Source organism: Solanum verrucosum, unplaced genomic scaffold (assembly GCF_900185275.1).
Source record: "Solanum verrucosum unplaced genomic scaffold, falcon-dt-bn FXZP01000119.1, whole genome shotgun sequence".
NCBI classification, from domain to species: domain Eukaryota; kingdom Viridiplantae; phylum Streptophyta; class Magnoliopsida; order Solanales; family Solanaceae; genus Solanum; species Solanum verrucosum.
Genome location: NW_026019935.1, coordinates 242421 through 351300, shown reverse-complemented (window position 1 = coordinate 351300; position 108880 = coordinate 242421). Strand labels below are relative to the sequence as shown.

General features: G+C 33.1%; 13 protein-coding genes and 1 pseudogene across 14 annotated transcripts; 4 read left to right on the top strand and 10 right to left on the bottom strand.

Annotated features, from left to right (window-relative positions):
- Positions 1-1425: 1425 nt before the first annotated feature.
- LOC125835395 (uncharacterized) lies at positions 1426-2882 on the bottom strand. Its single transcript, XM_049514518.1, has 3 exons — positions 2763-2882; positions 1960-2310; positions 1426-1620 (listed from the first exon to the last, which is right to left on the bottom strand). Exons 1-3 carry the CDS (start codon positions 2880-2882, stop codon positions 1426-1428), a joined length of 666 nt encoding a protein of 221 aa, XP_049370475.1.
- Positions 2883-7659: 4777 nt separating this feature from the next.
- LOC125835228 (putative late blight resistance protein homolog R1A-10) lies at positions 7660-10769 on the bottom strand. Its single transcript, XM_049514358.1, has 2 exons — positions 7790-10769; positions 7660-7699 (listed from the first exon to the last, which is right to left on the bottom strand). Exons 1-2 carry the CDS (start codon positions 10446-10448, stop codon positions 7689-7691), a joined length of 2670 nt encoding a protein of 889 aa, XP_049370315.1. The 5' UTR covers positions 10449-10769; the 3' UTR covers positions 7660-7688.
- A 3675-nt stretch (positions 10770-14444) lies between these two features.
- LOC125835237 (putative late blight resistance protein homolog R1A-10) lies at positions 14445-17044 on the bottom strand (annotated as a pseudogene).
- Positions 17045-19996: 2952 nt separating this feature from the next.
- Positions 19997-22660, bottom strand: LOC125835496 (putative late blight resistance protein homolog R1B-14). The gene has a single exon (XM_049514631.1). It carries the CDS (start codon positions 22658-22660, stop codon positions 19997-19999), a length of 2664 nt encoding a protein of 887 aa, XP_049370588.1.
- Positions 22661-25410: 2750 nt separating this feature from the next.
- Positions 25411-27906, bottom strand: LOC125835487 (ADP,ATP carrier protein 1, mitochondrial-like). Its single transcript, XM_049514624.1, is given in 4 exon segments — positions 25411-25719; positions 26590-26726; positions 26729-26960; positions 27538-27906. Coding segments are annotated over 4 exon segments (1047 nt in total).
- A 1158-nt stretch (positions 27907-29064) lies between these two features.
- LOC125835248 (protein TPX2-like) lies at positions 29065-35162 on the bottom strand. 2 transcript variants are annotated; one of them, XM_049514388.1, is made up of 21 exons: positions 35018-35162; positions 33214-33307; positions 32946-33111; positions 32643-32882; positions 32526-32556; positions 32260-32440; positions 32063-32159; positions 31859-31969; positions 31652-31765; positions 31408-31584; positions 31248-31310; positions 31099-31176; positions 30856-31014; positions 30623-30757; positions 30459-30539; positions 30263-30382; positions 30000-30166; positions 29801-29909; positions 29652-29711; positions 29284-29378; positions 29065-29196 (listed from the first exon to the last, which is right to left on the bottom strand). In XM_049514388.1, the coding sequence occupies exons 1-21, from the start codon at positions 35160-35162 to the stop codon at positions 29076-29078; spliced, it is 2544 nt and encodes an 847-aa protein (XP_049370345.1). In that variant the 3' UTR covers positions 29065-29075. The 2 variants fall into 2 exon arrangements, with proteins under 2 accessions (XP_049370345.1, XP_049370337.1); XM_049514380.1 differs by lacking the exons at positions 32946-33111; positions 33214-33307; positions 35018-35162 and having other exon boundaries at positions 32260-32437; positions 32643-32817.
- Positions 35163-42270: 7108 nt separating this feature from the next.
- On the top strand, positions 42271-44844 carry LOC125835476 (uncharacterized). The gene is made up of 3 exons (XM_049514613.1): positions 42271-43207; positions 43745-43891; positions 44087-44844. Exons 1-3 carry the CDS (start codon positions 42271-42273, stop codon positions 44842-44844), a joined length of 1842 nt encoding a protein of 613 aa, XP_049370570.1.
- A 2705-nt stretch (positions 44845-47549) lies between these two features.
- Positions 47550-51710, top strand: LOC125835280 (probable aminotransferase TAT2). The gene is made up of 7 exons (XM_049514411.1): positions 47550-47819; positions 49237-49576; positions 49683-49901; positions 50162-50221; positions 50410-50565; positions 50649-50742; positions 51586-51710. The coding sequence occupies exons 1-7, from the start codon at positions 47554-47556 to the stop codon at positions 51708-51710; spliced, it is 1260 nt and encodes a 419-aa protein (XP_049370368.1). The 5' UTR covers positions 47550-47553.
- A 913-nt stretch (positions 51711-52623) lies between these two features.
- On the top strand, positions 52624-55152 carry LOC125835361 (uncharacterized protein At4g28440-like). The gene is made up of 2 exons (XM_049514481.1): positions 52624-52990; positions 54797-55152. The coding sequence occupies exons 1-2, from the start codon at positions 52705-52707 to the stop codon at positions 54982-54984; spliced, it is 474 nt and encodes a 157-aa protein (XP_049370438.1). The 5' UTR covers positions 52624-52704; the 3' UTR covers positions 54985-55152.
- Positions 55153-56481: 1329 nt separating this feature from the next.
- On the bottom strand, positions 56482-68314 carry LOC125835377 (26S proteasome non-ATPase regulatory subunit 2 homolog A-like). Its single transcript, XM_049514506.1, has 25 exons — positions 68090-68314; positions 66687-66787; positions 64492-64609; positions 64353-64412; positions 64181-64248; positions 63843-63885; positions 62969-63037; positions 62757-62795; positions 62597-62679; positions 61541-61655; positions 61320-61394; positions 60551-60709; positions 59916-60023; positions 59689-59793; positions 59468-59608; positions 59276-59380; positions 58892-59113; positions 58581-58697; positions 58293-58508; positions 58048-58107; positions 57861-57974; positions 57673-57758; positions 56963-57071; positions 56678-56856; positions 56482-56587 (listed from the first exon to the last, which is right to left on the bottom strand). Exons 1-25 carry the CDS (start codon positions 68225-68227, stop codon positions 56512-56514), a joined length of 2706 nt encoding a protein of 901 aa, XP_049370463.1. The 5' UTR covers positions 68228-68314; the 3' UTR covers positions 56482-56511.
- A 3867-nt stretch (positions 68315-72181) lies between these two features.
- Positions 72182-76089, bottom strand: LOC125835307 (transcription activator GLK1-like). The gene is made up of 7 exons (XM_049514435.1): positions 75936-76089; positions 74941-75250; positions 74292-74432; positions 73474-73716; positions 73130-73186; positions 72849-72935; positions 72182-72342 (listed from the first exon to the last, which is right to left on the bottom strand). The coding sequence occupies exons 2-7, from the start codon at positions 75220-75222 to the stop codon at positions 72199-72201; spliced, it is 954 nt and encodes a 317-aa protein (XP_049370392.1). The 5' UTR covers positions 75223-75250; positions 75936-76089; the 3' UTR covers positions 72182-72198.
- A 12242-nt stretch (positions 76090-88331) lies between these two features.
- Positions 88332-88782, top strand: LOC125835366 (glutaredoxin-C9-like). The gene has a single exon (XM_049514495.1). It carries the CDS (start codon positions 88336-88338, stop codon positions 88780-88782), a length of 447 nt encoding a protein of 148 aa, XP_049370452.1. The 5' UTR covers positions 88332-88335.
- A 1084-nt stretch (positions 88783-89866) lies between these two features.
- LOC125835469 (prohibitin-1, mitochondrial-like) lies at positions 89867-91724 on the bottom strand. The gene is made up of 5 exons (XM_049514601.1): positions 91710-91724; positions 91482-91611; positions 91102-91271; positions 90603-90815; positions 89867-90328 (listed from the first exon to the last, which is right to left on the bottom strand). Exons 1-5 carry the CDS (start codon positions 91722-91724, stop codon positions 90221-90223), a joined length of 636 nt encoding a protein of 211 aa, XP_049370558.1. The 3' UTR covers positions 89867-90220.
- An 8453-nt stretch (positions 91725-100177) lies between these two features.
- LOC125835290 (probable O-methyltransferase 3) lies at positions 100178-102797 on the bottom strand. The gene is made up of 2 exons (XM_049514418.1): positions 101942-102797; positions 100178-100685 (listed from the first exon to the last, which is right to left on the bottom strand). Exons 1-2 carry the CDS (start codon positions 102752-102754, stop codon positions 100383-100385), a joined length of 1116 nt encoding a protein of 371 aa, XP_049370375.1. The 5' UTR covers positions 102755-102797; the 3' UTR covers positions 100178-100382.
- Between the last annotated feature and the right edge of the window lie 6083 nt (positions 102798-108880).

The following is a 108880-nucleotide window of genomic DNA, read 5'->3' as shown; positions in this document are numbered from 1 at the left end:
CGCAAAGTAGTTGCAAATTAAATTTATTAATTTCTCTGTCTTAATTTATGTGACATTGTAACTGAACTTAATAGTAAAAGAAAAAAGTTCAAATTATGGTTTGTTTTGGATAAGGAATTTCCTTATCCAATGTAAAATAGTACTAGTTTCGGCTATAATTAGAATTTCAAAATGTTTTCCATCGACTTATTACAAATGAAAATAATAAATTATGCCCAAAGTGGGGCTAACTAAATATATTGTTCCTCACGTTTTAATTTACGTAGTATGAAAATGTAATTAAAAAAAAAAGAGAAAACAATTAAATTTGTGGTTCTTTTTAGAATATAGCTTGTATATAGTGACGAGTCAAAGATTTAAATTAGGAGAATTCCAATATAAAAAAATGTGGACACATAGAAAATAAAAAAAATTAACATATAATATATTATAATTTTCTAACGAAGATCACCCCGCTACAAATCATATACTACCCAAAAGAGTGTGCCACATGAACTTAAAAACATGAATGTTTGATATTATGGAATGATGTTGGCACTTTTTAGGAAATTCTTTGATTGAAAAATAAAAACTCTACTTTTGGACTAAGATAACATGAGAAATTCCCTAGGAAAATTCTGCATTTGACCTATTTGAGAAGTCATTTTCTCCTAATTTTAGGAATATAAGTTAATTTGAAAAATCTTTTGATTTTATTAGTTCAATTTGAATTTTGCATATTCCTTTAAAAATAATAATTAATATGAGTATTTTATGATATACTACTAAAAAACCATTGTATTTCCATTGAAAAATATTCAGTATTAGTCTCATAAATATTTTAATTAGATTAGTGAGAAAATAATAATAATATTTTTACACAAAAAATAAAACTACGAAGCTTTTCCATATTTCAATGAGAATCCCTTTTCCATTATGAGTTTTTCCAATGAGCTTGTCCGGTCATGTAATATGGGTGAGAAATTGAGTTATAATTATTTGTACGATTATGATTTTTTTTTTTAAAAAATATATTCCTTTTTAGAATATAATACCATTAAAAGGTTGCCAAAGTCAAATGATATTGGCACATATCTAGATCACTGTTCAATAATAGTACTCCCTGGCCCTACTCCTTCTGCTTCAATTTACATAACACAATTGAAATTTTAATTATATCATATAAATGAAAATAGAAGAAATATTATTACTCCTAGTAAATTTTTTTTACTAATTATTGACAATTAAAACAAAGCAAAGAGAACTTCTTATTGGAATAGAAAATCGAAGGATTGAAGCTGATATCAAACACTCATATGTATGAATATCTAAGATATTAAACTAAAAAAATGAAATTTTACACATCTCAATTGTTTCCATCTTGAATAAGAGAAGCTATTTTAGTCCCACAAAAAGCTAGGAGTTTCTTCAACATTTTGCATGTAATTACTTGGATTTTGACTTTGGAGTAATTGGTAATACCTCCAATTCATCAAATTCAATTATATAGTCCCATAAATGTATTTGGGAACCTTCCATATCAATATTGCTGCAAGTTGCTCCATAAATCAATTCCTTCATCTTATCATACAAAGTTGTAGCTTTAAATTCCATTCTTGAATTTATGTTGATCATCTCCACCTAAATAAATCAAATAATATTAAAATGTTAGTTTTAGTTTGAGTTTGGAATACAACTAGTTGAGATAAGTATTATGAAAGTTTGAAAGACGATTTGGTATACGTAGTTCTTCTAACCGAAAAACGATGTAGAAAAATGCTTCTATATACAATTTTGGACATGTTAGTAGCCCCCTAACATTTAAGTTTTCAAGAAAGAAAAAAATATATAAGTATTATGTTTAACTTCCCATCGACCCTAACATTACAAATACTATTTATTTTTTTGTCAAATATCAACCGATTCATGTCCAAACTTCAACTTTTCCATCATTATCAAACATAACCTTAGAATCATTACCTTAGTTTCATGAGAAATTTGCAGTGTAGAGTTTCCATTGAGTTGAAAGCTTGTAGACACAACTTCAACACCTTCCTCATGGCATAATCGAATGATGTTATTAAAAGTGGCTATATTATTAAGGCTAGTTATTAAAACCATGACCATGTTTGGGCCCATTTGATGGAATTCAATCTGAAGTGGTGACTTGGTGCTTGGGCGGGGCTCATTAGTTGGATTGAGTGATTGGGCCCTCTTTAGGCCCATTTTCAATTCTTCCAAGTGCTTATTGTTCACCTCCAAATTCATTTTCAAGTTTTCTATGTAATTCACTGCTGCATCTATTTGATCTGTCACTGTCATTGTTGTTTTCTGCAACAATACTCAAATTTGTATTAGAAGAACAAATACCGATTCAGGAGTTTGAAGTTTATGAGCTCTGAATTCTATAATTTTTTCGAGTGTAGTTAGGTTCCAAAATAAGAACTTGTAAAACAAATACAAAATTTTAAACCAAAGCTATTGAATTCTACCGAATACCTTTTACACTATCTACTCCACCGGGCGCTCCATGCATGCAAAAAATGTTTTTGCCAAGAGCAGGTAATATGGGAAAAGGAGAATAATTGGATGTACGCAAACAGATTCAAAATTTAAATTTAATGGATTCAACTTTTGAAAAAACATTTGATCAGTTACTACTAATCAATTCATTGTAATATTAATTATAGGTTCAGATCTAATATTTGATCTTTATGTTTTTATCGATGAATCCGTTGCACTTTCAAAAATTTTAAAAACATAATAAGTTTAATACTAAAAACTTTAAAAGAACTATCCTTATTGGAAGTAGAGGAATGAGTAGTAGGGAGCATGGAATGAAGTTGATTACAGAGATTCTTCATATAATTCCTTCTATTTTTCTCCACATATTTCTTTTCCATTTTTTGACCTAATTTAGACTTTAGGTTATAACTTTTCATTTCTTTTTGTTGAGTATTACCACTACCATTTTTTGAAACTTTTTGCCTAAAATGTTCTTTATATACCACCTAGGCAGGTTGGTTCCCCTTTGGGACATCATTCATGATGAGAAAACATTAATAACATACTTAGTATAATCCCAAAAATCATATTAGGATATATAGGGATAGGATGTACGCAAAGAGCTTACCCCAACCTTTGTAAAGTAGAGGCTATATATTTCCGATAGATCCTCAACTGAAAAAAAATGTTAGTTTGTAATACATGATATAAAGGTATTAAATTGAATGGACACATTTGTTCATGAAAGAACATTATTATTCTGAAAAGTCATCTCTTAAGTTCTATAAATATAAGAATTCTCCTGAAGTAGTGTAAGAAAAATCGATATACATGTATATTAAACATGAGTTTTGTTATATTCCGAAGGAAATATTGCTTGTGTTTTTTTCAATCTATATACGAGCAATATCTCTTTAAAAAAAGTCGACACCTCAAAGTCATTAAATTATTTCTTCTTCGATTATGTTTCCTATTATTGTAACAAAGAAGAGTAATGAAAGAAAAATAACGATAATAAAATAATAAAAAATACACAAACAAATAAACATTTTTAGTAATAAAGACTGGAGAATAAGATCTTACTAATTGAGTGTAATAATTAAATTTACTATTTGTGGAGTTGACGTGTAAAAGTTGAAACACATGTACGTTTCTCTAGTTTTTTGTTCCATTAAAGAGCTGACATTGTTGAAATATATTTATAGCACGTGAATTAAATTATTGAATACTTTAGGAATTTCAATTAGCTACTTCCATTATTATTAGTGAGAGATAATCAGACAAAAAATATTATTAGATCGGTTGTCATATTTTCTAAAAGTTCAACTAATGTTTTTAGTTCTCACTATCAATTTTTTTTATTATTTAAAAAATTATCAATAAAAAAAGAAAAAATTTCCTTTCACACAATTAATTTTCTAAATCTGAGATAAGATAATATTAAAATTTGAATCAGTAAAATGCTATTTTCTTTTGTGTTGAGGACAAGTAGGTAAGTCTATGAGTAAATTAATTAGCAAGATTTTGTCATTTTTCTTTACTCTCTTGTTACTAAAAAGTTTTACAACGTAACATAAATGTGTTTTTTTTATTTCAAATATTGTTAGGCTTAAATATCTCGGGATGAGCTAATATTAAGAATTTAAATAAATAAAATGTTTTCTTTTAGAATAAATAAAAGAATTAACTAATTAGTAAAAGAATTCAATTCAATTAAATTTTGGTTTTAGCGTATTTTTAGATCAAAAAGTGGAAAGAGGGACATTTTTTAACCAAAAATAAAAGTGGAGGACATTTTTAAATTAAAAGAATATGGAATAGGGATATTTTTGAGCCATTTTCAATAGGTTAGATATATTCTTACTCCAATTTGATTCAAGATGAGTAACCGAGTTTTTTTTTCCTATGATCGACACGAAAATTCCTCTCGATTATACAAAAAACATAATTTAATATAGTCCATGAAATAGAAGTTTAAATACATCATCTTTCTTACTCTTAAATCAAACTTACTTATACAACGAATTACAAATTTACAATAAAAGATTGACGCCAACTCTCTTTTTTCCTTTTTACTTGTCACATTTCGCTTTCCAAGAGTCATCAAATAACCTGAACTTCGACCATTATTAAGAAGTCACTATTTTTTCATTGAAATTTCCCCATGAAAAAATGTTCCATGGCTATTCCAATAGATACAATTTGATTGGATCGGTGAGAAACGAAAAAAATGTTTAGTGGTTATTCCCAGTATTCAATAGGAATATGTTTCTCAACGTACGCTTTTTCAGTGAGCTGGTTTGATGAGAATGGAGTGGAAAAAATGTGTTTTATAGCACAATTTTCTCATTGATTTGCGCTAGGAAAAACCTGCCTATAAATTCTAATAGTGGACCAAAATTTTAAGATGCATTTTTTTTCATTATATTAATATGAGAAGAATTGCAACTTATAGTATTTCTCACACAGTTTTCAAACATCAAAATTTAAAATATTAAAATAATTTTTTGAATTTTATTTAGTTTCAAAAATTAATTAAATTGACTCATAAATTAAAATGTGACAAGTAAAAAGAACCGAGGGAGGAAAACTAAATCCCCTTGTTATAACGCTCAAATGTAAAAGCATCCAATTTCGATAACAACGACTATGGACTTACGGAAAGATTGATACATACACCTATAATGTTTGTTAAACATGTACATGAGAATAAATAATTAAAGACCTAAAAGAGGATTAAAAAGTCATAGCCAAAAGATAATTAGGTGAGGGTGTGGGGTTTGAAAATAGCATATGTGTTGGGTCCATGGTCGAATCAGGAAGCGATACGTGGCAAGAAAAATAGGTCAACAACGTTGGACATTAAATAGCTATGTAATTGAAGTTATTAAACTTGCACGAACTTTATGAGGGAAAGATTCACGAATGACACTCCCTAGAATTTAGCTATAAATAGTCTTTTATTTACTTAAGCTATACATCAACCAAACATAATAGGCTAAATTGAACAAATTATAATAGATTGAGTTAACAAATGAGTAAATCATTAATATATATATCCAAACTTAAACGAATTGAATGGGATCATATTTTTCTTATTGGAGGCAAGAGCAAATAAGATAAAACTTTTGTTTCAATATATATATCTAGAGAAGTTGGACATTTGTTGAAAAAACTTATGACTTGAGGGCCAAGTAAAGGGAAATTTTGGACATTTGTTGAAAAAACCTTATCAATAGATTAAATTACTACATTTTGTCTCATGTAAGACAAAATTAACCTTTTTCAAGTGTAAGAATAAAGAAAAAAATTATTTTGCTCCAATCATATACTCAACATAAGGGGTGTGTTCACAATTTGATTTGGGTTGACTTTTCTCTTAAAAAGTACTCTAAAATAATTTTTAAATGTTTAAATCAAACAAATTAATTAAGTTTGATTTTTCATATTTAATTTGATTTGATTCTATTTTATTTTTTTGTGAACATCCATCTAATGTTGTTATCAGGGATGCTTAAAAATTGAACCGATCAATAAATCGAATTAAAAAATGATAGTGATTTTATATATAAAAAATATCGGGTTATTGGTGATTTCAATTTTTTAATATTGAGTTATTGGGTAAATCGATTACTCATTAAAATTGTAGTAATTTACTATTTTATCCCTACATAATATTAAAATAGTCAATACCTTCCTGGTTATTGCATTGCCCTTTAGCCTTCAATTCACACTTCACGGTGACTTTGAGTTCAAAACTTCACATTATCAAAAATGTTAAAAACTAAAGTAAGAACCATATTCCTCTTAATTTCTCTTTGTGTTACACTTGTATAATTCTTTTCATGTTAGCTATTATTATTTCAATTTTATGAGTGTTTGTAAAGTTACATCATTGTCTTGTAGCGTCAAATTATTGGAGAAGTCATGAATTTGTTTTATAAGCATTTTCTTATTGGTTAAATCGAAAACCGAATCGTTAAGGACCAAAATCGATAAAAAAATATCTTATTAATTTGGTTATTGATTTAACGTATTTAAAAATAAAAAATCAATAAACCAAACCAGTAAAACATAAAATCAAACTGAACCAACCGATGCACACCCTACTTGGTATTATTACTTTTATTAATTTGCGTCATGCATAAATTAAAGTTGGTGTGATTTTTATAAGATGCTATTCTTTTGGAATTTTATAAAATAGTACTTTTTATTTATTTATATTAGGTAATCTAGTAATTATGAAGATAATTAATTTGATCATTGTGGTAAGACTCTATTATGATTTTTTTTTATCATATTCTTCATAGGGTCTTCTTATCTTTTGTTTTTCCAAGCTATGGTAATTTTGGAAGGAATCGAGAAAAAAGTATTAGCAATGATTGTTTTATTATGAGACAACTGATCATGATGTTCATATCGATCTTAGCATTGAGTAGATCTCATACAATAATTGTCCCAACTCTACCATATTTTTGCTTTATTTCTTCTGAAACAATCACAAACACTTTTTTATTATGGATCTACTACCAAAAAATTAATGTGTAATCTTAGCATTCAATATGTATTTCAGAATAATCTCATTTTACTTTGATTTGCCTGGCTATCTGGTTGGCAGTGGGGTTTTCGTGTGTGACAACTCTACAGAGCAAGTTGCTCTTTTATGCGGACAACTGTGTGACAACACTACAAAGAAAATGATGTTTTCGTATAATATACTATGGTCTCAACGTTCTTACGAGATAGCAATGAATTTCACTCTCTCTAAACCCAGCCCACCCACAATTAGAAAGATTGGCTGCAAAGCAATGCCACCCACTCTGCCCTACCGCCTGTAGGCAGCCGTCATATCTACACTCTATTTTCCACCAACAACATATCCAATGTAATTCCAAAGGTAAGATATGAGGAGGGTAGAGTGCACGCAAACCTTATCCCTACCTCATGTAGACAGATAGACTTTTTTTGAACGACCCTCAACTCAAGTGCAACAAATCAAAGTCCGTCATTGTATGCAATATGCACAATATTAACATCCCAAAAGAAATTCAAGTTGATGAATCATTCCTGGGACAAAAAAAGGTTTTGTATCCTTAATACAACCTAAATAAATCTTGATTTCCTCAGCAATCACAAAAGAATTAGAAGTTTACAAGTTGAAACCTTTGCATTAGCTGCTTGTTGAGGTGAAATGAACGCAGACCTTAAGTTTCAGCTGCAACAGAATGCGGAAATATACTATGGTTTAGATAGAACAAAATAGGATGGTATACGCATTGATTCAACGAATGCATGTAAAACTTACAGTTATAAAATTTGTGGATTCGCACCACAAGATCGTCATTTCCCATGCTATGTTGTTCTTCTTGAATCCTATTTGCAGAGGCATCAGCAGAAGGGCTACAGTGATACAATTCAATGAACTGCAATGTAGGTATTTCCGCTACATCATCAGGAATCTCAGAGAGGCAATAACAGTTCTTCAGAACAAGACTCTCAAGCTTAGGGAATTGAATAGAACTGACTATCCAGTCGATAAGATCAGTCCCATCCAACAGTAGGAATTTTAGCTGTTGAAAACGTTCGTCAGTTGACTCCCATTCTGATCCTTGGAAAGCATAATCCTTGAGCTTAAGCACCTCAAGTTTGGGTAACATGCACAGTATTGTCATTTGGTTCCATGGAAGTTGGCACCCCCGCAACGTCAATTTCTTGAGGGTTGGTGGGAAAACATCACATTGTTTCAGTATCCATGGTTTGATAAAGAAACACTTGAGTGTTTCAAGTTTCTCCAACAGAACCAGCTTCTTGAGTTCCTCAGACATATGTTTAGCAGTCAAGCGCTCTTCTTCACTTTCACGAATTCCTAACTTCTTCAGTTTGGGCATGCCTTTGAAGATGCGGCTTTTAATACTACCAAAGGTAATGTAAGAGAGGGTTTGCAGCTTGGTTAATGAAAGATTAGAGCGACTGAACTCACCCGGATGATAAGAAAAGGTTGGCAGCCTGGTTAATGGAAGATTAGAGTGACTAGACTTGCCCGGATAATCTTTTTGTTCAGATTGAATGTTAGGAAAGTAGCAACATTTCCTGAAAGAGAGATGCCTTAATTGTTTAATCTCCCATATCTCTGCCGGCAAACAAATACTAGCCTGGTGACTGTAACGAATTAGTGTCTGAAGATACCTAAGATTGCATATTGATGGAGGGAGCACAGTAAAACTGGCAAGGGCAAGATACCTTAATGAAGATAGTTGCCATATTTCACATGGTAGATGGTCAAATGGCTGAAAACATATATCCAAAACTGTTAACCATGTGAAGTTAGTAAAGGTGATAAACGAATCAACCTGAGAACAGGATCCAGGAGTTCCATCTCTTCCAAAACAAAGAAAGGAAGTTGCATGAGGAAGTGAAGGTTGATCATAAATGATCTCTAAACGTGTCAATGGGACTCTGTGAAAATTGAAAATGATGCGATGCTCAAAAGATGCCACTGATGGAGAAAGAATCACATTTGATTTAGTAAAGTAGATTGATCTCTCCTTCCATGCTTCTCGTATGATTAAATCATGCAACAGATCATGAACCTCACATGTTTTGACTTTGCCACTTGAGGTCCTTTTCTTAACCATAATTAGACTTCTATCTATAAGATCTTTTAGGTATCCCTCAGCAACTTCTTCGAAGTCCATTTCAAATGTGTGTTCTAGAAATTCTGCTGCAATCCATAGCTTGATTAGTCTTGAAACACTAATCTCAAAGTCTTTTGGAAAGGCTCCCATATATAGGAAGCATGGTTTCAAGTGATGTGGCAAATGTTTATAACTCAAGGCAAGTAAGTCCATGCATTCTTCTGTTTCCCTACTCACAATCATACCAATTTTATGTGCTACGTCTTCCCAACAATTTTCCATCTTGCTGATCTTGGAACAAAATCCAGCCACCACAACTATTGCTAGTGGTAGTCCTTGACATTTCTCGACAATTTGCTTTGTAGCTTTCTCCAGTTCAAGGGGGCAAGTCTCCATTCCAAACACCTTTAAGTTGAACAACTTCAAGCTGTGGTCCATACTTAGGCACTGCATGTAATGAGGAGGGCTGCCTGAGCTAGCATAGATACCAACATTTGCTAGCCGACTAGTAAGTATGACACGGCTTCCATTTTTATCATCTGGAAAAGATCTTTTCACGACATCCCATGCAGTGGTGTCCCACACATCATCCATTGCAATGAGATATCTCCTTCCTTTTAAACTTTTGTAAACTTGTTCTGCCAATTGCTCCGTACTTTTTAGGTAGGTGTTATCATTGACCAGTGAAAAACACCGCAAAATGCCCAACAACATTTCTCTATGTTGATGCATTTGAGATACAGTAATCCAAGCACGAATGTAGAAGTGATGCTCCATGTAAATATCATCATAAACTTTTCTAGCAAGAGTCGTTTTGCCAATCCCTCTCATGCCAACAATTGAGACGACATCTAGCTTTGAAGGAGGCCCTATAAGCCGAAATTTGACAGTCATTAAGTCATTATCAAGGTCTAACACAGTAGCTTGGAGATGGGGACTGCATTCTGAATCACTCTCCACGGTATCCAATGTTGGTAGAGCATCATTATCATTTCGAGCATTCATAACCTTCATCAAATATGCCTTTATGCTATTGGAACCTGCAGTCACTACCTCTTTCTGGAACTCTTCCCAACTTTTTGGATAGAAACCAGTTCTACTCTTTTTCAATTCATATAAGTCGATGCTACCTAGAAGTTCAGTTGCCATACATTTAACCTGCTTTTCCAAATGTTCCACTTCTTCTGGAGCATTTCTAATTGACAAAGAGTCCTCCAAAAATGCATGCCAGGAACTGATTGCTTGACGTAATGCAGGGTAACGAGAATTGTCACCTTTCAGCATTTCCTGCAGTTTTTGTTGAAGAGATACGACGGCAGTATGAGCCATTTCCTCTTCTACCCTCCCACAGATTGATTTTTTAATTTGTATGAAATTATTCTACGTTGTGCTTAAATTGACCCTGCAAATGTTCCATTTAGACTGATTTTTGTTAGAGAAAACAGAAGGGTAAAGACAAAAAGGAATAAAGAAATAGGAAATTAACTTGCATAAATGTAGTAAATTTATGATGACACAAGTTAAATATTTCCAATGATGTAATTACACACAAGTCCAAAGTCCAAATCTGCGATACTGGCATTTACTGTGGACTCTTGATGAGGAAGAGAAGTCGAAAAATCAAACAGCTAAAAGCAAAAGAAAAAAAGAGAGAACAGTTGGTAGATTTCCTAGGATCTATGTAATTATGGTTTCAGCTTGTAACTTTTTGGAGGTAGCCAGCATACCCTTAATGCTGAAGAATACAACTTTAACTTTTATCAAAAAAAAGAAGAAAAAAAAGAACTTCTAACCACCTGACATCCGAAACTCACTGGTTTAAATAACTCGAATTCATGCTCAAACTCTTGAACCCACCTTTGGACCCTTAGTGCCACCAAAGGGTGAAGGCTCTACACCAGGAGTTTATCCATTATCAAGACTAGAACCCGTAACCTCTTCTTAAGGATAGAAAGATTCTCATCCATCTTACCACACTCGATGCAGTCTAAATTCTATAGGTATCTTCTCTTTGTGACTATATTTGTTTTCATTTATTAGTAGCACTAGCCCCTTTGATTAGAAAAAATATGGGGAAGAAAAAGAGAAATACACTTCAAAACTTTTGTTTTGATTGTAGGAAATTAAATCAAAAATGCTTTTCCAGAAACCAATAACAAACTAAAATCAGATTTTCTTTGTAAAAAATGCACTTAAAGCAAATACGACAGCAACAACATACAAAGTATATAAAAAAAAAAACCTAAAGTAAATGTCCTCATGAATAGTTTCCAAAACTTTTTCACAGATCAATTAGCTCTCCAAAGTCAAACCAAAACCAAATACAAATATACAAGTATGGTTTCTTTAAAAAAAACATTTCTTAAGCAGAACACAGAAGCTTCACCCAAAAGCTCAAGTGATTATAAGAGTTCAGATTCCGAAGGATGACCATACTTCTTAAAAACCCAAAACAGCAAGCAACTAATATTATTTTTTCTGATGACCGCAAGCAACTATATTCTATCAGTTAAAAAAGTCCAAACACTCCAGAAATAGCAACAGAGAAAACAACAATCAACAACAACATAGCTAGCATAATCGCTACCTTCGTGGGATACAGAGGCTGTTACGATAGACAAAGAAAACAACAAGCAACAACAACATAGCTAGTATAGTTCCTACCTTTGTAGGATAGAGAGGCTGTTCCAATAGAAAGAGAAAATAACAATCAACAACAACAACATAGCTAGTATAGTCCCTACTTTCGTGTTATAGAGAGGCTGTTCCGATAGACAGAAAAAATAACAATCAACAACAACATAAGAGTCCCTACCTTCGTGATATAGAGAGGTTGTTCCGATAGACAGAGAAAATAACAATCAACAATAACATAGCTAGTATATTCCCTACCTTCGTGATATAGAGAGGTTGTTTCGATAGACAGAGAAAATAACAATCAACAACAACATAGCTAGTATAGTCCCTAGTCCCTACTTTCGTGGGATAGAGAGGTTGTTCCGATAGACGGAGAAAATAACAATCAATTTATATATATTCAGAGTTGTAAATTCAGAATAAACATACCAGTCACTGAGCTGGAAAAGATCACTAATGAAAAAACCAAGTGGAAGCTGTAATAAAGTAGAATAAAATAGTACAGGAATTTGTAGAAGTGTTAGCAGAGCAAAATAATGTTGTAAAGAAGCAGCAGCAAGGGAAATGGGAAGAAGATGAAGTCAAATGATGAAAAGAAATGATCAATAATTGCTCTTTCACTTTCAACTTGTCAATTTTAAGCAACCCCACACAATATAAAATGTTCTCATCTGTTTGACTTGAGCAACACTATACAATCCTTTCTTATTCTTTTGCTTTTGCTTTCTATTCTCCAAAAGGAATCTACATATTCATCTGGAAAAAAAAAGCTTTAATTTTATTTTTGATAATTAACTTCTATTTTAGTTTTTGTTTTTTACTACGTGATGCTAAAAGTTACACTGTAATTACATTATAACAAACCTGCTATACTGTGTAATTACTAGGATGTGCAGGTTGATAATTTTAAGGTGATTTCTAAACACACTCTAAATAAGGAGGAAATAATGTCCATTGAACAAGAGTTAAGTAATAAGGGCAATTAAATCTTTGATTCAAATTGAGGAAGGAATATGATCTTCAACTTGTATATACATTGTGAAGAGGTCCATCAACAGTCTCCCTATAAATTTATTGATGTAGTTTTGCACCTTGTTGTGAATATTGATTCAATCATCAAATAGTTGGGACATTGCGAGAATATAAAGTACATAGAAATAGGAAAGTGCAATGCTAGAAAGTTTGACAGGATGTCCGACCCAATCACTAGGCGGAACTGGAGGGATGGAAGGGATTCATCCAAACCCCCTTTGTCATAAAATTACACAATATACAAGGTCACAAATATTTTTTAATGTTAAATAGCAGATGGTGAACCCCTCAGTGAAAATCATGTCTCCGCTACTACGTTATCCAGCTTACCTGTTTCATCCATGTGTACCATATCAAAGGATGAGTAAAGGTAAAACTGCATGTAAATATGATAAAAAGAACAGTATCCTATCACAAACATAAATACAATGTTAGCATGCAATTTAAGACAGAGGTTTCAGATCAAGAAGAGAACATTTACTTGCTACCAAACTATCTGAGGGAAGTTGAGAAATTAGACAATGTGCTGCATAACTAATGATCACCAATATAACCATGATTAGTAAATTAGGACCGCATGGAACGGCAAAAAAGACAGGGTTAAGATCAGTGTTATTAAAGCCATTGCTTTGTCACTTAAAGCGATAAAACAAAGTGCAACTGTTTGATGGGGCAAGCCATGCGCTTTAGATAAATGTGAGCCTCAAAGAATGGTACACAAAGTGATCCAATAAGAAACTGTTGATTCTCAACTTTATCAACACTGGCCATATAACTGTTTCACAAAACGGTAAGTACAACAAGTTGCAACATTTTTCATGTCAATTTGTATACTGGTCAAAGTTTACATAGTTTGACTCTCTAGGTGCGAAACATGACAACTAATATGGAACGGAGGGAGTAGCTTTAAGACAAGGACAAATGTGTGATTGGAATCACTCAACACATGCACACAAACAAACCAAAAGTTCCAAATGAAAATAGCATTTCTAAGAGGATTCAAATCCCTGAGAAGGTGTTTTAGTACCCCTTATGTCAGTCTTATTCAATGATATGAGTGCTGAATGAAAAAATTAAATCATTTTAGTATTCGTCAACCAATATAACCAGAGATGGACTGAGGACTTCCCTAAGGGGAGTCAAAATATAAAGAATACACCGACAAAAAAGTCGAGGAAATTCACCATATGAATAAAAAATTTACCTATAGATACACAGTGAAATTTTCGAGCAAACCAAACAAGGTGGTTCCACCAATCTTCAATACGCAGGTCCACCATTGTATGCACATAGTAACATCCCAAAAGAAACCAAGTTGATGAATCATTCCTGGGAAAAGATGCTTCTCTGGGAGAAAAAAAAGGGTTTGTATCATCAATGCAACCTAAATAACTCTTGATATCCTCAGCAGTCACAAAAGAATTAGAAGTTTAGAAGTTGAAACCTATGCATTAGCCTCATTGCTTGTCGAGGGGCACTCCAAATTTCAAACAAACACATGCCTTAGGGTTCAGCTGTAACACAATAACTGTTACATTACAGTTTATAGACCGTGAATGTGGAAATATACAGAGGTTTAGACTTTAGATAGAGCAAAAACTTTATTATGGGATGGTATCAGTTGATTTTTGCGGTTTGCGCAAAAGAAAATTTTATTCAATGCAGTAGAGAATTTAATGAAAGAATATAAAACTTACAGTTAGGGAATTTGTGAATCCGCACCTCAAGATCATCATTTCCCATGCTAATTTGATCTTCTCGAATCCTATTTGCCGAGTCGTCAGCTGAAGAGCTACAGCGATACAATTCAATGAACAGCAGTGTAGGTATGTCTGCTACATCATCCGGAATCTCATACAGGCAACCACAGTTCTTCAGAACAAGATTCTCAAGCTTAGGGAATTGAATAGAACTGGCTTTCCAGTGGATAAGATCAGTCCCATCCAACAATAGGTATTTTAGCTGCTGAAAATGTTGGTCAGTTGGCTCCCATTTTGATCCTTGGAAAGCATAATACTTGAGCTTGAGCACCTCGAGTTTGGGTAACTTGCACAGTATTGTCATTTGGTTCCATGGCAAGAGGGTTGGTGAGAAAACAGCACATTGTTGAAGTGTCCATGGGCTGATAAAGAGACACTTAAGTGTTTCGAGGTGCTTCATCAGAACCAACTTCTTGAGTTTTCCAGACATTTGTTCAGCAGTCAAACACTCTTCTCTACGTTCTCGAATCCCTAACTTCTTCAGGTTGGGCATGCCTTCAAAGATGCTTTTTGTAACACTACCAAAGCTAATGTAAGAAAGGGTTTGCAGCTTGGTTAATGCACGATCTAATTGACTAAACCTGTAAACATAACCTTCTGGTTTATCAAAAAAGTAGCAGCATTTCCTGAAATAGAGATGTCTTAATCGTTCAATCTCCCATATATCTACTGGCAAACAAATACTAGTCTGGTGACTGTAACGAATTAGTGTCTGAAGACACCTTAAATATCTCACTGATGGAGGGAGAACATCAAAACTGGCAAGGGCAAGATAACTCAGACAACATAATTTCCATATTTCTGATGGTAGATGGTCAAATGGCTGAAAACATAGATCCAATACTGCTAACATTGTGAAGTTGGTAAAGGTGATAAATGAATCAATCTGATAACAGGATCCAGGAGGTCCCTCACTTCTAAAACAAAAAAGAAAGGAATTTGCCCAAGGAAGTGAAGGTATATCATAAATATGGTCTAAATGTGTCGACGGGGCTTTCCAATAATTGAAAAGGATGCGATACTCAAAAGATGCCACTGATGGAGAAACAATCACATTAGATTTGGTAAAGTAGATGAATCTTTCTTTTTGTGATTCTCTTACAATTAAATCATACAATAGATCATGAACCTCACATGTTTTGACTTTGCCACTTGAGGTCATTTTCTTAACCATAATTAGAATTCTATCTATAAGATCTCTTAGGTATCCCTCAGAAACTTCTTCGAAGTCCTTTTCAGGTGTGCAGTTTACAAATATCGCAGCAATCCATAGCATGATTAGTCTTGAAACACTAATCTCAATGTTTTTTGGAAAAGCTCCCATATACAGGAAGCATGACTTCAAGTGATGTGGCAAATGGTTATAACTCAATGCAAGTAAGTCCAGGCATTCTTTTGTATCCCTACTCACAACCAGACCAATTTTATGTGCTACATCTTCCCAACAGTTTTTCGTCTTGCTAATCTTGGAACAAAATCCAGCAACCACAACTATTGTTAGTGGTAGTTCTTGACATTTCTCGACTACTTGCTTTGTAGCTTTCTCTAGCTCCGGGGGGCAAATCTATCTTCCAAACACCTTTAAGTTGAACAACTCCAAGCTCTGCTCCACACTTAGGCACCGCATGTAATAGGGAAGGCTGCCTGAGCTAGCATAGATACCCACATTTGCTAGCCGACTAGTAAGTATGACACGACTTCCATTTTTATCATCTGGAAAAGATCTTTTCATAACATCCCATGCATTGTTGTCCCACACATCATCCATTGCAATGAGATATCTCCTTCCTTTCAAACTTCTGTAAACTTGTTCTGCCAATTGTTCAGTACTCTTTAGGTAGGTCTTGTCATTGACCAGTGAAAAACACCGCAAAATGCCCAACAACATTTCTCTATGTTGATGCATTTGAGATACAGTAATCCAAGCACGAATGTAGAAGTGATGCTCCATGTAAATATCATCATAAACTTTTCTTGCAAGAGTCATTTTGCCAATACCTCCCATGCCAACAATAGAGACGACATCTAGCTTTGAAGGAGGTCCTATAAGTCGAGATTTAATAGTCATCAAGTCATTATCAAGGTCTAACACAGTAGTTTGGAGATGAGGAGAGTATTCTGAATCACTCTCCACAGTATTCCATGTTGACAAAGCATCAATGTCATTCGGACCATTCATAACCTTCATCATATATTCCTTTATGCTATAAGAAGCTGCAGTCACTACCTCATCCTGGAACACTTTCATACCTACTGTATTGAAATCAGGTGATCTCATTTCCAATTCATATAAGTTGATACTATCTAGAAGTTGAGTTGCCAAATATTTAACCCGACTTTCCAAATGTTCCATTGCTTCTGGAGCCTTTTGTTTCGACAAAGAGTCCTCCAGAAAAGCACGCCAGATAGTAACCACTTCAGCCAGGAACCGAAATTTCTCGTCTACCAGCATTTCCTGCAGTTTTGTTGAAGAGAGACAACGACAGCGTGAGCCATTTCTGCTTTCCCTCCCACAGATTGATTTTTCAGTTTGACTCTGCAAACATTTCATTTAGACTGATTTTTGCTATAGAAAATAATAAGGGAAAAGGAGAAAAGAAAGATATAGGAGAATTAACTTGCATAATGTCACTATATTTATGGTGACAAGAGCTACATATCTCCATTAATTTAATTAAAAGCAAGAGGACTCCAACACTGCAACATTCAAACTACCCCAACTAGGATCAATTTTATTGACTTTTCAGAAAGAAAAGTCGAGAATCAAACAAACAGCAAAAAGCAAAATAACAACATACTTAGTGTGATCCCATAAGTGAGGTCTGGAACCAAAAAAAAAAGAAGTTCTAAAAAGAAAAGGTAAGTAAAAGCTGCCTCATTCTGGCTTCTGAAGCTATACATAACCCCTTGTATATATCCCAGTCATTTTTGTAGCAAATTTGACTAAACATTATAGATATCAGGCAAACACATTATGATGAAGTACCATAATTATCCCAGTCTTATTTATTTATATTCGACTGATTCGAATTTGTGCCACATAGGGATAAATTAAGGGGAAGGACTTCACAACAGTAGTTTATCTATTATCAAGGCACAAATCCTAAATCTCTTCAAACTCGAGACCTCTATTTAAGAGGGAGATCTCATTCATCTTACCACACTCTTTAATGGTGCCTAAAGTATCTTATATTTGTGACTAATTTTATTTTTCATATATTAGTAGCATCTAACCCTTTGATTAGAAAAAATAAATAGTGTTAGAATAAGGAAACAGATTATAATTCTAGGAAACAGCAAGTGAGAAGATAAACAATCATTTTGTATATAAATTCAGAGGTTGCAAAATTCAGATTAAGCATACCTTTAGTTCTCAAAACACCAAGTGGAAGCTGTAAGAGAAGTGGGATGAGGATGAATAGAAATGAGATCACTTTCCACACACAAAAAAACAAGAAAACCACACAATATTGAATTTGTTGGCCAATATTATGCAAGCCTTTCCACTTGAGCAATACTAAGCAAGTCTTCTGACTTTTTCTTTATTGCTTTCCTTCTTTTCTCTAAAAGAAGTTTATTTTACTTGTTATAATTTAAAATTTAAAAATATTCAATTATATAATCACACCGAGAACATCTCTACCTTTTTATTATTGCTCAGTGGTGGACAGTTGAGGAAAGGTACAAAATGCAAGTGGCCTTCTTTCTTTTTATTATGGGAAAAAGGATAAATATACTCCGAACTATCGTAAATGATATGTAGATATCCTCCGTCATACTTTTGGGATATTGGTGCCCCTGCCGTCCAAAAACTAGAGCATATATGCCCTTCACTCTAACGGAAGACTATATAGGGACACGTGGCGCAATTTTGTCCATCGATATGATATTTAATAAATGTCGAGCCAATGGATAGGATTGTGACACGTGTATGTCCGTTATTATAAAGGACATATATGCTCTAGTTTTTGGACAGCAAGGGCGCCAATGTCCCAAAAGTATAACGGAGGGTATTTGCATACCATTTACGATAGTTCGGGAGTATATTTGTCTTTTTTCCCTTTTATTATTGCTTTGTTTTGCTCTACCCTTACCAGATTTCATTTTGTGAGATTTCACTGGCTATGTTGTTGTGGTTGTTAATTGATAAATCTAATCGGAAGTGGAAAAAAATTAACCACCAAAAGACTAGAAATTTCCGTCAAGATTCTAGAAACTGCAACATAAAAAACTACATCATATACAATAAGTAAACCAAAATAACAAAATTTGCACCTCAAAAAGTTGCACCAGACTCTTGAAATAGACCAAGAATAACATAAACTACAAAATATGTACTTCCCAAATGTGAGTTCCTGTTAACTATTTTTCGTTTTCACAGTTTTGATTAAATATTTGGTGGAGTTTTGACAAATTTAAAGGACCAAAACTGCTGGAACTATTTTAAATCTACTACCAAATATAAGGGACTATTTTTGTTATTTTCTCTAATTACACCTGACAACCAAACCTGATGCTAGGAATTACACTGTAATTGTATTATGACAAGCAACCAGGTCTTTGTAACTATTTCCTCTATCTTCATTTATGTAGCATACTATCATTTTAAGTCTGTTCGAAATGAATGTCGCATTTCTATATTTAGAAATAACTTAATTTTAAAATTCTCATTTTATCTATAATGAAATAATTTGTAGCACACAAATGTCTAAAGCATGTTTTAGACCAAAAGTTTCAAAAGTCTTCCTTTCAAACTTAAACTCCGTGCTTAGTCAAACAATGTCACATTTATCGAAATAGAGAGAGTATTATTCTATGTAATTAATAAGAGGTACAGCCTAGTAATTATACAATAATTTCCAAACACACTCTATATAAGAAGGAACAAAAAGATACATTCACAAAGTTGTTAAGGAATAAGGACAATTAAACATTTAAATCTTAAGTGATGAAAGAAAATAATCTTCAACTTGTACATATATATGGTAAACCATCAGCAGTGTCCCTAAAAATTTATTGATGTTCTACTATTTTCTTCCTCTGTCTTTTTTTGTTTTGTACCTTGTTGTGACACAGGGAGAATACAAAGTAAATAGGAGCAATGACTAGTAAGTTTAAGCCAACCTATCCTCAGGGCAAAGCTAGAGGGATGGAACGGATCCATCCAAACCCATTTTATTGGGAAAGTGCACTGTATATACAGTAGATGATGAACCCCCGTGGAGAAAATCCTATCTCCACCACTGCGCTATCTTGCTTACTTGCTTCATCCATTTATATCATTGTCTCCTGCAAACATGATGCATGAAAATAATAAAAGAAAGAGTTATCATAACATGTTTGATGCAGAAAATGAACCAAATGACCAGGTTGACTTTTCAAAAATCAGTAAGACCAGGCCTACTAACCTTCTTGCTAGCTACTTCAGAAGTTGACGCGATTTAGTGACTAAATATCTGGAGGATAGATGACAAGCTTGAACACATTATCCTTGATATCTCCTTCTTGTTTCTCCTGCTGAATAATCCTGGCAGATGCTGCAGCAGCGGGAGTGGGCCAAAAGAGCTCCATATTTTGGAGGGAAGGCACCTCCACTAAACCAAACGGGATTTCATTTAGGCTTGAGCAGTGTTTAAGGAAAACTTGTTGCAGTCTAGGGAAGTGATGGCCTGAAGCATTCCAGTGTTCCAAATTTGTCCTTCCAATATGCAAGACCCGAAGCAGACGGAAGCCTCCATCAAGCGGTTCCCACTGTGTTCCCTTAAAAGCATAGTCTTTTAGTTTCAGCACTTCAAGATTTGGCAGCATACCTAGTGTAGATATATGGCTCCAATCAAGGAAGGTGTCTGATAAAGTCAGCTTCTTCAGGTTTGGCGGGAACTTGTATGATTGGGGAAGACCAGGTATTTGACATTGGGATGGGGGGAGGGGAAATGTGTCATTAAGCAGCTTCAGAGTCTCCAGGTTGTCCAATTTGGCAAGATTATCGAACAAGCTTGAGTCTCCATTTGCAGCCACAAGTGTAGATAACTTCCCACGAATTCCTAACTTCCTTAGACCAGGAGTTCGTGCCAATATATTTTCTTTGCAACAATCAGGCAAAACAGTGGAAATGGTCTGGATGTTTCTTCTTACAAATGGATCCTCATTATCCTTCCGCGTTTTGGCTGGAGGACCACGTAAACAGCTCAACCCACTGGTGTACAAGTGTTTGAATTGGGACATTTTCCATATATCCACTTGAATGTCAAGCTCACGTGACTTTGTTCTGACAATTAGTGTCTCGAGGTTCCAAAGTTTGGAGATTGATGCAGGAAGCACCCTGAAATTTCCTGAAAGAGCTATATACCTCAAGTGAACTAGCTGAACTATCTCATTTGGAAACCTTGGAAAATTGATATACTTTAAGTCCAACACCCGTACCAATCTAAATGCTTCATGGAGGAAAGATGTATGTTCACGAAGCAATTCCATTTCTTCCGAGGCAAAACACAAGAAAGAACGGACATTTGGACCAAAAGGTCTTGAAGTTATGAAGTCCAGACAATGTGAATGCACGCAAAGACGACGATGATATTTGGAAATCGAGCTCAAAGAATGATTCTGAGCAGATTCTTTGAACACCTCCAGGAATTTCTCCTCTGAACCCATTTTTACACTCAAATCTCGCAACATATCATGAATGCGACAACTCTTAATTCGCCCATTGGCCCTCTTCTTCGCGACTAAAACTAGATTTCTGTCAACAAGATCCTCAAGATATTCTTCTGCTGTATCCTCCAAGCATTCTTGCCCCATTTGCTGTATGAATCCTTCACTAGTCCACAATCTGAGTAATTTCCACACAGGAATTTCAAAGTCTTCTGGAAAGACTCCGAAATAGATGAAGCACACTTTCAAGTGATCAGGTAAATGCTTATAACTCAGTGCTAGAACATCCATGCATTGCTTTGGATCCCTAGCAACATACGAACTAACATCATTAGCAACTTTCTTCCACCAGTCACGTGTTTTTTCTTTCTTTAAGAGAAGACCTGAGACTACAACAATTGCAAGCGGTAGCCCATAGCATTTTTTGGCAATTTGTAGTCCAATATCTTCTAGCTCTAAGGGGCAGCTTCCTTTGCGGAAAACCTTCTTTGAGAGGAGCTCCCAACTTTCTTCATGAGTCAGAAAGCCTAAATGGTGAGGGAGACCTTCAGGGTTAGCATGCAATGCGACCTCTGTGTTTCGAGTTGTTAATAATATTCTGCTCCCACTAGCTGTCTTTGGGAAAGCCATTTGGAGGTCATCCCAAGCCTCCATTGTCCAAACATCATCAATGACAACAAGGTATCTCTTGCTTCTCAAATGACTAAACAGTTCTCCGGCCAATTTTTCATCATTCATTTTATACATTTCATCTGTGATGAGACCTAAAGAATCTAAAATTCCAAGAAAGACCTCCTTTCGACTATACAGCTGAGACACATAAATCCATGCACGGTTATAGAAGTGGAATTCAACGGAAGGATCAGTATAAACCTTTTTAGCTAAAGTTGTCTTTCCCAGGCCACCCATCCCGACAATTGAGATGATCTCTAACTCCTCTGACCCATTGGTAAGTCGACTACTTATTTTCCTAGCCTCGTCATCAAAGCCTACCACATTTTCTTCTTCCACCATCGGAACTCTCTTTTGTGGTGGACTTCTACGAGAGGACTCTCCACCATGTAGGCTTTGAATCCCAAACATCTTCTTGTCATAAATCTCCTTCACCTTCACCTTGATTGATTCAATTTCCTTTGCAACATTTCGAAGCTTTGATGAGTGATCAAATACGTGCAAGGCTCTCCCGACAGTGCTCCTAGCCTTTTGCATCGCTGCATTAGTCACGAACGTGTCGATTATATCCTCTGCCTCATAAGCCACAATGGTGATTTGGCTTACCAACTCTCTGACATATTCATACTCACTCCGCTTCTCCCGAGAGTCCTTAAGAAAAGCTTTCATCAAACTAAGCTCTCTGTGAAGAGACTCAACTTGATCCTTTACTCCTGAAAGCAAATCCACATGATACAGGAGTAGTTGTTTCAAATTTAACAAGAGAAATTCGACGACAGCATCAGCCATCTCTTGCTTAAGTGCTTACTCTTCCTAAAGAAATCTGAAAGTGCAAGATGCTGAGAATTAATTTTCAGTCTGAGCATCAATGAAACAGATAACACAGATGTATTCTATTTGTAGGAACACAAACAATTAGTAGTAGATTCGGCACTTGCATATATAGATATGACAACGAACAACAACAAAAAACTCAGTATAATCCTATAAGTGGGGTTTGGAGAGGGTACTGTGTATGCAGACCTTACCCCTACCCCTACCTTGTGATGGTAGGGAGGATCTTTCAATAGACCCTCGACTCAAGGAGAGATGAAAAAGAAGCAGTAACAACAGCAAGATAGTAAGATACACATGTATATGGATACGGTGTGTATAAAATGATTTTTGAAATTCATTCGTGATAAATTTCAATTGTTCAGTGCTGCAATAGTTGGCAATTACTACATTACTCAATTACATGGACCAATATTGATGCTCTCAAACAACAATTGTTTCTCCTCTATACAAGACTCGAAACTAGAAGAAAATTTTGGCGCATAATAATTCGAAAATTTTCCTCGGAAATCTAAAAGTGCATGACTCACTTCCCATATCAATAATCCAACAACAATAACAACATATGCAGTGAAATCTCATAGGTTGGGTTTGGGGAGAGTAGAGAGTACACAGACCTTATCATTTACCCATACCTCGCAGAGATAGAGAGGTTGTTTAAAAAGACCCTCAGCTCAAGTACAACAAATCAAATAACTATGAAAAGGAAAAACAGAGTGACAAAAAACATGACAACACTTCCTATACCAAAACAACACATATTTCTCCTACATACAAGCCTCAAAAGTCTAAGAAAATTTTGGTTCTTAATAATTTGAAATATTTCCCGGAAATTCTTAAGAGGACCTTTAACCATGATTTTTTTTTAATGCTTTTTCCCAAAGTTGAACTCCGGAAAACACGTTTCGCTGTATTCACTTTTTTCACTAAAAATTAGTCAAAAAAATCAGAACTACTCCAATTTGTATTTATAGTCTAATTCAATTCCAATTTTCAAATATCATTTTCACTTGAAAACCAAAAACTATTTTTTTTCAAATACTCACAATTTTCATGGCCAAAGGCCTCTAAATTTGGGGAAAAGGTCCAAATTGCTCAATTTTATCCTTCATTATACCTCTGAAGCTCAGACTATTTTTTTTAATCCCAAAATTGCAAATAAAGATATGCTAAAAGACTGTTAAATCATAGTAAAATATGCTGAGAAAATAATAAATTAAAAAGAAAGGAAGAATCAGAAGACTTACCAGTTGTTTGGTATTAGAAATAAGTTTTTTTTTTCTCAAAAGCAACTTTTATGAGAAAAAAATTGAAACTCAAAATATGGGAAAGCAAGAATTTCAATGAATTACATTATTAGATTTTTTCAAATGTTTTTTCCCAGAAATGCAATGAAAGACTTTGGGTTCTTTTAAGTCAACTTTAGGGGTCGTTTGGTACGACAAGAGTAGATATTGCCATAAGTTATATCAGGATTAATAATTAGTATCGAGGAATCAAAATATTTTTTCAATTCATTTTTATTGATTCACTATTTCAAAAATAGATTTTTATTTTTATTTATTACTTTTAACGGATCAAGAAAAGACAAGTACTTTTTAAAACTATGCCGGTTATTTAGAATACAACAAATCAAACCGTAAATAAAAAATAACATTAGAATAACTAACCTCAACATAATTTATTTTCAAACCAAACGATGCATTGATGTTTTACATGAATAGTTCTGCTGATTATGTTTAGCTAATTAATTGAGTGAACGATTATTTAAATTTTTTTTAAAAAAGATTATACTTCCTCTGTCCCAATTTATGCGACACTTTTCATTTTTCGAAAGTCAAACAGTTCAAGTTTGACCGGGAATTTGCGCATGGAATCTTTAATTTTTTTGAAATGAAATTTATATATTTGTAAACTACGTAAAAAGTACTATAAGTCACAATAATTAATAATTCAAAATGTTTAAAAGATCTATAAAAAATTTACGGTCAAAGATAAACTTGTTTGAATCTCGAAATCCGAAAAATGCCACATAAAATGGGACGGAGGGAGTAGTATGTTATTGTAGATTTAACTAATTTGGTAGTTGACCTCGAAAAACTCAAAGTCCATTTATGCTACTCTTTTTTTCCCTTATCTGGTACACCATACTTATATTAAAGCGCAACTAATTCAACTTCACGTTCTATCGAGCCCATTCAAGTGAAATCCTTCCTATTAAAAATTATTTTTTTATTCAAAACTTAAAATCGAGATCTCTAGTTAAGTATTTTAGTTTGATTGAACACAGTTTAAGAAATAACCAAACAACATTGAATCTTGTAATCTTAAACTTATCAGAAGTAAGACACTTAAATTGCGATGAAGGGAGTATCACTTTGAAGTTGAAGCTGGACCTGCAAAGCAACCAGGAATGTGTGTGTACACAATTTTTTATCAACTTACAAAGGTGATCCCTAACCATAAACCACTGAGGATCTCTATAGTCTATATTACTGATAACATGGATCAGTGAAATTATTCAAAAGTCAAACTCAACAATAACAACATATTCAGTATAATTCCAAAAGTGGGGTCTAGAGATCTGCAGAGAAGTTGTTTCCAAATTCTGATAGACCCTCAACTCAAAAGCTAGACTCGGACAACAAAACTGATCTACACAACCACAACGATCATCTTTGTCATTATCACTCGATATATCTACCTTATTGATTTCCACCACCAGATCCATATTTCGTTCCGAAGAAAACGAGCTGCAGTTTATCATACCCGGCTAGAACACCGGCACCGGCACCAGCAACAGCACGAAGGATATTAGCTCCAGTGCCTTTGAAGAGCGACTTGGTGCCTTCTTTCTTCATTATCTGAGAAAATGCATCTAATGAGCCCTTATACTTGACTGCTTCTCCTGAAGTCATCATCATTCTTCTACGCACCGTATCAATTGGGTAAGACGCTAAACCAGCACCGATAGTAATGCCCCATCCGAGCAAAAAACTCACAAAGAAACTGTCCTGTGAACACCAAAAATAGCAATGGCGTTAACATGCATAAGGACTAATCACACATATGAATCTAAAAGAAATGCACCGTATGTTGCTTTGGACTCTTCAAATACAATGTTGCACTCATGTCGACTCTGTAAAGATATGGCACATGAGCCTAACTCGACCCCAAAAGGTGGTTCATAAGGAGAGAATTGTCCAAGTCTATAGAAGCAGATTACTGGTTCATTCCCCAACCAATGTGAGACTTTGAGGCACTCTACCATCCTGCTTCATGTCAACTGGAGCATGGATTGAGAGCCCAAACGGGAATAGACATGGCTCTGACTCCATGTAAAGATATGAATGACATGACTCAATCAGAGGCGAATCTAGGATTTTTCGAATATGGGTGCACCAAGAAAAATGTATTAAGTGGGAATTGATTCTCAGTTCTCAAAGTCAAAAGCTCAACATTTAACCACGTGGACCAACTAGACTTTTTATAGTACGGGTGCAAGAATATAATATTATACAAATGTTAGAAAATATATACATAAAATATCTAATTTTACGAGGAGACCACGGGTTTGGGTGCCCTATTTTTTGCACCTAAATTCGCTACTAGACGCAATCCCTAAAGCTAGCTCATAAAGGGAGGATTGCAACGTCCATTTCCCAATCAATATGGGACTCTAACGGGATCCTCCAAAGATGCATTATTTTTGGAGAATCTAACATGCACCCGTTGACACTTTTTGGTGCATTGACATTTTCAAAAAGTAAGAGAAAAGCGCATCCGAAGGGAGGGGGGATCCAACATATGGAATAAGGGAACATCCATATTAGGACTTCATGAAATAAACAAGCACATAGAAACAGAGTTCAGATTCTCCATACCTGCAGGTTACCAACCAGAACCACAGGTTTAAGCGAATCGTAAACTCCAAAGTACAAACCACGGTAAACAACTATTCCCACACACGAGATGATGAAGCCCCGGTAAAGACTAGGAATACCAACAGATTTGATGGTTTCCGGTAAACATCGAGCAAACCATTAAACTGCCTCTCACCACCCTTTTTCGCAGCCTTAGCATCATTAGCGAGTCGCGTTCTGGCATAGTCCAACGAGTACACGAACAAAAGGGATGAAGCACCAGTAGCAGCACCAGATGCTAAATTTCCTCCAAACCACTTCCAGTAGCCATCCCTTTCTTTATTGAAATTAAACATTCTCTTAAAGTGGTCTCTAAAAGCAAAATTCAAAGCCTGCAAAAAACAAATCTGCAGTGTTAACAGTAAGGAAACAAAAATGCACTACTTCTAGAGGATCCAAACTGCACCCGTGCAATTTTGAAGTCTCCGAGCAACATAGACTATACAAACAATAACATACAGGATGTAATCCCACAAGTGGGGTCAGGTGAGGAAAGAGTGTTTCCAAGTTGTTATCGAAAGACCCTCGATTCAAGTGCAGCAAATCAAAATACTTTTGAAAAAAAGAAAATACGACAGTGTAGAAAACATGTTAATTAATAAGTAAAAGCAGTACAGAGCATTCAGCCAAAAAAAGAACAGTAACAATAGCGAAATAATGTGGTAACTGAAACACAATAGATAACAAATGGTAACAATTATCAAAAGCAAGAAACTAAATGTGCAAGGTTAATACTACGACAGACACGATGCTAACAGACTCCCAAAAAGCCTAATCCCGCTGAAAAGCAAGACAAAACTCAACTACCTACTAACCTTCTACCTTAATCCGAGACCTCTATATCCTCCTTTCCAGAGCAACATAGACTATACGGATCAATCAACAGAAAGGAAGGGTCAGTTATTAAACCTGTGTTGGGAAATATCTGATGACATTTGCAGTATTGCCTCTCCATAGAGAAAGGACACCTTCATCCTTGATAGTTCTTGTAAAGCAATCGGTAATCCCTTTGTACGTATCTGAGAGTCTACCGGATTTGATCATCTCATCCTGATTTTGAATCAAAAGCTTGACTCTCTCAATCGGAGCAGCAGCCGTCTTAGACACAGCAGCAGAAACTCCTCCCATGAGAAAATCCACCAAAAAACTGGTCATTTTCTTCTCTAACGGAGCTTTGGGTGGAGACTGTACAAGAATAGGAGCACACGATTGCTCACTAGCTTGACGAGTCGCCACAAAATGACCCTTAATTATCTCATTGACATATCCATCCGCCATGTTTTAAGATTGATCGATGCAGTGACCTATAAATTAAAGAAAATGAACAAATATTACAACATCTCCCAAAACTTCCAATGAACCAAAACGATGTTAGTTCCCGTTCAAGTAGTAATAAACAAAGTTGCTATGAACGTCTTACTACTACTATGTTTTACTCGAGTTTAAGTTCTATGCACAAACGGTGTCATATACAATACAGATAACTCAAACATGTTTGTCGTTTTCGATCAACACTAGACAATTTTCATTCATTTCAAGCATGGAAAAGTTCCCCAATCCCCACCACTCTCAACGTCATAATTCTCCATCATATATAAGTCGAAGTCAAACAAACGATGATTACTAACTAAAAGCTTCATGCTTCTAATGTAAACTAATTACTCAATTACATATAGTCATATACAATACAAATTACTCAAACATGTTTATCGTTTCAAGTCAACACTAAACAATTTTCATTCATTTCAAGCATGAAAAATTTCCCCACCAAAGTCAGAGTCATGAGTCCCCATTGTATATATATAAAAATAAGTCAAATTCAAACGAACGATGATTACTTACCTATCGTATCGCACAATACTAAAACTCTTTCAATTACTTTACCATAATTAGTTTTAGCTTACTGACGGTGCTACGTGGAATATTTTTTTTAATTGACAAATTTGACCTAATACCCTATATTTAGTATATACACTGTTGAGTGAGCCAAAAAAGTTTTTAAGTTAAAACAACAAAAATAAGTAAAAAGTGTTAACGTACCTTGTAAAGAAATTTTATTATTATTTCATCCAAAAAATATCACAGATTTCTTCATAAATTGTGAGATCTATAACTTTAAATATAACAACAAATTGACTGGTATGGATTGTATTGAAGGCAAAGTAACTTAACTGAATACTCATGAATGACTGAATATATATATACTTGAAAGAATATTGGAGATACAATATCTAAGCTCCAATTTACACAGGTTTTACAGACATTATAAATACAACAATGAGCTAAATTTGGAGCATAAAACAAGCTCTCATTTGGGAGTAACCAAAAAAGCAAAGCAGTACCCTCTCCTCACACTCTGGAATTCAAGGCTTTCTTGAACAACTAGTTAGCTCTCCAATTTTTGAAATAGTTAGCTCTCTGATTTTTGAATTGATCATTGTACTACATCACCTCATTTGGTAGGCAGCACTAGAAGCTGGCGCGTAGGGGCAGGCCATTGCCCTCCTTTCTTTTCTTTTAACAATCTGTAGCTTTGGTGATCTTGGTTTCGTCACTTGTTTGGAAGACCTGTGATGCACGAAAGCTTTAGAATATGCAGAGAAATAGGAATGGAGAAAAAATAAGAAGAGAAACTCGCGAACTTGCTGTACATACTTCTGAGGTAGAAAAGGATGATCAAATTTAGGCACTGGTCTTGCATGGGGCACCAAAGTTCTCCTCAGTTGTTTCAATGCTTTCTCTTCCTCCATCTAATCCATAAATGAAAGTAACACGAAATTCAGAGAAGGAAAATTTGGGGCTTTACACACATCAGCATAACGTAAGCATAGCATGCATCCGCATGTTAGTGCCATAACTAGGATCCCATGCTCTCATAACTCATTAACATAGGTCCATAGGACTAAGGAGTCTCATACATAGCAATCAAGAGGTTAAAGTCTCACTTATGTCATAAATGAAATAAGAATTAATCCAATATGACAAGATTAAATCAAATAACACAAAATCAGGATGTGCATTACCATTCTTGCAGATTCTGTCTCTTCTCTATACCTCTTATGCATCACCTCTTTCTGCTTAATCTGCAGAATGAACTTATGACCTTAGCATTGGATGACTAGGAGAGAAAGCAAGTCTAAATACGTGCGATTCTAGATGGGAACGAAATTACCTTCTTATCGAACTCAGCTCTATCAAGAGAACGGTGATCTACATTCAGTTTAAAGTCCTGAACTTCAGTGAGGGGTTTACGTACTTTCTCAGGAACTGGAATAGGGTCCCTGCATTAATGTTCAAAAAATTATATGCCATCTTTTGATACTGAAAATATGACGACACTCTATGGAAAAGGTTATTCTTTTATATCTTACTCGGCCAAGATTGGTTGAGCCTTAAAGTTCCTCATCTTTGCTTCTTCCTCCTCCATTTTTCGCCTTTCTTCCATTTGCCTCCACGTCTCCTGCTCATGCTTAACAAGACTCTCCAATTGGAAAGGTTCTGGTCTTGTGCACCGCTTTGGTTCTGGTTTTGGTGGAATCTGGCATGACAAAACAAGGTAATGACGAACGTAAGAACGTGTTTGTGGACAAGGTTCACGTGTTAGAGTAGAGGTAAGAAAAGATTGGTTAAGTACCACTGGATAATCAGTGGTGTATGGATATGGAGTTGCTTTGCGCATTCTGGACCTCTCCTCCTCAATTTGTTTATGTAGAAGTTCGGTGAACAATTTCCTCTCTTTCTCCGCCCCTCGTTCCTGAACGAAATGGAAAGCCAAGTCATGAGGAACTGTTTTAAGCTAAAAAAAAAACAAGAACATAAAAACTACATACCTCAGTGGAGAGATGGAAGGGATTTGGAGTGGTGTTTCTAGGAATAGTCTTGTCGTTTTGAGGTTCAGAATTAAGGGAAAGCTGAAAACATAGAGAAAGATACGATGAGAAGAAAATGAGGGAAGGACGGTAAGATGATAGTAAGAAACATGACAATGTTAGACCTTGTCAAACAACATATCAGCTACATTAGCTGGAGGCGGAATTCGTTCATCAGTGGCAAAATGAAATTCTTGAGGCACTGTCACCTGCCTCTTTGTGTTGCAGAACATCCCCAAATCTCCTTTACTTTCAAATATCTACAATTTGAGGAGGAAGTCAGCAACAAGTTAAAAACTAGAGACCAAGCTGTTTTCCTGTATAGTGGCTAGAAAGGTCGGTAGGTGGCTATTGTTACCTTCTTATTCAAAGGCCTTGCCTTAAATTTGGGAACTTTTTCGAGTTCTTCCTTTTCCATTTCTTTGGAGCTTCTAATCCTTGGAGGTCGTGCTCTTAGTGATGTTTTAAGAACAGGGGACTTTGGGGCTGTAAGATGCGACAATTTCCACTGATGACTCTGCGATGAATGAATTGCTATATTCAGTAATTAAAGCAAATAAATTTGTTTTTATCAAGTGATTATAGGAAGCACTCCCCGTACCTGAGTAGATTCTATCGATGCAACTGTTGATGTTTCCGCATTTTGATTGGCTCGTGCCATAGTTTGCAAATGAAATTCCTGCAGAAGTAAGATACAAATTTATATCGAATTTACACTGAAAATTATGACTTTGGCAATCTATACGATACCTTAAATTCTGGAAGTTGAGGTGTACTCTTCGGTAAAGCTGGAAGAGTTGGAACTTCCAATATCTGTTGCAAAATATTCAAGATAAAATTAGAAGGTAAGATCAAAAGACGTAATAAAAGTCGCGAAAGGAGGGAACAAATGTCTAATAACATGAGGTACCTTTTTGTTCAACGGGCGAGCCTTAAACTTTGGAATTTTGGCCATCATTTCTTCCTCTAGCTCAGCTGAACTCTTGACTCTTGTTGGACGAACACGTTGAGCTGTTACAAATTCAGGTTCTTTAGGCCTGGTCAATATGAGCTTATGCTTCCTCTGCATCTGTCCAGCTGGATCATCCTGGAAAATGAAAATGCTTTAGAAGACGTGTAAAAGGAAAGCTAGTTAATATTCAAGTAAAGCTTACATGGGAAGTAGAACTGCTCATGTGAGGAAGTGACATCTCCCTGGTGCTAGATTGAAACTTTTTCATCATTTCTGCTATTGAAACAAATGGGGCAACTGGTTCCCGAACATACATCTTAAGGGGAGAAACAATGTTAAGTTAGAGTCACAACATCCAAATTTGCATAGATTCCGAAATGCAAGAAAAGGAAAATTTTGTCATGTAAACCTTTCTGTCCTGTTTATGAACTTCTGCAGTCGAAGCGAATAAGGTGGAATTGCTGCTAGCAACCCCAACTTTTGTTTTGTGAGGCAGATTCTGGGGTTTGACATTGAGAATCTACATATGGTCGGAGGAATGAAGAAGCATGGTCAGCTAAAAAGTGAAATATTATATGCATGTCCCGAATAAGATCTGAAAGATAAAATTCACCTGTCTGGATTTTCCGCTTTCTAGTTTCTGTCTTTTTATAGCTTGGTTTTCTTGGGAAAGATTATGTGTTCCAACAGCACTTTTCGCGATTGTTTGCCTACGCATCAAAAGCAATTCGTTATTCCAATCAGAGCAAACATTTTTGGAATGACCGAACAAAAAAAATCAGCGCTAAGAAGCTAAAACCATTAACTTACTTTCTGACACTAGCTGGATTACTACTCTTCTTCAATTGTGACTGTTGCAGGTGAGCTTTTGACTTCAATGCTGAAAGGTTTCTAATAATGCTGGCAATCTTTTTAGCGGTCTGTCGCTTCTTGGAATCAGTCTTCTCGTCACTCTTCTGAGATATTATCGGTGGTGCAGGGGTGCTAACTTCTGTCACAAAAAAAGGCATTATTAGATGCATTATCAGCTGAAGGGTGGGGGGAAGCCAAATGATAACGCCTTCAGTATAACCAACCTTCTACATTTGACTGCTGCTGTACAGATTCCTGCAAATTAATAAAACCAAATTGAGAAATAGATCCCAGAAATAGCGACAAAAGTGCTGTGCTTTCTACAAGATGTGGAGACATACCAGACTAGGAAGACTGCTACCAGATTCTTCAGTAATCTCTTTTGGCATAACCTCTAACTTACTTCCAGAAGAAGCAAGCTCAGCTGCAGGTTCTTCAATCTCATTTGGCATTACATCTACCTTACTTCCAGAAGAAGAGGGCTCAGCTGCGCGTTCTTCAATCCCATTTGGCATTACCTCTACCTCACTTCCAGAAGAAGTGGGCTCAGCTGCGCGTTCTTCAATCTCATTTGGCTTTAACTCTTCCTTACTTCCAGAAGCCGTGAGCACAGCTGCAGGTTCTTCAATCCCATTTGACCTTACCTCTACCTCACTTCCAGAAGAAGTGGGCTCAGCTGCGCGTTCTTCAATCTCATTTGGCTTTAACTCTTCCTTACTTCCAGAAGCCGTGAGCACAGCTGCAGGTTCTTCAATCCCATTTGACCTTTCCTCTTCCGTACTTACAGAAAAAGAGGGCTCAGCCACAGGCCTGTTTCAGATGAACAATGAAAAATCAGTACATTTTGAGTAGGAATGTGATGTCAAATGAAAGGAATATGAATTCGCGTCAAATTCATCTTAATCAGTAGACCTTGCATTGTCCTGCAATTCTTCGTCTTTAGTAAAATCACATAGGTTCTCAAGTTGAATTGTTCTACCACTCTTCTTGATTCTTTGCATAAAAGCTGCCAAAGACAACAAAGAAATAACCAATCAACATTTCGTCATCAATTTGCAATGTCTTGAAATAGAACAGAAATCATTTGACAGATGAAGCAAGGCAAATATTTCTCCACGTTCATCTCTAGTTGCATGTCTAAGGTCTCAAAGTAGTAAATTTCTGTTCATATCTAGTATTTGAAGGCTTCCCTAGGAGTTGGACGTCATGTTATGTAAAGGGTTGTTTGGGAATGCAGCCAAAATCAGGCAATCAATTTTGTCCAAGGCTTAATGTGGGTGAGAGACTGATAAGTGAACAAGTACTACCATTTGAAAAGAGGGTCAAAGAATTCTTGAAATTGTCACAAGGGAAGCGGGACAGGGACAGCAATGCGTTCCGCTCAGATGTAGAACGGATCAACTCAGGGCGTTGAACAACTTGGATTTGGAGGTTAGTTTGGCACCCATGCTAAAGCGAATCTCTACATTTATAGCCAATTCTCAAAGAAGTAACACATAAACTTCCTTTCAAAAAAGATAAAAATTGATTGGATTGGAGGGGGAAGGATGAATTAGAGCAACAAAGAGCTAAATCTTAGTGGATCGTGGCAGCAACGTCACTCTACCACTTACAATGCTTGTCTCACCTATTTAGGTCACTCGCAAAGGATTCTACCGCTACTCTATGGAAATTGTACTTCAAAGTTGTCATAGTGACTCTTCCACCGCAATAACTAAGCTGTTGACTCATTCCCTCCCCCTCCCCCTCTCCCTAACCGTAAAGCTATAAAAAACAATGGGAAGAAAAGTCTTATTTTTGGCATAAAAGCTGCATAAGCCAACACTGAGATAACCAAACATCACCCTCACATTGCAATTGATACTTTTTTCTGAATTGCACTCAACAACAGCAACGCAGATATTTATCAACCTACATTGATCCTATAAAAAATAAATTAAACATATCCACAGATACACCCACATTCCCTTGAAATGAAACAGAATATCCCACAAATGAACTAAATTATCTTATTATCTCAATCGTCTTGATCTCTGGCTTCATAACTGAGGCTTTAAAATTTTTAATTAATTTCAAAATTCATAATTTATTAATTTGAAAGCTACTATGAGAGAAGTAAAAAACAATGATTGTTACAAAACCATCACCGAGCGGAGCTAGAAGATTATAAACAGGTTCGGCAGAATTCAGTAGCTTTAGAGAATGTTTAGATTGGCTTACTTTATGTGCTTTCGATTTTTAAGGTCTTTTTCTGTGTCTGAGAAAGATAAAAAATGTTTTTAAGTGCTTACTTTAGGCTAAAAAGTATAAAAATAAGCTAAAAGCCAAAAGTTGTATACTTGTATTAAGAAACTCAGTATGAACAAATATTAAATCCATAACCCAGTTATTAACACTGATATATCGTTATTCTAGAATCTAGAACCCATAAAATTCAAATTTTGGCTCCGCCCCACCGGAGCCAATCCAAATTACTCGTTCTTAAACTAAGCCCAAAAATGAAACTCCTTTTCTGTATCATCCAAAATTATAGCCCTAAATTGTGAAATTATGATCATTATAGAAACTAAGTTAATTGAAAAAAAAATACACACTAATCCAACTACCAAACCCTAAAAAAAATGTGAAACCCCCAAAATCACAATTGATTAAGCAATTGATTGAAACTTGAAAGCATTAAAAGCAATGAAATTCAATACAAAGTAGACAGACTTACGAGAAGGAGCATAGCTAATTGAAGTCTCGAACCATAGTTCAGCCTTGCGCTTATCTTCATCAGTCTCTCCATTGATGAAGTCATAGAATCTTGGCGCCGAAAACTCATAATCGTCATCCATAACAACTGAGTTCAAATCTGCCATTTTCTTCCACTTTCACAATACCTGTGCAACAAAATGGTGCAAGTTGTTCTCCTCTGTACTCGCGATTTTGCGTCTTCCCAAAAATGAAAGAACAGAGTAGAAATTTGGGATTACTTAGAGATTTTGAGTGTAACGGTCGAATTTTTTTGAAAAAGAAAGAGCCTTAAGTGACTTTTGGAATGTGCACTACTGTATAACGGCTAGTAGAAGGGAGATTTATGTCCTAATATAAAATAATATTTTTGGAGTCGGGAAAGTCGTTACTAATGTTTGTAGTAGGGTTAGTTATCTGTGTTATCTAAACCTTATGTGATTGAGAATGCAGGATGTTTTTATAGTGACTCGATGTATTTAATTTTTTATGATTAAAATATGTATTTTTAATTCGAAATACAATATTATTGTATTAGTATAGTCAAGTAATGTTACAAATTTAGTGTATCACATGAGTAATTAAGTGGTAGAATGATGATTTATTATAGTGGTAAAGTTTTGAAAAAAAATCCATAAGTAATGGGATAATTGTGTAATTTAGTCAACTTGAAGGTTTAATATTGCTAGTCAAACATGATATGGATAAAAATAAGAATTTATCAATCACTCAGTCCACTCAGGGACTGTTCGCAAAGAAATTTTCTTAAATATAGAAAATTTATTGTAATTACAAAATAAATAAAAAGAATGATTTTATTTATAAAGATTGTGAGTATAATATTTATATATTTTGATCCCTTGATTTTCTCAATTAAATTTTTCTTTATGATACGAGGATTAAGTAGCATATTTCTCGAACGTAAGATGATATGGACCTTCTAATGTTGTATTTTATCCCCAAGAATGACAACACTTTAATATTTCGAATCGATCTTGAGGAAGACTGTTTGCAACAAATTTTAAACATATGGAAAATAAATCATCCACACAAATAAAATCTAAAGAAACATAACTTTATTGATAAATATGCGGGTACAATTTCATTCCTCCCTTGATTCTACTCTCTTAAGATTTATCTGTGATTCGAGCACCGTTAGTGGCGTATTTCTCGAACTAGGATGATTTAGATTTGACCTCCATATGAATATTTCATGACTTTTGTGGAATATTCGAGATGTCTTTTTAAGGGAATATAGCACCCTTTATATATGCATGAACTAGGGTTTAGGGTTTAGCTTCCAAGAATCCTAATTGGAATTGAACACATATTGTAGAGTCACAACTAGAATTGAACACGTCTTGTAGAGTCCAACAAAACTTCAATGTCTACAAATGCCCCATGCTTCAAGGCTTGTCGGAGTGTAGACTTGATGAAACTCAAAGACGAGACTTTAAGTACTCATTCTTCCACCTTCACAACTTTAGATTTTCAGATTTAATTTATGAGAGAAGAGATGAAGGACATATTTGGTCCCACTGGGCGTGCCAATTCATTTGCAACAAATTTTAAACATATGAAAAATAAATCAACCACACAAATAAAATCTGAAGAAACATAACTTTATTGATAAATATGTGGGTACAATTTTGTTCCTCCCTTGATTCTACTCTCTTAAAATTTATCCATGATTCGAGCACCGTTAGTGGCGTATTTCTCAAACTAGGATGATTTAGATTTGACCTCTATATGAATATTCCATGACTTTTGTGGAATATTCGAGATGCCTTTTTAAGGGAAGATAGCACCCTTTATATAGGCATGAACTAGGGTTTAGGGTTTAGCCTCCCAGAACCCTAATTGGAATTGAACACATATTGTAGAGTCTCAACAAGAATTGAACATGTCTTGTAAAGTCCAACAAAAATTCAGTGTCTACAAAACTTTTATTGATCACTAATGCCTTGAGTTTTTTTTTATGTCCTAATCTAGTTGTGAATAGCCAAGGTTTTATAGGGTACTCGAGATTTGATGTCTTGATCTCTTTACCTCAAAGTTTATGTGATATTAGAGATATCTCTTTACAAAAATATATGTGTCATTTTTATAGGTAAGAATTAGGATTTAGGGTAATATAGTCTTCAAGAAATTCTAATATGGATCTAGAATGTGAAGATAAATTGGACTCGTCATGTATAGTCATATTTTAAATCGGGTAAAACTTTGATGTCTAAAGATGCCACCTACTTTAAGGTTTGCCAGAGTGTAGACTTGTCAAAACTCAAATAAAGACGAAACTTAAAATACTCTTTAAAGTGAAGCTCTGAATTTTTGTATATCTAACTTCTGAGAAAAGAGATGAAGGACATATATATTCGTTACCATATCGAGCAAGTCAATTTGCATGCAATAAATTTTCTTGAATATGAAAAATAAACTATAATCACAAATTATTAAAAAATGATTTAATTTATCAAGATTGTTGAATAATTTTGTGTATTCCCTTAATTCTTGTACTAATAACATTCAATAAATTTTTACTAGGACATGAATAATGGGAGAGCATATGGTAAAAGATGAAAGGGAGACTTAATAAAGGAAATTTTGATCATATATTTATCCCTTTTTTAATTTCTTAACTTTCGTAACAGAATTTCAGTAACCTCTTTTAACTTTTTACTAAAATGGAAAATTTCTTCATAAGAAAGAAACGAAAAACATTATTTCTGCAACAGATTCCAATAATAAAGGAAGACTAAAACAAATGAAAACTGTTTTTCATTTATTATGCATTAAATATGTACTCAGCCAAATTAAATGATCATTGAACTAATAACTGTACTTATAAATTATATATAATTCCACCAGTGACCATAATTAGAACCACAAAAATAAATTTTAAAAAAATTATATGGCAATCAAGAATCAAGCAATTGTTTTTCTTATGGTCATTGTCCTCGCAGTGGAAATTCCACTGCCAGGTGCCACGTCAATATTGGACATCACTCCTCAGAACGTGACATGCCATGACGTGATCAATTATTTTGCATATTGCCAAGAGTTTGTCGATGGAAATGAGGATGATCCAACGCTCATGTGTTGCGATAACTTACATATAATGAACGAAAAGGTAGGACAGGAGGAGAGAGGGGCGCGGAGATATTGCTATTGTATTGAAGTATTTTGTGATACGTTTAGCCAACCTCATCCTCCCTATCTTGCTTCACGGATCGAAGATCTTGATAAAAAGTGTCATATTCATCGTAGTTTTCCCATCTCTGAGCATATGGACTGCACAAAGTATGTTATTTCATGATTATCTCTCTCCTCCCTCTAAATTTTATACTATATGTTAGTATATACTTTATCTTCTTAAATTTATATGACGTAATTTGGTTAGATTCAAAGTCTAAAAAGAAAATGAAGATTTTTAAAATTTATGGTATCTTTTTTTTATCTACTAATCATCATAAGTAACAAACTCACCTTATTTTTTTAAGAAAATATTTTCAGTGATGCCAAACACATCCTTAAACTGTTAAACATATTGTAATATTGTGTGGTTATATAAGTTTAATCGAAATAAATATATGTTATTCATTTTTTAACTTAAGGAAGTATTTTCATATAAATTAAAATGTAAGTGTAATATTTCTTTGGGTAATGCTATACTTATTTTCTCTCTTTTTATTTTTTTTGCAGTGTTTAGTGGTCGCAGAATATTGCTTAGATTGTCCATCGCCTTTTTTTTTCCATGCCCAAAATAACCTTATGACTAGTAATTCTCTGTACTTTGATATTATGTTATATTATAAAAAGGAAAAATCGTTTTAGCCAGAAAATTTGGCGAGAATGATATTTTATCTATGTTATTTTATATTTTTAAACATATTTATCCTTTTAACTTTAATATCTTTCAACTAAAAAATGAAAAAAAGATCAGTTTATTTTAAAATAAAAAAAATATCATAGTTTTTTTAATTTTCTGGCCAAATTCTGACCAAAATTTCTGGTCATTTAGCACTTATGGATAAACAATTAATTTATATAAAGAATTGTCCCCCAAATCCATGAATTCTAATTCCCAATTTCGCATGTTCTTTTTGTGGTTGATCATGAAAAGATTGCTAAAATTTTAAACAAAGTTCTAATTATGATACAAGATAATCACAATTTTTGTAAGCAATTATGATGTTTAAAGAAGTGAACAAGTGAAATTTCAATGTAACGATATTATAATAAAATAATTACAATCTAAATTATTTAAACAAAAGCATGATTACTACAATTCATCTTATGCCAATATTAAAATTTTAAGTTCGACTTGAAAATTTATCAATCGGACCGAAAAACATAAATAGTACTTTTAAGTTAGGGGTAAATTACAGAAATCACATATTTTTAAGGTAAAATTACAATTTATCCCTTAAAAGTTTATAATTACATAAATACCTCAAACGGATACAATAATATAAGCAATGATACATTAATCTGATGCGCGAGATACATTAATCGTTAAGTAAGATACATTACATTTTATATATGATACACTAATCTGATGTACATTTTATACATGATACACTAAATTTCGGGCCAAATTCGAATTTAGTCAGGCTTCAATGAGGATACTAGACATCGGGCGGGAAATAAAAAACAAAATCTGTTAATTAAACACTTTAACTTTTCAAGCGATTAAACTAAAAACTTTACTGTTAAAAATATTTATTTTTACGATTAAAAATGTTTACTAAGCAGGGACCATTCATTTTACTCTGAACAAGCAAAACAAATAAATCAATTAATTACTACCGCCACCACCATTGCTATAGTCACCTTCATTGAAGAACACACCTTCAATTAACAAATCAACTAAAAAAATCACATCGAAGAATTACAAAGATGGACAAAAAAATGAAATGTGGAGGAGAGAGCGAACGAGAGTGTGTCATGCCTACTCTTCTAACCAAGAAGCCTAAAACCTAATTTTGCCTACTGTTTTCAATGGCCTCCATGGCCACCCGCCAGCCTCCGCCAGTTGAGGTTGGCCAGACGCAGGGACCATTAGAGGAAATAAAAATATCATATGCAAACACTCTTGTAGCACCAAAAAAACCACATCATAGTTTGCAGATTAAGCCTTTAACATATTTGCATGGGGAACCAAAGCTAGTATGGGAAGATGAAGAAGTACAACAGATGATTATTAACGAGGACCTCCAATATGCAGTGATTGGAAAATTTTCTTATGGATGGCCTGATATCCTAGATCTGAGGAAGTTAATCCCAAAACAATGTGAGCTAAAAGGGGAAGTGAACATAGGGCTTCTGTGTAACAGATATGTATTGATCAGGGCATCACTACTTGAGGACTATGTGAAGCTGTTATCCAAGCCTCAATTTTACATCACTCACAATCATTGGTCCTATCCAATGCGAACACTGAAGTGGGACCCTTTGTTTGATCCAGAGGAGGAGACGACCACCGCGATAGCCTGGATATCTTTCCCATCATTGCCACCAAACTTTTTCGGTAAGGAGACAATATTTTCAATGGCAGCAGCAGTTGGAAGACCATTACAGGTAGACCTGGCAACTCAGAATAAAACAAGACCTAGTTGTGCAAGGGTAAAGGTAGAGGTGGATCTGTTGGGAGAATTCCCAAAAAGAATAAATATTGGAATGGGGAAGAAGACAGGGGAAATCATGGAAAAATGGGTGACAATCAATTATGATTATGTTCCAAAATATTGCAAAACTTGCAAGCTCCAGGGACACAATGAGAAAGACTGATATGTAATTCACCCAGAAGCAAGATAACAAAGAAAACAAGGGGGAAAAAGGTAATCAAGCTGATGGAAAATGTGCTAATGGTGAAAAGCAGGAACAAGGTGACAGAGTGCAGGAGGATAAAGAAAGGAACACAAATTTCAGGGAACAAAGGAGGAGGTATGGTTACGGAAAGGGGTATCAGATTCAAAATAGAAAGACAACGCAAGTATGGAATGTAAGAACTTCACAAGTTAATGCAGAGGTGACTACAAAGAATAAATTTGGGGAATTAGAAGGGGAAGATGATAAGCAAGATACTTTTACACACCAAGCAGATAAGGGTAATAAAAGTTTACCAGCTCAACAGAAAGCAGTAACACAACAGGAGGGAAATAGAAGAGAAAGTGCGACATGGTCCTCTAATTTTCACATAAAAGAGAACAAGATGGGATTGGAGCAAATTGATAGCTTAGAAAATCCTATTGAAAAAGATACAGGCTCCAATGGGACACAACTGGAGGCAAACAAGGCAATGATTGATAAGGAAAGGGAAAGAGGGAAGATAAATGCACTGGAATTGCAGAAGGAAGATGATTTGGCAAGGAGAAGAGCAGATAGTTTCAGCACACCTAATATTGAGAAGAAAATGGCACAAGAGATACAAAAAAAACTAGACACAGAAGAAGAAGAAGAAAACATGGATGCTAACATACTTTGCATCAGTAGAGATGGAGATCTATCTCCAAGACATATAGGACATTCGAAAGAAAGATATGGGACTCACAGGAACAACAATTTGGGCATATCTTATGTTAATACAAAGAATAGAAGGGGCAAGGCCTTAAGTCTTGATCAATGATTAGTAAAATTCTATTTTGGAATATCAGATCAGTAAAATCTCAAAATTCTTTTGAGAGACTCCTGGATCTAAATAGAAAACATCACTACTCATATATTGCTCTCTTAGAGCCTTTTCAGAGTCCTTCATAAATAGATAGATACAGGAGAAGACTTGGGAAACAACATGCCAAAGTTACTTGTTCTTCCAAAATATGGTTGTTTTGGGATGAAGAGTGGGAAGAGCTGGATTGTATTGACTCAGTGCAGCAGATTACTGTCTCTTTCAAACATAGAAATAATAATGATCAAGTCAAGATTACAGCAGTTTATGCTAGATGTAGTGCCCTGGAGAGAATGGAACTGTGGGAAAACCTTGAAGAGGTGGCTTGCAACACAGATTGCCCTTGGATAGTAGGGGGAGATTTCAATACTATTGCTGATCAGTCTGAAAAGTTAGGAGGATTACCTGTCTCACAAGTAGAAGTAGAGGACTTTGTACAATGCATAAGCTCTTGTGAATTAAATGAGATAAAATTCTCTGGAAGTTGTTACACCTGGTGGAATGGCAGAATATAGCAAAATTGTATATTTAAAAGACTGGACAGAGTCTTTGGGAATAATGCATTTATGGCTGAATTGCAGAATACAAAAGTCCAACATCTGATCAGGGAGGGTTCAGATCATGCCCCACTACATGTTACTTGCAGTACAGGCCAGGAGCAAATATATAAGCTTTTTAGATTTCTCAACTTTTTGACAAAACATCATAGTTTTCAGAAAATAGTGGAGGATGTATGGAAGATGGAAGCAACAGGCTCACCACTCACAGTAGTGCAAACCAAAATGAAAAGGGTGAAATTGGCTTTGGTGCAATGGAGTAGGACAACCTTTGGAAATATTTTTCAACAGGTAGCTACATTGGAGGATTTAATAAGGGCCAAAAAGGTTCAGTTAGAAATAAATGCATCAGAAGAAAACAGGACAACATTGAAGAAATCTGAGGCAGACCTAAAAAAATACCTGCACATTGAGGAAGAGTATTGGAAGCAAAAAGCAGGCATGAGATGGTTTAAAGATGGTGATAGAAATACAAAGTTTTTTCATGCTTTTGTGAATGGGAGAAGGAGAAAGATGCATATATTTGTGATAAAAACCAGGCAAAGATATACAATAACCACCACTCAAAATATTGGGAAAAAGGCAGTGAATGTGTTCAAGGAACAATTTAAGGAGACATATGTGCCTACAGATTTTTCAATGCTAGAACATATACCTAAAATAATATCAGAAGAACAGAATGAAGAAATGGGAAGATTACCAGCTGAAAAGGAGATCAAAGAAGTGGTATTTGCATTAAATGGTGATAGTGCAAGTGGACCAGATGGCTTCTCTGGACAGTTTTTTCAAAGTTGTTGGGATACTGTGAAATGGGACATAGTCAACATGGTAAGAGCTTTTTTCTGTGGTCAGGAGCTTCCTAGGTTTATAACTCACACCAATTTGGTTTTTATTCCTAAAAAGGAGGTGGTGGATAGTTTTGGTGATTTGAGACCAATAAGCCTAAGTACATTTATTAACAAGATCATGTCAAGACTGTTACATGATAGATTAGTCAAAGTACTACCTTCTATTATATCCCAGAATCAAACAAGGTTTGTGAAAGGGAGAAGCATCACATAGAATGTGCTTCTAACTCAGGAGATCATCAGGGACATAAATAGGAGAAATAAACTTCACAATGTGGTGGTGAAATTGGACATGGCTAAAGCATATGATAGAGTGTCTTAGATCTTCCTCACAAATGTGCTAAGGAGTTTTGGATTTTCAGAAAGAATCATTGACATGGTGGTAAGGTTGATATCAAACAATTGGTACTCAGTGATTATGAATGGGCAGAGCTTTGGTTTTTTTCAATCTTCAAGAGGATTAAAACAAGGGGATCCTCTTTCTCCAACATTGTTTATCATAGCAGCAGAGGTATTGGCCAGAAATCTGAATCAGTTATTCAGGGATCATAAGTATAAGGGCTTTGGACTACCAAAGTAGAGCCCTGAGATTAATCATTTGAGCTATGCTGATGATACTATATTATTCTGCTCAGGACAGTCATACTCAATAAAAAAAATGATGAAGGTGTTGAGAGAATATGAACAAGTGTCAGGTCAGATGATAAACCTAGACAAGAGCTTTGTATATTTGCATGAAAATGTGCCTCTTGGTGTATGCAGGAAGATAAAAAGAATAACAGGTATTAAGCAGGGATCTTTTCCTATTTTCTATGGAAGGAAGAACAAAACTCACTTTGAAAGTTTGATAAAAAAGGTGATGAAGAGAATAAGCTCCTAGCAGAATAGGTTACTCTCCTTTGGAGGAAGATATGTCCTAATAGCCAATGTACTACAATCATTGCCAATATATGTACTTTCTGCCATGAACCCTCCAGCTTGTGTCATTACCGACCTGCATAGAATTTTTGTTAAGTTCTTTTGGGCTAACACTACTGGGGCCAAGAACAAGCACTGGGTAAGCTGGGATAGAATGTGCTATCCAAGAGGGGAAGGAGGATTGGGATGGAGATCATTACATGATGTTTCAAAAGCCCTGTTTGCCAAGCTCTGGTGGAACTTCAGAACTTCCACAAACACTTTATGGGCATTTTTTATGCGGAACAAATACTGTAAGAAGCATCACCCTATTATTGCTCAGGGATATGGGACATCTCATGTTTGGAGAAGAATGACATCAATAAGGGAGGAAGTAGAGCATGAAATCTGGTGGCAAAATAAGGCAGGTAATTCTAGTTTTTGGTTTGACAATTGGACCAAACAAGGAGCACTGTACCATATAGAAGATACTGCAAAGGAAGAGGAGGTGGAGGTTAAGGAGTTCGAGGGGTGGGACATGGAGAAGTTGCTTCAGAATCTGTCACTGGAAATGACTGATCATATTATGGAGAACATTTCACCTCCAAACATTTTGTTTGGAAATGATGTGGCCTGGTGGATGGCAAATGCACAAGGAAGATTCACAGTTAAATCAGCTTGGCAGATTATGAGAAACAAACATGAAAATAGAAGAGACTATGAGCTAATCTGGAATAAGAGGTTGCCTTTTAAGATTAATTTTTTCTTGTGGAGAGTATGGAAAAGGAGGATTGCCACTGATGACAATCTTAAAAAGATGAGAATCAATAGTGTCTAGATGTTGGTGTTGTGACAAGAAAGAGGAGGAAACAATGACACATTTATTCCTAATAGCCCCCATAGCCTACAAGCTATGAAGGTACTTTGCTCATTTTGCAGGAATCAATATTGATGGAATGCATCTTCAACAACTCATAATAGCTTGGTGGAAACATGAGGCAACACCATAATTGCAGAGCATATTCAAAGCAATACCAGCTATCATCATGTGGACTTTATGGAAGAGAAGAAATGCCCTCAAACATGGAAGTAACATCAGTTGGGAAATAATGATGGAAATGGCAATAGAAGTGGTAAGGCAGATGGTGAAGACTCAGTTTCCATGGATAAAGAATATGAGATGGACTTGGCAAGACATAATACAAGGGCTCAATCAGTACAAGCCAAAGATACACTTCTTGAGGGTCACTTGGAAACCTCCTGAAGATCATTATGTAAAGTGTAACACTGATGGAGCATGCATAAGTAATCCTAGTTGGAGTTCTTTTGGGTTTTGTATTAGAGATGATAAAGGGGATCTAATATATGCTAAAGCTAAAGGTATTGGAATTGCAACAAATATGGAAGCAGAAACTGTTGCCATTTTAACAGCCCTTAGAGAGTGTTATAACAGAAAAATGCAGAATGTGATTGTTGAGACTGATTCACTCAGTCTCAAGAAAATCATTCAGCAGTCTTGGAGGGTTCTATGGGAAATAGCAGAAAAAGTGGAAGAGATCAGAGAGATTATGAAAAAGATTAGAGCAAAGATCACACACATATTTAGAGAGGGTAATAGTTTGGCAGATTCATTGGCTAAAATAGTTATAGAATCACAGGCAGAACATCAATATAGTTGTTTCCAGGAACTACCATTGAAGGAAAGAAGGATTTTAAACGCAGACAAAGCTCAAATTCCTACATTCAGAATTAGAACACGCACAATCATCCCACAATGAGTCCATGACAGGCCAGAAATCACACAAGATTAATTACATTCGACATCAAGCATTAACAGAGAAGGGCGATGAACATCACTTATTCACAAATATTCTAGAAAGTAACAACAAGATCACCACACAGTATTTGATAGATATGAGTAGTAAAAAAAGGGGGGGAAGGGCTATGTAGATCGAGGAGGAGCAAACTCAGCTAAAAGGCTTCAATCAAGGCGGATTGCGGTGCAGATTAGAGCAACAAGTTGATCCTTCATCATGGAAATGAAGCTAAGTCAAGCTGAAAATAAATGGAAGATTAAGAGAGTAGATAAAGCAAGGAATGAAGCAAAATGGAAGAGAACATTACCTGAGCAGATTGAGCTTCATCATGGAAAACAATGGAGGAAGAACATCAAGAGTCAGAAGGGCAGCATCAAAGTAGGGAAATTTCGTTCATGGGAGTACTTTCCAATAAGAAACATATACCCTAATTGTAAGGGATTGGATAGTAAATGGATCGGGTCTTGTAGACCCATCCTATTTTTTGCTTTGTTTTGTTTGGGCAATGGGCCATGGGCATTGTACATATTTGGTTTGATTATTCAATAAAAGGTTGAACAAGCCACCAAAAAAATTATAAAAAAAAAAGAAAAAAGAAGAGTGTGTGTTTTGGGAGATGAAATAGAGACATCGAAACTTTGGTCTATTTTGATTATGTACTCCGATTAATTATACTTTTAAGTATTTATCTCATTAAAAAATGGGTAACTTACATTAAAAAGTATCTACTAAATATCTATAAATATTAATATTTGAATGTTATATATTCTTGGATTTCAATTAGATTAATTATATTTTTCTTGCTTTGAACAAAGGAAAACCAATCTTTAACATAACGTGATTATTAGTCAGGGAATCTTGCTAATCTAGGGTATAATGCCAATTTAATTGTCATTATACCATCAGACAAAAAATTAATTATCAATTAAATTGTCAGTAGTAAATAATTTTCATTATTCGCATGGATTCTACATTTGTTTTGTTTATGTTGACGATACAAATGTTCGTTGTTTTCTTTTTAAATCCTACGTATCCTTAATCTTTTTCTCAATGAATAAAATAGTTAAATTGTAAGAAGGTCGTGCATTTTTCCTATATGATTCAGTATTGTATCTGTTTTAATTTATTTGCTTTTTTAATCTATTTAAAAGAGTTATTTCTTCTTCTTTTTTTAAAAAAATAAAAAATTCTTTATTTGTAGTTCTTTACGCGACATGTTACTATTAAACTCAAAGGTTTTTATGTTTGTAACGAATCTTGTTTTCCTTTTAATTAAAAAAAAACACAAAATTTCCACAACTGCTAATATAAATTTCGTCTCATTTAGAAAATTGCTAGGAATATAAATGTAAAACAAGTGGAATCCATATGGTTAGGAAAGTAATTTTCGAAAGGCGAATTAAGAAATTTAATGAATTCACGTATTTTAAAAGGTCGTAAATAAATATATATTTCAAAATTTATATGCTTATATTTTCTTATCAATATTAAACAATAGTATAAGTTTTAAAAAACTTTAATTTTAAATATTAATTTAATCAAACTCAATTTAATTTAATTTACTTTTTAAATAAAATGATAAGCGACAAAAGATGGCGACTTAGCCACCCGCGGGATATAAAGTGTCACGTGAAGTGATACTATTTTATCATTCTATAAATGTGCAATGTCCTCAAATAATTACTTATTATTATAGTAATAATAACTAAGTTGCATTTCCGAAGAAAAAAATGGAGAATAAATTGGGCGAATGGAGTTTCAACAATGGCGATTTGAAGGAGAAATCTTTGTTTTCAATTCGATCAGTACTTGAAACAATTATGGAAAATCTCAAAGAAGACGATGAAAGAGTACTGATTCATCTGGGTCGTGGTGACCCATCTTCAATCCCCTGTTTTCGAACTTCTCCGGTAGCAGAAGATGCCATTTTTGGTGCTGTTAGATCTGCCAAGTTCAATGGTTATGCTCCTGCTGTTGGAATTCATTCAGCAAGGAGGTAAAGCTTTTTGGGGAATTATTTAATTTGTTACTGTAAAGTTTTCAATTTTTACTCTTGCATGGATTTAAAAAGCTTTGTTTTTCTTTCTCATTTTATCACATTGAAGTTCAAAATTTGGAGCTTATCATTGTTTGACTGCTTTTAAACTTTTTATTGGTGAGTTGATGTTGTGGGACTACCAATGGGTATGTTGGTGTTGTTTTCTATTGTTACTTGTTGCTTTATTGGATGTGTTAATCTTTGCCACTTTACTGTCGTTATTTTGCTTTCTAGCTTGTTTTGGGTAATGTGTGTTAGGCCGAACGTCTATTGAAAACAACCTCTCCACCACCACGAAGGTAGGGAGGGGTAAGGTGTGCGTATATCCTATCCTCTCGAGACTCCAACTTATGGGTATTTTGATGGGTGGTAGGGAGATATTCTCTTGAGTGGATGTAAAAGCTTGTTCCTTTTTGGAATTTTTCTGATTGATATTACTGCATTTAAGAATTTGTCTTTATTCAGCAAGTAGGTAAACTTGCACTTGTAGGATAATGGGCTATTGATATATTTATGGGTGGTGTAGAATTTTTTCTTGCATGTGTATACAAGCTTATATACCAGTAGTTGTAGCATTATTATTGTAGTTTCTTATACGTCGATTTCTATTACTATTTGGTATTTCTTGTAGCTCGATTACAGGATTATTTTGTTGTAGATACCGTTACTTTTTTCAGAATGCTTTGTTATGCTTTCTTTAGTTTCTTTGTCATGGTTTCTTCACTTGTGTTTTTTTTTTTTTTTTCATGTACTATTTTGTTATGTTTTTTCTTGAGCAGAAGGTTTATCGGAAACAATTTCTCTACCTCCCAAACCCCACTTGTGGGATTACACTAGGTATATTGTTGTCGTTGGATAGACAAGCTTATAATCTATTTTTTTGAAGAGTGATTTATCACATTGCAATTTTGTAGCTAGTTGGTTCTTTAATTTTCTATTCCTTTCCCATATGTCTCTTCTGGCATCTGGTTTTAGTCGATTTGAACATTGCTTCTTCATTATCTTGATGGAGACTTTTGTGCTATCAAATGAGTTTTTACTTGCAATGTCTGCATAAAGTATACATTTTTAAGCTCAAATTACCCCAAACACATTTCCTTTTTTCATAATATTCATGTTTATTACGAGTTATAACAATAATCACATTACAAGTCTAAGGCAGCAATTTCTTCTAAAGACTGAAGGGGAAGTAAGCTTGAGTAGAATTTTTCTTGTTGTCTTATTGTAGACTTCTTGTCATTTATTTTGGTCTAATCACCATGAATGCGGATGATTAGGTCTCATCAAGTTTCTTTCTAATGTTAAGAAATAAAGCTATTTGTTGATGCCAAAGATATACTCTGATAGATGCCCATTTTTTCATCTGCTGTAATAGGTCGATCGCGGATTATCTCTCTCATGATCTTCCTCACCACGTATCACCGGATGATGTTTTCCTCACACCTGGTGCTAATCAAGCAATTGAAGTTGTCATGTCAGTCCTTGCTCGCCCCGGTGCCAACATATTGTTCCCTAAACCAGGGTATCCATTTTATGATGCTCGTGCTGCATGTAGTAATCTTGAGGTCCGCCATTTTGACCTTCTCCCAGAAAAGGGCTGGGAGGTTGATCTTAAAAGCGTAGAAACCCTCGTTGATGATCACACCATTGCCATAGTCATCATTAATCCTGGAAATCCTTGTGGAAATGTTTTTACGTCTGAACACTTGCAAGAGGTAGGATTGACCTCGATATTGATGACTACTGTCACTCTCTTAAATCTCATAGTTCATATCAAAAATCTCATTTACCTAATTTTGTCCGTTTATTTTCATAATGGAGATTGCGGAGACAGCAAAAAATCTAGGAATTCTTGTGATTGCAGATGAAGTCTATAGCCACCTATGTTTTGGTAGCAAGCCTTTTGTACCAATGGGAGTATTTGGATCAATAACTCCGATTTTAACTCTCGGGTCAATATCAAAAAGATGGATTGTTCCTGGTTGGCGGCTTGGTTGGATAGCAATGGTTGATCCTAGTGGTGTCCTTAAGAAGTCCGGGGTTTGTATCATATCATTTTCTTCTCTTTATTTCTTGTCTTTGCTCTGCTAGAATTGAGACGAACAAAATGCTAAATTACTGCAGTTGTCCAATTGGGAAATATATAGATCTATGCAACTCTAGAAACTGATAGAGTTGTATAATCACCTGTATAGATATCTGTGAAGTTAAAAGAACATTTGCCTGCAGATTAAGCCTGAGCATCTCGAGCATGTCAATTCCTTCATGCGATTGAAACTTCTGTTGCTTTTGCTTTTCAGATTGCTGAATGCCTTCAAAATTATCTTGAATACAGTGCTAATCCTGCAACTATCGTTCAGGTATTGATATACGTCGTTTTCCTATGATCAAATCGGTCATACACATAATTAAGTCTATATAACAACAAACTATGGGAAAGAAGCTATAGCTTTTGCTTATGCTTACCGAATTAGATCCTCTAAAGGGAATGATTTCATCGCATTATGCTGTAAAGAAGTTCTGATTGGGGGTGTTTGACGATGTACAGGGAGCAGTACCTCACATCCTCGAGAAAACGACCAAGGAATTCTTTTCAAACATCAACAATGTACTGAAGGAAGCGGTCGATGCATTTTATACCAAAGTTCAGGAGATACCTTGCTTTATCATCCCATACAAACCAGAAGGAGCTATGTCCATGATGGTGAGGACTTAACGAACACTTAGATTTTGGTCCTCTATATCTAATGCTGAAGATTCTCAATTTCTTAACTTGATGCCTTGTAGATTAAATTGAACCTGTCATTGCTGGAAGGCATAAATGATGATATGGATTTCTGCGCTAAGTTAGCTCATGAAGAATCAGTTATCATTCTGCCAGGTAAAACATCTCATGGTTTCTCAAGAATGAATCTAAACCACTCTTCTTCTTTTTTTAAATTTCTCACCTGGTGTCTAGTATCCGCATCGGGGCCCAACTAAATTCAAACTAGCACGGGGAAGTCCCACATTGGGGAAAAGCATTCCATACCCAAGGCTCGAACCTTGTTATTTGTGCCCACTCTCAAATAATATAATGTCAAGAAGATTAAAAAAGTTCCATTACTTTTTTCTTGTCTAACCAAATACTTGTCATAGACTCATAGGGAGTATTGTCAAAGGAGAAAAGCCTTAAAAAGCGCTCCAGGTCAGTGGGCTTTAGTATAAAAAGGCACAACTAAGAAAAAGTAAATATACATATGTAATGCAAGAAAAAAAGTAGTAACTTTATTCATAATGATTTCTTTACAACAACAATATATATCTAGTGTAGTCAAACTGACACACAAAGTGAGTCTGGGAAGGGTAGAGCGTACCCAGGACCTTACCCCTACTTCATAGGTAGAGAAGTTATTTTCCGGTAAACACCATAATGCTTTCTTTATATTCCTTTGCCTATTATATCCATTGTTTAGTACTTTGTGATTCAGCATAGGACTTATGGTCAATGAGTTGCACACCTTATCTTGCCTACACCGGGCGCCCTCCATGAGCTTCAGGACTTAGTTCGTCTTAAGTGAGCCTTTGACACTATAGGCCTTAGGTCTTGGTTTATTTCACTCATTGTCTCAAAGGTTTTCTCGGTTATGCTTTGATTTCTTTCGCATCCATCATCTCTCTGCCCCCATTAAAATAGATCGAATTTCCTTTTCGAGTTTTAATGAAATGTTTATAAATGTTACAGGAGTGATTGTGGGACTAAAGAATTGGTTGAGGTTAACTTTTGCCATGGAGCCAGCTATTCTTGAAGAAGGACTTGACAGGATGAAAGCTTTCTACTTGAGGCATTCAAAAGTCATAGGTTTATAAAACTTGAGTTTTGTTCATGTGGTTTATTATCATACTGGTAGCCTAAAATTTGTACCAGTAAGATCAATTCATGATTTAATTAAGTTTTATGGATTTAATTGTAGCTTTGAATTCATAAACTTCAAATTTTGTCTATGATAACATTAAGCTACATCTGACCCTATGTCCAACTTATTACTTCCTCCATTTTAATTTGTTTGTCCTATTTTGACTTGCTACGGAGTTTAAAAAAGTAAAAGAGACTTTTGATTCTTGAGGTTTTAAATATATTACGTCAATATAAAACATTGTCTTTACATTCTCAGAACTTAAACGTTAAACATTTAATTAAAAATGATTGATTATACTACCATACTTATCATCCTATCACGTAAATAGTTGGAAAATGATACATTGGATAAGCCTAGAAAGCAACATAAATGCTTAATCACATGCATCTATATGATTGTTAAATCATATTACCAATGAAGTCAATATTTCCACTTCTAATACATTGTTGATTTATATATCTATATTTATTTATTTATTTGTTATTTTTAAGTTAAGATACTTTGAATATGTTATACAATTAGGTAATTATGCATATTAATTTAATATATGCTTTATTATCGTAGTTTTTATAACTAAAATAAAACATATACGTCTATAATGATATAAATAGAGCGAAGCAAATTTTAATTCATCCCACATTATTTAACTCTTTTTTTTAAGATTTTGCTTCGTTCCGCTTCATTTCATTGTCATTCCTATAAAGGTATAAAACATTCTTAATAATTTATTTTTTATGGTTTTGCCATTTCTATCAATTTCTATTTTAAAAAAATATTTACTTATTTATTCATTTATGTTATTTAATTTTCAAATAGAAAAAAACATAAAATAAAAAAGAAGACACTTTCAAAACCCTAATTAGTTTGTTCTTTATTCACTCTCCTAGTTTACTCTCTTCTATTTTCATTTTGAATTTTATTTTTAGGGTTTAAGAACATTTCTGATGGCTACGACGGCTACACCAGCGACGGCGGCGGCAACCAGTACGGCGACAACTTCTGAGAAGAAGAAACCGGTGTTTGTCAAAGTGGAAAGCCTCAAACCTGGAACACATGGTCATAACTTGACGGTTAAAGTTGTTGAATCGAACACTGTCAAGGCCATCGGCGGCGGCAGCCGTGGTGGCAGAGTATCGGCGTCGTTAAATTCTCGTGCTCCACCACGGATCTCCGAGTGCCTCATCGGTGATGAGACAGGGTGCATCCTCTTCACTGCTCGCAACGAACAGGGTATGTGTATACATATATATATATATATATATATATATATATATATATATATATATATATATATATATATTTGGAATTGTAGATTTGATAGGAAGTTTGTAATTGACACTTTTTGGTGGTGGCCAGCATGCCCTTAATGCTGAAGAATACAACCTTACCAGTTTCAAAAAAAACAAAAAAAATAAAAAATATATATTTGCATTTCTGCAATTTTTCTTTAGCCTTCAAAATTTTAGTGTTTTTTCTTGTTATTGAGGAAATGAAAGGGGAAAAAGATTAAAGATTAATTCTTTTGTGTTTCCCTTTTTATGTTGATTCAATTTTTGATTTTTTTTCTTTTGATGATCCAGTTTAGAGATAGATTGTTGTGTATTAGAATCGAACATGCTGAAATAGGGCGAAATTTATAGAGGATTTGTACAGCTAACTCTAAATAATCTAGGATTTTTGCTGAATTATTGCTATTATTGTGATGGAAAGTAGGCTGAAGTCTTCCTTTCATTTTTAAACTACGAGCCATAAATTGGGACGGAAAGGAGTATGCAATTGTGACTTATAAAGCTTGTGATGAGAATGATGGAAGATACATTTGCTAAGATGAAATGGAAAAAGAAAAGGAAACTCGTAAAATCAGACGTTTGTGCTGATGTAGCATTGAAGAACTTAGACAAATATGAATGTTCAGTTTGAATTTTCATGTTTGATAGAGTGGCCGTATTAAATGTTTTTGAAGTGTGAGTGTTACTTTTTTCTTTTATGTTCTGCTAAAGATAGATCACAAGTAGTCTTTGCTATGAAATTTTTTTACGAGTTCTGGTAGCTTGCTTATTTATTGGAATTCAGGGTTTTATTGTTCTGTGTGTAACTGCTAGTATCTCATGCTGCCGCTCACAAGGTTTAACTGCATTGTGCTTTGTAATAACTTGTTCATCTCATCTTGTTAGGAAATTATGAAGTTGGAAATTGTACCTGATGACCTAGACATTGACTATATTATAACCTCATTGTATATTCTAACTAGTTGTATTTTTATTTATTTCGTGGAGATTTGATTTGATGGCTTTATATATTCTGGTTGCTGGCAAACTATTTGATTTGTTTTCATGTTAGATTTTATCTTTTATAATTGTGGTGTCTGGGCAACTTATGCGCACCTCAACACATTTCAGGGGTACTTGCTACCCCCACACTGACACAAATATGGGTAACTTTGTCCACCAAGGTTTGGACATATGGAAAAAATCACCTAGTGTTTTTGCTTTTGTCGGGAATTGAACCTTATGGTTCTCAACATACTTCATTGACCAGTAGGTCACACCTTTGGTGTGTTTTCATGTTAGATTTCATAGACATATTATTGGCATGTTAGATTCATCGACGCGTTACAGGAATAGGAAGCTTTAGAGAAGTAACCCGTTATTTTTGTTTTTTTGTATGGGAGGCTTTCATAGACATATTATTGGCTTGTAATCTTCCTGGTGCCATCTTAGTGTCAGGTTTGTGATTTGTGCTACAACACTTATCAGTATAAAAAAATATGTGGTTTTGTTTTTGGCCAAATTCCTTAGAACACTTGTAATTGTGTTTTTGTGCAGAAAAGTCGGATAATGATTAGTGATATGCAATCAGAGAAAGGGGGGATGCCATTAGTGTTGTGTTTTGTTTAAGTCTGCTCTTTGAAACAGTTGTATTGTGATTCTGTGCCTTAAGACACAAAAGATGAGACTTGATAATCCAATCAAAGTAAAGGGTGATTCTATTGAGCGTTTTGTTTTGGAATACTTACTCCTTTCCTCTTATATGCAGTTGATTTAATGAAGCCAGGTGCTACTGTGATTCTGAGGAACGCGAAGATTGACATGTTCAAGGGTTCCATGCGGCTTGCAGTAGACAAATGGGGCCGCGTTGAGGTTACTGAACCTGCTGATATTGCTGTTAACGATCAAAACAACCTTTCTTTAGTGGAGTATGAGTTGGTGAATGTTGACGAGTAGAGGGAACTTATTAATAGCGCGGTAGTTTTAAGTCGTCGAGTCCAATTCTTGTTTTATTTGTTAATTATTGCATTCCTTGAATTCTATATGGAATTTTATGTGCCAGAATGACAGCATTTCAGCCCTTATAATATGTTCCCATACCATGGAAATGTCTGTCATTGTTTATTCTGTGGGTTTTGTTCTTATTTTTCTGTGTTGCATAAATTTTCAAATTTGCTTCTTTTTTAGTAAATAGAGAATGATGCAAATGATGTTATTCAAGTAGTTCCATCGTACCATGTGGATTATTAATTGTCGGAATCTTTCGAAAATAATTTTTCTATGGGTAAGTTGTTTTGTGTACACTATCTTTTCTAGATCATACTATGTGACAATACATTAGGTATGTTTGTTTGTTGTTGAATTTTTTGTATGTATTATTAGTTCATTAATTTTTTGGAATACGATCAACCGACTCTGTTTGATTATTAATTTGTGGGTCTGTTCGAAGTAATCTCGTATACACTACCCATTTTTTTGTGATCACAAAACAGAAACTCGCGACTATTTAAGCTTTTTATGTGCATTAATCCTTGTTCGTAATATGTCTAAATAACTATGTTAGACTTCAAATTTTATGAGTCCATTCTAAACAATCTTATGAATGATACTCGTTATTTCTCAAGGACTGAGATCTCTTTTTTTTTTTTTTTTTTTTTTGAGTTTACTTTTCACAAATTAGGAATCTAGAATTTTCTTATTTTTTCGAATATATTGATCCAAGAATCACAGATTTTGTTTGATCCCAAATTTGTGCATACATTGAAAACGACCGAGTGAAATATGACTCATGTCTCCGTTTGACCCAATATTCGTGACGACCTACTGAACAATATTCGTAATTTCTCAAGGACAGAAGGTCACAAGATAGAAATTCAAGATTATATAAAATTTTCATTGTATTAGTCCATAATTTTTTCAGAATGTATTGAGTTGTATAAACTTGTATGCCCTTCAACTTTGGACGTACACAAGTAGAAATGTATAAAATTGAACAAATAGACATACACATTCTCCGTGACATTCTATATGACAATTTGAGTCCTACATATTATATGCCACGTAAGACTCATCCGCCTTAGGCCCACAAACCGTTGGGCTGATCCAATTTCCCATCCAACTGCCCTGGGATGTTTCCAAATATTTAAAACCAAAGGCAATAAATATTTAAAGGCGATGTTATAGAAAAATCATATTGAAAAGCAAAACATAAGATCTCCATTACAATTTCAGTGATCAGTAGCTGTTAGCAATGATATACAAGTGGAAAACATTTCTTGCATTAGCTAAGTTCCTTCGTATAGTAAGATTTACACCTCTAGAGCTTGCAACTACCCAAGGTTAGTTATATACAAAAAAAATCATGCAACAATAGCCAGGATTCAATTCTCTTCTTTCAGCCATTAGTGTATAAAGGTATAGCCTCATTTGCCAACGTCCCCATGGCTCTATTAAATCTTCTAGTTAGAACTCATTTGTACATGACTAGTTATCATCTCTATACTCGGGATTCTCCTTCAATATGACAAAGCCTTCAAGAATGGGCGAGACTGGAATGTACCTGCATTTTAACAACAATATTCAGTAGACGGAAAATTGTGACTCAGAGACAAAAACAACAACTTATCATTCATACAAACATATAAAATACTTTTCTGTTGCAAGCTCCGCTCGTTCCCCAGCAGCAAGGAGAACTGGGGTCAAGTGTGTCTGAAAACCAGTAATCGTCTTCGGTCGACCAGCCTGACCTATAACATCAACAGCTTGCCCAACTCGAACAGCCACTGACAACGGGTTTAACTTCTCATCCACAGTCATAAGCATCCTTGGCTGCAAACACATGAACGATTAAACAGAAAAATAGGAGTTGTGCTAAAACCACAGCCAACCAAAAAGGCAAAAGGAGGAAGGGACAATAGTTAAAGAAACAGCAAACCTGCATCGCCAGTGTCAGAAAATAAAGCACATAGTGGTATTTCCCCAAGATAATGGACTTCATATCAAGACACATGTGGAGCATAATTATGAGTCCACCTAGTGCAGTCCTGGAACAGTTCAAAATTTAAGAGCCAACATATGAGGGTTCAAAGTTACAGAAGGAATCAAACAGGGGTAGCTCATGAAGCATCGGTTTAATTATACATGTCAATTTTCATTTTAGGTATAAGATAACAATGTGTTAAAAGGGGACAATGTAGACCTAAAATCCAGATAGGTGATATCTTGTTAGAGGACTTCTATCATTATTATTACTATTATTAATATTAAATTTTTAAAAAAAACTTATTTACATATTTTAAGTATTATAACTTTTATTTTTATTTGATGACATGAGTTGAGCTTTAATGGAATAGTGAGGATTCATTCAGCTGATCCCAGTTTGTTCAGGACTGAGACGTAGTGGTTTAAGATAACAAATCTGTCTGACACACTTCTAAAGAAACAGAATATAACAGATCTTTAGTGGCACTTCTCTGTTTATCTGCACTTGTTCACTTACAAAACAACCAACCTCATTCAAAAAAACAATTTTTTAACTAGGGAAGACGCATAAATCTCAACTCAAATTGTATGTTTAGTAAAATAAGCCTCTAATGGACTTGCATAATAGTTTGGAGAAGAATACTTTTCTATAGAAGAACTTACGGAGATAACAAAAATCGTTCAGAATGATATGGTGAGAGAGTTATCAAGCCCTTCCCTAAATGGACAAGACCTTGCGCAATCCGCACCTACAGAAGTAGCAGATGCCAATGATTAGAGTAAGCGGGTGAGTAAACACAAGGATATGGACTTGTCACAAGAGAATAACTGATAATTATTTTATTTCTTACACAGAAAAGAAGGTTGGCATCTCTGCAATGGTAATTGGACAGGTTACGCAGCATGCCAGCTATCCGAGCATTGTTGGTTCCTGCACCTAGCAATCCCAAGGAAATGATAGCAGCCTGTATAATTTGGAGAAGTTTTCAGATATAACAATCCAATAGCAGCACAAATAACTACACTCATCCAAAATACCATTGCTACTTCAATGTCTGAATCACGACTAAGCCTGCTCAGAGTGTCCATGACATTAACCTGTCCAAACCAGCCCGGGAAAAAAATATGTTACCAAGAGTTAAGCAGAAGTAAAGAGAAACAGGCCTGCCACAACTTGTCAATAGAAAAAGTAAAACCAGAACATCAACACAGAAAAAAGTGAGGGAAAGAAAAAAAAAAATAGAAAAAGAAATCTGTTGTATAGATATTTCAAGATATCATACCTTTGGATTTGATATACAGAGGAGGCCAAGAGCCAATGGAACTGCTCTTCTGATATTTTGATCCCCATACTGCAAAAGATGTTCTAGTGAGCGTATTGTCATCTCAATCCCCAACTCTTCAGACATTGCAACCATCGCAATACCAAGGACAGCTGGTCCCTGAAAGCTTTCACCTTTTACAAGATGTTGACCACATTGACCAAGAAAGTGTTGGACCTAGAGAAGAATAACAGTCAGCAATTGCAATTATGAATCACTTAGAAGTGGAAGGCGGGAAACTTCTAGCACCTTGAGTACATTGCCTGTCCCAGCATAGGCACAAGAATGGAGGATCATATCGCAATGCTTTCTGATCTTCTTATGGAGAGTAGTCTTCAAAAGGTCAGCTATAGCCTCAACGTCGTCCTATAGGACATGACAGAGGGATACCAAATCAAAATAAGAAGTTATGCAATCCAACAATGTTGAACATATATTCATATCATGAATATCTAGGCCATATTGATATAAATGATAATCTGCACATGTTACAAGAAGTGCAGTTAATTCAGATATTCTTCGGCCTCTTAGAAACTGAGGCATGTAACTTCTTCAGTTACCTGTTTCCCAAGGAATACAAGACCAAGAGCCAGTGGCAAAAGACGAGCAAGGGGCTCTCCCAATTCTCCCTCACTTCGGTCCGTCAATGCATATATGATTTCCTGGGCAATCTCATGGTGACATGAACCCACGTACACCAAGCCCAAAGATATTGCAGTGAATGCAATTACATCAAGGGACACCTTATTATCTTCAAGTATGTGAATCAATATGCTACTGATCTGAAAAACAGCAAGCACTCAATGTAACATTGTACATATCCAGACCAATCTTATAGTGTCTCAAAAAAAGGTAAAACTTTGTAAACTAAGGATGAACTTAACGACAGGGCAGAAAGTTTTATTCCTGTCTAACCAAACCCAAAAGAAGAATAGGAACATTACCTCTTCATTCCGAGCACCTGCATAAGAAAGACCCAGACCCATTATAGCACCTATTCTGATTGAAGGATCATCTTTGCGAACATAATCAGAAAGAAGTGCCAATGCCTGCACAGAGAAAGGAGTGAAATATCAGGATATGAAGATCTATGGAGAGAATTGGTAGACATCAGATAAACATTAGATGAAGCTCACTGGTTCAAGATCATTCTTGATGCCACAGTTTACAATCCCAACTCCTAATAGTGCACCAGCAATTACATGGGTGTCAGTACTATGGAGATATTTGTCAAGTTGTGCAAGCCCAGAATCGACATCCCAAAGCAGGATCATTCCCTAAATTCGCGAAAGAACAATCACTAGCTGCAGATAGGCACTCAACAAGGAGAGTCGAAAGAGTTAGTAGAACTATATACCAAACTTGCTGCAGCACTAGCCTTCCCATGTTCTTTATTTTTGAAAAGCCAGCTTGTAGAGGAACCACCATTTGTGGCCTCTGATGGTACTGTCATCAACTTATCCTGCAGCAGAGAAGTACCAAGAGTTGTTCATGGATACTGATATATAACAAGCTAAACAAAATACTGACATATATCTATATGTGCACACCTGTGTATGAAAAATACAATTTGATTCATTTTACCTGGCCAAAACCAGCATTGACAAATGCATTGACGAATGTAGCAGCCAAATTTTGTGTAGCCGAATTGACACTTTGCTCCCCACTAGCTCGGCCATCAAGCAAATGTCGCTAACAAATCGAAATAAAATCTGATTTAGTTTCAATTACACTAAGCTTTTCTTTGTGATAATGACTAAGAAACACAAGGTAAATTTCTGCAGATGAAATGTTTTTAGCAATGACAGAGTATCCAAAACAGATCTTTTGTTCGAGCAGGCGTTCTTTATCTTTCTTCAAATGGCCAACCAAGGTGCAAAAGAAACTGAGATAAGCTACTCCCATATTTATTTTGAACATGAAAAAGGATGTGGGGGGGGGGGGGGGGGGGGGGAGGGGGATGAATCAAGGTAGAAGGATTATTTAAAGAAATGAGCAGATTCATCAACAATTAATAACTGGAACTGGATGCTAGCAAAACAATGCAACAATAACATGAGAAACTTCTGTTGCAGAACAAAAGCAGATATACAGGGACAGTAACATATACCTCCAGGACAATGTCAAGTCAATCACTTCAAATAGGAAAATATCGAACAGATGCAACAGTCTATGCAAATCCAGCATGATAAGGAGAGGTGTTGTGTACAAGTGTAAACCTTGTATATGTCATCAGGGATTTTGGGTTCCATGACCTCAATATCACGAGCAAGTGCAAGATACCCTTCACTTAATTTCACATTGTTAACAATTTCCTGCAATGCTTCTCTATCTTCATCACTAGCACACAACTTTTCATCAAGATCAAATGCTTGACCCTGTGATTCAAAATCGCAAATTTAGCATCTTGGATCTAAAATTAACACAACATTATGTTGAAAAGACCTGAAGAGAGCCATATACCCAGCAGGGAAAATATGGCTAAAAAGATATTACAGGGATACAAAATAAATAATTTAGGGATAGCTCTACTTTTCTTATTTGACAAGGTAACAGACAGTATATAAATCAACACAGTGCTGGAAGTCAAAATTACATCATTGAATCTACATCCAAAAGAGTAAAAACAATAGACGAACACTAAATCCTATCTCATTTTACAAGGATCCTAGGATGTCTACTATAGAAACTGGGTCATCTATATACTCTGAGCTTGCACGATAACAAAATCATACAATGCAATTCATTTTTTAAAATAAAAAGAAAATCCACTTACAGTTCAATGTGTCATTCTTTGATAAGTACTTAGTGGTCATTTCACCAGTAATAATAGAGTAGTGAAAAGGCATTGTTAAAACACCTCAGAGATCAAGAATCTGAATTAGAGGTATTCTTCGACCCAGAGAGAAGAAGCAGAAAGAAAATTAGGATTCTTCTACATGCTGGAATGTTCTGACTAATATAAATAGCACACAATGGAGAACTTACATGACGAGCAAGGATGTAACATAACTGCCTCTTCTGTAGATTATCATCACATGATGTAAAAACTTTCTTTATACACTGCAAGAGTGATGGAAATCAAAATAATTACAAGTACTCAGATTTCAGAATTTACAATCTTACGATCCACTAGTCTCTGACAGACATACTTCGGAGTCTATTGAAGAATCCAAAAGAATTAGCTAGTAACAGTAAGCAGTGCATACCTCCATATTGTCTAGGGCTAATGCAGTCACAAGTGCGAGAGGATACTCCTCAAACATCATGTATATGGTGTATGCATAATCAAGTACCAATATGTCATCAGGCCAAGGAAGGTATCTGTAAGACAGAAAAAGACATGAGATATGAAGCAGAGGCTGCAGGCAGAGAAGTCAGATTGGTACATACAGAAAAACATTAAAGAAAGTATCATTCCTGCATTCAAAAAGGTACAACATGGTAGTAAGCAGTGCATACCGTCTACAACATGGTAGACGGCAACAAATTGACATTAGAGAGGAAAAGGAGCTATCAATTGCTCAAGCAAGAGTGGCAAACGGCATAGACCATCAATCAGACAGCACAGAGTATTAATTGAAATTTTCACATCCACAATGCTATCTATTCTCTAAATATTGTCTTCCAAAGGGTACTAGGAAGGGTATCTCAGTATATCAGAGGTTATACTTTTATTTTCAAACAGAACCTACCAATTATAATTATTAGACACCATGCTCTGACCCCTGAAATTAACTCGCTTTTCAATTGCATTGTTTTTGGAATCTCTATAGATGCTTTAATATGAATTGACCATTTTGAGAAAACAACTCATCCCCTAAGGTAAACAAGAAAGAATATAACCTTAACATAGAAAACCAAGAAAGCACATGTGAGAATTCCTTAATTTTTCAAGCTTAAATCTACAATCCACTACCTTCAACAATGTAACAGCAGATAAGATCACGTATATGCATGTTCAAAATGCTCAAAGGAGTATATACCCTCTCTGGGATTTTTATTAACTTGGTGATAAACAATACCGCTTGAGAAGCTAAATATCACCATTTGTGATAAAAGCTGTTAGTCCTGACACATAAGCTGAATTCAACATCTAAGATTCTGGTTAGACAAGAAACACAGATAAGGAGAGGAATAAAGGAAGAGAGAAACGTATAGAGTGGCATACAAAGGTTCTTCTAGAACTCATCCTAATCAGAAAAATCGAAGGGATTCAGACATTCAACAATGGATACCCACAAACATACCCAGAGCAGACTTACTTTGCAAAACTCGTGAGATAAGAGCATGTCTTTTTACAATTGCTGCTATCCACATGCTCCAACAAGAGATCAAGGTCTTCAACCTGGAATTTATGCAAAGAGAATTCTCACTAATACACATGCTACCAAATGATGCATAGTATCAAGAAAGAAAGAGTACCTCGATTAAAAGATCCACAGCATCAGGTTCGGCATTATGCTACATCGCAAAATAAGGTATCAATTGAACATTCTGGCAGAAGTAAAGGGTAGATAAATACATAGAGATTTATGTATCTGCCCAGGAGCACGACATATGGTAGCCAACCTCCTATACTCTATCCTGCAACTTGTTACAATTGACAACACAAAATCATATGTGATTATTGATACCTTCAAGTTGAAAGAAACAATTTGTTGCACGGGCACCATAAGATCGTAAAGTGGGCGCTCCCCTTCACTCTGAAAATAATACATATAGAAAGAGCATAAATATAAGCAAGCTAATGAAACTGAGTTATGTCAGAATCATAGCATGATTTAAAAGTAAAAAAAGCATATCTCAAGGCAGGAACTCTTTTCTCTTATCCAAATTCCAAGAAAAAACAGTGTATTCTAGGCCAAGGCACAGTGTTGAAGAAACAGCCTGAGGGTCTATCGGAAACAACCTCTCTATCTCTACGAGGTAAGGGGTAAGGTTTGCGTACACTCTACCCTCCCCGGACCCCACTTGTGGGATTACACTGGGTTATGTTGTTGTTGCACAATGTTGAAGAAATATCTATCTTAAAGGAATTCTATATGTAAACATTTAATGAAAACACGGATTAGTAAAAACACTAGATACAGTAGTGAGAATAAACATACATTTCATTTTATGTGATCGTGATTGATTGGGCATGGAGTCAAGATGTTAATTTAACTCATAAAACATATTAGTGAAGATCGAAAACTAAAATACTAGTTGCAAAGGGAGCAAACTCGCATCAAAGTTAATATATGAATAGTTTAATGAATTTAAATTCTTGAAAGCCATGAAAGTTGTACACATAAAATGGTGTCAAACATCCCAAAATGGATAATGTGTCGTATAAATTAAATTGGAATAGATACAGATAAAGTGCATGTAATACTGATCTGAAAAAAATATATATAACTGTTAGACTCGAAACAAGAAATTCCCGAGTACAAAGCACTACTGCTTGAACTGTTGACAGCTACATTCTGTGCACACTTTACAAGAACCTCGGGATTAAGGAACACCGACCTCCAGCTTTGCATACTCTTGTCCAATTTCTCCAGCCAAGTTCCTGTCACAAACAGTCAGCATTAAACAGCAACTTCCAAATGCAGAGGGAAACTGATTTTTTTTTCACAGATTACAGGCGAAAATGGATATGGCAGAAATCAGAAATGATGACACACACTTGCATACGCATCAAGTAATATGGAGAACAACTAATATCTTATCATTGCAACCAACTACCATCAGAATTTTTATTTTTGACAAGTAAAGAAGAAAAAATCATCTATTTTACAATCTGCAACAGCATTGGTACAACTAAATATTTCAGGATAGCTGGAGTAGAAAAAAAAAAGTCTTACCTAACATATTCATGTCCCCAGGAACCAATGTCACCTTGAGATCCCAACACTCTATACTTCAAGCTCTCCTGTAAGAAACAAGGAAAATTAACAATCTCTATTACAGCGAATGAAGATACTTAAGCTCACACCAAAGAGTTAATATCATATCAACAGAATATATAGAACATACCCTTTCTCCTTCAGCAGACATTGTCAAAGCCAGAACAGAGAGAATATCTGCCAGAAGTGTCTGCATGCAGTGAAGTTAAAACATGTAAATACGTTTATTCAGATATCAGGATAGAGAAGTGCAGGACAGAAGTCAATGCCTTCAAATCAGAATCTGGCATTTTCTCATAAAATCGCTTTAGTGTTCCATAATGGGGACGCAAGAACTTCAGTGGTTTTGGAACTGTCATGGAGATTGTTGCAGTTTGTATTTCCTGCCTGCAAAAGTGAAAAGATGAATAAGAAAAAAGATAAACATTCTACTTTTCTCCTATAATTGTCAACATCTTCAACAACTTCTGGGAGTTGAAACTCTTTATGTCATGTCATTCTTATTTTTTTATTTATAAGGTTCATGTCATTCTTCTTATAACATTTACCTTCAACACAACTCAACAAATGGACATTCTATTGTTGATGTACCACGCTTCTTTTTATTAATATATATGATATATCAACTAGCATTGACTTTTTTGTTTAGTAAATAGATTGACTCAACCTTGTTTTTTGTATTTATAAATATGTTAACTATATTTAGAAAAGTCAAATATCTTCTTGAATCTCCAGCTCAAGTCAAACTGTGTAATAGAAGGAAAAGAAACAGTATTTTCCAAAATGCCACAACCAAACATGCATAGGTGTAAGTATGTCTCGCATCCTGATTTTAAAACCCGCAATATTTCAAATATCCATTTGGTCATTGGCTGCAGGTTCTAGTCCATCAAATGTTTTGTACGGACTGTCAAGTTCTAATTCAACAATGTTTTATACATACTTTTTTTGAAAAAGATATATCTTTTTTCCACCAGCAGAGGTCCAAGGATTAGGTAAATGGAAAGAAATTACCTAGTTTTTAATTTTCTGCTTAAAACTGAACCCTGGTCTCCAAGGTTTTTACCCACTTCATTAACCGCTAAGCCACACCCTTGGATGTGCAACTCTTGCATTTATGATCATGTACAAATGACACGCAAGTTCTAATCCAGTGTTGTGAAAGACACTTGCCTTTCGCCTTTGGCGACAAGGCGAGGCGAGGCACTATCACCTATCTGCAGCGAGACGAGGCAATTTGAAAATGGCGAGCTATGGCGACGAAAAGGTGATGACGAGGAGAGGCAACTGACTTTGCTTTCTTTTTAAGCTCTGATTTAATAATTAAAAGCCAAAATTAGGGTTTTTTTTTGGGTACTTTTGCAAACTTTCACCTTCGCGACCTGCGCTCATCTTCTCCTCAGTCGCGACCCCTTCGAGATCGAGAGTCGAGCTTCTTCGCGAATCGCGACTGCTGCCAGGTACGAGACGAGACCTCCTTTTTTCTTCTGCTTCAGTTCTTCTCTTCTTCTTCTTCCCTACTCTGTTTTTCAGTAGTGAGTGGCTGAGACTGTGTCACCTGAGTCCTATGTTTTCACTTTTCAGTGGTAGTGAACTGAGTGCTCTGTTCTGTTGCAGTGCTCACTGCTCACTGAAATCTGCCTATATTTAAAAAAAATAATCCTTCTATAATTATTTCTTCCCTCTTCCCTGCTTAATTTAGTATTGCTTGTCAATTGCCTTATGAATTATTGAGCCATTCAAGTTCTAGACTTTTAGTATCTACTATAGTCTTTGAATTGAAATATTTGCCAATATATGTTATTGCTATTAAGATTTTGGATATTTATATATGCAATTAAAATTTTAAATTTTTGGTATTAATTGGCGCCTTAATTCAAAAAGGCGAGCGGCGAGCTCGTGGCGAGGCAGGCCCTTGTCGCCTTTCGCAGTCCAAAACACTGTTCTAATCATAGGTGTACTTGGCACATCTCCTATGATTCATAAACAAAAAGAACAAGGGACCCTTAGATATGCTACTAAGTACTACCACTCTTGTAAATAAAGCTGTCATCAATATGATTGTGTAGTGATGATAGAGTGTACTTGACACATTCCGTGGAGATTCATAAACAAAGACTGAGGGACCCTCTTTCACCTGCTATTAACACTCTTGCAAAGTAAGTGTGCTAAAGGACTAAATGGAAGTCTTAACAGTCAGCTCACGCATTCATGAAAGATGATAACTGTCCCAAGAGTTTCTTCAAATATAATTAATATCTTCAGAATTTCTTAACACAAATGAAGTGCACAATAATCCTGAGGTTTCATTCTACAGAAAAGCATCATAAACACCTCTTGAGCCAATAAATACTTAACTACATTTCATCAGTCCAGTATAAGCAAACAAAAATTTGGGTCACTGTCAACTCTGCATTCAAGTATACTAGATGAAATTTAAACAATTACGAAAAGAGAGAAAAACCTCATGCTCTCCAGGGCAACCTTCTGAAGTCCAGGATCTGCATCCTGAATTCTTTCCACATACAGTTCCAATTGCTGCTTCAGAGCCAAATCTTCTTCAGACTGAACACAATATCATATACACAATAAATAAATATATAAATAAAATAACAGATACATAAGGTAAAAGTGCTGCAAAGAGTCGGCTAATTGAAGTATTGAGTTTTGTTTCAGCTAATTTTACTTCTCCCTGGTTCTATTAAACTAAAATGCCCATCTAAAAGTAAGAAATATTACTTTTAACATGCCTATCTAAAAATAAGAAATATTACTCCCCCTGTTCCGGAAAGCATGTGGGATTTAGAGTCAATTTTTTTCAAACATTTGCTCCACAACTTCTTTACCAACTATTCTCGTAGTTTCCTGTTCTTCAATTTTGGCTATCACCTGTCTTTTTGTGCTTTGGTCATCGCATTATTTTGTTTTTGTTATTGTTCTTTCCATAGTATGTTGTGTGCTGCTCTCCATTTCACATTATTTTGTTGTTGTTACTAATCTTATTTACGTATGTCCTTTTCCAAACTGCCTGAAAATTCTTTAATTTAAGCCGTGGGTCTATTGGAAACAGGCTATCTATATCTACGAGTTTGGGGTGAGGTCTGTTTACATTCCACCCTCCTTATACCCCACTTGGTGGGATTACACGGGGTATGTTGTTGTTGCATTGTTACTTAACTTTTTGAAAACTAATACAGCTAAAACTACATATAAAGATTCTAAAATTACAAATTTATATAATTAAATCATCAAGGCAATGTTGTTTGACTATCAAATAGTATGCAAAAAAGACATCAAGTACTAATACTTTTTTCCCCATTCCTTTTCTCTTCTTGCAATAACTCAACGAGTGATGACTTTTCAAAAGTGTACATTCTACTCTCCCCAGAACCTACTTGTGCTTACTGCTCTTATTTCAGTATTTCCTTTTTCAAACGGCTTGGAAATGCTTTATTCTAAGTCGAGGATCTACTAGAAACAGCCTCTCTATCGGTACAATATAGGGGTAAGGTCTGATTACATACTTCACTTATTTATGTATTTCCTTTTCCAAACTTCTTGGAAATGCTTCATTTCAAGCAGAGAGACTATCATAAACAACTTCTCGATCTATCTCTACAGAATAAGTATAACGTCTGCATGTATTGTTCCATCTCTTTTCAAAAACTAATACAGCTAAAACTAACTATAAACATTCTAAACTCACAAATTTGTATAATTAAATTATCAAATAGTATGCAAAATAAGACATCAAGTACTAATCCTTTTTCCCATTTCCTTCTTGCAATAACTCAACGAGTGATAACTCTTCAAAATTGTAACCAAAATATAATAACAATTATCGGATTCATACTCATTGATACTTACTAGATGTTCGTATTTCTTGTTAGCCTTCTTCTTTGAATCCTTGGAGGGAATTTTCACTGTCGCCTCTTCTCCGGCGGGTTTTCCGGCGTCGGCATTACCACTAGGACCGGTACTGTTCGGATTCGGAGTTTTCGACATTCTGCTAAAACCCTACCGGAAAAAATCGAGAAGAAAACTGAATTTTCTCTACAGAGATGATTAGCTATTCAAAGTAAAAATGAGCAACAAAGAACAAATTCTGTACTATTTATAACCCCTAAATATTTTGAAGGCTTTTCTTTTTTCCCACGCAAATGTCCTTTTTTTTTTTTTAATAGTTTTATGTTTTTCTTTTTTACTAATAAAAGGATCCTTTCAACTAAAAGAAGTTAAATACATTTCGAATTCAAGTTTTAAGTATGAGATTTTTTCATATGGATTTTTTTTCTATTTTTTGCATGAACACAAGGTCATTTTTATTTTAATGTAATAGTTCATTGATCATACAAGAAGAAACAAATCGTATTTAATAAATATGATGTAATGAGTTTTGATGGAGGAAAGATTTCAAAAATAATATGTTAAGAAAAGCTTCTTTATTAGTACATGTTTATTCTATGGGAATTCTCTTTATTAACTTGTATATATCAATTGAGTAAAGAAAATTTTGAACTTTAAGATCATCGAAAGTTATATATGGATGATTATTTTTATAATGTACACATTGATCAAGGAAAAAAAAGAAGATAAACTTTCAAATCACTCAAAGATATTTATCATTAGCATTTTATAAAACATTAAATTTGTAAAAGATTTTTCATTATAACAAATAAACATGATTTGATATTATAAAATTTATTTATGATATTGATGTGTGTTAGCTGAACTTTTTTTTTATATAACGATGATATTTACAAAGAAATCGCTCTAATATTTTTTAAATCTACTTAAATCCTAATTTTGAGTGTTTACTTTTCACCCAATTTATTTATAACTTGATCACACTCATCAATGCCACACATTCAAAAATATAAAAATTTTAATTTAGTTATTACAACTAATTTAGGCTCTAAAGTAATTAAAGTGAATCAATGAAATGTGTAAACACATTTGTAGTACAAAAAATAGTAAGAAACTCTACGTACGTAAGAAACTTTTTTAAAAGGGTCATATGTGGTGTTGGAATAACTTTCTTAGCTTTTGGAAAAAAAATCTTAATAATTTCTCAATTTATTATTTAATAATTTTATTTATATTTTACATTTTTTTTATAGTAGCTCTTTTGGATACTTTACTTTTGTAGGTTTATTATTCAAATTATGAATTTATGACATTATGTAACAACAGAGAACGATACAATCTATTCAAATATTGTATCCATTTAAAAAATAGAATATGATACAATGTAATACAATACAATATAATACAATATATTATGAAACAATCCGTAACAACCATTCAAATAAAGTATAGTATCTTTTTCCATAAAAATAATGCTTAGCACAAGTTAAGCGATTCTATTATTATTTTACCCAGGATAGCATATAAAACAATAAATTAAATACTATTAATATCTTAATTAAAATGATTATTGACAAGATTATTTCTCTTTACTAACAAACAAACTGATATCTCCTTAAAAGAAATTAAACTAAACACATATCTTAATCACAATATATTATGTACTCTTTTTTACTGCATTTCATTCAATATTCAATGATAAATAATCTTTAAATTATATGATTATTTACCTATTTTTTTACTAATATATTTTTTAAAATGATTGAGATCTTTCTACCCGTAATAAACACTTCTTCTTTAATTAGACATATTAACATCAATTGAAATAAGCCTAGGTTACAACTTGTTGAGGTTAATATGAACTCCTGCCGTTTCAATTTGTTTATCCTGATTGTCTTTTAATTAGTTCGTTAAAAGAAACATGCATATTTCCCTTTCTACCAATTCCTTAATTTCATTTTTTTTTACATCACATGTCTAAGATTACAAAATTAAGCAGGTACATTAAACATATTTTAAATTTTAAATTATAAGATTCAAAAGTCTTCTTTAATTTTTTAAATTCTGTATTAATTCAAAATAAGACAAACAAGGCATGACCCAAAATAAGATAACTTATTAGCTACCTAAAAGAGAAGTGACCAAAACAAAGCATAAAACGCATCCGCGGGATGCGATTTATGTGTTAAAGAATGACAAAAGTCCCACATTGGTGGTTAATGAGATGAGTGGACTCCTTATAAGGCTTGGGCAATCCTCCTCCCTTTGAGCTAGCTTTTGGGGTGTGAGTTAGGTCTAAGACCTAATTTAACATGGTATCAGAGCAGGGCTTATCTCACCCGATGTTGGGGCCCCCAAAATAAAAATTGCCCACGCACCAGATGCTAAGCACTGGGCGTGAGGTGGGTGTTAAAGAATGACAAAAGTCCCACATCGGTGGTTAATGAAATGAGTGGACTCCTTATAAGGCTTGGGCAATCCTCCTCCCTTTGAGCTAGCTTTTGGGGTGTGAGTTAGGTCTAAGACCTAATTTAATATTATGTACAAAGAATATCTAAACCTTTTCACAAGTTGCAGGTTGCACTTTGCAATAGATAATTATGTTTTGAGTTTTCTTTACTATAGTTTTATATAACAGTATACACACTTGTTCACATTTGTTTTAGTTTAATTTTATGATGATAACTTAAGTGTCTGTTTGTACACAGTTAAATATGAAGATTTGCTATGTAGAATGCATATATCTATTAATTTAATTTTGTGATAATTTAAATGTCTACTTATTTATATTTAAAATTGAAAACATAATTGTCAAATAAAACTAAATTAAATGACATATTTAAGTGTTATGCCACAAACAAACTGGTCATGGGCATATAAAATTTGGTGTGGATAAGTCTAAACTTTTGAGTCGGTATATATGAAGTAAGGGTAGAGGGAGGATATGTTAACTATTACAGGTTCAGATGAGTTTAATATCTTTTGTTTAGACGTATTTATATTAAAAGTTCATTAAATATGTATAAATATTTAATTGAAAACCTAGTAAGACTGAGACAGTAACTATGATAAATTCGATGGTAAATTCAAAAACTGTTGTAAATTCTAATCTTTGACTTCATCCTTATAAGAAGCGCTTCTCTTTTTAATAGAACCACTACAAGAAAGTAATAGACATAATGACATTTATTTAGTGATATTTGAAATAAATATTAGGAACTAAATTAAAGCATTCCCTGACATTTATGAATAAATATCATAAAAACAACGACATTTGATATCAAATGCTACATAAACAATGCTATTTGGGACAAATTATGCCAAATGACATTTGTTTTCAATGTCATACTCCCTCTGTCCACTTTTATTTGTCATATTGCGCTTTTCAAAAATTAATTTGATTAATTTTTAAAGTTAAAATCGATTACATTAATTCGGTATTTTAAACAAAAAATTTTGTTATTCAAAAACTATAAGAAAAGTACTATAAATTGTAATTTTTTGCATATCAATATGATGAAAAAATATATTGTAAAATGTTAGTAAATTTTTTTATAGTTTGAGTCTAAAAAAGAAAACTATGATAATTAAAAGTGGATATAGATAGTATTATTAGTTATTAATTACCGATATTTTATATTTAATGTTGGAAATCTAAATCTTTTTGAATCATCTCATCCTTCTTTTTATAGGGTAGATGTCCAAGTTTGCCCCTGAAATATACAACTTAAATCAAATTTACTCTACATTAAAAAAGTCTCATTTTAATCTTTTTTTTATAATTGAAATTAATCGAGACCCAAAACAAACCACAAAACTCGATTTGAACAATTCTTTTTATTCATGCAATAAGCTCTCCCCTTTGAAAGGTTATCAATTGGTGACAAAATAATGTGAAATAAAATATGTTTAATTATTAGTATTTTATTTCACATAAAATATATTTCGAAATTATAATTCTTATCTCACATATTAAATAACAAAGACCTTTGAATACTTTTTTTTCTTTTCTTTATTGTTGATACATCAAGTGCAAGAAATATCGTCGAATTTAAGGATTTTTTTGACAGAATCCCCGCTAAAAAAAACACCTCGAAATTATTATAAAATCAAGTTGGGGGTATTTTGGTAATCCCTTGACGTTGTAATTCATTCAACACACTGTCAATTGATGGAGGTTTCAGTCCTATGGGAAGTGGCAATTGTGGCTTTGCTAAAACATCTTCAATAGCTGCATCTATGCTCTCGTTTGACTGTTAACAACATCAAAGATAATATGTCAGGAATCGGAGAAAAATTAATTTGTTGAAAAATTACACTGTATATAAGAGGATAATTTTTTTTATTTGTATACGTATATAGTAGATGATGAATTTTCTTAGTGAAAAAATTGACTTAAAAAAAAAGGAAAGATTTTACAAGGCGTAATACGTGAACACACGCTAGCTAGTAAGTAGACACTCCAACATTGAGAGTGTAGTATATCTAGACACTTCAATTTGATCTCAACTGACAATACTAAACACTCTAACCTATTTCTACTGTGTCTTACGAATACTCGTTGCTGATGTGACATATGAATTTTGGAGATGTACGTCAAGATGATCATTTTATACGTTGAAGTAGTGTTCAACTGACACAATGAAACCAAGTTAGAATGTCTAAATATGTATATATATGACTTTTTAAAATTTATGATATGAAACGAGCGATAAAATATTTATGTGATGATAAATCACGGAAGAGAAAGAAGGCTCACGGGATGCAAATCAGAGGAAATTGTGTCAACTTTGATGATGGCAGGGGGTGGTGGGATGCCTGGGACCATAAGAGGTGCTGCAAATCTCTGCATCAAATTATTTTGTCTATATAAGTAAAAATAAAAATAAAATTATATTATTAAATCACATTTATTTATATTTATTATAAAATAACAATGAATTTAAGTTATATCTTAAGTTTTAAACTACTTTTTCTTTTTTCAAATTACAATCAAACGTCTACTAAATATTAACAATAATTATTCAATTGAATAGTTACCGTGGGTGCTATTGGCGCAGGAAAACAAGGAGTGCCTGTTGCAAGAGAATTTGATACCTACAAAATATTCAATTTATATAGCAGTATTTGATTGAACATGATAAAATATAATAAATAAATTTTTTGAAATTTATAATATTTTTTTTATGAATATATATTAATCACATAAATATTATATCATATTTAATATTATAATATTTTTTTAAAAATCTTTTAACCATACAAATGTTAAACATGTTAGATGGTCAATCACAAATTTAAAATCCTATTTTTTACTTAGAACTTTATATCGAATCGAGTCAAATTAGAATTTAATAAATCGAAAAAAAATAAAAATAACTCACCCTTTGATAATGTGGATGCCAAAAAGAATTATTTACATGTGGATGCCCCCAAACATGTAAGGGTCTAACATGATGAGCCATGGGTGGAAAACCCATGGTTGGTGGTGCAGGCCATGGGTTCATCGGAATTCTCTTTCCTCCTCCTCCGACCATGGCAGTTCCGCTGTACATTTGCTTCCTATGGCTCAAGCTCGCCACCTCAGCTTCTCTCGCTAGTAAATGTTTTCGATGAGCTCGATATTTCTTCACATATATAACAAGAATTTAAATTACATATAATTAAAGTGTGAACAATTTTTATATCATCATGTCAACATAACTTATAGTTAAAAAAAAATTTCCAGGTTATCATAGGCTTATTTTGAAGATTTATTGTACCTGGCCTTAATTTAATAATACATACATATATAAAATAAAATTAACTCATACAACAAAATTTAAATGAGATATAAATTTGAAAATCGTTTCAATCAAAACTAATTGAATCAGTTTTTTTTCTTTTCTTGATGTCCGATATTCGCATTGATTCCGAGTCTTGTTGAAAACTCTCATATTGTGGAGAGCGCTTCCAAATTGCAAGATGGCGATATTTGAATTTCAAGAGTAAAATAAGTTATTCTTTGACCAAAAGTTCTTCATATGTCTTTAAAATATATTAAATTATTAATTATTGCAATTGTATAACACTTTTGACATAGTCTATATATATGTAAATTTCGTTCTAAAAAAATAAAAAGTATCATATAAACTGAACATGATGAGTAATTCCATATCCAAAACTCGAACCCAACATCTCTCGAATTAAGGATAAAACTTACTTGAAGATGGCTAGCAATGTTATGTCTAGTGAGACCATGAGTAGCCATAAGCTCCAAAATTCTTGATGGGACTGCCTTATCAACACCTAATTTCTCTATTGCTTTTACAAATTTCCTATGTAGCTCTGGAGTCCAATCCACCTTCACATAATTCAAGAAATTAAACTTCCATTTTATTAAAAAATAAAAATTAAAGAAGAAATAAATAAATAAATAAATAAATAAAACATTAATCTATAACTTATCCATTAATAAAATATTATTATTTTGTCATATTAGCGTATATAACTTAAAATTTTGAGAGAAAATTAAATCAATGATGACTTATGATGTTTACTTTGCATGAATAACAAACATTACAAGTTATTTAAGTTATATTATCATTACTATAAATAAACTTTTATATCATTAGAGCATTCAAAGAATGATCAAATAAATTTGTAATCTTAAAAGATAAGACAAATTATTATCTTCTATATGAGAGGTAATCATCAAGTCACTTAAAAGGGATATCGACAAATAATACTCCTTAGTTCTTAATATGTGAAATTTATAATCTTTAACTATGGCTAGAACAAGCAACAGTAATATGATGGTGCAAAAATTTCTTACGTTAACGATGAATATGACTAAAAAAATAAAATTTTACCTTTACTTTCCTCTTTCCTTGAGGATTTTTTATTTGGCTAGATGATTTTTTGGCTTCTTTTGACTTGGATTTCATATTTCTATGAGTAGCAGATTCTTCACAACTAATAACTGAAAATTCACCAAAAATTTCGAAATCTGGCAGCAAATCTCCATCGTTGATTTCATTGAAAAGGTCGTCGAAATCGATGGTGTTGATTAAATTCCCATGGGGAAAATCTTGGAATAAATCATAATTTTCCCTTTCATTTTTGTAGCTCAATGATGAAGATAGAGCAAGCATTATTTCAAATACTATAAGTATAATTAACCTTCAAGAAAATAAAAATGTAAGATTAATTAGTAATATTAAAAGTAAGATAAGATACATGCTATAACAAGTCACTTAAAGGTAAGCTTCTTAAAAATATGAGAGTTCATGTGATGTGAAAACAAGATAAGAGTCACTCAAATGTCCGCATCGATTTGTAATGTTGAGAATAAGACAAATTACTCACTATAACAGATAATCAACTCATTCAAAGAACATCGACAGACAAGCCTCCTCGTAATATGAGATTTGTAATTTTGAAAATAAGATACATTATCTGTTATATGTCAGTTAAATATTGGTAGATAAGTCTCTCCTTAAACTCTCAGATTTATAATGTTAAAAATAAGACAAATTACCTACTACAACAGATAATTAACTCATTCAAAGAACATCGACATGTAAGCTTCCTCATAATATGAGATTTGTAATTTCAAATATAAGATAGATTACCTGCTATAACTCACTCCTTAAATTCTCAGATTTGTAATGTTGAAAATAAAACAAATTATCTGCTACAACATATAATTAACTCATTCAAAAAACTTCGACAAGTAAGCTTCCTCATAATATGAGATTTGTAATTTTGGAAATAAGATAGATTACCTATTATAACTCACTCAAATATCGATAGATAAGTCTTCTTAAACTCTAAGATTTGTAATATTGAAAATAAGACAAATTACCTGCTATAACAGACAATTAAGTCACTCAAAGATATCGACAAATAAACCTTCTTAAAATATAAGATTTGTAATCTTAAAAATATAGAACGACTCAATTCAACCTCTCTTGATGAATATAGGATGAAGAATTTGGTGACATTAAAAGAGAGAAAATATAAGTTTTGGATTGGAACTTAAATTGAAATTAATTCTTTCTTGTTTCATTATTTTTTTGTTGGGAGTAATATATAAGGTTGAAATATTTAATTTCCACCACAACTTGTATAAGAGGTGTGTGTGTCTGATTTTGTTTATTTGTCTTTGTTTTTGGCTTGTTCTTGAATTAAATATAAAATATTTAAAGGTTTTGTGGATGGCCTTTTTTTGAATATATAAAAAATCTATTACTGTACAAGAGTTTGTGAGCTGTTTTATGAGTAGTTTTTTTTTTTTCGTTCATTTGATTAAGATGAGAACAAAAGGGGTATAGGTTTCAAGTTGATCTCAATATATGTTATTAGGTTGCGGTGAAATAATTAAAATATATATTTTTTATCTTTTAAATCATAAGTTTTAAGTTCGAATGCTAGAAATAAAATGTTTCAAAAGAATTAACATAAATAGTAAAAATGATCACTAAATATTTTCAGCTATTTATGGAAAAATTCATGATAAGGTTACCCCCTCTTCATTTCTTTAACAATAGAGTTGGTAAGAGACGACTAAAATTTCCTTAAGCAAAATAAAAAATTTCCTTAAGCATATATTTTTTACTATTCATAAGGTTAGTTTTATCATTTAAATGTTTTTAATTTATTTATTATTTATATTTGCATTTTCATTTCAGAATGTATATTCTATTCTATCATAAAAAATAATAATATATAGATTATGCGTAATTTATGTAGGTATTATTTACGACAAAAGGAAAAAAAGTATATAAAGTTTATAAATTATTGTTGTTTTTTAAAATGGAAACTTAAATCTTCACAAACTCAAATTAAAGTTCCAAATCACGCTTTCTATTGAGTCATTTTCTTAGCATTTAAGAGGTTAGCATAAAATACATAAATTTCATATATTTGGGGGCTAATTATATCACATCTCAGAAGATTTTTCAATTACAAAAGTCTCCAATTTTTCATTAGACTTGGATACATTCATTGGTTGTCCAATACATTGCAAATGATATATTACTTAATGGAAGGGATGTATCCGAGATAAAATAGGGATGTATCTGAGAGGGAAAAGAGATGTTTCTAAAAGAGATTTTTACAAATTTTTTTAAAATGATAGAAATTTTAGAGATTATGATATCTTAAGTTGTGTATTTATGTAATTTTTTCCTGCAAGTTACCCTTTGAAAATTTTTGATTCGAGTCATTCATATGGATCGATTCAAAATCATATAAAATAAACATATATAATTTGTTATATTTTTATATTTAAGCATTTATCTTTGTGTTACTTTACCATTTCACGATAAAAGATATATAGGATTTTTCTAAATTGTTGTGTCACTTCACCACGTTGAAATTATACAAAAATAGATATAACAATTAAGACACTTCAAAAACTGTTGTGTCATTTCACAATCTTAAAAAAGAAATAAACAAAATGAATAGAACTCCCCTAAAATTGTTATGTCAATTCACAATATTTAGAAGAAAAAATAAACACAATATTTAGGACTCTTCTAATTAATTGTTCTGTCAAATCATCATCTTAACAAGGAATTAGTCGATGAAACTCTTCACTAATCTTCTCCACACACGTAGATATAAAAAATAATAAAGTACTTCATCTATAATGATTGTAATTGGAAAAAAGTTATTTTGTATCAATATGAGTTGTAGTGTAGTGATGGGATTGTTAGCCTTTTAACCAGAGGTCTCGAATTGTCATGAGTATGGAGAAAATCTTATTGAGAGCGCTACTCTCGAATGGGCCTTATAGTGCGCGATTCAGATTTAATCGACACGCTAATGTGGACCTTGAACACCGAGTGGGAAACCAAAAAATATATATTTTGTATTATGTTCTTAAAGTACATTTCTTTTAAGATAATCATTTCTTAATATGTATGTATTATTCATTATTTAAATTTTTTCATTTAGACCATTAGGTAGTTTACTAAAAAATTTAGGGAAAAGGGTAGAAAATATCTCTCAATTTTCATTTATTAGTTAAGTTTATCCTTAGTTATACTATCCAGTTGTTTATACTTCCGCCATTATCAAGCTTAGCAAATTACCCTTAACTGAACGGTTACACCCAAATCAATGAAAACTATTCGATTTGAATTAAACTAATTCGATTCCCTCTTTAATTTAAATCCGACCCACTAAACTAAACAAATTCATACTCAATGACATCACCACTATCCATAGCTTCATAAATATATTTGAAGGGCTCAAAATTTATTACATTTATCAAATTGACGTGGCAACCTAAATAAAATAAAATAAAAGTATGGTTAAATTATACTTCACGTGAAAAAAAGCTAAGAGGGTGTATGGATCGATTTTATAAAAAATAGTTGATAAGTTAAAAAAAAAAACAAAATACCCCTTCTATGACTTTTAATTTATTTTTATACGTTTTTCGGCCTAAAAATAAGCACTTAAGGAATTTTTGTTTTAATCTTTTCCAAACAACACAAAAAGAAAGAAAAAAACTTGAAAAAACAAAATACTTAAAACAACTCAATCCTATTAATTAGCGTAAAGGGCTATGAATTACCAAAAAGAATTTGAAAGTATGATGATTTATTGGAAACATACTTTAGTATATGAACTACTCACTCAATTTAATTTATTTGTATTATGGTTTGAAAAGGAATTATTATTATTTTTTAACTCTTTAGTATCAACTATTCATATGAAATTTTCAATACCTTACAATTAAAAATCATTTTAGTATATTAAACATATCTATAATTTAAAATTATAATTTTTTATTTTTAAAAAAAAAACTACGTGTCATATTAAAATCACTGATAAATTCAAATGAAAGGAGCAACAAATAGCACATAAAATGACATATTTGAAATTAACAAGATAATTACATTCTTCTTTTGATTGACAAGCTAACAGGATAGTTACAATGTAACTAAGTATTATTTAATTTCTCATAATTTAAAGACGTTTTGACCATTATTCCTAAAAATGTAAGACATAGAAAAAGGTTATAATACATAATTCACCTGCAAAAAGTTAGTCTAAAAAGCTATCTATTACCAAAAAGGGATTGAAAGTACCTTGATATATTTGAGACATATTTTAGTATATATGAAAGATTCTCTCAATTTAAATTTGTTTATTTTACTTTTCTTTCTGATCAATTCTAAAAAGTAATGTCTTTTTTCTTTTTTATAATTCTATACTTCTAAGTATTAATATCCACATGATATGTTCAATACCATAAAATTCAAAAAACTTAAGGGATCGTTTGATAGAGTGTATTAGAAAATATAATACATGCATTAGATGTGTGTATTAGTAGTACCTTGTTTGATATATTTTTGTATAAGCATTAGTTATACACTCTATTGTGTATTACTAATACCAAGAAATTCTAGGTATTAGTAATACATAGCATTTTAACACTTGCATTAGATTAAATAATTACAAAACTACCCTTAAAGTTTTTTCATTTTCTGTTGTTATAAGTTTTTGTTTTTATTTTAATTTGTTTTGTTGGTATCTTTTAATTTTTTGGTGTCTTAATAGGGCTTTATGACCTCTTAAGTATCTTAATTTTTTTAAAAAAAAAAAATCCAATTTCAATATAATTTAATAAAAAAATTTACTATTGTGACGATAAATTTGATAAAAAAAAAATTATTTGCCAACTTTCCATAAAAATATTTTGACGCAAATAGTACAACTATTTAGTATTATTTTTGAAAAAGAAGAAGAAGAAGAAGAGTTAATGATGTTTTAGCAAAGAACTTTTTTGCAAAGGAAGTGTACAAATAAATAAAGTGTGAAGAGTATATCTGTAAACATATATTTTTTAATAGAAATTATGCAAGATTTGTTATTTCTAATACATCAAACCAAACAATGTATAAGAAATAATGTTTGCATAACTAATGCAAGTATTACTAATGCAAGCACTACTAATGCAAGAATTACTAATGCAACCTATTTTGCATTATTCTTATACACTCTACCAAACGACCTCTAAGAATATTCACTTTCGTAAACTATGTGTCAGATCAAAATCAGATTAACAAATTCAAAAGGATTGAGTAATAAATAGTTCATACAATGACATATTTATTATTTAAAAGAAGTACTCATTTTGGTTGAAAGCTAACAAAATAGTTACAATGTAACTAAATACTATAAAAAATTAAAAATCTTTGCATTGTACCCTATATATATATAGTAGTGATATTTGTTAGGATTTTGCCTTGATTTTCTTATCATATTTTAAGTTTTACTTTTTTCCTTAAAAAAGTCAAAATATTACCATAAATGCTTGAATTTATCTGAAAGGAAAACATAATTATCTGTCATATTTAGTTTATTCTTTCCTTAAAGGAAAAGTTTGGAACTCTATAAATTGAAGATATTTCTTCTCATATCAACAACACAATAACATCAATAATGTAGTCATTTAGAGAGTTTTGTTTATGAGGAGATTTATTCTCTCGACAGTTTAATATTTTTCTTTTATATTAGTTTTCATATAATAATATTATATTTTTAGTATAAGTTTTTGTCATCTAATTTATTACTATTTGATTTGTATTTTTAAGTTTATGCATAACACCCTAATCACTTTCGAACAGTATTAATCAGGGGTGTATTTAGAGGGGGTGCCGTGGGTTCACGTGAACCCATGCTCCCCTCTCTAGATCATATATAATAGTGTTATATTTTTAAAAAAATATTTAAATATAGATGTGTGAACCCACGTTTAAAGTATCATATAATAATACAATAATGATTGGGTGCACCTCTCTATTAAAAGTCGAACTTATCAAATTTATATTTAAGATGTATTTTTTCGTATTCGTGCACCCATCTTGACGAATTCCTGGATACGCCTCTGATATTAATATGTGATGCCTTTGCATTAAAACCCAAGATTTGCAAATGAGTGGCCTTAATTAGAGATAATCTCTCATTTTTAGTTCACTAAAATATTAAGAGAGTTGTCTTTTCATTCAGAGTTTGTTTTGAAATTTGAAACTACACTCCAAATTTGTCCTTTGGTCTTAATCATAGTATAATCTTTGGATTAAAGAGTATCCACGTGAAGGGAATAGTACAATTAGCTGTTTTAAGTAATAGTATATAGTAATATTATTTATTTTATTTTAGATTGGAAGTGTGATTTGATTTTGAAAAGATCATTTTTTATGATTGAGGGTGAAAATATCGAAATATTGATTGTTATTGAGTAAGATAAAACTTTTGAATGATGTGTTTCAATCGAACACTAAGATTCACCCATTTGATCAATAAATATTTGATTCTAAAATCACAAATTCAGAAATACAATAAACTTTAAAGTTTGAACTCCTCAAATTCAAATTTTATACAATTAAGTATCAAGTCACTATTAAGGATTTTGTCCAAGTAAATACTTGGATCTTTGACACTGTTTATTCAAGATGCCCCTCTGTCTCTTTTTACAAAGTACTACTAAAAAAATGTGCCATTTAAAATATGTGATCCAAAATGTGTATAAAATTGCTCTTATATTTTTATTTATGTATAAGATTTGACAGCCCTACAACTCCTTTATTTGAGTCTTGTTTTAATTAAATGAGGGGTTTTTTTAGCGGTGAAGTCAAAAAATTTAATGTATGAATTTTGAATCATAAATAATTTTATTCACTGAATTTTCAATAAATTATTTATTCATATCAAATACATATATATAAAATTTGAAGAATGTGTGAAAATATTGGTATATTGTCTCATTGTTATTAGGTGGGATGTAGATTTCTAATTACGAGTTTAAATACATATTTAACACAAAATATTTTAAGGTGGGATGTAGATTTCTAATTACGAGTTTAAATACATTTTTAACACAAAATATTTTAACATAAAATGATGAAAATTCAATAAATATCAATATATATATATATAAAAAATAAATTTAACACTAAAATCTTTAATGATCAAACTTTAACAAATTTAAATTAAAATTCTCAATTCGTCATCGTAAACGACAAATATTTTTGATGTGGCCATGCAAACACTATTGATCTAAGAGGTCCATCTTTGTTTCTTTCTACAAAGTACTACCAACAAATGTGTCATATAAAACTCAGTTTCTGTGATACAAAATGTTTCATCGTGTATAATAATTGCTCTTACATGTTTTATTTGCCCGTCCGTTCATTTTTATTTATCCACTGTATTATTTTTAAATATTCAATAATATTTATCCAGTTTATAAAATTAATGAACAATTTATCATTTCGTATCTATTTTATTTTTGCTATTAACTATTATTCATTTTTCAATATTAAAATGATTTATATTTAATAGGAGTGATTTGGTAAAATTATCCCCCATCATTTATTGCTTTTTAATCCCTATGTCAAGTCAATAGTAAATAACTATTATGAAACAAAGTCAGTAAAAGCTTTGACAGTCCCATAACTCATTCATTGGAGTCTTTTTTAAATTAAAAGATGTTCTTTCTAGGAGGAGTCAAAAATTTTAATTTATGGAATTCAAATTATAATTAATTTTATGTATTAAATTTTGAATAGATTATTTAGTCAATTGAAAGGTTTTTTTAAAAACTCAAATACAAAATATGAGCTAAAATTACTAAATTTTGTTGAATCCATAACTTCTACTATATATGACTCCGTTCATAAGGTCCCAGGTCCATTGCGGTTCTACTCCGTTCGTAAGATCCCAGGTCCATTGCGGTTCTACTCTGTTTGTAAGGTCCTATGTCAATTGCGGTTCTGATTTTGTGTTGGTCTTTAATGCCCTCCCTCCCCCATCTTTGCTGAACACTCTATGTTGAAGTAATTTTGCGGGATAGCCTATTTACACAACATCATTTAAGGCGCAATCACTTATTAAAAATATTTTGCGTCCATATTTAAATGTCTAAAGATGCTTGCTTCCAAATTTCGAAAATTAAATTTGGTAAATTAAATTTATGATAGGTATTTTCAAACTTCAAATTCACGTATTCAAAGTTAATTGAAAAACGGCTAAACTTGTGAGAAAATTTAGAAACTTCGACCATGACTTAAATAGGAGTTTTAAAATTGACAATTAGGACAATAATAATCAAATAAAAATATAGGTCACCACCATTCTCTTAATTCCAAAGTCAAACCTTTTTTTTTTTTATAAATTCCAAAGTCAAGCTAAAATCCTCAAAATGTCAAATATAATTCGCTGGCACCAACCAAAGCATCTAGAACACAAATTCAATCTTCTAAATCTAAAAGTTATTTTCCAAGACTTTATATTATATATTAACTAGCTTTTTTCTATCTAAAATTATGTGACACTTTTATTTTTTGAAATTCGAACGATGTAAATTTAGACAACATTTTAAAATGTCTTTTTAAATTATATTGATATATGAATGTTTACAATTTATAGTACTTTTCGAATAATTTCTTGGCATAAGCAAACATTACTAAAAACACTTAATTAGAGAGAAATCAATGGCAAATCAAGTTTATTTTTGTGCTTCCTTGTGTTTTTATCCTTCACTAGTTTTTGTCAGGTATAATGTTAGCTGTATTTTTGTATTTTCCTCTTGGGGCTTGGTACGAAGATGAAAAATATTTTTTAATTTTTTCATGATTGATTAATTAAAAAATTCTTTCCATAACATAATTAAAAATCATTTCGAGTTGAGCTCCTTATTTTAACCACCCAATTCCTAAGTTCTAACTCCCCCCCCCCCCCCACTCCCAACACCACCCACCCATTAAATCGCCTACAACTCCAGAGGTAGAGTCAAGATTTAAAATTGGGAAAATTATATGAAATATCAAACTATTAATTCAAATTAAATGTTATAGTCATAGTTTATTTTATTTGTAATTCGCAGCAAATATCCCATTTTTTTGCCATCTGATTCGGTATACAATTAGTCATTTTCGGTATACAATTAGCCATTTTATATATTTCGATATAAAATGTATAAAATGCATTTGTGTTTGTATAAAACGAGAGAAAAATGTATATACAAATACAAATACATATATTTTCGTCCTATACACTTATAATTATACAAATACATATCTTATTACAAAAATTACAATGTATAAATGAATTTATACAAAACTGAATAATTTGTATAAAATTGGATGTATTTAGTGAATTATACAAATCAAAAGCTCCATAGCAAACATAAAATTTGTTATGGAGCGCAATTATGTAAACTATAGCTATAACATACAAATATGATTTTTATGTTTGCTATATGTGAAAGTTGCTCTTTAAAATTTATGTGTTTGAAATACATTTTTTGAGACAAACATAATATTAAATCAAAATTATTGGATTCAACTGAATGCATAACCAACATATTTTGTTGTGCCGTGGTGGGAGTGTTTCACCCTTAACCAGAGGTCTGGGTTCAAGCCTTGGGTATGGAGAAAATCCTATTGGGAGCGCCACCCTCGAATGAACCCTGCAGTGCGATCCGGATTTAGTCGGAGATCCACCGTGGGCTCCGAACACCAGGTGGGAAACAAAAAAAACACACACTTGCTCTATGCCCCCACACTACCTCACCCCCACACTTATCCCACCTCGACCCCCAACCCCGGATTGCCCATTACCCTCCCCCCTCCTTCGATTCTATCTGGTATTATAATATTTATCTAGATTATATAAAAAATATTGTTTGTTGTGATGCATGCAGGGTAATAAGAGGTGGTGTGTGGTAGATGAATGGGCTAAGCTAAGGAAGAGGATATTGATGCATTTTTGAAAATAGCATGTCACAAACACAAAGAAAACTATTGTTATGAAATAAGTCCTGGAAGACCTGGTTCCTATGTTGTTAATCTTATGTATAGGAAAGTTAATATATGTCCTGCTCATTTGGCCATGATTACACCATATGATCTTTAAAAGTAGCAAGTTTCCTCTTTCAATTCACTTTTCGATATTTGTTTTCTAGTTTGATTAGTAATCTGAATTTGGGGGGGGGGGGGGGGGGGGGGTAAAATAATACTAATACCCCTCCTTTTTTTTAAAAGAAGTATCAGAGTTGACCCTTCACTAGGAATGGAGTCGTAGAAAGTCCTCCTTTCCCTCCCGACCTATGAAAGTGATATTTACAGGCGCAAATGACACATCTAAACAATAAACAAAAAAAAAGTGTCTAGATTTTATATAATTAAAACCCTTTTTCCTAAATTAGCTGAGCCCCAAAACGAATACTGAACATTATATGGAAAATAAGAAAATAGACTATAGGGTTGTTTATTTTAATTCATTTTTTTACTTGGAGCTTTGTTTAAATAATACTTTTTGTTAGCTAAAAAGCACTTAATCAAATAACATCACATAAAATAGATTATTCTCATATTCAAATTGAAATATAAAAAACAATGATATAGATAAGCCAAACTTTTAACAGATGACATTGATGAGCATTATCTCAAAGTTTGATAGTATATTTTAGTAGCTCATAACTACATAAACTTTTACCTTATTGGTAAAAGTTCGATTTCTTACATTATAATCTCATATCCCATTCTTCATCTTTCTAAGTGGATAGAGGTAGAAAGGGGTGAGGAATATGTTGGGGGGCAATATACGGAAGAGACAGTCAACATTGAATGCCACTTACATAATTTATTTATTTTATCTGCTTCTATCACATAAGTTATTTTCTTTATTTTAAGAATTTACTTTTTTTAATAAATTCTTCCTTTGTCTCTATTTATATGACGCTCTATTTTTCAAATTAGTTTCAGTAAGTACGACACTACTCTATATTTAGTAACAATTTAATTTTAAATTCTCCATTTTACGTGTACATAAATATCTACTATTTGTTTTAGAACATAAATAATCTTTTTATTAAATAAAACACTTACCCAATCAAATATCTTTACATAAATTGAAATAAAAATAATACTATTAAATATGAGAAAACTAGAAAAAAAAATGAAAAGGAAAATATTTTCCTCTATCCGCACACGCACGTCACACTCTACGTTTTTTCTAGCTTTGGAAGGACATTGTCAATGCCACGTCATTGGGGGTGAATCACGCGGCCCATTATCTTCTTCTTTTTTTTCTCGAAAAATTACTTCTACGTATTGTCATTTATAGCAATACTATAAAAAAGTCGCATAATATAATAATATTATATAATTTTATATAAATAATAAAAATCCAATCGTCGTTGAATATATATATAGGGGAAGGATTTTATGAGCTCGATCAATTTTTTTATAAAATATCAAATTCTATCAATTATTTCATTTCAGAATGAAGTCTCCTTTAAATAAGTAAGATCATACCATTTTTCAAATCAACTTCTGTCCTTATATGCTCTTTGTTCGATTCGCTCCATATAGTGAAATAAGAAAAGCCCAAACTCTGATAACGCAGAAAAAAAATAAGCAAATTCCGATTACTATTTTAGAGTATCAAAGTTCAATGACATTGATCATATCTACGGTCAGAATAAAGAAAATATGTAGCGTCCCGGTCCCTTCATTGACTGACTGGCTTTATAGGGTGACTATAAGTTTAATGCTTTTCAAAAATTATTTACTTACTATGCCTACTAAATCAAAATAAAAAGGAGAAAATATAGGAAATGGTTAACAGCAAGAATGATAAAGCATAATCCATGTAAAGTTAAAAGTAAAACTAATTAAATTATAGAATATGATAATTAAGTGGAGTAGACACTAATCATATCAGTCAAAGTCAAAGCACGATTTGTTTCTACTTTTTTATGCCTACTTATTCCACTGCAAATCTTGCGCAAGTGCATTGTGACGCAGAAACGGATCTAGAATTTGAATACACAATCATTTTTATATTGAATTTATATTTATATTAAATTTTTATCAAATATGTAAAAATTATTTGTTAAGAACTAAGTAATAGAATAGTTAATTTCTTGGTCCACCAGTAAAAATAAAATTTGCTTAGATTTTGATATCCTTATTGATGAGTGTTTGATTCCTCTTTAGCACAGATATTCCAACGAAATTTATATCTTTAATTTGAAAAAACTCGTATACTTCAAAATTTTGAACCTATCGCGATATATATCATGTGAACTAATTGTGGGGGGCGTTTTGGAATGGAAACGTATATTTAATATAAATGTTGAATGAACCCAACAATCAAAGTTATGATAGAGTGATAAGTATTCTTTTATCATTAACTCCAGAGGTTTCAAGTTTGAATCTCTCTAGATAAAAAGTTATCTTTATTAAGAAACGTTCTACCCCCGATGTGAACTTTTTAGCATGAATTTAAATAATCAGACTCTAATACGAAAATACGAAACACAAGTGTGAAACAAGAAAAAATATTTAAAGAACCCAAAAAAATGACCTCATGGAGTACCAACTTATATGTAAGCATAGGCTATTCATGACATAATTTTGCGTAAGCCATATATCATGTTACGCGTAAGTTGGCGTAACGACCGTTGACGCTAATTTACAACCCCCTAGGCCACAACCTCCCTATATTTTATTTATATTTTATACACGAAAAAAAATATTTATTCGTACACAGTATTTATATAATTATATTTATTTTAAATAGTAATAAAATATATTTTCAAAACATATGATTAATATGTGTGTGAAAGCCAACACAAATGTAATGTAAATTTTATAGGTTCTGAAGTTTAGAAATACGTTAAAAACCAGAAAAATAAGTTTTAGATTTAATTTTTGTGTATATTTAGTTAATTCTATAGCATAAAAATAGTATTTACTGGTCGCTTTTCAATTCTATTTTTGAAAAATTGTCACTATTTTTCAGTTACAAAGTTCGTAAAATAGTTATTTGTAAATTTTAATCGATGATATTTTAGAAACAGACTCTCTATAGATACATTTTCTATTCTTCTCAACTCGACTTATAAAATCTTATTGAGTTTGTTATAATCATTTATCCTTTTTCTCTATACATATATTTAGAATTTGAACCGAAATTAATAGATAATGTCAAACTCGTACTATATCCCCCCTCAGCATTTGCTCATGTATGAAAAGATATAAATCAAATACATGTGTCTTCCATTTATTGTTGTGAGATAATGTAAACCACCATATACAAATAAAGTTTGACTTTTTTAAGATCCTACTTCTATATATACATATCTATTTCATTTCCTATATTTCCTCAACACAATCATAGTCAATCCTAAGAAAAATAAAAATCTCATACCTACAAAATTTCTTCTTTTTTTCACAATGCAAGATGCACTTCCATACAAATCATGGAATTTTTTTCCAACAAATTCCACAACTCTAAACAAATCTTCATCTCTAATGATCAATCAAATCAATTACTCTAAAGGGAATTTCAAGAAAATAGTAGCGGAAAACGCCGTTATAGTTTTTAGACAACGTGGCTGTTGTATGAGCCACGTCATCAAGCGTTTACTTCAATGTCTAGGAGCAAACCCCGTTATGTACGACATTGAAGAAAAATACGAAAATGAAGCGATAACGGAGCTAGAGGATATCGGAAAAATTGTCGGTGTCGGTGATCGGAGAGAGGATCGGAGTGTTTCATCGCTGTTGCCGGCGGTGTTTATCGGAGGAGAGTTGTTCGGAGGATTGGATCGGATTATGGAAGCTCATATTAGTGGTGAATTGTGTCCTATTTTGAAAAATGCAGGGGCCTTGTGGCTATGATTTATATATATATATATTTTGTAACAATTTAATTACGATATTATATTTTTATTTTATTTTTATTGAAAAGATTTGTATCGGGATATATTTTCATGAGTCGCGATTGGCTCTTGACGAGTTACGTACCTCTAGGCGAACTCATGGCTTGTCTTGAAATACAATATTATTACTTTCTCTGATGTCTCAATTTATGCGATACTTTTCGATTCAAGTGTTTATTTGATTGGTCTTTTGAAGCTAAATTAAATTATCAACTCATTATTTTATACTTTTTAATAATAATTATGAAAATTAGATTTAAATATTCAAAAATGAGAATTTCCATCAGTTAAATAGCATGGTTCATCTGCTTGAATTTAGTGCCTCGAAATAACAACTGGGTAATCTTATTTATTATTTTTTGCCATATAATTTTTTTATGAAAAAATATTAAGTTAGTTTAAAATTATTTTGCCTTTAGTGGAAAAAAATAGGGGACATAAAAAAAAGAGGCGATATATTCAGGATAGGTGGTAAATGGTATTGTTGGGCTGAATTTAGGCAGGTCAAGAGACTAGTTGAGAAATGACAGATTATTGATTCGTTCAAAAGTTATTCTTTACACTCTTACCCTTCGTACCAAGTCAAAAACCAAACAAATAAATTACAAGACATTAGTTTCCATTACATTCTTTTTTATCTTCCTTTAATCAGTGTATATTGAGTATTCACCAACTGTATAATTACTACACCAACAATACAAAGCTAGCAAAAACCCACACATTGAATCTAAAAGGTAGAGTGTATACAAAACTAACCCCCATCTCATGGAGGTAAAGAAGATATTTCCAAAAAAAAAAAAAACTCGGTTCAAGTGACTCATATCAAATAACATATGAAAGGAAGACAACAAATATTAGAAGAAGCATTGCATAGTATGCAGGAAAACAATACCATAACACTATAATGTGTGATAACCTAAGCATAAGAACAAGCAGTAGTAACTGAAATCACAATTAAAACAGAGATGCTATATGATTGTCAAAACCTATTCATTGTATCTTTATTGCTAGAATCTTAGTTTTTTCCCCAGAAGCAACAGAAATAAGGGGCTTAAAACAGACAGATCTTACATGATTGTCAATATACTAATTGCATACATTTATAAAACTGATAAAGCTTGGTCATGTCAGATCAGACACTGGTCTTTACTTTCACAATAGTTTCTCATGCAATGTTTCCATGTTCAAGAGTTCAAATAACTAAGAAAACCATCTATCGAGTCGTCATTATGTAAACATGAAAGGGGCGGTAGGCTAGCAGGAAAACAAAATATTGAAAGTTGAAACATCAATCAGTTGCGCTATCCAAGTCACTTTCTTGTAGTGTCCAAGTTGAAGTCCTGAAGGTTAAGCAACAGATCATTGGCACTCAAGTACACCTTGTTTGCTGCATGTGATCAAATAGTCTGGGCGATTTCTCTGGCTGCTTCGATCTTCCTAAGAGTGATAAATGCTGGATTGTTAGCAATAGCTTGACCAATCAGCTGAGCACTCTTAGCTTCTCCCTGCAGAACAACAAATAGGAAGTAAATACTACTGCTTCGTAATGTTCCCTCATCTCCCACCTCCCTTCCCCCAAAAATATGACAGTACAACATAAAACAGAAAAAAAAATTATTAGCTGAAAACGATTTATGTAGTTTAGTTTACTATTCTTGTTTGTCAATAGTAAAGTGGGAGCTATACATGAGACGTCATCAACACAGAAGCAGATAAATGATAAAACTGGAGCGATAGATTAAATTAAACAGAAGATGTCAAGAGGGGAACTCTATTGACCTGAGCTCTGATAACAGCACTTCTCTTATCTTGCTCAGCTTTTTCCACAACAAATTTTGCCCTCTCAGCTTCTTGAGCAGCCACCTGTTTTGCTTCAATTGCAGCAGTAAACTCTTTCCCAAATGCCAGGCATGTTATGGATACATCATCAAGATCAATGTTGAAGTTGGCTGCCCTTTCTGTCAAAATCTTCCTTATTTCTCTGCTAACATTCTGCACAAAACACAGAAGACAGGAAATGATGAGATGGTATATATTAACGGTGGTCCTTGAGAAGGTATCTATTAACATTTCAACAAGTTCCTGTGTCACAAATAGAAGATTTGTAGTTCATTTCTTTCCCTACTTCAAAGAAAAAGACATAAGCATCCAACAAGCTTTCAACACCAATGGGCCTATAATCACAGTGCAATGGTACAGGTAAGAATAAGTACCACCTATAGCATAAGTTACTTCCACCAAGAACATCAACTAAATACATAAGGCCTCTTGCACATACCTCTCTCAGGGTGATGAGCTGGCTAGCATTGTATTGGGCAACCACAGCCTTCAAAGTTTCATGAATAACTGAAGGTAGGACCCTTTCATTGTAGTTTTCACCAAGACTTCGGTAAACTGTGGGTTGTTGGTCTGAAACTGGACGAGTGAGCACCCTAAGACCAACTTTTACTTGTGTAATAAAAAGGAAAAACCAAAAAAGACTGTTAAATCCTCTACTTCTAAGAATTCAAGCTTTCTGTCCCTAGGATAAAATCAGAACATCATCTATCACCAAAATTGTACTTCATTACTTTGCAATTGTTACAAATGTTTACCATCTTTTCCCCTATTTTGATTTCTTTCTTTTTTCTCTTTAAGTCCTTAGGGAGGGGAGGAAACCAGTATTCAGAGAAAAATTTACCATCTGGAGGTCACGGCTTCTCGAAGTGCTCTCCACAAGATGGGGTCGTGCACGAACATCATATATGACTAGTCTTTCAAACCAAGGAATCATGAAGTGTGTCCCAACCTATTCATAAACCACTCAACACAGATTAAAAAGAAAAACACAAATATGGGCACACATCAAACATAGAAACAGAGAAAAAACATGGTTGAGTGTCATACAATGAGATTGGCCATAACCATCCAACACAAGCATTCGAGTTAACAACAAAATAAAACCATGAAAAACTATGGCAATCTGATAGAAACTGATATGAAATGAAATGAAAATGAAACTTTACTGGTTAAATAAAGTGCAAGAATCTTAAACACTGCATTAACCAATAACAATGTCCGTATGGAGTGGACAAATCTCCAGATATAAAGAGATAATAATATTTTTCCTTCCCAGAATTCTCCTAAAATACAAATATTTATAGTAAACATAAATAACTCCTAACATATAGATAGAAACAGTTACTGCTGTAAATAACTGTTGCTGCTTGTTGGTAATAACTTCTACTTTATAACTACTATTAGATAATTACTGCTTTTATATTTTATCCTACTTAATACAAAGAAAGTAAGACAGATAAACTAAGATAGATTATCTCCACATGTTGCTCGCCTATATTTTCTTCTAGAGTAAGTCCTTAAAGGAGCATTCGTATCAGTGCATCCTCCCTGAAAAGTCGCTTTGTCCTCAAGGCGAAAAGAAGGAAATTGATCTGCAAGGAGATCATAGTTTTCCCAACTAGCTTCTTCAAGCGGATGGTCAACCCACTGAATGAGCAGTTCCAAAGAAGAATAACCAGCTTCTTTAACCCATCGATGTGCAAGAATCTTAGTAGGAGATATGGTGAGTTCCCAATCTTTATTAAGAGGAAAAGGGCTGGTGGTATAACAGCTTGCTGACCATGAGCTGGACGGAGCAAATATACATGAAAAATCGAATGTACTTTGGAAGAAGCAGGAAGCTCCAGTTCATAAGCTACAGGTCCAACACACCGTACAATTTTATATGGTCCAAAAAATTGAGGTGACAATTTTTCGCAACTACAATGAGCCAAAGAACGTTGACGATAAGGCTGAACACGTAAAAAGACAGAATCTCCAACTTGAAAGGTAACATCTCGATGATGAGAATTAGCTTGTTGTTTCATTCGAGTTTGAGCCTTTAAAAGGTTATCCTTGAGAATTTTCAGCATGGCATCACGATTCAAAAGTTGTTCTTCAAGTTCAGCAATGCGTGTTTCTCCATGAACATAAGGAGAAATGGATGGAGGGTCCCTACCATAAACAACTTTGAATGGGGTAGTTTCTGTGGATGAGTGGAAACCCGTGTTAAAAGAAAATTCTGCCCATGGTAGATACTGACTCCATGTACGAGGCTGCTCCATAACAAAACATCGTAAATACGATTCCAAACATATGTTAACTACCTCTGTTTGTCCATCAGATTGTGTGTGGTAAGAGGTACCCATTCTTAGCCTTGTTTGGTTAAGTCGAAAAAGCTCCTGCCAAAAAGCACTGAGAAAGATAACATCCTGATCAGATAGAATTAACCGAGGAATGCCATGAAGACGCATAATTTCTCTGCAAAAAACCTTAGCAACAATCTTGGCAGTATATGGATGAGAAAGTGGGGTGAAATGAGAATATTTGCTGAGACGATCTACGACAACCAAAAATGTATCAGAACCACCAGATTTGGGAAGTCCTACAATGACGTCAAGTGAGACATCTTCCCAAATTCTTTCAAGTATAGGCAAAGGTTGTAGAAGTCCAGCAGGTGCTAGAGCTTGGTATTTGGCTTGTTGACAAACCAAATAGGTTTGAACAAAGATCTTAACATCATGCTTCATCCTTGGCCAGAAAAAATTGGAGGAAAGAGGCTTCAAGGTTTTTAAATATCCTCCATGCCCGGCAGTAGGTGTATCATGAGACTCTGAGAGAAGCTTTTGTCGAATGGAAGATTGATTCAGAACGACAAACCTTTCCTTGAAATAAAGTTTCTGATCCACAAGATGAAAATCTGGTTGTAAGGAAGGATCATGGTGAATAGCTTGAATAATCTCACGAGTATATGTATCTTCTTGGAGAGCATTTTGCCAATTGGAAAAATCCATCGACACAGGAATAGCAAGAGCCAAAAATTCAGCATTTAATGGCCTCCTTGAAAGAGAATCAACTCCCAAATTGTCTTTCCCAGCCAATTGTGAAGTCGAAGGGAAGCAATTTCATTAATAATCTTTGCTGCTCATTAGTATTAATACGCTGAGAAAGGAGATACTTGAGGCTGCAATGATCTGTTCGGACATAAAAATGATTGCCCAGGAGATAGTGTTTCCATTTCTACAAAGCTAAAACAAAAGCAAGCAATTCGCGGTCATAAGTAGACTTCAAACGACTAGAAAAAGAAAGTCCCTTACTAAAATAAGTAATAAGATGGTCATCCTGAAGAAGAACATCCCCTATTCCTTCTGAAGAAGCATCACATTCCACTACAAATGGTTGAGTGAAATCTGGAAGTTGTAGTACTGGAACAGTTGTTAGATCTTGCTTTAGAAGTTGGAAAGCATTCTTTGCTGAGTTCGACAATTGAAAAACATTTTTCTTGGTAAGTTCAGTGAGTGGTCGAGCCATCATTCCATAACCCTTCACAAATCTGTGATAATAACTTGTTAACCCAAGAAATCCACGTTAACTCCTTCACATTAATTGGTACTAGCCACTCCAAGACAGCTTGAACTTTATCCCAATCAACACCAACCCTTTTTTCTGAAATCACATGACCCAGAAAAGAAATGTGGACTTTCCCAAATGAGCATTTAGAAGTTTTGACATAGTAACAATTGTCTCTCAGAAGTTGGAGAGCAAATTCCAAGTGACTGATATGTTGCTCAAAGGTTTGACTGTATACCAAGATGTCGTCAAAGAATACAAGAATGAATTTACAGATGTGGTCTGAACAAATCATTCATAGCACATTGGAACGTCGAAGGAGCATTAGTGAGTCCAAAGGGCATAACAGTAAACTCATAATCTCCAAAGTAAGTACGAAAAGCAATTTTATGAATGTCGACTGGATCGACACGTATCTGGTGGTAACCAGAACGCAAATCAATCTTCGAAAAAATAGTTGCTCCATGCAATTCATCCAGAAGCTCATCAATAATTGGAAATGATACTTATCTGGAATAGTGATTTGGTTGAGACCTCTATAATCAATGCACATACGCCATGTATTGCCCTTTTTCTTGACGAGAAGGACAGGGCTAGCAAATGGACTGGTACTTGACCTTATAAAACCCTTTTGGATTAATTAAGAAACTTGATTTTCAATTTCTGATTTTTGGAAATACGAATAACGATATGGACGAATGTTGGGTGGTCTTGAGTTAGGAATCAAAGGGATAGAATGACTGTGTCGACGAAAGGGTGGTAGGGCATTGGGTTCTTCAAAATTGATTCAAATTTATGAAGCAAGCTTTGAATATCAATAGGTAGAGAATTACCTGAAGTATCAGCCTCCTTGGAGAACTACTGAAAAGCAATTGGTGCATTTGATTCTTAGGGAACCCCTTGAAGTTTATATCGCTTCCCATTTAAATTAAAAATAAAAAACATCTCATTCCAATTTGCTTGAACTGTATTTAAAGAAGCAAGCCACTTAATTCCAAGCACCAAATCTGCTCCTCCAACAGAGAAAGGATAAAAATCTTGATCAATAGTTAATCCAGGGAATTTCAAAACAAGATTTTGGCACAAACGGTTGCAACGTATGATATCTCCATTGCCAATCTGAACTCCAAAATAGGGCACAACTTGAGCAGGTAACTGTAATTCTTCAACAATTTTTTCCGAGATAAAATTGTGGGATGACCCACTATCAACCAGAAGCAGCACCTTGCGTCCATTTTAGGTCCCTTGGAGTTTCATTGTTGTGCTTGTTGTGTTACCTAGAAAGGCGTGGAATGAAATTTCAGCAAGGTCATTTGTACCTGGATCACTATCAATAATGTCACTTGACATTTGTTCTCCAGATTCACCACCTTCAATGTTGTCATTTGCCTCCATAAGAGTGAGAGATGTTGTCTTGCAACGGTGACCTGGTGCAAATTTTTCATTACACCTAAAACAGAGTCCTTTGGCTATGTGATTCTGCTTCTCTATCTCCCAAGCACGATTCAAAGAAGGACGAGGAGACATCTGTGCAGAATTCGGATTGGTTCGTGATACATGTTGGTTGCCTACTGATTGGTAAGGAACATCACGTGCAGAACCAGTTTGGATTGTGTTGGATCGTGACAGATTGGACCATTGAGACTTATGCCCCCGATTAGAACTAACTTTTTGCTCAAATTCCATTGCAAGGCTCATGGCTTTATAAACAGTTCTAGGCTTATGAATTCTCACATCTGATTTGAGTTCTTCTTTTAACCCATTCATGAAAACCCCCAAGAGACAGTGATCTGGCAAGTCTGTGACTCCAGATGAACTTTTTGCAAATTCTTGACGGTACTCCTGTATTGAACTAGTTTGGCGGATGCTACACAGATGCTCGTCCGGATTTTGAAACTCTATAGGCCCATAATTTTCTTGCAATGCTTTAACAAGTTCTTCCCAATAGAACAAAGTTCGTTCACGATTGATCCAAGAGAAGAGATCAAGCGCATCACCTTCTAGATACATAGCAGCAATGTCAACTTTGTGTTCATCTAGAGTTTGATAGTAGCAGAAATATTTTTCTGCCTTCAAAATCCAACCCTTAGGGTCTCCTCCTTCAAATCTGGGAAAGTCCATCTTCGTGTATGGCCTCCGGGGAGGATTTCTTGGCCACCCTGTATTATCGATATCTTCTTCCTCTTCGTGCCAAATATTTGCACTTTTTCCTATGTTACGAGTTCAATAATTGGTTTCCTCTGTTTGGATGTGACTAGTCTGGACTTTCAGTGAAGCAACATCTTCTGCCAATGAATCAATTGTGTTTAATTTTGATGCAATAGCAAATAGTTGTTGCACAAGGGTTTCAACATTGGGAACATCTTCTTGTGATTGCGAAGTAGAAGATCTGGTACTAACCATATTGGATCAGTCTGCTGTGATACCAAAATGATAGAAACTGATATGAAATGAAATGAAAATGAAACTTTACTGGTTAAATAAAGTGCAATAATCTTAAACACTGCATTAACCAATATCAATGTCCGTATGGAGTGGACAAATCTCCAGATATAAAGACATAATAATATTTTTCCTTCCCAAAATTCTCCTAAAATACAAATAATTATAGTAAACATAAATAACTCCTAACAGATAGATAGAAACAGTTATTGCTGTAAATAACTGTTGTTGCCTGCTGGTAATAACTTCTACTTTATAACTACTATAGATAATTACTGCTTTTATATTTTATCCTACTTAATACAAAGAAAGTAAGACAGATAAACTAAGATAGATTATCTCCACATGATGCTCGCCTATACTTTCTTCTAGAGTAAGTCCTTAAAGGAGCATTCGTATCACAATCCTTCCATGTATTGAAACGGAAAAAAAGAATAGCACGTGAAAGGCACCTTAATTCATGTTCCACCTAATAAGTTTCTTAACTTAACATGGATAACAATTAACATAGGCATAATTTGAAGCGACTGATGCTAACCAAAAGTCAATCTAATTAATAATGTAAAAGAGCACGTAAACATCATTATGATCCAAAAGAACAAAAGGCAAGAATACCTTGTTTTTGACACCACCAATACGGTTGAAAACAATGGCGCGATGCCCACCCTCAACATTGTAGAGACTGTTGGCAACTCCATACACACCAAGACTAGCAATAACTCCAAACTTGATCAAAGCAAAAGTTGCACCACCACCAGGCATCTTGGGAACCTTGACACTGTTGAGATTCATTTTACAAGCCCATGAAATAAACCAATCATATTCATATTTCTGTTACTGCAAAATCAAAAGCCTACTAGTACGGAAAATGAGTGTTCCATGGGCAGTCGGAAGAGCTTTAACAAACAAACACACAATCAGACACACTCATATTGGTCAGCATGGAATTTTCTTCCCAGAGCTACAATTCAGATAGAGCTTAAGCGTTTTCCTTAAGGAATTTTCTCTTTGATTTCCAATATGTGAGAAAATATACCTTAAAGGTAGAAGGGATGCTCTCTTTTTTTTTTCTTTTTTTTTCTTTTTTTTCTGTTGAAGCCCTTTTAGCATTAAGGGATGCTCTCTCTTTTCTAAAAAAATAAGCTTAAGCTCTTTCGCAGATCTAATATCATCTAAATAAGAGGACTGAGCAAAACACTCATTGTGTAATACATCATTAATATTCCATATCCCAGTATTCTATATTCAATTAATTTTCACCTATTTCTTCATTTGCACTTGACACTATTATTTAAAACATTCACACATTGTTTTTTTTCTTTCTTCTCGATGGATAAAACTGGGAATTCCTTTTTTCAGAAAAGAAACAAAACAGAGAAATCCATTGTTTTAGCATCAAAACATGTTGGAAAATGTGCTGACTGATCCACAGATTTCCACAGGTTCAACTCAATGTAAATCACTTTTACATTTTAAACATTCACTAGAAAACTGTCAAAAGGTACACATAAATAAAGCATACAAACACCAACTCAACCAAAACAGAAAAACAGAGAAAAATGGGATTAGCAAAATCAATCAATCAACTAGATCAATGTACCAAATTAAACATGCGATCAACTAATTCATTCGGTTACTAAATATAATTCCACTTCAAAACCCGAAATCACAATAACCCGTTAAAACTTAAAGAAAAATAAATTGTGTCAAAAAATAAAACCCAAATGGAGTTCTCAGAGACATTTCAATTAATAAAACTGAAGTTTCAACTCAATAAGTAACACTATGCTTCAAATAGCAAAATCAATCAACTACGTCACTGTACCAGATTAAACTTGAAATCAGCTCAGCTAGATCATCGCAATACTCAACTATCCCAAATCAATCTCAAATTTCACAAAATATAATCCCACTTCAAAACACGAAATCATTATAACCTGTTAAACTTAAAGAACAACAAATTGGGTCAAACATACAACTCAAATGAGGTTCTCTTCTATGAAAGTGACTTTTCAACTATAGCATTTGGCTTTGATGAATTTTGAAGAAATTTATATGTATACCCAAAAAGATATATATCAATATTTTTTAAAGAATAATTAATTTACTTACGCTCCAAAACTTTCTTTCCATTTTCGTCTCTATTTTTTGTGTTAGCATTTTTAATTAAAGGTCTCAAATTTGAACATTGAAATGGACAAACTCTGATAGCTAGTGCGTCAACCTTAAATGAGTCATACACACATCACACATGATTTAGATTATTCCGAATATCATATAATTAAAAAATTAGAATAATCAATGATCTTGTCGATTTCTTGCTCACCTCGGCAATAATCAAATATTATTATTCTGTATTAAATCCGAAATGGTAGGTGTAACATCTATTATTGATAACGAGATCATATTATAAAATTGATAATTAGAGATTTGCCAAATCTTGTTAATTAATCTTTATGTCAACTATGATTATCTCAGCTTGAAAATAACTGTTTTACCATGTAAATTGTAAAACATGATTTAATCATTGCATTTATTTTCATCAAGTATAAATATATAGATGAATGAATAAATATTTATCTCTATTTACGTGGAAATATTGGTGAATTCAAAGAACAAGCTAGGCATTTCTAAAAATAATTGTCTGTTATTTGTGTTTAAAATATTAATATTATATTACATTCCTTGACGATCAAACATAGTTATTACTTATTAGGATGTTTACCAAATAACATTATTGGTAAACATTGGAGAAATTGTAAAAAATTTAGCTATCAAAAAGTTGTTTCTTTGGCTTCTTTTGCTAGTAAACAATTGATACGAAGGAAGTTTTGATTAGTAAGCAGAAAATATTACTATAAATATATTTATATATAATTTAGGTAAATATTATGAGGATGAAAGTGGTGGAGGTGGATATTATGAAGCGTAAGGATGAGAAAAAGACAATTTGATATAGAATTTTGGAATCTACTAGTATCAAATTCCGACTTGCCTTTCTAGTTGTTTCTCCCAAAGTTACATAATCATTTTGCTAGAGTTGAATTAAGCACTTGAACAATGTCATTTATATAAGTTAATAAAAAAAAAATACATCATATTTATCAAATTAGATCATATGTCTAACTCACACCTCAAAAGATATCACAAATTAAAGAAAGAAGGATTGCCTGAGTATTACAGGGATCCACAGATCTCAACCCTCGCTGATGTGGTACATTTTTCTTCAACACTCTCCTCGCGTCCAGACCATTTTCTGCACTTCATGATCCGGTGTATTTCCTCCCCCCACCCCTCAATCGCTTAAGTGGCCACATCAAATGAGTCTGATTCCAATACTAAGTCAAATTGAATTTTGGATCCAACTCACACTCTAAAAATTAGCTCAAATGAAGAAAGATTGTTCGAATCTTATAAAAAGTTCAGAAATTTCATCCCTCATCGATTAAATATATTTCTCTTCAACATCTTTTAATTATGCACATCAATCTCAATAAAAAAAATATGTCTCAGTTATTGTATCTTAAAAAAGAAGCAAGCAATATATAAGAAATTAAAGAAATCAAGATTCATCTATCAAAGTAGTAGTTCAATTTCCATTAAAGAAAATAAAAAAGTACATCAATCAACACATAACCCTCATTATTTATACCAACAATTACATGACACACCATGATAAAATAAATGCACACTCACGAGGATCAATTATTTAGCATAAACTCAAATTAATTAAGGATAAACCTCAATTAGTGACCTTAATCCAAGAATTGGAGTAACTTTATAGTCACTAAATCCAGCCTCAAAGAAGATTTTAGCCCATCCTCTTTCAGATCTTTCTCTTCCAGTAACTAAAACCATCATTAACATATCAAAGAAAATTTGAGTTTCAATTGATTCATCATCTCCAATTTTATTATCAACCATCATGTCAATAATGATCACTTTTCCACCTTTTTCCTTGCTTGGTATTGCTTCTTTGCATTTCTTCAATATTTTCACACTTTCTTCGTCACTCCAATCATGTAATATCCACTGCAAATAATTCATATCACAAAAAGTTAGTATTCAAGATTATACTGGTAAAAATGCTAGTCAGGACAAATCGATGAGATTCTTAATACTTAACTAGAGTTTCAAATATACAACAAAGATAGAAATTTCGTTAAAAAAGCTCATATATATTTGAGCATATATATACGCTTTCATTGAAGGGTCACACTAAGTATTAAGAGCTTGAGTGAAGAAACCCCTTAATAAGAAGTGTCTTCCTTTTAATTGGATCTTACATGATATGATATGAATTTGAATTAATCGAATTGATGAATTTTGAATTTCAAATGACTATACTTCATCTCAATGAGAAATATTTTTAAAGAATATATGATATGTACTATTGTCAGTATGCGTAAGACATAAGAAGAAATGACTTTATTTATATAAAAAAGAATATTGTGATTGATACATGATGTAGACTTACTCATTCTTTAATCTCTTATTTTAAAAGAAAATAATAGAAGGATGACTTTTTTAAAAAAAAAAAAAAATTTAACCCTCCCTAGGTCTTCCATCCCTTTTGCTCCCTTGATGACTTGAACTTGCAACCTTCGAATTGAAAATGAGGGGTGCTTACAATCCGAACAAATCCCTCTCGTCAATAGAAGGATGACTCAACTTTTCAACTAAAGTAATATTTGGCACAAAAATAGTACCTAGGTTCAAAGATTCTTTTGCATAATTATTAGTGTAGTTTAACCAGTATGTTAATCATTGATATTATTATTGTATAGTTATAACAATAGCATCATTATAAAGAGATATTTTCCTGTGGAATTGATCTTTCCTACTATCTTATATTATATTATATGTTCTCTATAATAACATTTTACTATACTAGTAAAAAAACAATATGAATAATGATATCATTATAAAGTGATCTTCTTCTATGAAACTGATTTTTCACACTATAACATTCAAAATTAACAATCCCGACAATGGTGTTGTGCCGTTATAAATAGATTTTTTTCTGTAAAACCAATTTTTCACGTTACGTTATATTGTATGTTCTCTTTAATAATAACATTTCACTAGAACAATAAAAAATTAACAATCCGAACAATGGTGCCGTTATAAAGAGATCTTTTTCTTGTAAAACCATTTTTTCTTGTTATGTTATATTGTAAGCTCTATATAGCAGCCAAAACTATCTAAACAACAGTATAGTATTATAAAGAAATTTGACTGTTTCACCGATATATATAACTTAAATCGGAAAAAAGTAGTCAAATTACCTTGAGTAGAAGAGCATCAGCAGGAGGAATGGACACAAAGAAATCTCCACCAACATATGACAAGTTGTCACTTCCATCAAGTCCTTCAACCACATGAGGTAAATCAAACACAGTACATTGCAAATTAGGAAAATTTTTAGCAATTGTTTTAGCCACAGTCCCAGTACCACCACCAACATCAACAATAGAATTTAATCCTTCAAAAACATCTTTAGAATATTTCACTACAACACTCATAACCAACTTAGCATCACTAGCCATTGCATCATTAAAAAAATGATTTAACCTTTGTTCATGTCCAGCATAATCCCAAAATGTTCTCCCATGTGCAACCTCAAAAGGTGTTGGTTCATCACTACTAAACCACTCACTTACATGATGCCATGGCTTAACTAAAATTGGATCCAACATTGCTAGTAAAAAAGGTGTAACTGTTAATGGCTCGTCTTTCAATAAAAGACGAGCTGGAGGGGCCAGGACATAGCCCTCTCCTTCTCCTGATCCTGATCCTGATCCTGATCCCGATGATCCATTTTCTAAGGGGATCATAGCGGACTTCAGGAAAAATCCTGAGTGGATTAAAATTCGCATGAGACGTCGAAGGTGAGTGATCTTGGACTTGTTGATTGATAGGGCATTAGCTAATTCATCAAGTGTCATAGGTTTGCCATGTTTGTGGATTATGTCTGGGATGTTTAATTGAATAGCTGATTTGAGTGACATGGAATTTATGAAACTAAAAATATGGTTCCATATGTGAGTTTGAGCATGAAGAATATCAGTCTCATGCTCACCTACAATTGGCACAACCATTTTAATAAAATTGTTATAACTTTGTAGAATAATATTCACTTTTTTTTTTTCTTTTTGATTGATATGCAGTTTCTCTATAGACTTTGATCAATTTATATAGAGTGAAGTATGGAACAATTAATTGTAGACAGAAAGAAATAAATAAATATTGGGATAGTCATGTTATCATGAGATACACGATGGTGCTTTGTAAAATTATTACTATTTGAAAGTCCAAGCAAGGGGTACTTTGGATTATTTTATACCAGGTTCGATTGACACGAAGTTTAAGAATATTTTTTTTGATTTTTTTTTTATAGATATGGAGTTATAAATCATCTTGTTAATGAGTTTGTTTTTCCTTTCTATCCGTGATTGATATATATCCACATTGAGCTCCTAATATAATCGAATTTTTGCTGAAAATTTTTATATTGAAAGGTAAAAAGTGTTGTTTGCTGTGTTCGAAATAGAAGATCTGAAGATGTACAAATAAAAAATTTAATAAACAAAATTCATTGTGTCCTTAAGAAATTTAATATCTTTATAGTCTTGAGGTTTGGATTGTCTTTCCAAAGCATGATTATCCTTTTCAATTGTTCCTTTTTAACAAGAAATTGATATGAAAAAAAAATAAGAAATATTTCCGAACGATTCGCTTTCACACTAATATTATAATATAGGAACTATTTTGATTTCTATCAAGTTATTAATTTAAAAGAATTCGAAAAAAAAAAGAAAGAAGATTGGTTCATAATACAAATTACAAAACCTTTGAATCTAAATCCAAAGCTCAAATTGAAATTAAAGGCATACCCTCATTATCAAAAGATTGTGATGCAATGGATGAGGTTGCTCCTCATTTAATTAAATTCTCGGATTCGAGTTCTGAATATGAAAAATTCATTAATGGAAATATTACCTTTCGAATGGGGATCTATCTGGCATGAATTTATTTTAATCGGACTCTAATACTGTTATCAAACCACCAAACTTAAAATAAAAAATAAAAAGAAGGAAAAAACAAACACCCTCTACCCCTACCCTACCCCACTCCACCTCATCTTCTCATTTGCTGCGTTTACTTTTGTATGTTCGTTAGTTAAAAGACACATGGCCATGAGCCCATGACCAATAATACAATATGAACTTTTTGTTTCTTTCAATATCCTCGTCTAGATATAATCAGGATTGAATTTGTTTTTGGGATTGAGTTTTTAGTGTCCAATAGTAATGATGCGATAGTAATTTAAGTGTCTCGAAGAAATATTCTCGATTGAAAAGTTTAAATGAAAAATTATAACAATTTTAAAGGAGTATTTAAGAAATTTAATTATGTCACGACATTTTACAAATTTATGTAAGAAAATTATAACCAACAAATAAATAAACCTAGCATGTTTTCAAGAAAATCATAGTTCCTTTACAAGTTTTTTTTTTATTAGTTTAAAAAATCAATCAACCAATCATATATTTGTTCGAATCTGATGATGGGATAAGGAAAAAAAAAATCTGATAATGGATACCCGACAATCTTTTTCTCTTATCGCCATCACTCCTTGATTTAAAAACCTAATAATACGTTCTTAATAAAAGTGAATTCATATCAAAGATTGAACTACTGGATTTTTGGTTAAGAGTGAAAAAAGTATTTGAGATGTCAAAGGTGAGTGATCTTGGACTTGTTGATTGATAGGGCATTAGCTAATTCATCAAGTGTCATAGGTTTGCCATGTTTGTGGATTATGTCTGGGATGTTTAATTGAATAGCTGATTTGAGTGACATGGAATTTATGAAACTAAAAATATGGCTCCATATGTGAGTTTGAGCATGAAGAATTTCAGTCTCATGCTCACCTACAATTGGCACAACCATTTTAATAAAATTGTTACAACTTTGTAGAATAATATTCAATTTTTTTTTCTTTTTGATTGATATGCAATTTCTTTATAGACTTTGATCAATTTATATAGAGTGAAGTATGGAATAATTAATTGTAGACAAAGAAATAAATAAATGGTGGGATAGTCATGTTATCATGAGATACACGATGCTGCTTTAATTTGTAAAATTATTATTTGAAAGCCCAAGCAAGTGGTACTTTGGATTATTTTATACCAGGTTCGATTGGTACGAAGTTTAAGAATTTTTTTTCTTTGAAAAATATTACAGATATGGAGTTATAAATCATCTTGTTAATGAGTTTGTTTTTCCTTTCTATCAGTAACTTATATATATATATATATATATATATATATATATATATATATCCACATTAAGGTCCTACTATAATCGAATTTTTACTAAAAAAGTAAAAATTCTATACTGAAGGGTAAAACGTATTGTCTATTCTATAGTCTTGAGGTTTGGATCGTCTTCTCAAAGCATGATTATCCTTTTCAATTGTTCCTTTTTAACAAGAGATCGAAAGAAAAAAAAAACATTTCCGAACGATTCGCTTTCATACTAATGTTATAGTATAGGAACTATTCCGATTTGTATGAAGTTATTAATTTAGAAGAATTCGAAAAAGGAAAAAAGATTGGTTCATAATAAAAATTACAAAAACTTTGAATCTAAATCCAAAGCGAAATTGAAAGACATACACTCACTATCAAAGGATGATTAGAAGTCTCGGGTTCGAGTTCTGAATATGAAAAATTCATTAGAAAAACTCTTTTTACCAGAAAATTTGACTAGAATGATATTTTATCTATGTTATTTTACCCTTTTAAATATTTTTACCCTTTTAACTTTAATACTTTTTAACTAAAAAATGGAAAAAAAGATCAGTTTGTTTTCAAATAAAAAAATATTATAGTTTTTTTAATTTTCTGACCAAATTTTTTGGTCATTTAGCACTTCCCAATTCATTAATAGGGAGTATTACCTCTCGAATGGGGCTCTACCTGACATAAATTTATTTTAATCAGACTCTAATACTATTATCAACCACCAAACTTAAAATAAAATAAAATAAAATAAAAAAGGATAGACAAACACCCTCTACGCCTACCCCACCCACATCCTACTCCACCTCATCTTCTCATTTGATGTGATACTTTTGTATGTTCCTTAGTTAAAAGACACATGGGCCATGAGCCCATGACCAATAATACAATATGAACTTTTTGTTTCTTTCAATATCCTCGTCTAGATATAATCAGGATTGAATTTGTTTTTGGGATTGAGTTTTTAGTGTCCAAATAGTTATGATGTGATAGTAATTTAAGTATCTCGTAGAAATATCCTCGATTGAAAAGTTTAAATGAAAAATTATTACAATTTTAAAGGAATATTTAAGAAATTTAATTATGTCACAACATTTTACAAATTTATGTAAGAAATTATAACCAACAAATAAATAAGGAAAAATTATAGAAATTCCACATTTTAGTTTACTTATTACCATTATCCCCTATAAGTTTTACAAATCTCTAAAATCCCTCATTTTCACGCATCAGATAAGTATATCTCGCGCATCAGATTAGTGTATCTCGCTCATCAAATTAGTGTATCTCGCGCATCAGATTAGTGTATCATGTATAAAATGTACATCAGATTAGTGTATCATGTATAAAATGCAATGTATCTTACTTAACGATTAATATATCTCGCGCATCAGATTAATGTATCAGCGCTTATATTATTGTATCCGTTTGAGGGATTTCTGTAATTTGCCCAATAAATAAACCTAGCGTGTTTTCATGAAAATGATAGTGCCTTTACAAGTAAAGACACGTGCCTTTTTTCTCGAACTAAGATGATTTATATTTGACCTCTATATGAATATTTCATGACTTTTGTGGAATATTTGAGATTTTGATCTTTAGAAAATACCCAAGATTTATGGGACATTTTGAGATGCCTTTTAAGGGAATATAGTACACTTTATATAGGCACGGACTAAGGTTTAGGGTTAAGTAGCATCCAAGAATTCTAATTGAAATTGAACACACCTTCTAGAGTCCAAATTCAAATTGAACACGTCTTGTAAAGTCCTACAAAATTTCAATGTCTACAAATGCCCGCTACTTCAAGGATTGTCGGAGTATAGACTCGATGAAACTCAAAGACGAGGCTTGAAGTACTCATTTTTCCACCTTTGCAACTTCAGATTTTCAGATTTGACTTATGAGAGAAGAGATGAAGGGCAAATTTGGTCCCACTGGGCGTGCCAATTTGTTTGCAACAAATTTTAAACACATGGAAAATAAATCAACCACACAAATAAAATCTGAAGAAACGTGAATATTTTATTGATAATAGTGCGGGTACAATTTTGTTCCTCCGTTGATTCCACTCCCCTAAGATTTATCCATGATTCAAGGGCCGTTAGTGATGTATTTTTGAATTAGGATGATTTAGATTTGACCTCTAAATGAATATTCCATGACTTTTGTGGAATATTCGAGATTTTGATCTTTAGAAAATACCCAAGATTTATGAGATATTTTGATATGTCTTTTAAGACATATAGTATCATTTATATAGGCATGAACTAGGGTTTAGAATTGAGTAGCCTCCAAGAATTCTAATTGAAACTGAACACACTTCTAAAGTCCAAATTCAAATTGAACGCGTCTTATAGGGTCCCACAAAATTTTAATGTCTACACTTACATTAGAGTAGATGAAGTGCATCAAATTTGTTAAGGTGCGATCCTTCCCCATATTTTGATAGTGTATGATGTTTTATAATCGGACTGTCCTTTAATAAAAGATTGCTTATTTTTCTAGTAATCCGTCACATCTCTAATTGGCATCTCACGAAGGGTTAAGCGAAAATTTAAAGTTAAATTACTTTTTAAATATGTTATTCTAAATAGAATAAAAATAAAAATATGAAAAATATTTTTTAAAAATACCAAACGTCACAAATGACATCACAATGTTCTTATAATATTTGGAAATGAGATTTTTACATAATCAAATATGTTATATGTAGTGCCTGTTTTTTTTTTGTTTTTGTTTTTTATTCTCAAATATCTTGATGCTTATACAATTTGGATTTCATGTGAATGAAAAAATATGCATGGAACATATCTAAGAAAATGACTAAAATAATATTTAATGGGGGTAAGATTATTTTAGTCTGTTGTGTATACTATGTACCAAAATGATTTTTAATGTATAAAAAATGATTATTGTAATTGTTTATGGATCCGGCTCCTCCTCTTCATTCTCTTCTCTCCATTTTCCTCAAGTTTTAGCTTGAATTGAAGACACACAGTGGCGAATTTAGAGCCAAAAAATAGGGCATCCGCACCCGTGATTTCTTCATAAAATTAGATATTTTATGTATATATTTTCTAAATTTGTATAATATCATATTCTTGCACCCGTACTATGAGAAGTCTAAATGGTCCACATGGTTAAATGTTGAGCTTTTGACCTTGAGGATTAAGGATTAATTTCCACTTCAATACATTTTTACTTGGTGCACCCATGTTCGAAAAATCCTAAATTCGCCTCTGGAGACACATATCATAGTTTAAAATTAATGGTTGAAATCTAATTGATTAAAGTAAAGTTCTAACCATAGTTATTTACTTTCATATATTTGCTTCTTAAATATTTTTGCAATCCATTATATTTTTCCTAAATATATCTAGAAAAATTCTTTACTGCCCTGCATATATAAATATATAAATATATATATATATATATATATATATATATATATAACTTTTACCAAATATTTTTACTTTTTTGAAAAAAATTATAATAAAGTTAAAACGTTTTTATTATTCTAATAGAGTATTAAGAACTACAATGTCTATAGAACAATATGGACTCCATTTATGGAGTAAGAACGAATTTAAAGTTGAGTGACAAAATTTATATTACTCCTAAAATTAGGAAAAAAAAATGTTAGGTCACAATTTTTTATTTGAAAAATATTATTTGAGAATGGCAAACGTTAGGGAAAAAAGTAAAAATCAGCAAAAAAATTACTCAAGTAATTAAGAAAAGAAATTCTTTTAAATATATTTAGAAAAAATATAATGTAAATCTAGGATTGTTGGATCGCAAAAATATTCAAGAAGCAAATATATGGAAGTAAATAACTATGGTTAGGACTTTACTTTAATCAATTAGATCTCAATCATTAATTTTAAACTAGGGATAAGGGTCTGAAAAATA

Coding starts and splice junctions, on each gene's coding strand:
- LOC125835377 (XM_049514506.1), bottom strand. CDS start 68,227: ATGTCGAAAACTCCGAATCCGAACAGTACCGGTCCTAGTGGTAATGCC. Junction 63,038..63,842: donor AAGAGTATGCAAAGCTGGAG/GTCGGTGTTCCT, acceptor TATTATTTTCAG/AGTGAAGGGGAGCGCCCACT. Junction 57,759..57,860: donor ATGCCAACCTTCTTTTCTGT/GTAAGAAATAAA, acceptor CTACTTCTGTAG/GTGCGGATTGCGCAAGGTCT.
- LOC125835361 (XM_049514481.1), top strand. CDS start 52,705: ATGGCTACGACGGCTACACCAGCGACGGCGGCGGCAACCAGTACGGCG. Junction 52,991..54,796: donor CACTGCTCGCAACGAACAGG/GTATGTGTATAC, acceptor TCTTATATGCAG/TTGATTTAATGAAGCCAGGT.
- LOC125835248 (XM_049514388.1), bottom strand. CDS start 35,162: ATGGCAGATTTGAACTCAGTTGTTATGGATGACGATTATGAGTTTTCG. Junction 32,557..32,642: donor GTAGCAGTCTTCCTAGTCTG/GTATGTCTCCAC, acceptor ATTAATTTGCAG/GAATCTGTACAGCAGCAGTC. Junction 31,766..31,858: donor TTCATAAACAGGACAGAAAG/GTTTACATGACA, acceptor TCTCCCCTTAAG/ATGTATGTTCGGGAACCAGT.
- LOC125835476 (XM_049514613.1), top strand. CDS start 42,271: ATGGCTGAATTGCAGAATACAAAAGTCCAACATCTGATCAGGGAGGGT. Junction 43,208..43,744: donor TTTGAGACCAATAAGCCTAA/GTACATTTATTA, acceptor TATTCTGCTCAG/GACAGTCATACTCAATAAAA. Junction 43,892..44,086: donor GAAGATAAAAAGAATAACAG/GTATTAAGCAGG, acceptor TGAACCCTCCAG/CTTGTGTCATTACCGACCTG.
- LOC125835290 (XM_049514418.1), bottom strand. CDS start 102,754: ATGGTTGTGCCAATTGTAGGTGAGCATGAGACTGATATTCTTCATGCT. Junction 100,686..101,941: donor CTGATGCTCTTCTACTCAAG/GTAATTTGACTA, acceptor AATTATTTGCAG/TGGATATTACATGATTGGAG.
- LOC125835280 (XM_049514411.1), top strand. CDS start 47,554: ATGGAGAATAAATTGGGCGAATGGAGTTTCAACAATGGCGATTTGAAG. Junction 47,820..49,236: donor GGAATTCATTCAGCAAGGAG/GTAAAGCTTTTT, acceptor CTGCTGTAATAG/GTCGATCGCGGATTATCTCT. Junction 50,566..50,648: donor AAGGAGCTATGTCCATGATG/GTGAGGACTTAA, acceptor GATGCCTTGTAG/ATTAAATTGAACCTGTCATT.
- LOC125835395 (XM_049514518.1), bottom strand. CDS start 2,882: ATGGAAAAGAAATATGTGGAGAAAAATAGAAGGAATTATATGAAGAAT. Junction 2,311..2,762: donor ATAAGGATAGTTCTTTTAAA/GTTTTTAGTATT, acceptor GTATTGTTGCAG/AAAACAACAATGACAGTGAC. Junction 1,621..1,959: donor AAATTTCTCATGAAACTAAG/GTAATGATTCTA, acceptor TGATTTATTTAG/GTGGAGATGATCAACATAAA.
- LOC125835496 (XM_049514631.1), bottom strand. CDS start 22,660: ATGGCTGATGCTGTCGTCGAATTTCTCTTGTTAAATTTGAAACAACTA.
- LOC125835469 (XM_049514601.1), bottom strand. Junction 91,272..91,481: donor AAATTTTTCTCTGAATACTG/GTTTCCTCCCCT, acceptor TTATTACACAAG/TAAAAGTTGGTCTTAGGGTG. Junction 90,816..91,101: donor AGCTCATCACCCTGAGAGAG/GTATGTGCAAGA, acceptor TGTTTTGTGCAG/AATGTTAGCAGAGAAATAAG.
- LOC125835366 (XM_049514495.1), top strand. CDS start 88,336: ATGCAAGATGCACTTCCATACAAATCATGGAATTTTTTTCCAACAAAT.
- LOC125835307 (XM_049514435.1), bottom strand. CDS start 75,222: ATGCTTGCTCTATCTTCATCATTGAGCTACAAAAATGAAAGGGAAAAT. Junction 73,187..73,473: donor GGCATCCACATTATCAAAGG/GTGAGTTATTTT, acceptor AATATTTTGTAG/GTATCAAATTCTCTTGCAAC. Junction 72,936..73,129: donor CTGCGCCAATAGCACCCACG/GTAACTATTCAA, acceptor AATTTGATGCAG/AGATTTGCAGCACCTCTTAT.
- LOC125835228 (XM_049514358.1), bottom strand. CDS start 10,448: ATGGCTCATACTGCCGTCGTATCTCTTCAACAAAAACTGCAGGAAATG.